Below are 105,854 nucleotides of genomic sequence, written 5' to 3' on the forward strand. Positions count from 1 at the left end.
ACAGTATTCTAGTCGAGAGCTTTTGAGGGAGTGAATAAGAGTTTTGGTCGCTTTCAAGGTGAGAATGAACCAGATCTTGCAGATGTTCCAGAGGTGGAAGTGGCAGGATATGTAGAAGGATTGAATATATAGAGTGACTTAGAGGGAGGCGTTTAGGATGACTGCCAGGCAGCGGACAAAAAGTGGAGTTAGATGTAGAAACAGAAAAGGAGTGGTTGGTGAGGTAAGAGATAAACTAGTAGATGACAGTGAAGCACAGGCTGATGGCATGGAGGGTTTACAAGAGAAGATAGACAGTATCAAAGGCAGCAAAGACTTAAAGAAGGATAAGAACGGAGAAGTGACCTTTAATTTATCAATGAGAAGATCGTTGGTGACTTTGGTGAGGGCGTCTTCAGTGAAGTGCAAAGTGGGAATGCTAGACTTAAGTGGGACAAGGAGCTAGTGAGATGAGACGTTTGTAAACAACTTGAAGCATGGAAGTAATGGGAAAAAATGGTGTTAGGCTATAGCTAGAAATAGGGCAGGGTCAAGGGAGTGTTTTTTTAATATGGAGAAGACAAGGGCATGTTTGAAGGAGGAGGGGAAGATTCCAGACGAGAGGGTTAAATAAGAAGGTGGGCATGGTGGGAGTAGACCGCAGGAGAGAGGGAGGAGGTGAGAGGAAAATGATTCAAAGGGACAGGTGGAGGAGAGACCTCTGCCAGACCTGATCTCAGCCTGATTACCAGTGTAGCTATTGATCTCTGCCCATCCTGACCACAGCCTGCTTTTTGGAATTTGTCCTTGATATTTAACTGCCTTTGGACTTCTGTCTGTTTTATTACAGCCACCAACTGCCTCAATCCATGGTGTGTCCACCACACTCATCAATATCTCAATTTAATAAGCCTCTAGTACCAAGAGTTAAGACCTGGAAGCAACCAAGTACTCTGAAACATACTGAGTTCTTTGGAAAGGGGACTGCTATAGGCAAAGAAGTTCTCAGGGTTTGGTAACTATGGAACTCTACAAGCTGAGGTAATAGTAACCTCAAACTCTACATTTATATTTAAATTCCATAGTAATGAATCTAAAATTGGCTCATAGCGAGCCACAGACAATTTTCCCTGAACTAAAAGCAGATCACATTTTGTGCAGTACTTTGCAGATTGTCTGATTTTTGTTGCTGCCCTTATGAATTGTACTACAAGTGGATTTACCACCCACTATATGTAGGAGGGTGAAACGAGCCGAAATCTGAAGTTTATTTGAAGTTAGGCTTAATTCATTATCAACTGTTGTCTGGAGATTACTTAGCACATATGATTACTGTGGCTGTAAAGGATCAAATTCCAACTATTTTGCAACCAAAAAGAACTTTCCTCATATCCTGAAGTATGGTGGGTTAATAAAGTGCTTTCTGGCTTTTGGCAGAGCATTAATTACTTCTGGAAGCATCCACAAGGTAGTCTCTACAAACTAAAGCTATTAAATTGAGAATCTTCAAAAGTTGGTGTTGGAAAGGTCGTGGTTGAAGGAGGTCAGGAAATATGTGAAGATGCCAGAAAGACTCCACTTTCAGTGACCAAAGAAAGAGAAACCATGGACCTCAAAGGCAAAAGTGGAAAACTGCAATCATCCCATTTCTCTTCAACTTGATTTTTCTGCAGCACACTCATGATTAGTGGAAGTGGGTCAAACACATAAACTGAAGTGAAGTTCCATAGTAATTAGAGAGAGTCTGTCCCCTCGGCTGTGGGCACCAGCTGTCACGAGCCGCGGCGGCCGTGGGCACCGCCGCGACTCAGTTCATGTGTGCTCGGATGTCCCGGCCGTCGCCATGGCGACCGGGACGTCACTTCCGGAAATCCGGCCCGACCGTTGCCAGGGTAACGGTCAGACGCCGGGAAGGTTGCCTAGGCGCTCTGGGCGCACTAGAGAGTAGGGCACATGTGCATTCTGGCGCAATCAGGCAGGGGCTGTGATTAGTATCAGAGTAAGCTCTGATTGGCTGATACTAGTACTTAAGGCAGTGAGGTCTGCAGCCTCACTGCCGGTTATAGCGTTCTGTCCTCAGTCCTGCTGCCTGCTTGTGCTATCCATTTTGGTTCCTGCTACCTTGGATTTGACTACCCGTGTTTTGACCCCTGCTTGTTATTAGACCTGTGACCCTTCTCTTCTGACCTTGACCTTTTGCCTGGAATTCGGAATTTTGCTTCTCTGCCTGTGAGTTTGACCCTTAGCTTGCCCTTGGATATTGCATCTGTGCCTGTGACCTTTTGACCTAGGATTCTTCTTATACTACTGTCCACCAATCACTCCGCTTCTGGGAACTCCTTTAAGTCAGTATATGTTACTCGACCCTCGGTCAGCCCGCAGCCCAGTCTGTCCCCACCACTAGGGGCTCCAGCGAACACCTGGCCTTCCGAGTAGTTCCCGAGTTTCACTGTACTGACTTGGGAGTTCCTAACACCAACATCATGAAAAGAAGAGTAGATGCAGTTGTCCTTGGTTCCCATTTCGACTACTTCTGGCATCCCCTATATCTGGCTGAAACAATTCTGATTAAGAAACCATTCACTGTGATTCATGTTGTCTTAACCTATTTGACTGAAGGTTTCTCATATCCTGTAATATACTGTATATGGATGTGAAACCGTTGATATGTTTTATAGTCCAGGACTTAGTTGGTTCTATATCTTGCAGCAAGCAGACACTGCAAGTTCCTACCTGTTTCACAATGAAATATATTGCTGTCAGGCCCGTGTCCGCAATGACAATTGGTGCAGGAGACAGACACCTACACCTTCTCGACATCCGCATCCTTTTGCCTAGCAGCGGGATGCTCCTTGTTCATTGCACACAATAGTGTGCATGCTCTGTTCAGTCGTGTCTTGTTGCTAGGCAGTGGGACACTATCTCCGCTCACCTGTCAGCGTGTCTGACCGCCAAATCTCCATCACCCAATCAGGATGCACCGTATGATTTTTAGAGCACCCTCTGACACATGTTGGGTGCCAGAGTATTGGTTCATTCCTGCTGCAGTGCTTCCTGAACTTCTGATCCATTGTTCTTCATTTCTGACTCGGCTTCCTGTTACTATTCTCCTGTGTTTCGTTTTGGTACCTCGCTGCCCGGCTGGTTTGACTATTTGGCTTGCCCTGACTTCTCTCTGGAGCCTCCCTGTATACCGCACCGCTCATTTGGCTTTGATCTGGACTGCCTGACTATGCCTGTCTACTACTGTCGAAACACCGGTGACTGTCTTGGAGAACCGCGTCCTGCGTACCCTGTGCAGCTAAGCCCAAACTCCCTTGCGTGAGTCCCTGGTGAATACCGGGGGTACGTTAGACTCCGCGCCTCCCTGTTCAGTTGTGCTAATACCAGTTAGTGGCCATCGCTGAAACTCCTTGACAGTATACACTGGCCATATGAGTGGACAAGACGAACCCTCAGCTCAAAACCTTCTTCTCCACTTAGCTTAGAGGGTGGATCAGGAAGACTCCAATCAGGCACAACTCTTGCAATGTCTACAAGGGGTTGTTTCTCATTTAGACACCATCCAGGGGTCTCTTCCAGCAAGCCAAGAGGCCTTTCCTCCGCGGCCACAACATCTAGTTCTAGCACCTCTAGTTCCAGAGACCTACGCATTCTACCGCCAGAGAAATATGATGGCAATCCTAAGAAATGCATTGGGTTCCTTAACCAGTGCGCTATTCTGTTTGAGCTTGCCCCAGGAAAATTTAGCCTCAGAGAGGACCAAAGTGGCTTATATAATTTCGATCCTCTCTGGTCAAGCCTTGGCCTGGGCTTCTACCCTCTGGGAATGGGATGATCCTACGCTCCGAGATTCTTCTACCTTCATTAAGAATTTTTGGAGGGTCTTTGATGAGCCCAGCCGTGTTTCCTATGCTGCTTCTGGTCTGTTAGCTCTTTGTCAAGGTTCACTCACTACTGGGCAGTATGCCGTGCAGTTTCGCACCTTGGCTTCAGAACTCCACTGGAACAAAGAGGCTCTGGTAGCCACATTTTGGCAGGGGTTAAACAACCGCATCAAGGACGATCTGGCCTCTGGCTCCTGTCTAATCTTGACTACTTGTTCTCTCTGTGTGTTAAGGTGGACATCCGCCACAGGGAACATACTCAAGGACGAGAAAGGACCCAACGCTCCTTCCCTCGCCTGGTGCTTCAGTTCCAAACTCCATCAATTCCTCCAGAAAAACCCATGCAAATTGGCGACTCTCCTTTCACAGGAGCGTGACAGACGCATCAATAATCGTCTTTGCCTTTATTGTGAGGATTTGGGTCACCTTCTTTCCTCTTGCTTCAAGAAGCCAGGAAATGCCCCATCCTAGCCTGCTCTTCCTGAGGCCTATGCCAAGTTTGCAGATGTATTAAGCAAAACTGCAGCCGAGTTCCTGCCTCCTTATGGACCCTGGGATTGCCCCATTGACCTCGTACCCCTCAAGTGCATCCCTTGGGGCAGAGTTTTTCCCCTATCTCTCCCTGAGATAAAAACAATGTCTGAATACGTCTCTGAGAATCTTGAACAAAGTTTTATCCACAAGTCTTCTTCACCGGCGGGTGCAGGGTTCTTTTTTGTCAAAAAGAAAGACGTTACCTGTAGACCAGTATTGACTACCGGAAGCTGAAAGCTATCATGGTGAAAAACCGTTACCCGCTACCCCTCATATCAGAACTCTTTGATCGGATCCATGGAGCACAGATTTTCACCAAACTGGATCTTAGAGGGGCTATAACCTTATCCGCATTCAACAAGGTGACGAGTGGAAAACCGCCTTTAATACAAGAGAAAGGGGCATTATGAGTACCTCGTGATGCCCCTTTGCCCCTGCAGTTTTTCAAGAATTCATCAACAAAATCTTCAGAGATCTATTGTATCAATCTGTAGTCGTCTACCTTGATGATATTTTGGTCTTCTCCCAGAACATCACCTCTTATCGAGATCATGTCAAAGAAGTTCTGTCTCACCTCCGTACCAGTCACCTATATTGCAGATTGGAGAAGTACCTCATTAATCAACGACATTGATCTCACCCATCATGTCGCTTACCCATAAAGGTGGACTAGTCAAAAACTGTCCTCAGAAGGCAGTTTTGGCCTTCAAAGTTCTTAAGGAAGCTTTCCCACCGCTCCTGTCTTGAGACAGCCTGACAAACTACAACCGTTCTTTCTAGAGGTTGATGCTTCATTGGTGGGTGTGGGAGCAGTTCTCTCTCAGAAGAATTCTGTTGGCACCTTCTCTCCATATGGTTTTCTCTCCAGGAAATTATTACCCAGTGAGGCCAAATATAGCATCAGGGATAAGGAGCTCCTGGCCATCAAGATAGCCTTAGAAGAATGGTTTTACCTGCTTGAAGGCGCTATCTATCCTATCACGGTATTCACAGATCATAAGAACCTCACCTATCTGGAATCTGCTCAGTGCCTTAACCCTCATCAGTCCTGCTGGTCACTCTTTTTTTCCTAGATTCCAGTTGATCCTGATTTATCGTGATGGGTCAAAAAATTCCAGGGCCGATGTACTTTCCAGGTCTTTTGATCCTTTGGATTCTTGCCAGCCAGACGTTAGACCTATCATCAATCCTCTGAAGATTCTGGCCTTGACTAAATCCTCAGTTAAGACACCCCCTGTTGGACGCTCTTCTGTGGAGACCGATCTCCATCCCAGACTGTTGGCTTGGGCTCACAATTCCAGATTTGCTGGTCATGCTCGAGTTAAGAAGACCATTGCTCTTTTGTCCCATAGCTATTGGTGGCCGTCCTTGAGTGCTGGCGTTCACAAGTATGTTGCAGCTTGCGGAGTATGTGCTCATCACAAGACACCCAGGCGTCCGCCTGCCGGGCTTCTTCTTCCGCTCCCGGTTCCAGACTCACCTTGGGCAAGCATCAGCATGGATTTTATTACTGACCTCCCCAATAGTCATGGCTTCTAAACTATTTGGATGGTGGTGGATCGTTTCTCCAAATGGGCACATTTTGTCCCTCTCAAGAAATTGCCATCTGCTGCTGATCTAGTCACTCTTTTCATTAAGAATATTTTTCGGATCCAAGGTTGCCCCGTTGAGATCATCTCCAACAGAGGTGTACAATTCATTTCAAGACTCTGGAGATCCTTTTGCAACAATCTAGGAATTAAGCTAAAATTCTCCTCGGGATACCATCCCCAGACCAATGGTCAGACTGAGCGGGTCAACCAGGATTTGGACATGTTCCTCCGTTGCTATTGCTCTGATCACCTATCCTCCTGGAGTGATTATCTACCTTGGGCAGAGTTTTCACATAATATCCATCAATATGAATCATCAATTTTTTACCATCTTTGGCAGACATCTCATACTTCCCACCTTTTCAGAAGTTCCCAGTGTATCAGTACCTGCAGCCCAAGAGATGGTCAGTGACTTTTGGAAGATTTGGACTCAGGTACGATCTAAACTCTTACAGTCCTCGGAACTGCATAAACACTTTGTTGATCGTCACCGTAGGAAGATTCCAGTTCTTCACGTTGGGGACAAGGTGTGGCTGTCCACGCGGAATTTCAGACTCAAGCTACCTTCAATGAAATTTGCCACCCAATATATTGGGCCATTCCTGATTTCTCATATTATTAATGTGGTTACCTATAACCTCCAGAGACAAAAACCAGAGAACCCCTGACAGCGCTAGGTGATCTTCTATATCTAGTTTAATAAAATGAATAATTGTAGTAATATAACATACATTCAAATCACAACATTAGAGACCGGTCTCCTTACTGTTAGGAACCCCTCCAGCCGGCACAACACAACCCGGAATCTACTCTGCCAGTCAGGTGTTCACTGGAGCCCCTGATGGTGGGGACAGACTGGGCCGCAGACTGACAGAGGGTCGTGAAGTGTGTACCGGCTGGGGAGAACCCAGGCAAGCGAAGTGAGGTCCACGCAGAGGTCAAAGGCCGGCAGCAGACAACAGTATCGGTAAACAAGCTGAGGTCAGGGGTCACAGGCAGATAGCAGAAACGGTAAACAAGACGAAGATCAGGGTCACAGGAAACACAAGCGAAGTCCAATTCAAAGCCAGGGGTCATACACGGGAAATTAGTAGCAGTATCAGGATACAGGAACAGGAACAAGCAGGTCAGCAGACTGGAGCACAGAAGCTATAACCGGCAATGAGGTAGCAGACCTCATTGCCTTAAGTAGTAGACCCAGCCAATCAGAGCCTGGCTCTGATAATCCTCAGCCCCCTACCTAGATTAATTAGCCCACAGGTGTAATTATGTTGAGCGCATGCGCCCGGCTTCTCACCGCCGGGACGCAGCACTGAAGCGTCCATCCGTTGCCCCGGCAACGGCCGGGTCATGGGCGGAAGTGACGTCCCGGTCGCCATAGCGACGGCCGGGACGCAGGTAGGAGGGTCGCGGCGGTGCCCAGCTGCCGCGGCTCGTAACACTTACACAATATATACAGAAAATAGAATTATTAAAAAACAGCTCTCATTAGAAAACAACCACAAATTGTCTTCAGCTACAATGAGGATCATATAAAAGAGATCATTATAAAAATACCACTAAAGCATGCTCAGAGTCTTGCAGAGTTGGAGTCTCCTTGAGGGTATTAAAATCGGTACTCAAGAGATAAAACTATCAGCCTTTGCTGATGATGTATTGGTCTACATTTCTAATCCAAAATATTCTCTTCGTCCACTGATGGCTCGTATTGACGAGTTTGTATGGGTCTCGGGTTTTAGGGTTAATTTTGAAAAGTCATCAGCCATGTATCTATCAAATGAAGTCTCTAAACCAATATTGGCACATGATATCCCTATTACTTGGATAAAATCCTCTATGACATATTTAGGCATCTGTCTCCCGAAAAATATTCACCTACTTTATCGCTCAAATATCACTAAGGCAATTCTGCAAACTGAACGAGAAATAAATGGATGGGGTAGATTAAATCTGTCTGTGGGAGGCCGGATCAATCTGATAAAAATGATTACTTTACCGAGACTGTTATATCCTTTACAAATTCTCCCTCTACTTTTAACAAAATCAGATTCATCAAAAATAAACTGGATTTTTCGTAAATTTATTTGGAACTCGAAAAAAGCCTGAATTGGACTCATAAAATTGCAACAATCAAGAGAGAGGGGAGGCTTTAACCTACCAAATGTGGCTCAGTACAACCAGGCAGCTCAATTGAGACACTTAAGAGATTGGATTCATAATACGTCCATTTATACCTATACCACACTTGATCAAAGCTTCCTCCCAGGTATAGATCTCCGTGCATTTATCCACATGCACAAACAAGAACTACCGGACCTGGTTAGTGACAATCCAATTCTTTATACTACCTATAATCTATGGCATCAGCTTTGTAGGCAATTCAAATTAAACCCACATGCTTCGTTATATCTCCCATTACTACGTAACCCTGAATTTCAAGACTGCATGGCGTCCTATCCTTTTACATTGTGGGAAAAAGAGGAAATCTCAACAATTCGTTCACTAATTGACAAGGTGTCTCGTAAACCCATGTCTTATGATCAAGCCTCTGCTTCTTTCGCCCCCATTCGCACCCACAATTTGGCCTACTTTCAATGTCAACATTATATTAAAACTGTATTAAATAAGTTCTCTCCGTTAGACTGGGATAACCCACTAGACCAAATTTTGTCTAAGCCGTGCCCGTTACATCAAGCTACTTCACAACACTATTCTATTCTATGTCATCGGCTGGATTTTAGCAATTCTAAGACAGGCATCGCCAAGTGGCAGTAACGTTTCCCTTCTATGACCCCAGATTTTCTTTTGAAAGCCTTGTCAAAACAGTTGCGCTTAATCACAGCCATGACTTACTCAGAGATGTTCATAAAAATCTTTCATAGAGCTTACCTATCTCCATTTAAACGTTTTCAAATAGGCATGGCAGATAACCACAAATGCCCAAAATGTGGAATACATCCGGCAGATCTAACACACTGTTTGTGGGATTGTCCTCACATAAAACGTTTCTGGGTCCAGATCTGGAGATACTCACTTGCCCATTTAGTAAATTATATCCCACTCTCTCCGGAGTGGGCAATATTCGGAATTTTGCCAACAGAAATTAAGGTGACCAAGGGGTGTAGAAAATTATCGCTTGCTATATTGGCGGCAGCAAGGAAGAGTGTTCTGCAGGTCTGGGCTCAGAAAGAACCACCTACACTATCATTATTTTGACAAAAACTTTACCTGTCTTTCGTATGGATTGGATTGAAACATCCTTACAAAATGAAAGCAGAGTTGAATATTTCTTTAACACCTGGGAAAGCCTGATAGGTCTTTTACTGCAAGTTATACTTACACAAGTTTGGAAAAGCTTTCATAACACAGAATGGTATGAGCTACGTATGTGTGTCGGGAATCCGCCGATTGAACAATTGTCCTCTGAGTAGCTGGTTTTGAGGAGGAGGGAGGAGTGCTGGCCTGCATCCTTGTGCCCATCTATGTACTTATCTGTTCCTTAAATGTTATCAATCCAATAAGTCTTTGACCCTAGTCATTGGAACTTAGGGGTAAACGGTCAACTATACCAATATGTTTCTACTGTTTATCAACACTTTGTATGTTTATTGTGCTTATTGTAATTAATGTGCTTATTTTTGTTGTCAATCTCATAAATAAAAATGTTCAAAAAAATAAAAATACCACTAAAGGTTATGCATTAGAACAGCTGGGTGATTTTCCGTAAAGGGAAGGATGTTGGTTATTGATCTGTTGAGAATTTCCAATGTTGGTTAGTTGGGTATTGAATATATTGAAACTAATATTAGCTAAAAAAAAACATAGAGTTCTGGCAACCACAGCTTATAGTAATGTTAAATGTGCTACCAATACCTGGGGTAATTTGAGAAAATTTGTAAGCTGTGGAAACAACATGCAGTGAGAGTGACTTCAAGATTTGCACTTCTTAGATTGTTTCTTTATTTTACTTTATGTATGTTAGTACATGTTGTGTTTTTTGTATTGCTTTGTTCTACTGTACTTACAATGTTGGTTCTATGTAATTATTTTCAAATATTCAATACAGAGAAATAAATAGATTAAGATACTGATATTATATAACTGTCAATCAGCATATTACCCATGCTCATATGTGTTACAGGACAAAGACTATAGTATAAGGTGGAATTTAATTCCTCGTGATGAGCCTTTGGACATCACCGAGATCTATAGCTGCGTTAATTTCCGGGTACTACGATAACTGAACACCACAAATTTTCCTACGTACCTCTTGGTGGTGCAAGGAAAAATCTGTACTGTTACATCTCTGCGGAGTTATTTTGAGAATAAATTCATGGCACATTCCCACCTAATAGTTTCTGTATCTTAGCAAGGTTGTATGCATCAGCCTGGTCTGACTAAGAAAAATCATTAAAGTTGTAGATTAAAAAGTTTTAACCATACAGTTGTCCGGGGATTGTGTAAAATAGATTTTTCTTGTAGAAAATTCTATATTTACAGACAAATGAGAGATGATCTGCAACATAATACTAATATACATAGCAAATATATCATGCTACAGATATTTTTTATGTCAACTTAAAAAAACATAAAATAAATGTGGTCTTGAACAGAAAGGAAAACAATGTTCTCATAGAATATATTTGATTGTTTCACATTAAAACCTGGATGGACCAAGCCATCTCTTTGGTAGTCAGTATCTATAAAGTCATCAGGTCAAATGGCATGTTATTTCCACAAGGACTCATTTACACGTTTAAAGAATGTTCCTGATGCCTTGCTTTGTGCAACACAGTTACATAAAAAGCTAAACGGAATGATGTTAGAATAATTCACAAGTGTGTCTTATGTCCTTTCTGTTTGACATATCCTGTGACTATAACTATATTCCCCTCAGCACTTGCTAGGGATAAATTAGCAGTTTTATAAACAAATTAGCCTTAGGTAGGAATTTGAAGTCATCAATATTGCACTTAATGTTATATACAGGGGCGGATTGGCCATATAACCTACTGGGACTTTTCCCGGTAGCCTGGTGGCCTCAGGAGGCCGCCTAATGTCTTTACTAGGGTTTTAAAAAAAAAAAATATGTGGAGCACCCACATAATTGTGTTGGCCCCACCTACGGTGGCGCCATTTGTGTTGGCCCCACCTACGGTTGATTTGGTCCCGCCCACATGAGGCCACTTAAAAAAAAAATTCCAGGGCCACTTTAAGTTCCCAATCCGCCCCTGGTTATATAGTACAGACACAAATAACAAGAGTTCTGCTGGGCTGGAAATACGTACTGTTGGAGCTTTTGGGATGCATTCATATAACTCAGGATACCTCTGCTTGAATCCTACAAAAGTCTCTTATCAGACTTTTGCTTTTGAGATTGAAAGACCAGCTGCTTGTCATAATTACAGAGCAGGAACACAATGTAATAAACCACAGTTTTATTTCTTTATACTTTACATTATTGTTGTCTGTCAGGATGCAGATCACATATGTCTATGTAGGGATTTTATTACATGGCATCTGTGTTGTTCACAAATAACACATGGTTCTATGATTGTTTTCAAACATTCTAATTAATATGTAAAGGCTGTCTGCTCTGCCTTTAGTCGGGAAAGTTTTGTGTATTGTGCTGTCGTTTGAAGGGAGGTAAGAGAAATAGAGAAAGGGAAACTCAATGGCCTTTCATTTAGGTGAATAGTAATAGGTAATTGGTTCAACCCCCCTAAGCGCAAAGTATGTGAATAAAGATTTCAGCTAGATGGAAGGTCAAAATCAAGCCACATAGAAAACTTATAGTATATAGTCACTTAATCGGTATTAGTGCAACAGATATAAACTTTACTTATCAAATATAGTAATAAACACAATGTATGCGTGCACAGAAAATCTATTTAAGAGTAGAAAATAGCAATAGAATAAATTGATGATGGTCCGGATATAATCCTTTTAGTGTTTGTAAAACTTATTATATCATCATCATCAGTTATTTATATAACGCCACTAATCTCACAGCGCTGTACAGAGAACTCATTCACATCAGTCCCTGCCCCATTGGAGCTTACAATCTAAATCCCCTGACCTACACACAGAGACACACACAAACAGAGAGAGAGACTAAGGGCAATTTAATATCCTTCTGTATCAGCTTTTATGCAAATCCTGATACAGTTTAGTGTATAACGTTATAACATTCAGTTCCAAAGTTCTATACCTTATATATATTCAGTACACTCATATGTATCTTGCTGGGACTGCAGCCTCTGTTGACATTCTTGTTACAATTCTGGATCTTCTGTGGACAAACTTCTGTCTTCCCTCCCTAATCGGGAGGTCTTGGGCTGGGGTGCAGAGACTTTCCACAGGGATTTCACAAACAAATTTGATCCTTGTAATTGAACAGGTGCCGTCTGAGCACAAATTGGTACACGTGTGGAACGCTCTGCAGTCACGCTCTGGATTGTATAAAAGCAGTATCTGTATTGCCGGGTTGAGATCCACTTAGGCAACTTTTCAAGATCTCATAAATTCCAAAGTCCAATGCATTTCACCCCTCTAGATTAGGGGCTTCTTCAGGGATAAGTTTAAGCATGTATGTGTGCCTGCAGCTGTAGCAATTGCCTGTGAGGTTGAACCAATTACCTATTATTCTAATGAATATAAATATACATAATAATGTGTCTTGTGTGGTAGTTGGAGGCCTAGGGCAGTATGGGTGCTCAGATGTTTGCCATTCAAACTTAGTAGTACAAGTATGATAATAGATAAAATGAGCTTGGGGCGAAGGGCTTAAAGTACATTCCAATAAACTCGGGGGATGTTGCTGTTACAATTACTATAAGCATGAGATGTGCTATATCCAGTGGGCTTGTATACGGTGGTATGCAGAGCCGGATTAACAATAGGGCTAAAGGGGCTACAGCCCAGCGGCCTCGGGCAGCTGGGGGGCCCGTCGGCATTCATCGGGTCGGGGGCGTCTCCGCCCCCGGCTCCGACTTTCGTCTGTTCTAGGAGAATATAAGCTGCCTGCTGTCACTGTAGTACTTATGCGGTGAGCAGTAATCTCCTTACTGAGGAGATCCTTGAGAGTGAGACAATGACTAATAGTCTAACTCTCATGAGATCTCCTCAGTAAGGAGATTACTGTGCACCACAGAAACACTATAGGGAGTGAACCACGGAAGGAGGTAAGCTCACGGGGGGAGCCTCACAGAACCCTTAGCTCGGGGGCCTCCCTTCCCTTAATCCAGCCATTCCTATTGCCTTCTTTGTAAAACTATAAAATTCCATTTGCTTACTTTCTCCATACACTTCAAAAATGTAAATATCGACCACTGGCTGTATATAAATAGGTGATTTATGTGTGTTTTGGTGACCAAGCACAGTAATAGTTTCTGAAGTAGGGGCTTGTGTGTTAATTATGACCCTGGAAGTTTTAATGCATTACTGTATTAGATTAGCACAGATTTAACTATGGATGGTTATATTACCATATATACCATTATAATAACAGGGATGTATTGCAAGTAAGACCAAGCAGGTATGTTTTTATGCATAATGGTTTGTCCATTACAAGTGGTAGATATACAATGCATAGAGCATATTAGTGACATACAATGCAGAGTATCCTAGTGACCAATATATAATACAGAGCATTGTAGCGACTTATATACAATTCAGAAAACACCCTAGAGACCAATATACATTGCAGAGAGCATCCAAGTTACCAGCATATAATGTAAAGCAGGGTCGGCAACCCCCGGCACAACTATGTGGCATAATACAAAGTGGGGGCACTACTGTGTCATAATATGATAATTTGAACTGGGACACTTCTGTGTGGCATAACATGAATGTTTATTTGTTGGTCCCAATACTATTAATATTATGATTTTAGTATCATAAAATAAATGGTTCAAAAAAATTTAAGCTATTCAAGTGCTGCCCTTATTACCAATGATTATAACAAAATAAACTGTTATACTTATATTTTTCAACTTGTAAGTGTCCAATTGTTCTTATTTCTCATTTTAAAATCCAATGTGTACATGTAAGAAATTGAACATTTAAATAGTATATTAACATCTATACATGACAACAATAAATCGAAAGTGAATTCAATCCATGAACTTAGTGATTTTCCACTTCAGATTTCTAAATTTTTACCGATTGTAACAAGATTCCCCTTGTGGTATCAAACTAACCAGAGTTATGGCTTAAATAGGACACAATAAGGATTCTTGAATTGATCTGTTATGTAGATCTCCAAGGTATATGGCACTCTCTCATATATCAATAACACGTGTTCATAGGAGAAATTGAAAAGAGAGAAAATCTAGTGTAATACTGTAATAAAAATTATTTTTAATAAGATAAAGTATCACACTCACATAAAAACAAAATAAAATCACATTTCACAAAATCTAAAAGTGGATGTGCAGGATGCTCATACCACAGGAGATTGAATAATCAGGGAATAAATAAAGATCTTATATCCTCCCCAGGGTAGGTAAATACTGGATAATTCAGCCAAATCCAAGATGGTGATTCAGGTTAGAGTAGAAGCACCTCTCTCATCCTCCAATGCGTTTCGACTTGTAGTCTTTTTCAAGGTGGATGAGTTCTTGAATCTGTGTCTCCATTTTATAGTACCTATGTTAAATCAGAGTTTGTCTTTCTCATGTCCAAAAAAATATTGCCTCACTATAATTCAGAATATCCTTACATTACAAACAGAGAATCTTATATGAATCAATATTAATTAAAATCCGCTTTTCATTATCATATCAATAGAAAAATATGACATAAATATTTAGCGTTGTTGTGGGGTTTTAAACAAAGTTTTTAAATTCATGGCTGACCTCATCGGACATCCAGCCCCATTGTAATCACCAGAACAATAAAGATTGGATATTAAAAATAACGCAATAGCCCCACCTGATTAGATGTTTACATCTAATCGGAGCAAGCCGAAGTCATCATAGTATGACTTCCGCTGCGCTCTGATATGCGTTCCAAAGGGACTTCTGGTTTTTGTTCCATTTTAAACTTCTGGTTTATGTTCCCAGTTTGTTTTGATATGAGGAGTGGATACTTTACAAGAAAAAATATAGAAATATGGCCTAAACTGCATTTAATATTAATATCTTCGAAAAACATACTATATTCTAGAAACTGGTTACACAATAATAATTGTATATATAATTAGCGTTGTTCATTGACCTCCGTGTTTTGGTTTTGGTTTTGGATCTGGATTAAGTTCGTGTTCTGGTTTTGGCAAAACCGCCCTCGTGTGTTTTGGGTTTGGTTTTGAATCTGTATTTTTTAGAAAAATAGCTAAAATATGCTAAGATCACATAATTTTGCTCTTTTTTTGTTTTTACATTATTATTTATCTTATTAACACTAATTTCCATTCATTTCCAGTCAATTTTGACCACCTCACAGGTCACAATATTATTTTCATCCTCTTTCGGACATAGACTGCAGCGACCTGGCTAGATGCTAAGCAACAGAGCAATGACACAAACACATGGCAGTTCATAGCACATCTAGGAAACATTGCCACACAGCAGTGGCAGAAAATAAAAGTGGTGCAAGATGGAATTGTCCTTGGGCCCTCCCACCCACCCTTATGTAAGATATTGAAAATGACATGTACATATTAACAAAGCAAGTACTCCAGCGACAAGCAGTGCCACTTTTGTGGCTGAAGTGCATGATTTGTTTGGGCCCCCTCAAAACAAGCTACCAATAGCTTAGCTGCCTTAAGCCCAACAGTGCTGTGAATGAACTCTATTATATCTCATTATTAAACCGTGTCTGCTCGTGCTGCATCTTTAATCCCCTGCTCCTCTCTAGATACCTCCCTCTCATCCCTGAAAAACTGCCAAACTTATATAGACACAGGAATGGATAGTACTATTATCATTTATTTAGTACAACTGAAGTGGCATTACAGCTGCTTCAGACAGTCTGTGACACGGAACAGGTGGGCAGCATGGAATTAGTAATCTTGGAATACCTAGCACTGAACAGAGATTTAAATCAATATGTAGATGCAGTTGAGGAGACCGTACTTAAATTAAAACGTGACCCACCGGATGAGATCCCAGATTTAAGAGAGCTTGTACATGAGAGATACACTGCGCTTCAGAAGAATAATACAGAGGAGGACCTGAGACAGGATGATAAATATGTCCAGTTTAAAGAACAGCTAAGAGACCTGAAAAAAAACAAATGGATGTGCCACCGGCCCCCGCAGATGAAGATTTGGAGGATGAAGACGAGGAGATCGCTGTCACCCAGAGCACTCCTATAATACAGTTGGAGATGGTGAACCCAGTGAAAAACAAAGTATGAATTCACACATATGAGAGACAAGCAGTTGAAAGGATGATTGAAAACAAACTTCAGCACTTACAGCTAGAGATGCTCAGGCTCGGTTCCTCGGGAATCGAACACACCCTAACTTAAGGGATCCAAGTACCGAGCCAAGTCGGAGGTAGCTGATGCTGGACTGCTTGTTGTTATTTTTTTAATATACGTTTTTTAATTTTCCCAACAGCTTTCCATGAACTCGCTTCAAATGCCATAACAAGGATGAGGATCCTAGATGGTTAAGGTCCCTAACGCTACAAATGGCTAGACAACTGTTGTCATGATTTGTGTAAATATAATTGCACACATAAGAGGTGTATTTTTGGTCTTATGCCCAGGCATGAGAATGGCCCTTTTCTTATCACTGGCAAGAACTACTGCAATCTTTGTATGAAAATAATATTGTGACCTGTGAGGTGGTCAAAATTTACTGCAAATGACTTGAAATTAGGGTTATTGAGGTTAATAATAATGTAGGATCACAAAAAGAGCAAAATTATGTGATTTTAGCATATTTTACTAAAAAAATCCAGATCTAAAACTAAAATCAAAACCAAAACACATAAGGGCGGTTTTGCCAAAACCAAAACCAAAACATGAAGCTAATCCAGATCCAAAACCAAAACCCACTTCACAGGGGTCAGTGAGCATCTCTACTTATAGAACATGTAGGCAACATTGGCACACAGCGGTAGCTGAAAGGAAAAGTGGAGCAAGATGGAATTGTCCTTGAGGACCTCCCACCCATCCTTATAATGGATCTTAAAAGGGACATGCACACTTTAACAAACCAAATACTTCAGCGAAAAGGAGTGCCACTTTTGTGGCTGAAGTGCTTGGGTTGTTTGGGCTCCCCACAAAACAAGGTAACAATGGGCTTAAGGCAGCTAAGGTAACAGTGCTATCAATGAACTCTACAGTGGCAAGATGTTGTTGTCATCATCTTCGACTTTTGGAAAAGCAGCTAAAGAAATTCAAGGAGGAGATGAAACTAAGCAATTCCGCTAACTATGTAGGACTTGTAGATCAAGTACTTTATTCGCTTCACCAGGATCCGAGAGTTATCAACATCTTGAAATCAGATCACTACATTTTGTCAACTGTGTATGATCCTAGGTTTTATGTCTTCTCTTTCTTTCCAGCTGACCCAGGACTCAAGAGATACAATGAACTCCTGGTCAGCAAGTTGACAGCTCAAGTGGTACATGACATGACGACTCATCCTCCTTCAGTTTCTTTGGCAACTGCTGCTAGGAAAAAACTTAGCTTTCCCAAGACAGTCAGTGGTGATGCAGATGAGTCAGCACAACATTTTGGCATTTGGTCTGGTGTAAAAGAATTGCCCAAAAATCCATTTTTGTTTCCCTGACTTAAAACCACTATGCACTTGAACATAGGCTTTAGCACATGACATAGAGGGATCAGTATCATCATGACTGAGACTGGAGAGTGTCAAGAACAATGTTACCGAAGACTGGAGAGTGACAAGAACACTGTTACCCCTGCTTCTGTGTGACCAACAGCACTGAAACTGGAGAGTGACAAGAACAATGTTACTGTAGACTGGAGAGTGACAAGAACAATGTGACTGGAGAGTGATAAGACACTGCCACCTCTTCTGTTTCTGTATGAGCTATGGCACAGTAGAATGTCACTGGAGACTTTTAAGAACACTGACAGCCTATTATTACAATTTCTGTTTCAGCGCTAAACACTGCCGTCTCTCCTATTTCTGGGAGAGCTATGGCACAGTACAATGTGACTGGGGACTTTTAAAAACACTGCCAGCCCTATTATTTGAATTTCTGTTTCAGCACTAAACACTGACTCCTCTCCTATTTCTGGGTGAGCTATGGCACAGTAGAATGTTGCCACAAAGTTGGAAGCATTGTCCAAAATGACTTGGTATGTTGAAGCATTAAGATTGCCCTTCACTGGAGATAAGGGGCCTATCCCAAACCCTGAAAAACAGCCCCATATCATTTTCCCTTCTCACCAAACTTCACCGTTGGCATAATGCAGTCAGGCAGGTAACGATCTCCCGGCATCAGCCAAATCCAGACTCACCCATCTGACTGCCAAACACAGAAGCGTGATTCATCACTCCACAGAACACGTTTCCACTGCTCCGCAGTCCAGTGTCGGTTTGCTTTACACCACTCCATCTGATGCTTGCCATTGGTCTTGGTGATGTGAGGCTTGCATGCAGCTGCTCGGTCATGGAAATTCATTTAATTTAGCTCCTGCTGCAGTTTTTGTGCTTACATTAATGCCAGTGGAAGTTTGGAACTCTTCAGCTATGGAATCAGCAGAGCGTTGGCGACTTTTACGCACCATGCTCCTTAGCAGTCGTTGACCCCTCTCTGTGATTCTACGTGGTCTTCCTCTTGATAACTAAGTTGCTGTTGTTCGTAAACGCTCCCACTTTCTAATAATATCACTTACAGTTGACCATGGGACATCCATCAGGGATGAAATTTCATGAACCATCTTATTGCAATTGTGGCATATTATCACAGCACCACAATTGAAGGCACTGAGCTCTTCAGAACAACACATTTTGAATCACAAATGTTTGCAAATGGAGACTGCATGGCTAGGAGCTTTATTTTATACACCTCTGGTAAAGGGTCTGATTGAAACATCTCAATTCAATGATTAACAGGTGTGGCCAAATAATTTTTTCCGTATAGTATATATGTGTATCCAAAATGATTAGGTCAGAAAGCATTTGATATCAAAATCCTTATTTAACCCATAAGGCATCAGACAATTTAACTTGTAGAGCCAAGACATTTTTGTTTTGGAAAGTTGTTTTTCGATATTCCTATATCTCCAAATGCTATGGATAGCATCTATGCCTAATAAGTTAATAAGGTCCTTTTCTGAACAATTATGAGATTTTTTTAAATGAGTAGAAACCGAGTGTGTATCATTTCCTTTTCTAATATTCCAGTTATCCTTCAAAATTCGTTGCTTTAGTATTACCTATATAAAAAAGTCCACTTACACTCTAATAAATATATGACGTTTTTTGAGTGACAAGTTATAAAGTGGTTTATTTTGTATGTTTGGTTATGAACTTTAAACTCCTGGATTTTACTCTTAGTACTGTTAATCATTTTACAAGCTAAACAAGATCGCATCTGTAAAAACCTTTTGGTTTTACCACTCCAGCACAAGGGCTTCCAGGTAGAGCTCTTTTCACAAGTTTGTCTTTCAAGTTAGGAGCTCTACGATATACAAAAGGTTTTGATGACAATAATTGATTCAAAATTGGATATTTGCAAAACATTTTCCAATGTCTACCAAATATCTTTTCAGTAGTCTTATGGTCCTGACTATATGTCATGAGGAAAGGAAGAATAGGTTTCTTCTGCTCTTTAGACTTTCTTTTGGATCCAAGAGTTCATGTATATTCCTATTTAATGCTTTCATCCTAGCTATGTTAAGTGGTTATTTGTGGTAATCCTTTTTTTTTCTTTTTTTTAGAAAATTGGATTTCATATATTTTCCATTTGCATCAACAGGATATCAGGCTCAGTGCAGTTCCTCCGTAATCTTAAAAATTGACTATAAGGAACACCGCATAGCCACTTCTCGTGATGCTTACTATTTTTCCAAATGTATGAATTTACATCCGTTGGTTTTTTAAAACATTTGGCTTGGATCAATTATTCTTAATGTAAATTTACAGATCTAAAAAAAAATATGGAATTTTGACTCTCATCAAAGAACAATTTAATGTTCAGGTATACATAAAAATGAATAAGATGTTCCTTTTCTCCAGCCCAAATGAAGAAAATGTCATCAATATACTTGAACCAGGAGACCAGGGGGTAAATGTATGAATCTCCGGATTCTTCATCTCCGGCGTGTTCAGCCTCTTCAGCACTTAAATTTAAAGCGGCGCTGCATTGTAAAGGTCATACTGAGCAGGTCAACCAGGATTTGGAGTCCTACATTTGATGCTTTTGTTTTGAACAACAATCTACTTGGAGTAAATTACTTCCTTGGGCAGAATTCTCCCACAATAACTACCTGCATGAATCCACAGGTGTGTCTCCCTTTTTCACCCTATTTGGGAGACATCCGATTTTGCCTACCTTCTCGAACTTACCTGACTCCACTGTATCGGCGGCTCAAAATTTGGTTCATGATTTTTCTTTAATCTGGTCTCAGGTGCAAAGCAAGTTACAACACTCTCTGGACCGTCACAAACACTTTGCGGATCGCCATCAGAAAAACATCCCTGTGTCACGAGCCGCGGCGATCCGCAGCTCGCTTTCTCCTCTAGGGTCTTGACTGCTATGGCAACAGCCGGGACGTCATTTCCGGTTCCAGCTTTCTGATACAGCGCCGCGTCCCGGCAACACTGACAGCCGGAGGCGCGCGCAGAGTAAAAGAAACAGCCTACGGGCTAATTAATTACTCTTGAATTAATTAGGCAGGTCCTGGGGATAGTTTCAGGGTTAAGCCCTGATTGGCTCCCTTCAGTATTTAAGGCAGGGAGGGCTTAGCCTCCCTGCCGGTTATAGCTTTCTATTACCAGTTTGCTGACCTGCTCATGTGCTGTGTTTGGTGAAAACCTTTGGATTGACTTCTGTGTATGACCTCTGCCTGTTTCCTGGATTCTGATACCTGCAAGTTGCCCTGACCTTCTGCCTGTTACCTGGACTTGAACAATAGCTTGTTGCCCTGACCTTCTGCCTGTTACCCTGATTTGCATGTTTGCCTGTGGCCCTGACCCTGCTTGTATCTGACGTTTCCGCCTGTGCTCTGCTAGGCCAGTCACACATTACCATCTCTGCTCCAGACCGCAGACCCCTGGCCTGTCCCTACTCTGTGTATTACCTTCCACTCCTGTGTGCTGCTGTGTGACCATAAACTTGTACTACACTGAGTATAAGACCTAGGGGCATCCAAGTACCTGTGAGCATAACCAGTCTCTACGGAAAAGGCGGTTGCTATAGGTGAAGACCTCTTCCGCTAATTCTACAAGTTTATGACGCACTGGTGGCCATAACACCCTGTACTCCATATTGGGGATAAGGAATGGCTCTCCACTCAGAATCTTAGACTCAAAGTGCCGTCCATCAAGTTTGCACCTAGTTACATTGGACCTTATCCTGTTATTCAAGTTCTGAATGCCGTTACCTACAAACTCTGACTACCTCCTTCCCTCTGAGTGCATAACTCATTTCATATTTCCCTTGTAAAACCTCTTGTTATCAACGAATTTTCCAAGAGATTGCTTCCTCCTCCTCACCTCAAGACTACGTCTGGGGATGAGTTCGAAGTTGAACGCATTCTAAAGATGCAAACCTTCCGTGGTAAACCACAGTTTTTAGTTCATTGGAAGGACTACGGTCCTGAAGAGATATCTCCAAGTTCGTCTTCTGGCTCAGTTTTTGAAAAAAGAGTTTGCCAGTTAAGAAAGAGGGGAATGGGGTACTGACAGGCACCGTCCCCGCACTGTGCATACGTGCTGGGGACGGACACCTGTCTTTTTGCCGAAATCGCAATCCCGTTGCCTAGTAACCCATGCGCAGTAGGCCCGCGTCCCATTGCTAGGCAACAGACGCCACTCTCCTTCGATATGTCAGTGGTCAGGTGCATCTGACCGGCGAAATCTGGTTTTGGCTTTGTGATTGGCTTCCTCTGACCATTCTTCTCGCTATTCCCTTGTGTACCTCATCTCGGCTGTTTTGCACTTACTATCTGCCTTCCTGTGTGCGCTCCACTGAACTGGTGACTAGTTGGGAGAACCGCGACCTGCACGCCTCACGCAGCCAAGCCCATACTTCCTTGCGGGGGTCCCTGGTAAATACGGTGTAATGTTATCTATTTTTGCTTATACAGACATTCTATTGTGGGGCACATTAAAAACAAAAAGTGCAACAGGCTGATGGTTGGAAACCTGCGTTCAGAACTGGATTGCACCTATTTCAGGTTTACAACAAACTTTTAAATGCTGTGCAAAATCTGGTCACCCGGAAGTGACATTGAATTGTCAAATTTGTTTGTTATAGCTTGTAACACTACGCATATGTTATTGCAAACAGGTGTTTTTCTTTATTTACTTAAGATTCAGGGCAATGTGTGGCCTTTTTAAAGATTAGTGGCTAATACATTGGGCTCAAGTTGCTCATAATAGGTTTAGAGCATCTGGGTCGGTGTTTTCTATTCTGAGGTACATTCTTATGCCGCTGCATGTACCTCAGAACAAAGGAAAATGGGCGCAAAGAATGTGCTGTAAGTATTCACACTAAAGAGAAATAAATGAGAACAACAAAATCAAAAAAGCTGTGTTACAACTCTGTCTGTTGTTTGTACCTAGCAGCAGTGCCTCATACCACCAGAGGTGCTGCTGTTCTGCTCCTGAACTCTGCAACATTTGTCTGATGCTAATTAGAACTGCACCTGTTGCACTGCTTTAAGTACCTGCCTCTAGCTGTGCTCTGAGCAGTTCATCCATTTGTTCCTGGCTGCTGCTAACCTGCTCCTGTGCTATTTGATATATACCTGCTGGACTGAACTTCTGTGTATGACCCCTGCCTGTACCTTGCCTGCTTGCCTGAGACCCCGAATCATTTGCCTGTACCTTGGACCACGCTATTCTGCCTGTTGCCCTGACCTTTTGGACAGACTTCTGGACCTCGCTAATTTGCTTGATCTCTGCCTGGCTATTTGGATTTGTTTGTCTGATCACTGCTTTATCCCTGGACTCTGTCTGCTTTCCTGGACAGCCTTGTGCCTTCTGGACTGGGGTAAAACTTATTATACTTGTTCCTGCCATTTTACTATACAGTCTCTTTTGGAACCTGTTATCCATGGATTTGAGTTATCTTTGTTAATATATTTACCTGAATAAAGATACTTTGCCTTACACTACTGTTGCTCTTCGTGAATGCACTGGGACTCATAACATGATGAACTGCCATACAATCTGGGCCTGCTGATTGCATGCCCTCTGCCTTAGTCCTGGAATTCCTAGTGTTTTTGCATTGAACTCTGTGTTTGGCTATTAGACATGTCAGTAAATCCACAATTACAAATCCTGCAAATGGACATTGTTCAGCTCCATTACCAAATCATACAGGTTTCCACTTTACTCCAAGAACTGCTTAAAACCCTTCCTGCTGCTGTGTTAAGTAGTTTCAACACTAATTCTGATTTTAAAGCAACAAATTCCTCTAATGAAAGCATGCAGACCGCAGAGAATCCTCCAAGAACTTTTTCTGACATTGGTGCTGCATCTATGGTAATGCCAGCGGTCCCTACCATTAGGGATTCTAAACGACCAAGCTACCTGCGTCCCCCTCTCACTGAGGAGGAACGATGGCGCAGAAGGATTGGTAAACTATGTCTCTACTGCGCCAGTGGGGAACATTTCTTACAAAGCTGTCCGCTCCGCAGATCACAACATTCTATGGAGCAGCCTTCAGTGTGCTCCTCTCCAGACCCTGGATTGTTCTGCACGTCACCTCCTGTTGCTTTACTTCAGCCTAATCTGCCAGTTCCGGTTGCAGCCTGTCCTGCGGTGCCAGTTCCAGTTGCCGCCTGTCCTGCGGTGAAAGTTCCAGTTGCCGCCTGTCCTGCGGTGCCAGTTCCAGTTGCCGCCTGTCCTGCGGTGTTAGTTCCAGTTGCCGCCTGCCCTGCGGTGTTAGTTCCAGTTGCCGCCTGTCCTGCGGTGCCAGTTCCAGTTGTCGCCTGTCCTTTGATGCCAGTTCCAGCTGCCGCCAGTCCTGAGTCTCCTGCCGCTGTGTCCGGTCCTGAGTCCGCTGTGTCCGGTCCTGAGTCCACTGTGTCCGGTCCTGAGTCCGCTGTGTCTGGTCCTGAGTCCGCTGTGTCCGGTCCTGAGTCCTCTGCCTCTACTCCCGGGTCTTCAGCCGCTGCCTCTACTCACGGGTCTTCAGCCGCTGCCTCTACTCCCGGGTCTTCAGCTGCTGCCTCCACTCCCTGGTCTTCAGCCGCTGCCTCTACTCCCGGGTCTTCAGCCGCTGCCTCTACTCCCGAGTCTTCAGCTCCAGAGGGAGCGCTGCCCTTACAGTCTGCTCCAGAGGGGGCGCTGCCCTTACAGTCTGCTCCAGAGGGGGCGCTGCCCTTACAGTCTGCTCCAGAGGGGGCGCTGCCCTTACAGTCTGCTCCAGAGAGGGCGCTGCCCTTACAGTCTGATCCAGAGAGGCCACTGCCCTTACAGTCTGATCCAGAGAGGCCACTGCCCTTACAGTCTGCTCCAGAGAGGGCGCTGCCCTTACAGTATGCTCCAGAGAGGGTGCTGCCCTTACAGTCTGCTCCAGAGAGGGCGCTGCCCTTACAGTCTGCTCCAGAGAGGGCGCTGTCCCTCCAGCCCGTTCCAGAGAGGGCTCTGTCCCTCCAGCCCGTTCCAGAGAGGGCCCTGTCCCTCCAGCCCGTTCCAGAGGGCCCTGTCCCTCCAGCCCGTTTTAGAGAGGGCCTTGTCCCTCCAGCCCCCTCCCGAGTTGCCTGTCCATGCGGTTCAGCCCGAGTTGCCTGTCCATGCGGTTCAGCCCAAGTTGCCTGTCCATGCGGTTCAGCCCGAGTTGCCTGTCCATGCGGTTCAGCCCGAGTTGCCTGTCCATGCGGTTCAGCCCGAGTTGCCTGTCCATGCGGTTCAACCCGAGTTTCCTGTCCATGCGGTTCAGCCCGCGTTTCCTGTCCATGCGGTTCAGCCCGCGTTTCCTGTCCATGCGGTTCAGCCCGAGTTTCCTGTCCATGCGGTTCAGCCCGAGTTTCCTGTCCATGCGGTTCAGCCCGAGTTTCCTGTCCATGCGGTTCAGCCCGAGTTGCCTGTCCATGCGGTTCAGCCCGAGTTGCCTGTCCATGCGGTTCAGCCTGAGTTACCACTTGGTGCTGTCTGCTCTGAGGCATCTCACAATGCTGTCTGCTCTGAGGCATCTCACAGTGCTGTCTGCTATGAGGCATCTCGCAGTGCTGTCTGCTATGAGGCATCTCACAGTGCTATCCAGTCAGAGTGCTGTGCCCAGTCTGGGCTTCCCGTCAAGTGTGCCCAACTTGCCGTCCCAGTTGGGGACTCCTGCTCTGCCGTTCCAGTTGATGACTCTCCAGAGACTGCTGCACAAGCTGGGTACTCTCCAGAGACTGCTATTGAGCCTGAATGCCCAAAAGCCTCTTCTGAGTCATCAGATCCTCCTCCAGTCTTCTTTGTTGGAGACATCAAACAGTTTGTTACAGTACTCAAACTTTCCATGAAACAGTTTCAAGAATGTCCAGATTATTTTGTTGACCAATTTAACCAAGTGGGTTCAATCATTATGTGTTTTAGAGGGGAGCCACAAACCTGGGCCTTCTCATTACTAAATTCCGATGACCCCATTATTCATAATACCATGGACTTTGTTAATGCTGTTTGTCAGAAGTACACTCCATCCATAGTCAAGTTATCTGATCACGATTTTTCTGTGCCCATTCCAGCCTGTGCGTCAGTTCCTGCACTTGTCCATAAGACCTCTATGAATGTGTCTTCCATCATACAGTCTAGGTTACCTAGGGAGAAGGTTAGCAAGAACGGGAAAAACCTTGCTTTGCCACTTCAGTCACATCAAACACCAACCTTGGTGACTGGCTTTTTGGGCATACTGCCATCTTCTAATAGAATAAAAGGCCCTATCCCGACCCTTGGCTGGGACTCAGACTCTGACAGTGAATTCGTTGAAGATACAAGAGACTTAGTGGACGAACTTACCAATTCTTTTGTTTTTGAGGAATTGGGTCTTCTCTGTACTCCTTTGGAGAAGAGCCCAATTGGATCTTCAGGAAGATCCCATAAAAAGAAAAAGAAGAGGAGGAATACCTGAAGGGAGCTTGTATGGAGTGTCTGGAATCCGCTCCTTAAAGGGGGGGCTATGTTACAACTCTGTCTGTTGTTTGTACCTAGCAGCAGTGCCTCATACCCCCAGAGGTGCTGCTGTTCTGCTCCTGAACTCTGCAACATGCCTGAAGGAGTTAATCTCCTTGTCTGATGCTAATTAGAACTGCACCTGTTGCACTGCTTTAAGTACCTGCCTCTACTGTGCTCTGAGCAGTTCATCCGTTTGTTCCTGGCTGCTGCTAACCTGCTCCTGTGCTATTTGATATATACCTGCTGGACTGAACTTCTGTGTATGACCCCTGCCTGTACCTTGGACCTTGCCTGAGACCCCGAATCATTATGAGGATGTCATAAAAGATCTTGGTCCACGCTATTCTACCTGTTGCCCTGACCATTTGGACAGACTTCTGGACCTCGCTAATTTGCTTGATCTCTGCCTGGCTATTTGGATTTGTTTGTCTGATCACTGCTTTATCCCTGGACTCTGTCTGCTTTCCTGGACAGCCTTGTGCCTTCTGGACTGGGGTAAAACTTATTATACTTGTTCCTGCCATTTTACTATACAGTCTTTTTTGGAACCTGTTATCCGTGGATTTGAGTTATCTTTGTTAATATATTTACCAGAATAAAGACACTTTGCCTTACACTACTGTTGCTCTTCGTGAATGCACTGGGATTCATAACAAGCTGTCGCTGAAAATGTTGATAAATCAGCTTAAAAATATACAACATTTTAATAACAATATTGGCCCTAAATGCTTCTGACTTCCAGTGCTTTGTTAAAACAACAAATTTTGGTTGTAATAAACATGAGCAGAAGATCAGCGGGGAGCTGGGGATCTGGAGGATGACAGCCAAAAGGGAGAGGTGGGAAAGTAAATAAACATTGTGGTTTGTAAGAATGTGAGGCACAGAACGGGGATATCTTTTGTAGAGCCTTTTCATTTCACACATCAATATTCCCCATTGTCACTTCTTTCACCCTATTTCTCCTGCTTCTATTTCCTTCCAAATTACCCCTATTTTTGATCCGATGTATAATTCTGCATGGACAAACTCTTCCACTACATCCCAAAACTAACTCTCTCCCTTATAATTTCCATATAAAACATATACACCTTGTATAAAGCTACAGAACCACAGCTAAGTGCACACTCAGAATCGCTGCTGGTGGTATTAATACTAATATCAATGTGGTGTACACAGATTGCTGCTCTTGAATTAACTGGATCACTAAAATATAGAACATAAAATAAATACAAGGAGTGCTGATTGTGTACACCTGCTAATAAAAAATCCAATAGATCTTTCTATGAATTAAAGCCTACACAACAATTTATTTGCCTATAAATAATGACCAATAAAAAATATTGTGAAATTGAAAATCATCATCATTTATTGATATCAAGTATGTGCTGACATAGTAGTTATACTCATCAAAACATAACTAAATAACTTGTACCATTATATAACTTCAGGGTAATGAATACAAATTGAAGCAGCAGCTCAGCCAGTGTCCAAAGGAGAACATCAAACCCTAACATTGGGGATTGTTAATGTAGACGATTATTTCGGAACATATTGTCCCTCATTCTGGATTACCCCGCAGGGAGTATATTATCCACAAATTTAAACAATAATCAGTAGCTCCGTGTAAAATCGGTCAATGGTAGCTGCCCAGCTCTGAGGCTAAAACCACGGAGAACTCCGTATAGACAGATAATTCTCCTATATACTACTCTCATTTGGATAAAAATCAGCATCCCTTAAGAATAAAGAAAACAGCTCAACAGTGTTTAAATAGTCAGTAGCCATAGCAAGAAACATTGTTATTATTGAATTAACATCAAGCTCATTGCTCATCCGTTCAAAGCGGCAATTGGCGCTGAGATATAAACGTTCAGTGAAGGCCCGGGTCTGAATATAACAGCTTCAATACAGTAATTGTCATGGTTTTTCACAAGCTTTTAACTAGGCAGCATCCAAATACGTGAATGAAAAAGTGGATAAAAAAAAATACAGAAAATTTCACTAAGCTTGGCTTGTCAATATATATAATTTTCTTAATGTTTAAAAAGCTCAAAAACTAGTAAATCCCATCTAAAATACTAGAATGTAAAAGAAAATGTGTATAAACATTGGGCCTGATTCATTAAGGAGAGTAAAGCCAAAAAATTATGTTTTCTCCTGGACAAAACTATGTTACCATGCAAGGGGTGCATATTAGTTTACTATTTTGCACATAAGTTAAATACTGGCTGTTTTTTCATCTAGCACACAAATACTTGATAGCTTTATTTTTACATTGAAATTTAAAGTTGATCTAGAACATGCCCTTCTCCAACTATAAATCTGTCCCTACATTTTAAATTTGTCTCACCCTCCAATAAAACATAGTTTTTCCAAGCTGCAAAGTTACTCATTTTTTTGCTTTACTTTCCTTAATAAATCAGGCCTATTGTGTTTTGAAAAAACAACAAACGCACACTATGGCTCATTTTATTTAAGTGTAACATTTGCACTAAACCATATCAGTAAATCACCAATTTGCTTTCATCTGTCCAGTTGGTAAGCTAGCTTCTCAAACATGAACTCCTAGAACTAGCGATTGAAGTCTTCACCTTTAGCAGCCGCAATTCTCGTAGAGCTAGTATTGCTCACAGGTATTCAGATGCTCCCAGAACTTCATGTTTGGAGACTATAGCGCAGATGGTAGGAGGAGTAACCGGAGTAACAGAGACAAATCTAGGAACAGTCCAAGTGTCAAGGGTCCGTAGCAAGCAAGTAAACAGGAGCAGGCCAAAGGTCGGGGCAGGTAGCAGGCAAGATAAATCTGAAATACAAGCAGAGGTCAGAGGCTATCAGCGAAGAAGCAGAGTGCAAAAACTTTCCCGAGGCCACAACAGAAATCAGTCCAAAAGAAAAGAGGATATTATAGGAAACCCCAGAGAAGGTCAGGAATATGTAACACAGAACTTATAACCAGCAAAGAGGCTAAGCCCTCCCTGCCTTATATACTGGACAGGGCCAGCTTGCCAGCGTTGCAGCAGTGGAGAAGCGTTCCAGCTGTTGCCTAGGCGACCAGGAAGCCCTGTCAGGCAGTCTGGACGAGGTCAGAGAGAGAGCAGCTGAGCCATCACGAGTAGCATGGCGGCTCGTGACACTAGTGAAAGATAGAGAATTAAATCAATGGGTCTGATTCATCACGGCAAGTATTTGTTGATTTTGTGTGTATTGCACGCAAAATCACTCTGCGCATGCCCAATAACAGGCCATAAGCAACTAAACTCAACAATGTTCAATGCATCCTGGTACACAGAGCACACTTACTACAGCCTATGATTTCTGTGAGGGAATGGGGCGGGAAAAGGCATTCAAAAAAATATTTGACGAGCCTGGTAGAGTCTCTAGCGCAGCCTCTGGGCTTCTTCGCCTAGGCCAAGGATCCTTAATAATGGGTCAATATGCCATCCAATTCCGTACCCTAGCTTCGGAGCTCCGTGGAATGAGGAGGCACTAACAGCTACCTTCTGGCAGGGGTTAACCGATTGGATAAAAGATGAACTAGCTGTGAGGGAACTTAATTGCAACTTTGGATGCACTCATCACCCTCTGTAATCAAACTGATATCGGCTTCAGAGAGAGGAATCTTGAGAGGGAGGTCTCCACGTGTTCTATTCCTCGTTTGGCGCCCAGGTTCCAAGTTCCCATTACACCCATTGAGGAACCCATGCAGCTGGGTCAAAAGGCTTACTCCAGAGTAACAGGAAAGACGTTTTAAAAATAACTTATGTCTCTACTTTGGCAAACCCGGACATGTTCTCAATTTCTGTCCGAAATGCACAGGAAACGAGAGAGCCTAACTGGTTCTGGAGAAGCCAGGTTAGGTACATCTGAAATCTGTCCGCATGATACTAATTTTTCTACTGAAGTTACCCTCTGTCTCTCTGATCGCCAAGTTCCTCTCTCGGCGCCTATTGACTCTGGAGGGGCTGGGAATTTCATGTCTGCGGATACTGCTAATAAGCTCTCCGTGATTACAGTCCCTATTCTCCAACCCATTGCTATCACCGCCATTGATGGCAGCAAGATTATAGGAGGTTCTATTAAGATTCGCACTGCGCTCCTGATTCTGAAAGTTGGGGCTCTACATACAGAATCCATCTCCTTCCTGGTAATCCCTAAGGCTGTCAATCCTCTGGTGTTAGGTCTCCCCTGGCTTGAGTCCCACTCTCCGGTTCTGGATTGGAAATCAGCCCAAGTACTATCATGGGGTTCCACATGTCACTCCCGATGTCTTCAAAAGGTCCTTCCGCTTAGCCACTCTCTATGTTCTAACACTTCCACTCTGGATATTTCGGTTCAATATGCCATCTTCGCGGATGTGTTTTGTGATCAAGAAGCTTCCAAGCTACCTCCTCACCGTCCATGGGATTTTGCCATAGAATTGTTATCTGGAAAGTGTCCTCCATGGGGTCGTATATATCCTCTTTCCTTGCCTGAATCACAGAATATGTCAACCTATATTGAAGATAATCTGAAGAGAGGTTTCATTCGAAAATCAACTTCCCCTGCAGGTACCAGGTTGTTTTTCGTTAAAAAAAAGATGGGGGTCTTTGCCCCTGCATCAATTATCGGGGTTTGAATGCAATTACTATAAAAAACAGGTACCCCTTACCTCTCATCTCTGAATTCTTCGATAGAATTAAAGAAGCTTCTGTGTTTACGAAACTAGACCTTTGAGGCGCCTATAATTTAATTTGAATCAAGAAAGTGAACGCAAGGAAGACGGCCTTTAATATGCATGATGGTCACTTTGATGCGTAATGCCCCAGCAAATGTTCCAACACTTCATGAACGAGATCTTCCAAGATCTACTTTATCACTCTGCAGATCTATTTAGATGACATCCTTATCTTTTCCTCTGACCTAAAAACCCACCGTGAACATGTTTCTACTGTCCTGAGGCAACTGCGGAAGAATCAATTATTCTGCAAGTTAGAAAAATGTATTTTCGAATCCCATCAGCTTCCTTTCCTGGGTTATATTATTTCCAGTTCAGGACTCCAAATGGATCCAGAGAAACTCAAGGCTATCCTGGACTGGCCTCAGCCTTGTGGCCTAAAAGCAACCCAAAGACTTTTAGGATTTACCTATTATTATAGACAGTTTATTCAGGGATTCTCATCTCTAGTAGCTCCTATCACAGCCTTGACCAAACGACCCGCTTGGCCAAACCTGGCCAAGGTTTGGCCACGTGAAGCAGTGGAAGCCTTTCTACAGCTTAAAAAGGCCTTTACCTCTGCCCCTGTTCTTCAACAACCAGATACTTCTCTGCCTTTTATTCTGGAGGTAGATGCCTTTTCTGTTGGGGTCGGGGCTGTCTGGTCCCAGGGATCTTCTACTGGAAGACTCTTTCCCTGTGGATTTTTCTCCCGGAAGAATTACGGAATAGGTGCTTGCTATGAAACTGGCCTTAGAGGAGTGCAGATATATACTGGAAGGAGCTTCCTTTCCTATAACTATTTTTACCGACCATAAGAACCTGCTATACCTCCTTCTAGTTGTTTAAACCATGACAAGCAAGATGGTCTCTTTTTTTTCTCTCGTTTTGATATTCAGATCACTTTTAGACCAGAAGCTAAGAATACCAAGGCAGATGCTCTCTCGCGTTCCAACGATCAAGAAAATCCAGATAATTTAAAACCCATTGTTGATCCTAAATGTATTCTGGCAACTACATCCACCAGCCAAGCTATTCCCAGGAGGAAAACCTTTGTGTCTCTTCATCTTTGGAACAACCTTTTTAAATGGGTTCACGCCTCACGTTATGCTGGTCACACTGGCATCAAAAAACCCAAGAACTCATCCTCCGCAACTATTGGTGACCAACCTTACTCTCGGATGTTCGACTATATGTCTCTTCCTGCATCATCTGTATACAGAGTAAAACTCCCAAACAAGGCCCGTACGGGTTCCTTCACTCCCTTCTTTTGCCTGATCGTCCTTGGAGCCATTTGTCTTTGAACTTTATTATTGACCTTCCATTATCCAAAGGATATTCTGTGGTTTGGGTAGTCACAGACCGTCTCTCACAAGCAGCCCATTTTGTGCCTCTAATAGCTCTTCCATCAGCATCTTCAATAGCCCAACTCTTCATTAAAGAGATTTTACGGTTGCATGGCTGTCCTAATGAGATTGTTTCAGACCGTGATACTCAATTCGTGGCCAAATTCTGGAGAGCCTTCTGTCATCTCTGTAAAAATTAAGCTAAGCTTCTCAGCTTACCGCCCTCAGACCAACGGTCTAACTGAAAGAACAAATCAAGAATTGGAGAAATTCCTAAGATGTTATGTATCACCAGCACATGATAATTGTGTCGACTTATTACCATGGGCCGAATTCGATCACAACAATCTATCTCCCGAATCAACTTCAATGTCACCCTTTTTCCCCCTCCAGGGCTTCCACCCACGACTCCCTCCATTTGCTGATCTCCTATGTTCTGGAGTTCCTGTTGTAGATATCTTATTTCAAGGGTTAGATTTACTAAGCTGCGGGTTTGAAAATGTGGGGATGTTGCCTATAGCAACCAATCAGGTTCCAGCTGTCATTTTATAGAAGGTACTAAATAAATGAAAGCTAGAATCTGATTGGTTGCTATAGGCAACATCCCCACTTTTTCAAACCCGCAGCTTAGTAAATCTAGCCCCAAGACTGTTCCTCTCGCTGGGCACGACTTAAACAAAATCTATCTAAAGCCTCCCTTTTCAGTAAAAAAAAAATTGACAGGAGGCGGCAGCCTGCACCTCTCCTTCAATCGGGAGATATGGTATGGTTGTCCAGACGAAATCTTCGACTACAAGCGCCCTTTAGAAAGTTCTCTCCCATACAAGATTTCGGAGGTTATCAACCCTGTAGCATATGGACTTGAACTTCCACCTACTTTAAAGATTCCTAATGTATTCCATATCTCCCGAATGAAGCCCGTGGTCATCAATAAGTTTACCTTTTTTAGAAAAAAACCTTCTTCCATCTCTGTACATAATCAGGAATTCGAAGTCAAAGAGATTATTAAATCTCGCATTTCCAAAGGAACTCTGCAATTTTTGGTTGATTGGAAAGGCTACGGTCCGAAGGATCGTTCTTGGATTCCGGCTCGGGATATTCACGCACCCCTTCTTCTAAATAGTTCCACAACAGATTTACCGATAAGCCATTTAGGGTGTGGAGTCCACCCCTAAAAAGGAGGGGTACTGTAAAACTCACCTGCTCCACGATACTCAGGCAGCCGGCCGCCTGTCACTTCCGGGCTGCGGCAGCACCAGTCATGTGACCCCCGCAGGGAATTCAAAACTTAGCCTGTCCTCTGTATTAAAATCGCGCTCTGACACAAGCCCTGTGTCAGAGCAACTGGTTACACTCCTGGCTCCGTGTTTCTTCCTGTGTTCCTCCATGTATCTTCTGTGACTTCCTAGTGTACCAGAACAGGTTTGAACAGACTTCTCTATTGGATCTTCCTTTGGCGTGACAGACATCTGCTAATGTGTACCAGACCAGGCTTGGCCCTCATTACTCTATTGGATCATCCTTTGGCGTGACAGACATCTGCTATTGTGTACCAGACACGGCTGTACCTTACCTACCCTCAGAGGAATCTCTGCAGTACATCAGACTATGGCCACAGGTACCTTTCCAGTATTATTTTGCTGCTTGCCTATCAATCCTCACGATTGTAAGCTTAAGTAGGGGCAGCGACCTGCAGTTTCTCAGCAGCCAAACCCATCCAGCCTTGCGGCAGTTCTTGGTGAAGACCTGAGAGGCTATTAGACTCTGCGCCCTGCTGAGTTGGTGCCAATACTGACTGAGGGACTCCCCTGAGCATAAGACAGTTACTTGTTTTTGTACCGCATCTCTTGCTCCAGCTATAGGGCTAATCTAAGTCCTAAGTACTAACCTCATATGCATGCTTTAACATGTATTTGCAAACAAGATCAACTGTAAAGATTTATTTTATGTTTAGTAGACATTAAGATCATCCTAATGTATTTTGTGGAGTAAAAAAATCATATTAAATGAATTATTTTTTTAAACTGTTTTGTCATTAATGCTTATATTACTAAGAGGTGATACTAATTCAATAGTTTTTTTTTCTGTGTGTTCTTATGCGCATTTATATTCCACTTAGACATTTGACATTTCCTGCAGTGTCTTCTGTAGCAAATCAGAGCAGACCTACACCTGAATTCATCAGCGCACGTATCTTCAAATCCGTTCTTTGTTGCATTTGGGAGTAAGCAGAGCCAATTTACATGTGTGTTAAAACAAACACACGCAGTTCTCAATATGTGTGCTTTGATGATTCAGGCCCAATATCTGGTTGTTTGCTATGATTTGGTGAAAAATTTGCATCTTACTGCAAGGTTAACAAATGAGGTTGACTGAATCCAGATGGGGAAAAATACTCTTAAAGGCTAGTGCCATTTAAAAAAAAAAATCTGGTGACTGGATTAAGAGATAAAACTTTGTGGGCAGGCCTAGGGCAGCCGGTTTTATGTGTACTTTGGTGGCATGCAACAGTAGCACATAATTCCTTAGTAGTTTAAAGGGAAACATATATACAATTAATCCTATTTATAAGTGAGATTTATTTCTACAAATAAAAAAATTAGAGGAAAAGCGCTGGTTAAACTGTAACAATTTAATCAAATATACTGGCCGCCTAGCTCCTCCATAGAATGTGATGAACCATCCGTGATGGGTTATGTTAAGAATACGTGAATAAAATAGCCGATAAACTCGGACATCCAGGTGCTTGTATCATGCTGGTAAATAGATTTACTTAGCTTTAGCAGCCTTCCAGAGTTGACACTTTGGTATAAAACATTCAGTGACTCCGTGGGAAGGAGATAATTCAATAGTCCAGCGCACAATACCCCCCCCCCCCCCCCGGGGTAAGGCAGGGCGTGGACAGCTGATGGTAGAGCAGCCACACTGACGCGTTTCTCCGTGTAATCCGGCTTTGTCAGAGGAATCTAGCTAGGCGGCCAGTATATTTGATTGCTGGACAAGCAGGTTTTTACCTATTCAATTTGTCTATAGGTTCCTTTAATTAGGAATATGAATGGTAATTGCTAACTGACCTGTTTTATAATACCGGCATACCGATAACCGTTACCTCACCCCACGTGTAAGAACCTATACCAACTTTTATTCTAGTCGGCTAATGAACACGCTCACTAGCGTTTCATCGGACCAACGCCTTTGTTTGATCATTTTTTGATTTTCTCTCGTATGAGAATTCTTTATCATGCCTGTCATGATTCATGCTTTTATACAGTTAAAGTGTATTTACCCCGTATGGGAGTTTTTGATGTTTTCTACCCACCTGTTTGACCGATTTGATCTGATGGTCCGGACCATAGTTTGTTAAAAATTTATATGTTATGATTCTGAGTAATTCAAGTTACTCTATACACTGGTGCACCAGTTTATTCAATCTTATTGTGTCAATCTACTGGTGGTGATATTCCTAATTTATTGGATTAGTAACCAGCGTATCCATGCTAGTCAGTTGTGTTTTTATGCTAATGCCTTATAGGCTATAAATTGTTTATACTAATTAAATCGTTACAGTTTAACCAGTGCTTTTCCTCTAATTTTTTTATTTATTGTCGTGTTAGAATCAGATATCTGACTAGAGGCAGCAGCGGTTAACTGTGTATATTGCCAATAATTTTAGATTACCTAGCGCCCGTTATTATTATTTTTTTTTCTAGAAATGTTTAACTATAATATTTTAATTAATGATTATTTACAGAAAACCATACGGAACATTTGCATCTATTAATAGTGCATCCTCTAATGGAACATTTACCATAAAAAGTGGTACAATATTTGCTTGACAGTGCATAGCAATAGATCCAGAACAAACAATCTCTGAGAGATGGAAGCATTTTTACTTAGCAAGAAGCACCATATATTTCAGATGTTCTGTAGTCAGTTCATAATGCCTCTTTTGGTTTTTAGAACGGCCGGATGTACATTCTGCATTGGCTGTCTATTACTTCCAGGCAGCTGCTGGTATAGAACCTACGTCATGCTCAATCTATGCAACAGAGGGAGCCAGCAAGGGTATGTTTGGCCCCATACTTGAAAATTTACAAGGTAAGTAAAATGCGTGTTTATTTCATCCAGTGTAGCCCCTTCATTGTCAGAAGTTTAGGGAATATTGCTATCCAAAGTGCCAGACGATTTTTAGGTATGTTGCTGTACAAGATCAATTTAGGTATCATGCATATAGAATAAATTCATCTTTTTTTGATAAACCACTTGATCTGAATTTTGCAGAGAAGTCATGAAATCCAGGAAAAAAAATATTTTCTCATGATATTAACCTCTGTGACCAATTGAATAATGTATTTTAAACGGGCTTTCATTTCATATCCTGTTGGCAACCAATATTTTTAAACTTGATTGTTTTTACATTTATTTAGTGATACTCTCTTAATGCTTGCTAGTGTAGGAGGTGTCAAAAAAATATAAGAAACACATAAATAGCCACGTATACATTACAACTGCACTGCTGTCCCACATAGTATTTAGGATCCTTGGCCTAAGATGTACGCTCAGAGGCCCTTAAAATGAATATCAGCAATCCAAGATAAACATTTTATTACGAATGTATATATATTTGTATAACCAGTCTGACCAATTGGATGTATGTAGCCTCAAAATCATGATGCGCAATAATAATTGAACATAAACTGACTGGATCATTTTTGTGCATTGTTGACAAATGTGATTGGGAGATGAACATGTGTGCTTGTACAGTCACTTTCTGACCACACAAGTTTCAAAGCGTTCCAGTAATCACTGCATCACCATGTAGGGGGCCCCCAGCATAAATTTCTAACCAGGTAAGCCAGCAAGACACAATGTCCCATTTCGTCACTGATTAGTTTACAAGAAGGGCTGTGAATCCCTCCAAATCATTCATTGAGGAGGGAATATTAAGATTTAGTGATAAATTTACGTGTAGCATTTTTAATGTTAACACTTTGTATATGTATCTGTAATCCTATACAGTGATATATTGTTTTAATAGCCTACTAGCATATGTTTCGAGTACTATTTGTGCCTCTTATTTTAACTGTATTACATACGTTCCTTTATAGTTCAATATCTGTATCTTAACAACAATGGTACTCTCTGAGCTGCCTTACGATGCAACATATACACTAAACATTGTATTATTTACAGTTGTGGGCAAAAAATATTTCCACCCTTGCAGTTTTTTCTGGTATTATATAATTTGAAATTAAAAAATATTTTGGTATCCTCACATGTATTTCTTTTGGTTGCAGTGGAATAAAACACAAAAAGCAGAAATATTAATATTATCACAGTTTATTCCACACAGACATCTTTTAATGGAATAGACAAAATTATTAGTTATTAAGTAGTTAGAAATAATTAGAATTCAAGCGATTCTCCTTCACTACTTACCTGTGATGAGTTGCAGGTGTCTGCAATATAAAAATCACTAAATGAGACTGAATAGAGAAAATTACTCGCGCTCCTCTTTTGTGTCATTGTGTGTACTGCAGAGCATGGAGAAAAGAAAGAAAGCCTGAGAATTACCTGAGGCGGTCAGAAAGAAGAATGTAGCCAAGCATGGACAACCTCAAGGCTACAAATCAATCTCAACAGACCTTGACGTTCCTGTTTCCACTGTATGTAAAGTTATTAGAAGGTTTAAGGCCTATGGCACTTTAGCCAACCTCCTTGGAAAGAGAGAACTTGATCGAAGATTGCAATGCAGGGTTGTTTGAATAGTAGAGAAAGCCCCTCAATCAACTGCTAATGGATTCAACCGGAACTTCAGACACAAGGAACGACTATTTCAGTTTGCACCATTCTATACCAACTTAATGAAATGGGGTATATGGTAGGAGGCCCCCCACTGCTGGGAGAATGAGAGACATAAGAAAATCCAAATGGAGATTGTTAAAACACACAAAAATGAGCCAAATTCTTCACTGAGAATTTCCTGTGGACAGATTAGACCAAATTACAAGTTTTTGATACATCATTCCTACATTTACACAAAGTAACATGAAAGGAACATCTTTCCATACAGGAGGTTCAGTAATGTCCTGTATTTTCTGCATCTGGCACTGCATGCCTTGAACATGGCCCAAACTGCCAGTAGAGAGCTGCTGAAAGCTCATCCATGGCATTAGGAAGCAGTTGATTGCAGTTATTTTGATCAAAGGCTGTGGTACCAAATAATAACTATAGGGTGTTTATAATTTGTCAATGTCATTTACATTTTTTCAAAGAGGTGCAGGTCGTGACCCTCCCAGTTAGCTACCAGCGAGGTATAAGTGAACTAGCATAGTCGTACAATCCAAAGGTCAAACAGAGCGGGCAAATCAGGTACCGAAGGAGTAGGCAGGAGAAGCGTCAGAAAGCCAAAGGTCAAAACTAGGGAATCAGAATGGGTCCAGAGGGAGCTCCGAAAGAGTAGTCAGGCAGAATCGGGGTCAAAATACAATATAACTGGTATGCTCAGTAAACAAACAAGTGCTGGAGTCTAGGGATCTAGATACTTTGGCACCATAGTGGTACCACAGCCAGGTACATACTGACTGCCTTTCATTGGTGGACGTGGGATCGGCGTTCAGCTGTTCTGACCGCCGACAGGAAGTGTGGCTGGCGGAAGCGATGTTTGGGCGCATGCACCGGAACTTTCGGCCAAGAACCAAAAGTAGTGTCCCGTTGCCTGGCAACAGGATGCCCAGGCAGCAGGGAAGGCGACCATCCCTGGCACCTAGCGTAAGTGCGAGGATGGCACCTGACAGTCACATTTACAACAGTAAAGCACAAACACAGTTTTATGATGTCATATTTTTTGCTGTTCATTTAGGCGCAAACTGTAGGGGTGCAAAATGTGGCACCTTCTGATAGAAGGTGCTGGCCAACTCAGGGGTGTTCATTGATGAGTGTGGACTTGGTGCATAAATGTGCCTACTTGGGCACCCACATGTAATAACAAGATTTTATTGGACTAGATTATTGTATGAGATAAAAGGGTATAAAATGAACATTTGATAGTGTTCAATGTTTTCCAGAAAGGTGCAGAACATTTCCTCTCTGAAAAACTACTTGATTTTTAAAACTCTTCTGCCGTGTTAGAGATTATGCCTCACGTGTTTGCGTGGGTTTCCACCGGGTGCTCCGGTTTCCTCCCACACTCCAAACACATCCTAGCAGGTTAACTGGCTCTTATCAGATGCACTGCTCTGGCTTTTATGGTAAATATGGCCAAAATACATCCCTTATGGCTGTGAAAAACATCCACAAGAGATGCTAATTAATGTGGCAAAAATGTGTATAATATTATAGAACCCATGCGCTTCACTCATGATGCCCTTTAAAGTGGACTAGTCATCAGACCTGATGTTAGGGTTTTTTTTTTGTTTTTTTTACTCTACTAGTGTCTTGGCCATTATGTAATTAGTAAATACAAAAATGCTTTCTTCTAAGCAAAAGCCCCCACCCTCAAAGAACTAACAAACTGTTTTTCTTTGTTTACTATATAGTTCCCACGTCACAATTTAGTAAAACAGGACAATGCTGCAGGAGTCTCTCTCCCTGACAATGACAATAGTAGAAAGAGAAACTGATCAACTATTGGCCAAGTTTTACATACATCTCTCAAAATTGGCTTTTTCTTTTAAACCAGCACATACTTCATTGAAGATAAAGCCTAGCTATTGTGACACACATGGGATTGAGCTGTATTATGCACCAGAGATAGACACGAAGTTGCTGATGTGGGACTATAAGTCCCAGCGTCCTGCTTTGAAATATAGTTCCACAACAACAGCTAGAAAAATCGAAGGTTATTTGGAGCATGCTTGGAAGACACAACCCACCGCCTTGAGACAAGGTACAAACACGCATGTGCTCTCCGTCTTTCCTGCGTCACTGCCTTTTGTCATCCCTGCCTCCTCCACCTCTCTCCCGCCGTCCACGCCTAGACAGCAGCAACAGCATCAGCGGCCGCTAATGCGCCTGCGCGTCCTGCCGGCCCCGCCCTCCTTCTCTCTGCCTCCCCTGCAGCCGGCCGGTCGCTCCCTCCTCCCCTACAGCGGTTGATATGACGTCACCGCGCTGCTGATCTCCGTTTCGTTGACAGCGCGGCGGCGGCTGCCCAGAGTGCCCGGCGGAAGGGACGGTCAGGAGAGGAAGACGCGGGATACCGACTCGGGTGGTCCGTGGAGGAGGAGGGTCCAGCGCTTGTTGACAATAAAACACCCCCCTGAAAAAAATCATTATCAAGGGCCTTCGTTCGCGCCTCATCACCCTTCGTGCCCAACCCTTAGTCTCCATTTTTCACACACTTGTTTTTCTACGTGACTTATTCTTCCCGGGCAGCAGCTTCCCCCGCCCTTCCAAAGACCTTCCTCGGGAGTAGCCGGCCTCGGAGCGGCCATCACCGTCGCCGCACTGTGTGCTCGGATGAATCCCCCGGTAAGTACCGAGCCGCGCCGTGTAACGTGCATTGTGACGGTGAAGGACAGAGGCGGGGAGGCAAGGCCTGGTCGTGGCGATGTGGCTGCAGCTGCCACCGCCTCCTCCTTCATCTTCTCTCTCTGCCTCTCAAAATGGCGGACAGCCGTTACTGCTTACACACCGCAGGGGGCTGCTGGGAAGGAGGCTCGGGGGGCACCTCGCTCCCTTTGGGGGGGAAGATGCTGGGGCGAGGCAGTGCCTGGGTTCAGTTCATGAGCTGGGGTGTGGAGAGCTCCTGCATCGCAGATCCCCCTGCACATCCTGATTGTGATACCCTTCCAAAACAAGCTGACTATGACAGCACTCTGTGGGCAGTAGGATTGTCTTGTACTATGGGGTTGATCATCACTTTAACCTCCCTGGTCCTCTAACTGCTGCATGACAGCAGATTATTGCCTGTTGTATCCCTTATAATTCTAATAATCTGCAGCAGATGTGTTGAAGTTTTATGGGGGCCTTGTATCCTTTTCCTCCTTTCTCATAAAGCATATGGTACATTGAGGTAATTGCTCAGGTAGAAGAATGGATTTTGTCATGCCTAATTGCAGGTTATGTAAAGATGTTTTGCTGTCATTTGTATTTAGGTATTGTGGCTGATGGGCAGAATAGTGGTATTTTAGTAAGCTAAATGTTTCTTATTCTCCTCCATCATATGTTGTGTAATGTAAGTGATTGGTGTATATAGCCATGCAACATGACATGACATTGCTTAATGACTAATCTGCAGTAGTTCATTTTTTGCTAAGGTAAGCCTTACAGTAGGTTATCTTTTCGCACAGCCCTTTCAACTATTGTAATAACAATGAAGACATAAGCCATGATTCATACATATTTTTTTAATTATTTGTATAGGGCAGTAAATCTTCATATCTTTTAACTAGTTTAACAAAGCATATCAGGTTTTGCACAAACCCTCCCCAGAAATAAACAGATATGGTGTTGGGCCATTGCAAACATTCCAGAGGATACTGTAAATTGCAAGTTAGTAGCTGAAGTGACAAAATTGGGCATCTAATAGCTGGAGAACCTGACCTGGGCTTCCTTGAAAATGATTGTGAAAAGGCTACACCTATATCATAAAGACCCATTATCGGTTGTCCTCTGCAGTGCTTGTATATGTATGCATTTTCTGACAGTGTCTCTTATGCGGTGTTATAATCCAGCAAAATGCGGTGGATCTAAACATTCAATGTAGTAGGGTGACTTGCAGTATTCCAGACTGTTGCATGTATTGGAGGTGAAATTGTCAGAGGCGGGGAGTGGGAGATGGCTGAATCACTGCTAGGTGTGTGTTGTGCACACCCTTGTTTTAAACCCTTGTTATACCACCTCTTCATGAAGATGATGCTGGGGTACTACCCTGTTTATATACAGAGCAGCGATGAATTCTTATTCAGTATATTGGCTGGCAATTGTGGTTAGGGGGGGAACATTTTGTTTTTCCAAGCTCATCAGTGCATTGCAATTAAAGAATGTATGTGTTTGATAAGGATTAGATCTGATTTGGAGTATGTTATACTGCTCCAAGAAAATATTGAAGTAATGCATGTCTGGACCTTGTTTATGGTATCACACAGATGGATGATGTGCAGAGACAGTGGAGATTGGGTGGAGTAGCAGAAGCTTAGAAATGGCTGTTAACAGTCTCTTATAATTTCATTGCATCTCTGCAAACCTAAAATACAGTATTTTGCAATATTTTTGTTTGTATATATTAGAGAAAATTCAGTTAAATGTTTAGTATTCTGAATGTAAGGTGCACAAAACACTGAAAAACGACAAGTCACTGATGGGGGAATGTGTTTTTGTTTGCTGCATTCTTGCACTTGTTGAATTTTAGTCTTTATTAAAATTGATTTGCACATCTAGACACTGTTTTATGATTATAATTTGTTGCACGTCTGCTGTTTTCTGTGGAGTTTTTAGTTAGAATCCTAGTTTTTATACTTTGCAAAGAAGTATCTACAATACGATTCAGTATAATCGAGCTAGTTTGTTCTGTTAGATTGGCTGGTCTACTTTATGTGAACTTTGCTTTTACTTTTAGTGCACAATATTGCTGAATGTTGTTTAGATACACTTCCTGGGTGTCTCATGGACTTTAAAACAATGCTTTCATACATTGTGACGTGCCCTCTTTGTGTGTATCTGTACAAAGGTGCCATACTGCTTTGCCTTTTTTTTTTTTTTTATCTGCCTCTTCATTTTTGTGTTCTACAGAAATGCATACTAATATGTTACTTTGTGCTCTCAAAAATGAACTGTTAATGCACTATATAATATCTCGTCTGTTAAAGTCAGCATCAATCCATGACACACTTTTTTTTTTAATATTTAATCATAAGCCTATTCTAAAATTCAGAAGCAGATTTATTGTATTTATTGTATGAATAGGATCTACCTTGCACCACATCCACCTAAGTACCATCATCTGTTTTGTCTTCTGGTTCTCTGTTTATAAGCCCTCACTCTTTGTCTTATTTCATGCCACTCCTACAATGCAGTGCTTGCCTAATGCTTTGAAAGTTCTCTGTTGCATCATTCTGTAGCTTAAATACCTTAATACAAATGTTAAACTGATATTTTATAATTTTTATACTTAAAGCATAACAATGATCTCTGGGTCCTTTTGTGTGTGTGTGTGTGTGTGTGTGTTTGTTTTTTGTTTGGTTTTTTTCCCTTTCACGCAGACACAAAGGAAGTTTGACACCTGCTCTTAGGCATGTGTTCTGTTAGCCTGTGATGTTATGCTTCAGATGTGGCTTTAAAACTCTACTGTGCAAACATGAGCCAGTGAAGTCTAGCATCTTGTGTTATTGTATTTACATATACAGTTCTCACAATTTGTACCTTTTCCCTTTGATGGTTATTTTTATTACCTCAATGTTATTTCAATATATATACATGATCTTAATGTTTAATATTCATTAATTTTTATGTTGCTGTAGATTCAGCGAAAGTTAAGTGTGTGATTGTCATATTGGGCACTTGGCAAAAGTCTCAATTGTGTCTCCTGGGAGATCTTGCTTGGTGATTTAGTGCTGTGGACCATCTGAGCACTTTGCTGATAGGTCAGGTTTTTTTCAGGTTATGAACAAATTGTTGACTTATTACTGGTCCTATTTTTGGGTATCTGGTGGAATAAATTTTAACCTATCATCCAACATACGAATTGTTTTAATCGGTATTAAACTTTTGGTTTAACATTTAAGTGTCTGGCTAGCAAGCTCATAAGCAGATTGTCTCATTCACTACCAACAGCTGGCCCAAATTTTCAATGTCTTGTGGCCAGAATGCACTATTTTCATATTGAACCAGCTGCTTCACAGGGGACAATATTCCCTACTTTGAGATATTTAGCATCAGGTGTATGTACACTCTGTGAGATGGATAGAGAGATAGTATGTGTGTGTGTGTGTGTGTGTGTATATATATATATATATTTATATTATTCGTCAGATGTTCTTTTTGGTTTTAATGAGTATTGAATGCTCCTGACGTGCGATATGGGAATTATCATACATACAATACATGCACAGTGTATTGTTGATGCTGCTGTTTTACATAGCCGGTTGAATTTCATATTGCATTAGATGTTTTTACGAGAAGCAGAAGCAAAGTGCCTCCATTACATTGTAAAACTCCAATGAAAGAATGATTTGTCAAACTTTGATTTACATAGTAGTGTAACTAAATCTGAGAAAATGTTTTCCTTTGTAGAGCATTGGTTTTTTGTAGACTACAGGCAACATAAACCATGCATATTTTATGGTTTCTTTTACAGGAACATAGGTGAAATAACTGATGTCCCAGCTATCTAATATGTCTTATGATCACATCACAAAAACATACTGTTGGTGATTCCTGAGGACAGGCAAGAGAACCACTGCTGTGCAGGAGGGTAAACTAATATAATGCCTTTCAATTGAATGGTAGAACGATTTATCAGGGCAGCGGTTTCTAAACTGTGTGCCGGTATAGTGGCTATCTCAGGGGGCGCCGGTTGTATGCTGGGTAAGCATAGAACGTTGTAAAAATGAACAGTAAATCATTGTCCAGACTATTACTATATGCTCTCTACATTTATTATAATTTATTGTTTAGGGAAAGGTCCACTTTAAACCACATGTAAGTGTCCCTTTTTCTCTGTGTCTCTGTCCTCTCAATTCAACAGTACCTTATTTTTTTTTACACCTTACAAAGTAAGCATTTTGATATCATTGAGCCCTCAAGGTGGATGGTTTCCTGTGGCAGTCAGGGAAACCCATGTCATGGAAACATCCATTATTTACAGTGTGGAAAGTGTGATTGTGTTTAGAAAAACTAAAAACCAAGATGTTCTACAAATTTAACTTTAGCGATTCAAGAAACCCGAAACAGAGGTCGTCAGTTGTGTACAGAGAAAAGTTCCCTCAACACATTGTAGAAGAGTTTTTATTTGTAAGAACAAATAAAAGAAAAATGTTGTCCGGCACTCAAACTAACAATATATAAAAATCACTGTCTCAGCATATACATAAAGGATAATTTTGTGCACAATATAGTTATATTGGTGTTAAGTTCATCTGCCAGCATCAAGGCATTTCCTGTAGGCGAGTCCCTAAGCTAGTGATACAAATTTATATTCAGGGTGTCCCATTTAAAACCTTCCAATGAACCTCCGTTTTATAAAGCATACAGCACTTGGACGGAGTGGTCAACTCCCCAAAAACAAACTAGAAAATGGTGAAAGAGAAAAGGGAATGCGTCTTTAAATTAATGGATTTTATTCACTTGTACACAATTCATTAGTTTAAAGACGCGCGCCTTTTCATATTTGTAAGTAAATGCATTTTGCATTCTTTAACACATGTAAACTGTTATGAAACTCGAAATTATGACCGCTAGACAAAAGCGTTTTTTTTGTGGAGCATGTAAACACGTCCAGAAGCCTAAAGTGAACCTAAAACTGTAGTAAAAGCACATATAAAAGGCATTTACATTTTATGTTGTTGCTAGTGTTCAACACTAGAGCTCCAATCGCTATGAGGCTTCAAGTTGCCATACTTGCTATATGTATGGCCAGAAACAATCGCCCTTTTGAAATGAAAATCTATCTTCAACATTTTATTTATATATCGCCAGCAAATTCCATAGTGCTTTACAATTGGGAACAGACACAGTGATAAAACTGGGTTATACAGATGGGTAAGGCTGGGTTGGGTGCACACTACAGAAAATTACTCTCGATGTGGCCTCTCTAACGATTTTACCAACGACAGAAAGGAAAAAAAGTCCCGATCGGCATGCAGATTCATGTGTATACACTATACATATCTTACACAATTCACCTTCAGATCTGTGCTTGTCATCGGTCACAACCATCAGCTGAAAAGATTGTGACTCTGCACACTCCATAGAGATCTATGGACACTGCTGATCGCGAGTGCATACACACTGTAGAATTGAAACAACCTTTTTAGTCTGGTTTAAAAATCAAATGAAATGATACAATTTACTTTGGAACAATAATCGTTCGTCGTACACACTAATGAAATATTGGGCCAAATCGTCTGAAACCGCTCTAGTGTTTACCCAGCCTTGGAGCAGCCCCTGCTCGCAATCTTACAATGTATAGGACAGTGGGAGTTAGCTACATGAGGTTAAGTGCTACATATTGCTCCAGCCAGATTGTAAGGGTAAAAAGTACTTAGACTATATGATCCAGTGACACCGCAATGAAGGTCAAACGGTTGTTGTCTTGTGGGAAATGTATAAAGGGTGGTAATAAAATACCCTTGGGAGGTTAAGAGGGTGGTTCTGAAATTTTATAAACTAACCTGAGCAGGTGGGTTTTCAGAGAACGCCTAAAGGTTTGAAGAGTAGAGGAAAGTCTAACAGCGAATGGAAGCATGTAATGAGTGTGGATGAGATGCAGAACGAAGGTTAAAATTAGGAGATATTTTGAGACGAGTGAGAAGATGTATATTGGTGCAGTTTCGTTGATGTTGGTAATCATCATCATCATCCTCATCATTTATTTATATAGCGCCACTAATTCCACAGCGCTGTACAGAGAACCCATTCACATCAGTCCCTGCCCCATTGGGGCTTACAGCATTAATTCCCTAATATAGACACACACTCACACACAGACAGACACTAGGGTCAATTTTTGATAGCAGCCAATTAACCTACCAGTATGTTTTTGGAGTGTGGGAGGAAACCAGAGCACCCGGAGGAAACCCACGCAAACACAGGGAGAACATACAAACTCCACACAGATAACGCCATGGTCGGGAATTGAACTCATGACCCCAGCGCTGTGAGGCAGAAGTGCTAACCACTAGACCACTGTGCTGTTTTATATTTTAGTGAAACAGGCAACCAATGTAGAGACTGACAGAGTGGGTCAGCAGTGGATGAATGATTTTCCTTGAAAATCAATCTAGTCGCTGCATACAAAATAGATTGTAGGAGGGAGAGTCTGATTTGGGGAAGACCAATAAGTAAGCAATTTAAATGGTTAATGCGTGACATGAGTGCACAAATTAAAGTTTTTGCAGTGTGAGGTGTGTATTCTGGAAATGTTCTTTAGCTGTGTAACATAACTTTGATATACAATCGATGTGTGGAACAAAGGATAGTTCTGAATCAAGGATCAAACCTAGGCAGCGATCTTGGGTGAAATTTATGGTTATGTCAACATAAATGGTTAATAACATTTCCACCCACCGACAGAAGTTACCTACCTGACATTTTTGTTTTGGAAAGCCGGTTTGTTGACAAGATGACATTTAAGATGAAATTGCAGAAAGACAGACAATAATGCGGGCCAACACAGGTTGGTGAGAGATCAGGCGAGGATAGGTAAATATGTGGATCATTATTTGAATTTTAATACGAATGAATGGCAAAACTAGTTGGCTGATCATGGTATTTTTGTGGTATCTGGATGAACAGCTGTTTATTGATTCATGGCTATCATTCTAGCAATATAAATTATCTTATCTGAAAACTGCATATCATCAATAAATGGCTCTTAAGTTAAAAATAAATAAAAGTATTAAAAGGAAAACTCCACGTTTAGTGTAGCTTTTGTTAATTACTTAGGCCCCAATGTATAGCAAACAATTGTTTCAGAGCTCTATTAAAATCTATGGACAGTGCAAGCACCATTTTTGAGTGTGCCATCTTGTGCCTTCAGGTAAAATGCATTGTGAATGGGTTGAGTTGATGCTTCCATATTTGTTGCATATGGGGACATTTTTGACAAGAGATGTCTTTTACAGTGTATTTGGATAGTGTCTGCACGTATTCTTTGTGTTCTACTACTGCATGTTAACTGGATGGGGCTATAACCGTATAGAGCAGTGTTTCCCAACCCTAGTCCTCAAGTACCCCTAATAGTGCAGGTTTTCCAGGTGACCAGTGATATAATTATACCACCTGTGGATCTTTCAAAATGTCAGCCAGTAATGATTACACCTGTGCTCCAGCAGAGAGAGATGGAAAACATGTACTGTTAGGGGTACTTGAGGACTAGGGTTGGGAAACACTGGACTAGAGCATCATGGCATTACCAGTTTAATAGTAGTATTACAGGTTTTGTGTAAGAATGTGACTTGACCACTGGTGTGATCGAGAGGCTAGACTGCAGATTACTGGGTCAGTGTCGTGATGCGGGAAGGCGAATGAAAGCAAGAAGGGAGGCAGACAATGGTGTAGAAGGAGCTTTTGCTTTTTAGTCTGGCACGGAACTTGTGCTAATGTAGAGGTACAGTATAAACCAGGTTTGTGTGAGGGAAGCAAAGTACCTATCTCGGGGCTGGGTAAATTCTGGTTGTCAAGGTGACTAGAAAATGTGACCTGCTTACTCTAGTAGATCAATTAATCTAAAAGATCTGGACCCCAGCACTATAGCATTGCTGACATCCTGTGAACGATAACTTATGTGGCTTCTACAGTCCTCTGTACTCTAAATGCTAACTCTATCTAGAGCTCCTTGCAGTATGAAAAAACAAAATCTAGTTTAATGGGCAAATGTGTGGCTGCATCACTTATCTAGGGCCAGAGGCCACTTTGTGGTAGATAAGAGGGCCCCCTCTACTCTAGCAACCAGATCAACTGAGAAGTGTTCGACATTACAGGTATAGAAGGGTAATTATACTGGGCTCCAGAGGTGGGTAAATGCACGTCTATTATGCATGCTGGGTTCATGTGTTGGGCATTGCTAATACTTCAATTATTTAACATTAATGGTTAAACATGTGATGTACCTAATAATTTTATACATTAAACTCTGTGCACTGCAAACTCTTGACAAAATTGTAAATCTGCGCCATTACAACCATAAAAATTGCTTGCATGGCTTACATATTACATATTACAAAATTGCTGGCTCCTCTGTTGTGGCCTTTGCTCCTAGCTTCTGGGGAAATTTGACCAGGCCTGGCATCATTGTCCACATATCTGGATATCTGTCCATGTAAGAATTACAGTGACTTTGCTGAGTCTGTAATGAACAATATTTTCTGTGTTTGTGCCAACAATTTCACAAGTTTTTATTGTACTGTTCATTTTTGTCTTGCTTGTGTCTAGAGTTTACAGATATTGTTGTGAATCATGTCCAACTAGTCTGTTTTTGATCTTGTCACCTGGCTTGATGAGAGTTGCCATATACGTTTACACTTGTGAGTGAACAGTCTTTAAGGAAAGACATCACTCATGCACATAAAGTGCAGTTTATATGGAACTGTAACCTTTGATGGTATGCACATTAAAGTTTCTACAGATTGGTCTCCATAGCTATGCTGATAAGCGATTGTTAACACCACCATTTAGTGGCATGCAATTTCTCATGAAAGTTTACTACAGAACTGGTTTCTGTATGGTAATTTGTTCTATTAAACAATAGATTGACTGCAAGGTAATAAACGGCAATAGGTGATGACTAGAACTTATATGTTGATTTTCATTAAAACAGAAGCCATCCGACCAAAAACGCGTTCAAAATGAGTCTTGTGAAATAGAATTTTAGATATTGTGAGCCATGATGTTATGTTTTGGAACAGTTTTCTCGCTTCTCTCCAGATAAAGAAATATAGTTCATATATGTGTGCGTAGCAGTGTAAAAATGAAAAAGCAACAACCTATGTACAGTTGTTGCCAGGTTTGATAATGTGGAATCTACTAAAGTATCTTTGAATACTTCTAAGCAACAAACTCCTTTCTTTACCAGTTGCCCCCAGGTCAGGAGAGCCTCCACAATATGTCCAGCAACCAGAAAATACACGGTGAAAGAACTTAATCACAGCCTCTAACTTCTCGGACATCAGTGATTTAATTTGTCTGATTTCTTGAGTGGGTGGAACTCTCATTACAGAATAGAGGACTCGCTTGTTCCTACAATGAAACATGATCTCTCTTCATTGCAAGTTGATCCGTATGGTCTATAGTGCAAATTGAATTTAAGAACACTGTCAATACAAAGTAAATTTGAAACCGTAAATGACTTCCAAGTAAACATACCTGAATTGTGTAGAAACCTCATTGGAGGTTATATATCACAATAACATACAACTGGCAGAATGTCTAAGCTCTGACCCTGACATACCAATGTGTCCTGTAGTCTGAGGGGGTAACCGTAATTATAAGTTATACAGACTGGTTGATTTTATGAAAATGTGCTGATTGAGATTTATTTATGGTCCCTTTCTGATCCTACTAAGCAATATTGTAAACAACAACTGGAATATTTGTACAGTGGACTGGATTAATCCTTTTTTGAAATTTCCGGTTATGACTATTTTGTTTAAAAAAAATAGATTAAATAAAATAAAATTGATTTTGGGAATGTATGGCTAATCTGATTAACTGATATTAAACACTGCTGCAAAAACAGCTCTGGGACATTTCTTAGAGAAAAAATACTTCTCATTAAGGATGCTTTTGATTGGGTCCCACCTTTTTCACAAGGCAACAATCATATTAAACAATTTAAGTCCCAAAAGATCTATCTACAGGATGCCACCGTTCCAAGGGTAATGAATGAGAAATTAATGTATTATTGGAAATACCATTATTCCCTGCACGTCCTAATTAACAAGTTGAAGGGCACTCCTGGACATAATTCCAGTTTGATACAAGATGTCCCCACATGCTCAGAGACATTTGAAGGGGGCCTAAAGTTAGCATTGCATCTGCTTACCCGAGTGGTGTTTTCAGGTGTGTGCACATATCGCATTATGTCTAATTGAAGACTGAAAACCTTGGCGTTGAGTATGTCATATAACAAACAATTTGTTGCAACTTGCCAACTGTTTTATATTTATACTGCTGTCATGTCTGTCCTGTTGGGATGCTTGTATTGAGATTTAATCCTAGGACTCTTTATAAACTGTCAGCTGCTCTAGAATTATGTTATTATACTCTTAATGATACTGTTTAGCATTAGAGAAGTAATTACAAATGTGAGATTGTTTTATTTACTTAAGTTAAGGGCTTTTTTATAATTGTCACTACAAGTCTGATGTAGACAGTTGTGTTGCAGCTATTTAACGGTGAGTATTCTCTAATACTTGTATATATCACCTGGACCGCATCATCTTCCTCACTGCAGCTCATGATTTAGTCATCTACTTCAAATACAAAATGGTGATTTTTCCACAAAATTTCTCATAATGCCTAATTCCACCTTCTACACTGCCCAATCCACCCTCAGTTCATGTTCTCCAGTAAAAGAGGACAGATTTCCTGCCCTTATCTCATTATCTCGCCCTACAACCTGCTCCCTGTCCCCCCCACTGTATACCTAGCTCACCAATGCAACATTCTCCTTCAAGCACACTTTTCACTCTCACCAAATACCAAGTCTCCCCACTTTTGCCTCCATGATTCTTGAGCGAACTTCTACACAACCACATCTTGCTTTGTCTTACTGACTTCTTATCTCTCTTAGATCAGGCTTTCGTCCTCAACATTTGACTAAAACTGCCCAACCTACTTTCAGGAAAGTCTAAAAATGTACTTTAACATACTCCTTCTCCTGAACCTTTTTACTGCGTTTGATGCTATTGATCAACACCACCTGCACACCCTTCACTCCATTATCTTTTGTGACCATTCTTTCCTGGGTCACCACCTACCTATTGAACAGTTCTTCAGTGTTTCTACCTATGGCATATCCTCCCGCCCACTCCCACTACGTGTTGGGGACCCACAAGACTCTTCTTGGTCCTATGCTTTTCTCACTGTACACCTCTTCTCTTGCTGAACTTATTTACTCATTTTGGCCTCTAGTAATATGATTACACATAAATCAACCTCTCAAGCCTTGACCTCTTTCCCCTTCTGTACCATCTCATCATCTGGTTATATAACCAGCTGCCTCTGATATCTTGACATGGATTCCCCAAAGATGCCTGAAGTAACATGTCTAAAAAACAGGGCTCGCCAGCACTCCCAATCATCCTCCGTCAATACCACCACATCTTCCCCATTTAAAATGCCGTAGCAAGATTGATAATTTTTGATGTTCCAGATCTGCTGCACTACTCCGCAAATACCTACTCTGGCTCCCTCGTGTTTTCCTGTATCTAATTCATACATCTCGTATCAAATTACACTCCCTCACAACCTCTTAGATCTACCTCTGACCTATGTCTTGCCTCGTCTTTGGTAACCACCTCTGATTTCCACCCACAAGACTTCTTCCGGGCCAATACATACTTATGGAATACCTTACCATGCTTGATCACTCTCAGACAATCTTCAAATTGAGAACACCTCTCATTATTAGAGCTTAACCTTTTGCCACCTATACTACTCATATTGGTACACCCTCACAGATGTCCCAATATTTACTTTGAGCCACACTTGCTCTGCTTGTCTCAGCTATGCCCTTTTCCCACTACATTGTAAGCTCTCATGAGCAGGGCCTCCATACATGCATTTACTCTAACTTAATTAAAATAAATTAAAACATTGTCCATGTTTTATGTTTTCACCACTTAAAAATCAGTTGTGGCAATAATTATTGAAGAAAGTAGCTGTGTGTGATTTGAGACTATAAATATTACTTTTTATTACTTTACGCGAATACATTGAGTATATTTTATTTTTTTATTTTTTTTAGTGGTTTAGTAATCACCTGGGTAGTTTCTAAGTCATAAGTATCCACTCCACTTTGGAGTGAGTGTATGTATATTACATGCAACTAAAAAGAAAACAATTGAATCCTGGTTACCACAGCACTCTTTTGCCAAATTTGTATGCGTACCAGCTGCTTTGTATTATCCAGTGCACAGCTTTTACATTCTAAAAAGACATGCCACTATTGACTGGATCTGATTTCCTACAATAGGGAGCTGCAATTCTGAAAACGGATAGAGCCTTGTTACTCCTAAATTGTAGTGGTTGTGTTCTGTACTGCTCAAACTAGTTTAAACATGTGCATGTTTCAAGCTGAAAGTGGCTGAAGTAAGAGCAGAGTTAACATTAATGAATAGAAGGGAAGCACCAGATACTGCTGGTTTTCTTCTTTGTGCTAATTGCACTCTGACTTGATCCAAACACTTGGACAGACCTTGGATGCAAGCTCACTTCTCCGACTTCTCTGCCATTTTACAGTGTATCCAAAAGATCAAATAGAGGCCCCCTTAAAGTGCTGTTTGATATGAACCTACTAAGGCAGCCAGAGGACCCGCAGAAACTTTTTTTTTTTTGTTTTGTTGTTTAAGTCACTAAGAAAGATGAGGTGAAACCACCCAGCTGTCTGTGCGAGTGTGGACACTCTTAGATCTTTCAACAGTCATTCATGGACTGAGGCGAGACTCCAAAGAACTTGTATTGTACATGGTGGATGTTAAGTGGTACCTGTTTTTATTGTTTTTTTTCATTATGAACATGTATCCTGTGGATATAATGTGTATGTGGCTAGTCCACTGCAAATACGTGTGATATATATATATATATAAATTTTTTTCCACAAGTCCCCCATCCTTTCACGAACTGTATGCACGGGTGCCAGTAAGGCATCCATGTTACATCAAACTAAGGGTGCTTTCTGAGCTCTGAATGTTTACAAATTTAGTCTCCTTATACTTATAACACTTGCAGTGAATGTGAGTAAGACTCTCCAAATGGTTTAATGAGCTCTATTAATCATCTGAACATTCAGAGTGCATTGGGTGCACCCTCACTCTGTGAATTACTGTGGATACCTCATTGAGGTCCATGGGTACAAGGTCATAGATTGTAAAACGGACTCTGTCATTTAATGTGCCTCTGTTTAATGTATCCTTTTTGTAAAGTGTTAGGCTGTTTGTGCTAGTAATGTATAGTTATGGAAGCTTTCACTCAAATCTGGAATCTACAGGATCTTTGAAGGAACCAAAGATGTGTATTCATTGATCTCCATAGCAACAGTTTAAGTTATAAACACAAATATTTTAAGTGTGCCTACAATATGTATGTCTAGTCTGGGTTCCCTGGTTTACATATGTAATCTCAAAAGCTTTGTGTTCCAATTTGGTAAGTAGTAAAATACCTCTTTCCCTATTGATTTCTACTTTCTGGCTTTTCAGAAAAGGATAAACCTTTTTAAGTTTTCTGAAATTCCAGGGGTGAAGCTGGCGATGGATGTTACTGGGGCCAGTGGTGGTGGTTTTGTTCATTATATATATATATATGTGATTGTCTATCTTTACTGTGGGTGATGTGTTTTATGTTTTATATTTTTTTACCACTTTATAAAATGGAATTTGCTTACTGAAGTCATAATAGTGTGATATCAAATTGACTAGCTATTAAGTCCAGTAGAATTTCAACAAATTATTTGTTGTACTCACTATTTATTCTATAGTTATCTACAAGGGACAATTTAGGGGAAGGTTAATCCTGTGTAAACAAATGAAAATACATAGAAGTTTGCATAAATGTTAGATAATGCCATGCATAATTCCATTTGGTTTGAAAAGTAAATGCATACAGCATAATTTATTGTTTTAATCTTGTACATTGCTAATATTAATGATCTTTAGATTTTATGTTGAGTATAATGCATTAATTTATCCCTTTTAGGAAATTCACTTTATACATGAAATCTAACCAGGCCATTTAGATGCATTATGTTATATTGGGTAATTAAAATTAGATGAGTTGTAGTAGCCAATTTAGTCTAAGTTAATTAAAAAAATAAAATTGCTTCTCTGGGGCACAGGTGGTAATTGTCCCATAATGCACAAAGAAAATTTTGTACATGGATATTACATTTTTAATATTTGGGATACTGTATATGTTAACAATAAAGCAAGGTCTGAGAATGTAGGCACTCTAGGACAGACATATAATGTTTGTGTAGATTTTAGAACATATGACAGTGTGCATACTTTTTTGTTCCAGCAGTTTTTTTGTTACTGATTGTAAGACATTTAAGTATAATTTAAATGAACAAAAAATAAAATAAAAATGTCCTCCTGTTTGGTTATAGGTGACAGACTCCATCTGCCACTAGCTTCTATGTAACAAGGTGTTAACCTCTCTTGGGTGATTAACGCGCAGGCTGCATGAATCAGTCCAGATTGGTTGAAAGGGACAGGAGGTCAGATTACCTCCTTCTAAGCTGGACTCCCAACAATTATATCAAAAGAGCACTGGCTTGCATTGAAATGTATTCTGTTATGACCTCTTGATCACTGGTACCTTTAACCAGTGTGAACTGTCCTTGTTGGGACACTTGAGCTAAATAAACATCACTTGCTTCAAAGATCTGCTTGACAACTTCTTTCATGCTGTAATTCCTGTGACCTACAGATTAGACCCAATTCTAATCCGTGTCCGGCTGTACCGAGGTTTGGACCCAGCTTTCCGGTACCACCACTCTGCCCATTACCCAGCAGCTCTGTCCAGTGTGATAGGCCAGTGGGGATCCATCTACAGCAACCCTGATCTATAGGAAGAGGTCAGGGGTACCAGCCAAGGTGTACCACGAAGGGGGTACCCTATCAGCGACAGTTACCCAGAAGGAACGTGGTTCTGTATGCCGTTAAGGCGTCCAGTAGTGGCAGCATTGTAAGCCCCTCCTACTGTGGTTAAAGGGCGCACATGGTATAACGAAAGGGAACAGACAGGGTGGTATTGGCGGTCCATCCTGTTACACTGTGTATGGGCTATCTGTCTAGGAACATGGAAGTTTTGAGGTGGTCAATTGATTTTTAACATGGTCTACATGCTGATTTTGACGGGCAATTAGGCTCTTTTAGACCTAATCAGTCACAAAATTGCTGTCTGTCCAAAAAATCAGTGTATTCTGAATGTGAATTATCTCACTGTAAAATGTACACATTGTGACAGAAAAGGGAAAGAACATCAGGTGTTTTTTTTCCAAGTCTATCGCACACCTTTCTCCTAGCCTTCCTTCTCTTCTGCACTTTTGAGGCATTTGATGGAACAAACAAAAATACACAAGCAAATCCATTATGTATGGGCACATGTCATTTTTTTTTTAATTTCCACAGCATGCTAAATATGTTTAATCTACATTAGAAATCCATCTTAACAATTTTAATAAGTGTGTATGTAGCCTAAGGTCGGACGCAATTGCATATTTTAATTTTTTCCCAGTAGAGAAGTAAATATTTAATTTTAACGCTAAGGAGCAATTTTGATTGAATCAAATACTTTATCAAGCATTTGAACAATTGATTTAATTTCTCCTATTACATTTAATATTATGTGTTGTGGTCACCCTCATTAAAATAGAAATGTCTCTATTATAGGTGAATGCTTTGATAAAAAGATTCTACAGTTTAGGTGGCAGTATGTATCCAGCCAAACCATAGCACAGAAGAAAGGTGTTTTGTGTTCTGTTTTTGAGGATTATTCTTTCCACCATATGTTCAGTTACATTAAATTAAATCCACTTTACTTACAGGTTCTTTACATTCATGTGATTTTCCATGCTTCTGGATTTATTTTTTATGTTTTGAATCTTTAAATACCTTACGTCATTGATTGTAAAAGCTGTTGGACAATGGGATGACCAATGAAGCTTATGAGAAAATGGAAGCTTATAGGAAAAGGTCTGTTTTTATAGGACACAAGAAAATGGAGGACACTGTAGCTATGTAGCAAATTTGCTAAGCGATCCTGACATAACATGTAAAAAATAAACAAAACAAAAAAACCCTGCATATTGGGGAGATTTCAGTTTCTGCATGTCGGGCTGCGCTAAATTACTGTTACTACAGTAATTTTAAAGCAGATTTTTGCTTGTGGCTCAGACTTGCAAGGGAAAAATCAGCATTGAGATTACCGAAGTAACAATATTAATGTGTACTATTACCGTAGTAACGGTAACAGTAGGTGTCTATGGATTTTGTAATTTTCACTGCTCAAAATCTGAATGACTTGGTTGCCTATGCTTTCAACATTTTGTAGGAAAATAAAAATAACCATACTATGGCTATGTACACTGGGTTAACAATTCTTTGTTTAATTTGTGTTTATTACACAAGTTAAGTGTGTGTAAATAAATGTGAGGGAAAGTTTAAAGAAGTAAGACTATATTTATGGTCTGTTCTTTCCTTGTTGTCATAGATGCATGTTTTAAAAATAGATATGAAACTGTCTTTGTAAATACATGTCAAACCCATGCATTAATGCAGTGCACACTTTTACATGGTGTAAAATGCATGGCATAAGTCAGTATATTCTTGAGCTCTTTAAATTCATTTGATATGGCTGTGATCCTAAGCTAAAAGTAAGCAACTCTTTTTGTAGCTTCAGCTGTAGAATACTAGAAATGGAAGCCGTTCTATAAGCAGGTTGCCAGAGATGCTCTCTTATCTAATTGACTTGCACTGCACGTAGAAGTGATTACTGGTGCACAACGCTTCACACAATGAAACCTAGGAGTGCTGGTGAAATACTGCTGACACAGGACCCTAATTAGAAAATGTCAGCAGATACCTTTTGAGTAGAGCGTTTGGGAAAGTGAATATTTCTAATCGCATTTACTGGGGAAATTTCCCATTTGTTTAGATTTGGAAGAAAACTGTTCCCAAATTGTAAGCAGCATTGTACTATATGGCTGATGCCATTGGTGAAGTGTAAGAAGAGTTCTTAAGTGTTATGTTAATATGACACTAGTCATATGTGGAAATGTGAAAGGATCGGTTATTGCAGGAAAGTCACTATTATTATTATTATTATTATTATTATTATTATTATCATCATTTATTTGTTGGGCGCCACAAGGTTTCCGCAGCGCCGTACATAGTACAAACAGTAGACCATACAGGGTTAAACAGTACAGAACGATAAACACAAAGTACCAATGCTTCAGTAACTCCAGGATAGCCATATGGAGTAAGGACAGAGCAGAAGAATAGGTATGGAGACACGAGGAAAGAGGGGCCCTGCTCATAAGAGCTTACATCCTAAGGGAGGGTGGACAAATCAGACACGAGAGGGAGCTGGTGATGCCAGGGGAGAGAGGGAATAGCGAGCAGAGTAGATGAGGGGTTAAGTGGATGGTTGATAAGCTTTGAGGAACAGGTGAGTTTTAAGTCACATTTTCTAACCCACTGCTCTAAAAGCTTTTTTGCATGAGAATTGGGTGTGAACCATTGTTTTGTATTCATTACAAATGTCCCCTTTATCTTACAGTACTGTAAAATGAGTGTAGCTCCAATATGCACAATCAGGCTGTGTCAGAAGTGTGATCCACTATACACACTAGGTCAGGAGAATGCCATGCAAAGTTTTGGCACTTGTTCTATGGGAATTTTTAATATGCATATGAAAAAGCTTATTTTGCAGACATTTCATTTGTTGTGACATTGCTGGTCCTACCCTTTTGTATAATTCAGCAAATACACCAGTGTATTTAAACAAACCTGCCACACTACCAATTACTGTCTACCTGTAAGAGATATATGTTCATACACAACAACTCTTTAGTTGATGTACTATTACTTCCTGTGGCATGCTGCAATTACTGAACTTTCTACTGTTTCTGTCATTTAGTTTGGCATGCCTCCTCTATAGTGACCCTGCTCAGTTTTAGCTATTTTATTTGAAAATTCTTGCAAAGAAGCCATTTCCTATTATTTTGACCTTTGAGTTATTGTCAAACAATAAGATAAGAACCGTGTAATTTTCTTCTGTAATGCAAGCCACACGTTGTGATGTCACAGCTGGTCTCGGGGCAATTACTATCGTAGATTTCTGCTCCGCAGCGCTGTACATTGACCCCAGTATCTCAGCAAGTTTGTCCAAGAACGACCATGATGCCCGATTGCAATCCGATCAAAGCAATCATATCATAATCGTGCATGCTTGTGGTGGATGACCACTCACCCAGGCCTCTGCACTAATAGGCCCCAGTCATGACGAAAATAATACAGCCATCAGGCCCAATGCTGGATTTTTTTCCTACTTTGTTACCTTTTCTGTAAAGGAGATGGGTTATTTAAACAAAATGTTTTATATAAAACTACTGTCTTGTAAACACTTGTGATTTCTGGTATTGTACAACCTTAGATTCATAAAAATTTCACATGCGACATAAGTAGTGTGTAAGTGAGGACACAGATGTGAGTGCCAAGGGCAGTATTATGATGTGAGGTTGGGAAGTGAGACAAGTAGTAAGCCAAAGACTGCATGCTTGATTTTAGAAAGAGCGCTCCTAACAGCACAGAAGTTATGGGAGGCTCCTGTCCAATGGATGCAAAAAGACTGTGTTCTCAAATGTATCACTATAGAAAACGAAGTTCATAGTTTATATTTTGGTAGGTTTGGTCCTTTTTAATTTGTTTGTACCACATGACCACTGGAGGACTAAAAGTAGCTTTTATTTTATTTTACTTTGTTTTATTTTTGTTTGTTTTTTCAATTTACTTTAACTAGATAATTAGGGAACATATGTTGGGATATGTTTCTTGATGTATGAATAGAACCAGGAGTGTATATATTTCCTGTAATTTATGTAAACCTAAAAAAAATAAAACTTCTTTAGAACCTGTACCAAAAGAAAACCCACCCTGTCATGAAAATTCTAACTTTCTTCACTTGGATACTCTAATTTTTTTTTTTTATTATTATTTTTCATAGTTTTGTGCTGGTCAACTAGGAATATAGTAAAGGACATTAATTTCTAATTGGTTAGTCAGTAAAGCCTACTCCACTTTTAGCCATTTGTTAAACTTTCCCTGATTCCCCTATCCTTATTTGATGTGCAGCAAGAGGCGAGCCGAGAGGCTAGGAATTGAACCATTTGATTTACTTTGGAGATAGTGGCGCAAAAGAGGTACCAGGGGCCCAGTTCATGTCAGAGCGAGGGGGTATTTTTTTCAGAAAAATTAACAAAGAAAAAGTGGAATTGTGAAATCTGACCTAGAATACTCTTGGCAGAATATTTTTTTATATTGGTTAATTAGTGTCACTAAAGTGTTGCTTGGTAAGTCACGGAGTCTGGTACAAGTCTGGTCGTGCTAAACTTTCATGCGGATTGTATATGTAAATACAAAAGTTGTTAAAGAATCAGATTAGGATTTCAAAAACAATGTAATAAATTTGTCTTTATTCTTTTGTAGGTGGAATGAACCTTCCACGTTGAATGACTCTAAACTGTTTAGGTATTGCTTGTGGCGACGAGGTTTTCCATAGCTGAAGCCACTCTGTGGCCGAATTCATTGCAGATCCGGAGTTCCTTAGGATTTGTGAACTCCTGAAGGTCTCCCTTGCTGTACTGATCTCCTGGGACGACTTTCATCATGGTCCTGTCACAGAGACAACGAGATGAGCTGTAAGTGATTTTAACAAGGATGTATGAGTATTACGTGTGTGTGTGTCTTATCCACAAACTAATTGTGTGCATCAATACTTCTACTGTGTATTTTCCTATGAGTGAATTTTTCCATACATCCTTACATCTTTTGGCGGTTGTATGATTGGTCCATGAACCTGTTAGACCTACAGTTATGCTATTCTAACAAAAACAAGTGCTGAGTTAGGCTAATAAATGTCAGACTGTACAGGAAGGTACCCATCTCACTCTGCCCTGCCCATGGCCTTCAGGTGAGTCTGGGTGTAGTAGACTTGATACAGAATGTAAACAGGCTAAACAGGCTTATTTTTTGTTAAATGGCAGCTTGTGCCGTTAATTTAAATCTCTTTGAAAATCAAAGGTGATGATTACTTGTTTTGAAGACTGAAATTAAGTTTCTTAATTGAAAATTGGCACTTGTGCACTACTACAGTTTCATATAGTTATTCAAGCACTTGATCAGGGAATGACACAGTAATATGATGGCTTATCATGTAGTTTGTATATTGAAGAAAACTTGGTGCTGCCATTCCCTCAATTTCTAATTTGGTTAGTTAATTTGAAAACTACCACGTTCCATCTACAGTTTATAAAGATGCTGATTTACACTTATTTGAACTCTGCTGTCTACTTGCTTCCAAAATCACTTTGTATACCTTTTGTTGTTTTCAATGTGTTCAAGTGTGTGTGTGTCCACCACTGCATAATATAGTATATCTCAGCAAGCTCTGCATGTTTATTTTTGAGTCTGGTACACTTGGTCCTTAAAACCTCACAGCTTCATACTTTTTCCAGCAGTTTGTTAGCTTAGAATATCAAACTGTATATACTGTTGGACTGACAACAAACGTGATCGCTCGGTGCATTTGTGACCCTGTGTAAATGGAGCTGCATCACCAGTTTTAACTCCATTGCTGGAGATGATTTTTTTGCATATTCTTACATAAACACCACTGTGCTTCACTATAGATTTGCCTCCTGTACGAATTATAAAATGTGAAAATTCTAGAACTAAACCTCACAAGTACAACCATCTTCCATCTGTGGACATGCTCACTGTTTCTTTATGCACTTGTAATGAGGTAGATAAATGTGCCTAATTTGTGGGCTGTCATTATTTGGAAAGCTTGTTTTCTGCTTTGCTTTACAGTGTACATTTCGTTTATAGAATACAGATTCTCCCCGCAAAACTTTTGCCAGCCCGGTGGCATTAAGAAGTAGCCGGGTGGGGGCAGTGCAATACTTCACAATAATAATTAATACTTTTATTCTGCTTGTCTGCTTGCTGACTGGACACAGCCTGGCTGCTGAGTCTTTGCCTGTTTGTACTGACTGCCAGGAATGGTCAGAATGGTGGCTGCAGTGCTCACACATGCCAAACAATGGTCTGCCCTATTATAATAGGACTCAATGAGCCAGGTGGCAAGTAGAAACAGTCGGGTGTAGTTAAATAGATCAGGGGGGAGAATACTCTAATACATACCTGTCTCTCCTTGTTTGGTGCTACATTTAGAGGCAATACAAGTATGTAATCTAGAGATCAGTGAGAGCGCTAATCACTTGCTGAGTGACCGGGTGACAGTCACTGCTGCTACTATTACTTTGTGCTGCTCTGAAGATTTTTGCCATGTCATGATTTCTGGGGCAATCATTGCAACAGAGTTGCATAGTTTTCATTTTAGAGTCACCACCTCCAAATATCCACTTTTGTGACTGTTTTGTAAATTGTGTTTCAGTCTACCTTCATCTGTAGCTTATAACGTTTGTGGTTCTTTCAATATTATTACAATTACATTTCCAGTATATCTTTTCGAGAAGTAATTCTTGTTTTAATAAAGTACACATTAAAGTCCAGAAATGTATCCTATATTTGATTTCTGAGCGTTTCAAGCGATTTCCGAATAAAATTTTAATGCCCACAAAAATAAGGTCAAGTTAGGCAACAATACTGCCTATTGTGCAGTATGTTTTCTCATATCAGGTGCTGATTGTATTGAAAGTTCCACAAAACTAGCAGGTCATAATTTGTGCCTTGGAATGCATTGTGAGAGTGATTGTTCCAATGTGAAATTCTAAAATTGGTTTGAATACAAACGTAGGGGTCGTTCTAGATTTAGATTAAAGTTGTACCAAAGGAGAGTAATCTCTTACAGACCATAAAGGCCCGTGAGTGACATTATCTGATTTCTCAGGTCATTACTGTAATGGACACCAGCACGCTGGATATCTTTAAGGGCTGGGAAGAGGTTCAGCAAATCTGCTGGGGCAGATAAAAATCAAGTGTTACTGCTTTTGTTGTTCAGTAGAAATATCATTGGGAGTGGTTGACAGAGTACAATGGCCGGAGTTGTACATGAACTGCATTTATTAGATAGTAAATCTGTTATTTAAGGAGTGGAGTGCAAAAGTGTGCCTCAGAGTGACCTTTACTACTTGTCTGTAAAATAGTGTTTGGCCCAAAACCTAATCATTTTGCAGTTTTTGTGTGGTCTAACCTTTTCACCCCAGGGTATGACTTCTTTGTGTAGACTTTCATCTGTCATACCTTTTTTTTTGAACTTTTTTTTTTTTTTTTTACATGGTCTCCCTGTAAATGACTTTCACTTGAAGTACTGATGATGGTGTGACACTGGCGGTCCAGAGAAAATTCTGGTGCATTAATCCAAATATGGATATTTTGGCAACATGTAATCACAAAAATCATTCCTTAATTCTGTAGATTTTTCAGAAGTCTTTGTAATAAATCTCACATATGACTAATGTATTGCAATCTGAAACTTTATAATTCTTAAAAAGAGAAAAAGAAATTACTTGTATACTCAGTAGTTATTCGCCTTACTATAAATTGCTAGTAAGCCTATATAGCAACGGTTCTTCACAACTGATCGGTCTTTCTTTATCATCTCTTAGATAGCCTAGGTATAGTCTTTATTCTGGCAATTTAATAGAACCAATTTTTGGTTTCCTAGAAACATGTATTTCATCTTTGATGTAAATAGTCACCTTTAGCCATAATAATGGAATGTATCATTGACTTGAAATGACTGAACACACCAAGTTTGTATTCTAAAATCTCCATAAATAAATAGTGTTGCTGTATGTTTGCAGTGAGTGAGGGTTTTGTTTAATCTGAGCAGTTGTGTGACTTTGAGAGTACAGCCTTTTTAAATTTTGCTGCTTTCTATTCAGACTTAAAATGCAGTATTGATCAAGTCTCCCACTGAACTTCCAGCTGCTTCCCCACCCCCTCTATTTAAGCAGAAGAGAAGATAAATGTGCATTGTATGGATGTCTGCTTTTCTGTTCAGTACAATCCCAACATTTCTGCACCCATCACACCAAGATGCATTTCTGTAAGGCGACAGACAACCTCTAACCAACCTTGCTCATCTCACCTCGGCAATTGTATGTCACTCTTTAGGAATCTGTGGGACAGATGAGATCTTTCTGGATCACCAGCTTTTTATTTTGTGCCTCCTTTTCATTTCTTAACCTATCCAAATAAGAATGTGTGCAGATAATGTGTACTTTGTCTGGATTTTTTTTTTAAAAAAAAATAATTCAATAAGCACCCGCACATGTTTTTTTGTGTGTGTTTGAAGGGCAAGAAATAAGTGTACCAGTGTGTGTGTTTTTCTTATGGTAAAAAGAAGATCTCTAGTCCAGTTGTAGACCAACCAACTGGTGCCTAATTTGCTTTTGAAATTGCAAGTGAAACTGCCTATCATGTATTTTTTTTTTAATTAGTTTTTTTTGCTTTCACTTGAGAGGTCATTGGAGATTAAATATGCTTGAAATTTAACACCAGTGGGTATGCTGCCTAAAGGTTATGATTAAAACAATGTACATTGTCTATTTAAAAACTAATGTTTTCAAGTAGATTATAAGTTGACTGTTTTTAACCAACATGGTTGTATAGCAAATAGTTTTCTTTTTTAATTATTTTGTAAAGTCTCCTTACGAAATGTTTGCTACATTTGTGAACGATGAAGCATATGTTGCACTATTCTTTATAATTGAGGCCGACCTACATATATAATTGTTGTATTATTTAAATAGTGTAGAACGTTTAGCATGAAGATTGTATGTATTGATTTATAGCTGGTCAGTGTATCTCTAATCTAATTTATAGCCCTAGGTTCTGGAGCCAGGCTGAATGAATAGGACAAGAAATATTACCAAGTGAGACCTACCTAGTTTGGCAGCTCTTTTAGAAATGTGTGTGACAGGATAGGGGTGTTATGGTTATATTTGCAAACTGCCTCTATGCTGCACAGTCTCTAAAAATGTAAATAATAAAAAGAAAGCTGGATCCATTCTTTTGAATGTCCCAATATATTAGAGTTCTTAAGGGTTGAGGTATTTTTCATCCAAGAATGTGTTTTAAATAATTACAGATAGGCATTGTGCGCAGACATTTTTTGACGCCCTTTTAATTTCACACTTTAGTTTCATTTTTATATACGGTACTCTATAATTCATACATAACACATATTCAGTCAGAAGCAAACTGTCGGTAATCCTCCAGCTATCCTATTTTAATCAGGTAGCACCAATGTGCTTTTAGAATTGTTTTTCCTTGGAGCACTTGGAAAAACAAATCCGAATTGGAAATCTATTTACCCTAAAAATGTTTTAACTTACTATGCTAATCCCTTTTGTTAGGCCAATGTCCATGTATTGCCAATATACTCTCTGGGAATGTACTCTTTTATTATGCCATCTTTCTATTTTTAAGGATTACTTTCTTTTGCCTAACTTTGTGAAGGGGAAACATGGTCTACATGTTTTTTTGCATTTCATAATTTGCCAGTTAAAGTAGAGCAATAGCAAGAAATGATGTACTCATCTCTTACTGGTCTTAATATTCAGATATGTATCCAAGCACATAACCCACGTTTGTATTCACATCATTTACACATTAGTCCCTTAGTAATCTAATCCTTAGGAGAGAAAAAAGATTCAAGATGCGTCCAAATTACTTTAACATTCTACATTGATTTGGTTTTTCACCAAGGTACTTTTTCTTGATGTATCTGTGCCTGTTTTGCACCCTGCTGTGCTGTTAATGATCAGAACATGCTGCTTATATGCATATTTATCCAGATGTATAACAGCAAGAAAGTGACTCTGACACTGTAACTTCCTGTATTCATTCCCTTAGCTAGACTTCCCATTCCACCTTGCAGATCATCTGTGGGTATCAAACCTGACAAAGGTTTCTGTATCAACATATTTCCAGAAAGGAGAGGACAAAAGAACACACCCATGCACCAAAAAAACTAAATGGTGTTTGACAGCCAGTTATTTTTAGGGTGTTTTCATTGAGTTTCTATGGCAATACATTCTTTTTTTTGTTTTGCTACTGCCAGCCCAATTAACCCCCAGAAAAGCTGCTTTATGCACATGAACTAATAGCATATATCTATCAATAGATTTAGATTTTTCCTGGGCTTGCAAGAATTAACACTGAGTGAACACATTATTAATGTATCTCCCTATTCCCAAATTTTACTTATATTTTAAAAATGACCTAAGTGGAAAATGTTACATTTATTTTGCATAAGGTATCCATAAATATTCAGCAGATCATGGCCACAAATAATTATTTCTATACATGTTTTATGTATCACAATTAATAGCTTTTATAGTGCTTCTTTATAATGGCACCCTCTTACCACCAGGTGTCTTAATCGAAAATTGCTTTCAGATGTGACGATTCCACAATCCACCTTTTACTGTAAAGTCCATTTTGTCCAGTGTTTTAAATTATATTATTGATGTGGTAGCACTAGATTTAGCTTCTACAGTAAAAGGTAAAACACATCATAAGTTTCAATTCGCATATCCCTTGGTCAATATTATAGTGACAGAATACTCTTTCCTTTACCAGTCAATTGTTTTGAACAGAATATATTTAACAGCCTTTCTCAAGTGTTTGTCAGTTTGTTCCTCTTCTGTATTGTCCCAACAAATAAGAGGCGTCCCCCCTGCCCAGACCCCTGGCCTGATGTCTTTTTATTTATTTTTTTATGTGAGGTCTACCCAAAAGTGGAATACATCTTTAGTATGATGGCCCATTTGACAACACTTTTTTGGAGATAATTAGGGCTGCTCTGCTGGAAAACCCAGTGCTCGGATTGTTCAGGTGTAGATACATTTTGAGAGTGAACATTTGTGTTTCTCCAACCTTTTTGCTTCATGTTGTGTGTGTTCGCATATGTGTCCAGATGTATGTGAAATGTATATACATTGCATTAACGCATGTTTGGCATTGGATACCCTGCAATGACATGGCACTCAAGATTTTGAATCCATGAGGCAACTCCCCTGGCAGAATAGTCATTGCATTTGGGACACCAAATGAAACACTGGAGAGGGTACCTCTAGACTAGTACTTTGCACTGCGTGGTAAGGCGTGGGCCTGTATGTTTTTCCAATAAAGATTGTCTGAAGGCGAGACTACAGGGTAAATATTCACTTAATTTCAGCATGGTAATAGGGCACGGAAGGATGAAATCACTCCTAATAACTGATCCAGATCCTGCCTTTTTGTCTGGTCAGTCCTGTACATGTGGTCCTACCCTTTGTTCATAATCTGCAGCAGAGTCCTGTCCTACTTGTGTCTTGTGTATATTATACCACTGGGATGGCATTAACACACATATAAGGCATCCTCTGATGCCTTATAAAACTCTACCATTCCTCCAGATCAGTCTCGAGCATCGTTTTTCACACGAGACTTATCTACAAGGGGGGGAAGAGGGTTGTTAACAACTTAACCTGCAAACTAATTCTGCACCAGTATTCCTGTTTACTCAGAACTTTGCATTGTGAAGATCTAGTTGGGGCTAATCACGCAAGGGAAGCACTTGATGTGCCTATTGTGAGGGGCAGGGGTTGTTTCATTGCAAAGGACTTTAGGGGCAGCCCTGCCCCTTAAAAGAGCATATTACTGGCTTTGAAGAGGTTGTTTTTTTAAAAAAAAAAAAAAAAAACTACTTTCCTGTTTCCCAGGGAATTTGACACTCTGCAGCATTCCTAGCGTTTTGGACCTACTGTAGTAGGTACATCGAAACTAGTGCCTTGTCTAGCACCAGGACAAACCTACATCATATCTGCAGAGAATTGCGACCTACGTAGGGAAGCGGCTCATTCACTTTTGTGTGTGTGTGTGTGTGTGTGTGTGTGTGTGTATGTATGTATACACACTGACAGGCTTACTTTTGTTCTTTTTGTTTTTTTTTTCTTCCCCTTTTTTATTGAAAGAAAAAATAAGCCCTGCTTTCTTGCAGTTCTGTGCCAGTGGTTTTGTTTATGTGACTGAGTTTGTGGCCGATACCTCCATTAGTGTGCACCGATTCGTTCTATATAGTTCATAGAAAAGATTTTTTATGCAACCGGCTTTATTTGGTTTGTTGTATCGCAGTTAATGAGGCATTTGGGCCAATTTGCAATGTTTGTGGCCCAAATATGAGACTTGCCAGATAACTATCAAAAATAGAAATGATCATTATTGAGCATAGAGTATTAGCTGTCTGAGTGTGAATATTTGCCTGTGTCCATCTTAATGTGTTAATTGGGGCTGTAATGTCAGAAGTGATCCAGCTCTTTTACATTATCTGTTCACATTGTACATGGATTCTATGGCTTGACCTGTCTATCCAGCTTAACTTGTTCAGCGATTGGCTAATTTGGCCAAAAAAAAAGAACCTTCTCAATTAACCATTGTGTGTAGCCAGTTTTCACAACCAAAAATAGTAGTTGTTTTATAGGTAACATTTTGCAGATAGGCTGTCTTGGATCTTGATATACATGCCAATTTATATGTAGGCTGCCTTGTGTAAACTTGATGGCTTGCAATTTTTAACTTGCACTATATCGACAAAAGTATTGGCCACACCTGTTAATTATTGAATTGAGGCGTTTCAATCGGACCTGTTGCCAGAGGCACCTAGCCATGCAGTCTCCATTTGCAAATACTTGTGATACAAAATGGATCGTTCTGAAGAGCTCAGTGACTACTGTGATAGGATGCCATCTTTGCAATACTACGGTTTGCGAAATTTTTCATCCCTGCTGGACATCCCACGGTCAACTGTAAGTGATATTTTTAGAAAGCAGAAGCGATTGGGAACAGCAACTTGGCCACAAAGTGGAAGACGATGTAAAATCACCGAACGGGATCAACGCCTGCTAAGGCGCATAGTGCGTAAAAGTCGCCAATGCTCTATTGATTCCTTAGCTGAAGAGTTCCGAACTTCCACCGGCATTAATGTAAGCACAAAAACTGTGCGACGGGTGCTTAATGGAATGGGTTTCCATGACCGAGCAACTGCATGCAAGCCTCACACGCCAAGACCAATGCCAAGGGTCGGATGGACTGGTGTAAACCACACCGACACTGGACTGTGGAAACTTGTTCTGTGGAGTGACGAATCACGCTTCTGTTTCAGTTGCATGGGCAAATCTGGGTTTGGCAGATCCCAGGAGAACCTTACCTGCCTGACTGCATTTATGCCAACTGTGAAGATTGGTGGAGGAGGGATAATGGTATAGGGCTGTTTTTTGGGTAGGTCCCTTATCTCCAGTGAAGGGCAATTTTAATGCTTCAGCATACCAAGTCATTTTGGACAATGCTATGTATCCAATTTTGTGGCAACCGTTTGGGGGAAGGCCCTTTTCAATTCCAACATGACTGTGCACCAGTGCACAAACAAGAACTACAAAGACATGGTTTGATGAGTTCTGTGTGGAAAAAACTTGGCTGGCCCACACAAAGCCCTGACCTCAACACCATTGAACACCTTTGAGATGAACTGGAATGAAGATTGGGAGCCAGGCCTTCTCGTCCAACATCCGTGCCTTATCTCATAAATACCGTACTCTATAGAATGAATAGGCCCAAATTCCCACAGAAACACTCCAACATTCTGTGGAAAGCCTTCCAAAAAGAGTGGAAGCTGTTATTACTACAAAAGTGGGACCAACGCCATATTGAAGTATATGTATTTTTATACAATGTCATTACAGTCCCTGTTGGTGTAATGGTCAAGCGTTCCAATACTTTTATCCATATAGTGTATGCCAAACCAGATTAAAACAAATGGGTAACTTCTGAAAATTAGGGAGTTGTTTGATCACACACTGTAATAGGATTAATGGAGCACACAATAAAATGTAAATTGATTAATATAAATTAAATCAGAATGTGTTGCCTAAATCTGTAATCAATCTTGCTATAAAAGACTAGCTGTAAATTGCATTGTTCAAAGGGTGTCAAAGAAAAGCTTCAGGCTAGGGGACAAGTATGCGGCCGCCAGACTCCTCTTCCTCTCACGCCGCTCCTCATCTGCCTCCCCTCTCTGCCTCGCCTTACACTGGCTTCCCTTCCTCTACAGAATCCTTTTCAAGCTTCTCACCACCACCTACAAGGCTCTCTCCCACTCTACTGCCCCCTACATCTCTAACCTCCTCTCCACTCACACTCCCGCCCGCTCTCTGCGCTCAGCCAATGATCGCTGCCTCTCCTCCACTCTGATCACCTCTTCCCACGCCAGAATCAAAGACTTTTGCCGCGCAGCCCCCCTTCACTGGAATGACCTCCCTCGCTCCATCCGCCTCTCTCCTACTCTGTGCTCCTTCAAACGTGCACTGAAAACCCACCTCTTCCTTAAAGCCTACCAACCATCCGCATAACCCCTTCTTCTCCTCCACCCACGCTCTCCTTCGCCTCATCTGACTCCCCTTGTGCCTGTTCTGTTTTCCCTCCCTTAGGATGTAAGCTCACATGAGCAGGGCCCTCTTCCCTCCTGTCTCCCTACCTGTTCTTCTGCTCCGTGTTTATTGCTTTACCTGCCTGGAGTTTCTGAAGTACTGGTATTTTGTTTATTGTTTTGTACTGTTTCACCCTGTATAGTGTACTGTTTGTATGGTGTACAGCGCTGCGGAAATCTTGTGGCGCCTAACAAAGAAAGGATGATAATAATAATACAACATTTCTAATATGATTTACTTTGTTTTTTTTCAGAAATCGAGCGATAGCAGATTATCTTCGTTCCAATGGTTATGAAGAAGCTTACTCTGTTTTTAAGAAGGAGGCAGAGCTAGATATGGTAAGATGAATTTTAATGACAAAATATGGTAACTGACCAACATAGCCTGTTGCATTAATTTGACTTTTATTTGTAGTAATTACATTTTGATTGTGTTAAGGCTGTATAGCTTCATTAGTATTTGGCTAGTAATGCAAGGGGAGGGCAGGGGGGCTGTTAATCATAGTTCAGATAATGATGTAAAAATCATATTCCCTAACAATAAAATTATTTCCAAATCATTGCTAATAAGTTGTTGGCAATATAATTGTTGAATCTATAATCTATACCATGTCAAAACACATTGGTACATACATATTTGTTCCAAAAACATACATAAATATATTTAATTAGTGATTTTTATTTTATTTATTTATTTTTTCACAAGAAAATCAACTTACATGTTATGCATTACTGATAAACATAGCTTTATATTTTTTTTTCATTATTACATGAATTCAAATAGTTTGCTTTAGGTTTTTTATTTTTAGCACACCCCAAAGAGGTCCGAGAGAAAACATTTTTTCCTGTTTAACACGCCTCGTTAAAAAACAATTGAATAGCTTTTAACGCAGCGTGCTCTCACCCACCCTATACTTTCAATATATCTTCTACTGGAGCGCGAGAGGACAGTTTCATGAAAAAAACGGTGTTAAAAATGTAATTTGAATCGCAGGTAAAAAAAAGTGTTAAAACTGATTAATGCGGTGTTAAAAAATATCTCCCGGTCAGTTGAATTTCCCCTAGCCCCCCACCCCCCCCCCCCCCCCACCCCCAAGTGTGAGCATCCTGTCACTTTCTGTTACATAGTTAGGGAGACTTCTAAAGTGGGGCAGCAGTGCATCTAGGATACTGTCTGCTTTCTTTGATCTATGTTCTGTCTTTAAGCTGGTTTGCTCACTGGTGATGGGAAAATGACTCCTCATATTTAAAGCAGTTGCGTTTTAACCAGCACCATTTATTCTCCATCATTATGAGTTATGAGACCACTGTGGTACATGTGTGTGTATATACATCGATCAGCCACAATATTAAAACCACTGACAAGTGAGGTGAATTACATTGTCTCATTACAGTGACACCTGTCAAGAGGTGGGGGATATATTAGGCAGCAAGTGAAAAGTCAGTTGATGTGTTGGAAGCAGGAAAAATAGGCAATCATAAGTATGAGTGACTTTGACAATGGCCAGATTGTGATGACTAGACAACTGGGTCAGAGCATCTCCAAAAAGGCAGGTCTTGTGGGTTGTTCCCAGTATGCAGTGGTTAGTACTTACCAGAAGTGGTCCAAGGAAGGACAACCGGTGATCAGGCCATGGGTCTCCATACCCATTGATGCGTTGGCCTGTTTGGTGCAATCCCACAGCAGAGTTACTGTAGCACAAATTGCTGAAAAAGTTAATGCTGGCTATGATAGAAAGGAATCGGAACACAGTCGATTGCAGACAGTGCCCACTAGCCAACCCCCCCCCCCCCCCCCCCCACACACACACACACACACACACACACACACACACACACACACACACACACACACACACACGTGCCTACAATGGGCTCGTGAGTGCCAGAACTGGACCATTGAGTAATTGAAGAAGGTGGCCTGGTCTAATGAATTACTTTCTCTTTTACGTCATAGAGATGGCCCCAGGATGCATTAAGGGAAGAAGGCAAGCCGACGGAGGCAGTGTGTAGCTCTGGGCAATGTTCTGCTGGGAAACCTTGGGTCCTGGCGTTCATGTGAATGTTACTTTGACACGTATCGCCTTCCTAAACATTGTTGCAGGTCAATGGTATTCCTTGATGGCATAGTTTAAAATGTGGACTTAACCTCCAAATTCCCTAGATCTCAATCCGATTGAGCATCTATGGGATGTGCTGAAAAGTCAGAGAAGCATTTCCCAAAATAACTCCTTGCTGATTTCATTTTCCTACGGTGTTCCTTCTCGCCCCCCTAAGATTCTGCTCATTGTATACACAGACATGCCTCCCCAATAGCTTCCTACACAATTATCGCTCAGGGCAGTCTTCGGACTGGAGAAAATATAAAATGCATAAGTACTATGGTTGCCGTGAAACATTTTGTTTGGCCTGTTTAAACTGAAGGAGAGTTTGTTGCCCTCACTCTAAGTCGGAACTTGTTATCCTTCCTTTCCATCCTCACTCTCAATTCACCCTTCTTACAATTGAAATATTAGGTTGTCTGGATAGATCTTGTACTTAAATTATTGTATGGATATTTGCTTTGAAAATTAAGTGTCATTTGTCTGTACATTAATTTTTGTCACCCAATGAGTTCCGCCTGGTAAATGTCCTTAAAAAAAACCAACAAAAAACCTCTGCTGCCATGTTCTTTAGCAAACTGTCTCCGAATACCCAAGTATAGTGCCTACGATTTTAAGCAAATTATGGGTTTGGTATGCTTTGTAACTGAGAGAAATCTATGTATGCCACTATATATTAATGAAAGGGTATCTGTAGAAAGTAACCTCTGTTTCTAGCAAAATGTATGCCAATATTGGGCCATAAAGTAACATGATGACAGACTAGAGATGTGCGGGCCAATAAAGGCATATTGTGCTTTGTTGACCGAAAGAAGGAAACTCCTGCATCCTCGGCAGCTTGTTGTCTTGCAAAAATGGCTTAAACTCTCACATGCAGTGTGTATGAATATACGTGCAGAAGAACCACCTTAGAAGTACTAGAGGTGCTACAGTTCAGTGTTAAACTTGCATTCTCCCTCTCATCTACTAGGGGTGTCCAAGACACTCTTGTGGACCCAATCATCCATGACACATACCTAAACTAATGTATAGATTTTGTTCATTATTTAGCTCACAAGCACATAGGTCTAACACATGTAGTCCTGATTGTGAAAATACTTGTATATCACATATGTTTTATTTGTCTCTGGAGACTTCCATACACTGAGCTTTTACTGTTCGAAAAATGAATTTGAAGTATTGTTGTGTTCCCAGTTAGCATTTATTTTACATTTCAGAATGAAGAGCTAGATAAGAAGTATGCTGGCCTCCTGGAAAAGAAGTGGACATCTGTTATCAGATTACAAAAGAAGGTAATGTGATATAACAATGAAATACCATCCAACAAAACCTTGTCATTTTTGTTTTGTACGATCTCTTATTTCTGAGAACATGTCTCCAGTTTGGAACTATTGAAATGCATTTTGTGATAAGAGTAGCCACTCGTCACTTTACTGGTATATGATTTGTTATTCAAATATTTTTTTTCTTTCTCTGTGTGAATATATATTTTAGACATGACTTGGGACAAGCATGTCTCTTAACTGTAAAATATTTTTATTTACTTGTAACCCATAAAGGTTATGGAATTAGAATCAAAGCTAAATGAAGCAAAAGAAGAGTTTACTTCTGGAGGACCAATTGGCCAAAAGAGAGACCCCAAAGAGTGGATACCGCGCCCTCCCGAAAAATATGCACTTAGTGGTCATCGGAGTCCTGTCACTCGTGTCATTTTCCATCCAGTGTTTAGCGTTATGGTCACTTCTTCAGAGGATGCTACAATAAAGGTATTTATGCACCTTTTCTTTTTCCTTTATTGAACTTTCATAAATAAGATATTGGTGGTCATTCAGCCTTATTTTGTATTAAGAACATAAATGCTGTCAAGTACGCTTGTATTGTACAGGTGTTGGAAATTTGCGTTCAAATAACTTAGGCAACATGTACACTGGTGTTGCATCTGACATGCGCTTGTTACTAACACAGAGAAATCCCCCAGCACATGCGCTTGTTACTAGCAATTTGCGCTCAGTTGGATTTCCCAAGTCGTTTACCTTTTGGTAATCACAAAAATACAGCATGACTCTAAAAACCGAAAGGGGTAGTATGTTGACACTAGAATCAAATGTTTCTTTACACTGCTAGTTTGCTTTTAAGCAGTTAATGCTTTTAAACTGTACTAACCATATAATGGTTTCTTAAAGGCTGGTCAACCACCCCATCAAGTTATACAAATTTAAAATGTGGCATGACCCATCTCATGCGTTAAAGCATGCTACCAAATACAATAGTTTGTCTATATAAAGAGCTTGGCACACTGTCACTGAAGTGTGCATTCGTTTTTATGCTTTTTACCCATATGAACAAGCACTGAAGCAATACATTGTGACAGTGGACATTTTATTGGCAATAATGTGCAGATACACTTTTCGATACAATTTTTTCCTACTTTAGCGTTTGAGTGGAATGTAATTTTATTGTGTTTTAAACACTAATCGGCCAAATGAAAATAACATTTCAAAATGATTACTTGACTTGTTTCATGCAGTAACTAATATTGGGTGATTGTTTTTTCTTCCAACAATGCTACTGTTTTACCTGCGCCTGTCTTTTTTTTTTTTTTTTCCCCACCTGTCGTTGTCTTGTGCATAAATGTACTACTTGGACATTTGATCTTTTGAGCCTAGCTTCTGTTCACTTTCCTCAAGGCTATGGTGGGAAGCGCTGTCACTCAGATAATGACATACACGAGCTTCAGAAGACAGACTGAGGCTTTTGATGTAATGCTAATCCCTTGACTTTCACTTCCACTGCTACAGTGTTTACCTGTGTGACTAGGCTGAGCTGCAGCCATTTAATACTTGGGCAAACACCTGGAAAGTAGTAGTTTAGCAGTAATTACTTTAATTTGCTTAATTTGCTAAATTAGTAGTGGTCTTAAATGTTACTTTATAGAAATATTATGCAATATGAGAATGTATTGTGCCATGACTGTGCTTTTTTTTTGTTAGTAAAATTTGTTATAATTTCATATTGCCTGCATGGTTTTAGGCTGTAAGCTGTTGGTGGGTTACAATTTCAGAGTCCTGTACAGTAATACTTGGAGCTGCATTGGCTATAAGAAGTCTATACACGCCATGATTGAAATAGCAGGTGTTTTGTGATGTAAAGCTTGTATTCAAGATAAATAGATAAATTGTCATGACCACTATTCCACCTTTTTAAAGTGATAGTGCAACTAGCAGAATTCAAATGAAGAAAAATAGGCTTTTTTTAAATAAAAAATAACAGAAACAATACCCTGGTTGTATAAGTGTGCACAGCTTTTCATAATGAGGCTGTAGCTGTTAAGAGTTTACCAATCAAATTAGTCATGCATGGAGGCTGGAACTTGGCAATATCATTCCCCTTTAGCTTATCTTGAAACACAGTGATCTTTAAGTGTTCCCATTCTGAATAATGGTTATTTTAAACCAGTTTTCAGGCACTTTAAACTGTATGTTGGGATCATTTTTGTTTTGTTTATTTTACCAGTCTTTTTTTTTTTTTCCCTCTGGTGTAACATTTGTTTGTATCTAATTGAAAGGGGTGTTAGTTCATCCTCTTAGTAATAATTACTTGTCATCGCCTTTTGCATGTGTTGGATGCCTGGGTTGACAGTCTTGTAGTGTACTGTTATTGGTAGCTAGTATGAACAGGTGAGCAAGTTCTTAGTGTTCCATACTGATGCTCTTTAGTTCACTCTGCAAACTGTCACTTCCAAACTACAGAAGTAACATAACCTATGTTGACACTAGAGATAAGCAAAACTATGTGCAAATTTACTATTTAATTGAAGTAGGCGGTGTTGTAGAGGTGCATAGTTTTGGTGATGCAATCTTTGAGAAACACTTTCACTGCTTCCATTCCGCAGAGTGCCCATTCCACACTGTGTGTGTGTAAATTTGTATTCCTTTTATTGATAGTTTATGAATAGAGCTTGCACGATGACAGTTAATTCATATTGTTTGTTTGGGCTAGGACTTGTGAATAGTGAAACCCAAAAGACATCTGCTTTTTTTTTTTTTTTTTTTTTAAATAAAGTATTAGCTGTGAAACCCACAACTGTACTTTATTTGTTTTTCCTATAAAATAAACTGTACATATTTTTACTGCAGGTAAATGGTAAGAGTGTTTTTCTGCTATGTGCAGCTTTTCACCTCATACATTTTTCATTCCACATTTGCATTAAATTTGATATAGGCTTTTGGGTACCATTTTGTCTTACATTCAGTTAGTCTAATTGTGGTTTTTGCAACAATAACAGTCTTGGGGAATTTACTTTCATTCATGCATACTGCTGGTCTCACTATCTGAAAACATACTGAATCCTTAATGCTGTTTACTTTGGTCCTGGTTAAATGTTATGGTTTGCTGTATAATTTTCTGCACTGTGTGTATTCTGGTTGTGCTTCTTAATGTTAGCAATTGTGTTGGAAAACCCCAGAGATGAATGGGTAATCCAAAGCACGCTTGCTTTGTCTGAGCGTCTAGTTAATTATTCTGAGAGGTGCCAGACTGCCCTGCAGAGTGCAAATAGAAGCCTCCACAACCTGTCAAGCCACAGGCTAGTGCTAACAGATTTCTTTCTTCATGTTAGGTGTGGGACTATGAGACAGGAGACTTTGAACGCACACTCAAGGGACACACAGACTCTGTGCAGGATATTTCATTTGACCATTCTGGAAAGCTTCTGGCCTCCTGCTCTGCTGATATGACTATCAAGCTATGGGATTTTCAAGGATTTGAATGCATTAGGACCATGCATGGTAAGAAGTAGCAATACTTTTCAAACATTTGCAGTTTTGCACTTCATGTAGAGGCAGTTAAAGTAACCCACTCTACCAGTAGTCAAGGGTTACAAGAAAACCCACTGACTGCTGTGATGGGGGTGGGGGTTCTTGTAGTGATTAAGTCATAAAGTCAAATGCGTGTATTTCATTACATGTGCCTCTATGCAGTGAGCAGTGAAAATGACAGGGATAGGGGGAGGCTCTTTCAAACAATGGTGCCCTTTTTTGTCTGTCCACTCTGTTACTGATTGTTGTATATTAGGTATGATATTATTTATACAACAAAAATAAGCCAATATGAAGCCATGATAAAAATAAGTACACTAATTAATTCAATAGCTTGTAGAACCACCTTGAGCAGCGGTAACTTGAAGTTTTTCCTGTATGGGCTTCAGTATTTGGGGTCGGTTGTCTCATGCCTCCCTACAACACTGCCTCAGCTCATGAATGTTTTGAGGGTATTAATTTATGCTTAGATCTCCTAAGATCCTGCCACTGCATCTAAGTTGGGTTGAGGCCTAGGCAGCCAGGTTACGTGGCTTCCAAACAACCCCAAACTCTCCTTTCCACCACCATGCTTCAAGTTTGGTATGGGCTTCTAGTAGTGATACATTGTTTGGGCTTAATGTACAATGGCAAGTTTAGGAGAGGGGGGGGGGGGGTGACTTCATCTTTTGTCTCGTCTGCTTTGTTCAACTGCTACTTTGGAAACGTATGCTGTTTGGGAGGCTTTTGTTTTTCTTTTTTAAAAATAAAACTGGCGGTTCCTTGAAAAGCCATACTTGTTTAGTGTTTTTGTTTTTTATTGTTTTGTTTTTCTGATTGTATATGTTGAAGTCCATAGCTCAAACATGTTGAGACACCTGTAGAGCCGTAGAGGTAGCTTTTGGGTTGTTTTTTTTTTTTTTTTGCTAAGAGCATTATATGGTTTGATCTTTAAGTGACTTTGCTGGGACAACTCCTGGGAGTGTTAGCATGGTCTTTAATGTTCACCATTTTTACACTTCATTCACTGCAAATTGTTTGGAAATATCTTTATAACCCTTTCCTGATAGACGAGCAGCAATAGTTATCAAATTGTAGGACTTTTTTTTCACTTGACTGTATATGTATATGTATACGTGTGTGTGTGTGTGTATAAATATATTTACATATAAGACCCTGTACAAAGCAGATGTAGGATTTCATAAAATAGATAAAAAAAAGTTTTAACAGATGCCCAAATCTCAATGAATATACCACTGTAGAGAACTGTCAGTCAGACATTCTGGTTCAAGCTTACAGCTCTCACAGTAGGGTCAAGGACTACGCAGTGAAATCTTGAAGGCGATATAACTGCATATTTTGTGTTATGATCTGTTACTACGATCATTGTCATAGCAGATCATCATGCATACAAGTCTGGGATTAATAAATGACAGTTTGGCCACAGAAGTCGGGAGAAATACATGTTTAATAAAGTGTGTAATGGACATATATGCTCTCGGTGTGCAGAGATCAAATCTGTAACAATGTGGTAACTTCATGGTTCCCAGTCAGCATAGACTTCACAGAACTGATGTATTTAAAATGCCTGTTTTACACTTCGATATTTCTTATGGAGATGTAAAATAACTTTTCATGGTTAGAATTCCTCTTTAAATGAGTCTTTCTGATGCCCAGTTGAATTATCTGTTGTGCTTGTGGCTATTTTGATCCTGGAGGTTGTACTATAGTATCATAAAATTATGAATAAATCCACAAATTGTGTTTTGGTGTAATTGACACATTTGCGGCAGCTTCTTTTGTGGTTTTTTTTGAGCGAGTCTCACCAATGTAAGTGTGAGACCTCTAGTGGTGAGATGGCAGCACAGTATTTAACAACCAGGCATCCATGCTATAATGGCATGTATATTTATGTTTTTAATGTATTTTTTGTTTACTTTTAAGGTCATGATCACAATGTTTCATCAGTAGCTATAATGCCTAACGGAGATCATATAGTGTCTGCCTCAAGGGATAAAACCATTAAGATGTGGGAGGTGCAGACTGGGTAAGTGTCTTATTTTCTTTCTAGCAATTATTGAAATAGAAACATGAGCAAATGCTGTAAAAAGGTGGCGACAATAAAGTGTTTGTTTTTCACCAGTAACAATGAGGTTTAATTGTTTTTATATTGCAGGTATTGTGTGAAGACTTTCACAGGGCACAGAGAGTGGGTTCGCATGGTGAGGCCCAACCAAGATGGTACCCTGATTGCAAGCTGTTCTAATGATCAAACTGTTCGCGTTTGGGTGGTAGCAACAAAAGAATGCAAAGCAGAGCTTAGAGAACATGAACACGTTGTAGAGTGTATTTCCTGGGCCCCCGAAAGTTCCTATTCCACCGTTTTGGATGCCACAGGATCTGAGGTACAGATTTGGCTTTTGCATTGCTGTAAATGCTTCCTCCATTGTTTCCTCCTTAGCACTGTAATGTCTATAGTGGATCTGTTTGGTCACTTGAACACCTTTACAGTGAGGTTCAGTTAAACTTTACAAATAGCAATGTATCTTAATGTTAGTCTGTACTTTGTCAGTTACTGCAGTAGTGCTGTCTCCATCCTTAGTGTGTTCTGTTTTACCCCTGTTGAATGAAGTAGGTTGTCTGTTATGTTTGCTTTGCTGTCTTGTTCAGCCAATTCTTTCCTAAACTGATGATCAATGAGGTGGTCTTGCCCCTTATTATGGCACACAAAGCAACCATATAAAGCATGAGGCTCATACCCCCTGCAGTGCGATATGGAAAATGACATGCAGTACTAGCTCTTTACCACGCGCTTAAACACATCCCGCAACTGATCTACAGGGTGACCCAAAATGAAATGAGCCTTCAATATTCAAATATTTCAGTAAGCTCCTTTTTATATAGGATTTTATTTTTGGGTTTTCTTGTGTTGTGCATAAGAGTTTTTGTTGCTTCTATTTAAGTGAAAGATTTATGAGAAGATCTGTTTCTTGTTCAGTTGTTGGAGGAAAGTGTTTCTAGTGGATCTAGATTTAAACTGTATAAGTTTATGTGAAATTAGTGCTCAGTATTTTGTAATAAACTTGTATCTTTTCTTTCACAGACTAAGAAGAGCGGTAAGCCAGGACCCTTTCTGCTATCAGGATCCAGAGACAAGACTATTAAGATGTGGGATATCAGTACTGGCATGTGCCTAATGACACTTGTGAGTGCAACTGGTTATTTCTCAACTATGTATATTTCATCTGCTGTTACAGTGCTTGTATTGGAAGGCCACATGCATTTACTGATGAAGAGGGTTTTTTTGTGAGAGATTTTCCCTTCGCCCATGGACTTTATAAGTATTCGATATTATCTTCCCCCCAAAAATTGTATCATTTTGTCTCAAGAAAATCTACTGAGAAAACATGGGACTACTTAGCCTGCAGGTTGCCATATAATAAATGCATGCAAATATTGTAGCAGATTTGGAATAACTGGAATCTTTTATTAACCCCTTAATGACTGAATGCTTAGTTTTGTAGCCTGGCACTTGCTGTCCTGTTACAGTACCTCTGTTTTGCTGTAACAGAAGCTAAAATATCTGCTCTCTTTATATGTAAAAGCAAATGCTTTTGTTTTTTTAACCAGTAATTCGAGAATTTGGTTATTCTCCTCCAGGTGGGCACTGGTGTTCCTAGTGCTCATCCTAGGCGTAAATATGCTTGTAATAGAGCCCTGTTTCACTCACTATCATTGTATGCAGATGTTAACAGGTTGACGTCCTTGTAGACTTGCTTTGCAGACTGTCTTGGTTCATTCAACCAAAGATGTCGCAACATCTCAATTTCCTGTAGTCCCAGCCTTTGACCTGCATCAGAACGTATTAGTAACATGCTGTAAATATGTGTGAAGTCCTTCATCTGTCTGTAATGGAACATTGTGGTAATGTTCTATTTAACAAAGCTTCAGTGGAAAGTCGGCTTAAACATCTTACCTCCATGGTTCGTTTCAGAAACTGGAAATGATGTACTTTCATGGTCTTTTAAGTGAAGCCAAAATATTAACCACTATCTTTTTAAAACACTTTCCTGTGTAACATTGTATTGTAAGGCTCTGCTACCATTTCAATGTTGGTGTATGCCTTTGACTTTCATCACCGATCTATTTGTGATCATTATGTGTGGACTGGGCAATACGCAAAAATATATTTGGATAACTTGCATTACTTTAACACTTATACCTGCCATATTATATTTGTTTCATTGATTGAAGCTTATAAATCACTTTCTCACCAGGTTGGCCATGATAACTGGGTACGTGGCATTCAGTTTCACCCAGGAGGAAAGTTTATATTGAGCTGTGCCGATGATAAAACCCTTCGTATTTGGGACTATAAGAACAAGCGCTGCATGAAAACCCTGAACGCGCATGAACATTTTGTTACCTCTTTGGGTAAGCTTAGCTGCCTTTTTTTTTTTTTCTTTTTTTATTGACTTATTTTTGACTGTTGGAAGATATGCATCAGTGGCATGATAAATGAAATTCTTTTTGTACGTTTGAATTGATTTTTCTGTTATTTATACTACTTTAGTTGGTCAGTTTAGTAAGGTTTACAGTTTCCTGCTCACAGTTAAGTAATATACAATATTAGAGGTAAGTAAATGGAATTTATTCGTTTTACAATGAAAGCAGAAGGTGTGCCAATATAGCATACCACCGTGTATCAGCCCGCTACTCTGTACTGTACACATTACATCTAAATAGAATTAGGTTAAACACATTTGGGTACTAATAAACTAAAAAAACAAAAAACACCTCTGTTAAATAAAAAAAAAAAGCGTGACGCTATTGACGTTGAGGGAGTGAATCTCCAGTGACGCCTGGACAATTGTATAGTTGGTGGCTTAGTCCGTGCTCTGCATTTTCCTGCAGCTCCAATTGTTTCCTTTTGGAAGTTGTTTTTTTTTAAGTGGTGAACATTAGGTAGATATTCATATAAAGTGTGACTCTAACAAACTAAAGAAGCCAGATAGGTCACTTCTTCAGATAAAGTTACTTAGGTTTTAATATGTTTAGGTTGTTATGATATTGGAGTTGCCCTTTAAACACATTTCTCTTTTACACCGGACTTGGTGGAAAGTAGATGGGTTTAAAGCATGCAAGCTGTTCTAGAAGATATCAAAGCTGCATTACCACATAAACAAAAAAATAAAAAAGGCAAAACTTTTTTGTTAAGGGAGCCCCCCCCCCCCCCCCCCTCGCAATTGCAGGTGCTGCTTTATTTGCCCGTGTTTACCAAACCAGTAGTTAAAGATCACCGTCTTTACGTGAATGGGAATTGTGATTGACATTCCTTCTTACACAATCCCCTTCCCATCTCCCACACCCTCTTAAATAAATGGAGCATAAAAACAAAGTTCTCTAAGCTTTCAATCTTATTCCTCCTTTCTGTTTATTTTATATGAAGTTTGATGGCTAAATTTATTGTGTTCAAAAACTTTTCAAAACTTTCAAACAATACAGTGCTATAATAGCACAATGGAAGAATACCAAGGATAAATGTTCAAAACAATCAATGTACACAAGTTTGACGGATAATTTGTATTTATTTTATGCTTTTTATTGTTTTCTGAGTTGTGTATATAATCAGAGTTAAATACAAACAAAAAAAAAAAAACTTGGAGAACAATGGAGTATAGTTCTTGTCCAGAGACTTGCTTGTATATCACTGTGACAATACATTGGTGTACTGTGTTCACCCGTGCAGTTTAAGCAATACCCTTCCACAGGAGTGGTTGAAAATCCTAGGGACAAGATAACCCGGGCTCCTTTTTAAAGGGGAAAAAAAAAAAAAAAGTGAAACAATAAGTCCATCGCCTGACGTACAATGGTGCACCTGTTCCTTGACATTTAATTGGCTGGCTGGCTGACTTCTGGGTGCTATACAGGGCTATTCAAAATGAATGAACCAATTTCATTACGTAATATTTCATTAAGGAAAAGTAAAACAAAACTCCAGCCAAGTCACAAATATTCTACTCATAATAAAGTTTTATTTCCTGTATTACAAGTGTTCAATGTGATTTTCCGTTCTCAAGCATCGTCATGAAATAAGTCACTGACCATTTGAAAGAGGAGGTTTCTAAGTTATTTCATGACTATACTTGAGAACTGAAATCACATTGAACACTTGTAATACAGGAAATAAAACTTGATTATGAGTAGAATATTTGTGACTTGGCTGGAGTGTTATTTTACTTTTCCTTAATAGAATATTGCGTAATGAAATTGGTTCAAAAATTCTTTTTGAATAGCCCTGTATTTTGCATGCTTGCTCCCCATCTCCCATACCACCACATGCCCATGTTCACACTATAAATATATACAAGATGACATATAATATGTAATTCATTTCTAAGTTTAATTCTTGTTTTCTAAATGTGTAGGAACTAATGTATTAGGTGGTTGCTATTACTTTTATACTTCTGTAGTGATGGTAATGTCTTGTTTTCTTTTTAGATTTCCACAAGACTGCACCCTATGTGGTCACTGGAAGCGTAGATCAAACAGTAAAAGTGTGGGAGTGCCGTTGATTTGATTTCACCTTGGATCATCCCATCGCCTCTCCCCTTTCCTCTGGATGCACTCAGATACCATGGTTACCCATTGAGCTCTGTTAAATACCTATTGTCCTTTCATGTAAATTATTCTGGATGTAGATTGAGCTTATTAAATGTTACACAAAAAGTATTCCTGCATGGTGAATCCAAATTGTATACTGTAAATTTACATACGTTGTCTAGAAGTACCATAGGTTTAAGAACATGGGCAGGCATTGGTCACATCAGACCTAACAGGCAAGAACTGGGTATTTCTGGGGTGTCCCTTACTCTACCTGCAGAATCATGCCTGTCACTTTGTCTCCGTTTGTGGTTTCCTGGATCAGTGGGCTCACTTCAGAAGCACATCTTTGTGGGGCTTTTTTGAAAAGTAATGTGGATCTACTACACTATTTTAGTGAGCTTTAAAATTGTACACTTCGTGTTGGAGTGTCTGCAGAATCGGATTTTGTGTAGCGGCAGCACTTGTCTTTTATGTATGTAAAAAATTACTGCAAAACATAGCACTAAATATTTTGTTGCAGGTATTAAACTTCCCACAACATGTGTTTTTTGTTTTTTCTTATTCCCCCCTTCATCTTAAGAATTTGGATGTTACACAGTTTGATTAGTGTCTAATAATCGCCACCTAGGGTTCTTTCAGGGGCATTACACATTTGATGGCTTTTAAGAAGATTGTTGGATGGTAACCAAAGACTTCTCATCAGTGGTAAAACATGAATTATGCAACAAGCTTGTCAAAATTACATAATTGTTTTGATCTTTATTACAACCACCTGCATGTTTAAAACAGTGTAACGTCTTATCTGTTCATTTATTGCGTCAATCCACCATTGTGTGCCTCGGGATTAGCTACCATCATGCCTTCGTCTAGAGCAGAGGTTCTCAAAGCTGTCCTCAATAAAGCCCCTGACAGGCGCAAATGTAGGCATATCCTTGCTTCAAACACAGCAGACGTCCAAAATAACATTATAGGGATTCTTCATTGTCTTTAGTACTACAGGTTCATTACTACTCACAAATGTTCTGCCTTCAAAACCAGGTGATTAACAAACCACTTGTGTGCATTATAAGCTGGGCCATGGTAATGAGCTAGTGAGCAGATATTGGTAGGTGTGAGCTCACCTTCTAACACTTGTTACACTGCCTCAGTAGAAATCATGCTTGTGCTTTAGTCACATACTGGCGTAACATAGAAGCTTTTGCATGGCTGGCAGTTTATTTTGTTAGCCAAGTATAGCTGGCACTTTAGCCAAAGCTGGAGTCAAATGTTACCTATTAATACCAGTCACAGTTAAAGAGCTCCGACCCATGGTCTGCAATGCATTCTAAATTATAAGTTTGTAAGTGACCAGGAGCTTACCTTTGTTTAGAAGTCCGCTTTATTTAATGCACTAGTCCTGAAAATCATCCAAACCTTTGCTGACAAGAAATGCCTGTTGCTGTCATTTTTTTATTTTATTTTCTGATCTGCTCATTTCCAGTGTCCATTTTAAACCAGCTTTAACATGGAGATGCATAGACCAGCAAATGGTATTGTTTCTGCACATATATACCCTTGTTAAACATTTAAATTGTTATACCGTTAAGCTATTGCTTCTTATCCACACACTAAAATACTCCCAATGTAGTCTGTCTAAAGATGTTTAACTAAAAGTTGATAAAAATGGTTCCCTGTGACACTGCAAACAGCTAGAAGACAAAAAAGGACAAATATTTTGTCTTCTCGTGACAAATGTCTAATATCTTCTAATCTGTTTTGACATTTAGAACCACTTGTCAGAAATGTGGACAAGCTATTTCAGGCAGGTAAATATATGCAAATTGTCTGAAATTCTTTCGCTTACTGATGCTCTAACCATTGCTTTTTGAAAAATACCTCCTGAATTCTCACTAGAATTATCCTAAATACATATTGGTCCCCCATATTCATAAGTACCTAAGTTTGTGTAAAAATTCCCTTTTGCAGTTTCTTTCTAACAATCATTTGATTTGTTTTTACTTGTTGCTTAAATTAAAATAAAAATACCAATGAAAATAGAAGCAAATTCCAGATGTGGATTAATGCAGGTAGTCTACTGTGGATCATCTGTGTTCTCGAGTGTAAATATGCTATTTAAACATTACAGCAGAGATTGCACAATGGCTTCAAGTTTAGTTGGGACTTGGCCTTCTGTATCCAGCTATGGAACAATAATATACTTTTTTTTTTTTTTACACTACACTAATTTTGTATTGTGTAATGCTAAAGTAATCCAGTTCGATTTCTTTGACCATTTTTTTTACCCCCCAAAGACCAGTAGGAGCTCTTTAACATCCCAGTTTATGCAGCATAAGAATATTTTATTTTTTGTTTCATCATCTTTAATGGAAAGAATGAGGTCCAATTTGTGCTACCAATATTTGTATAATGCATTTTGTATAAAATAAAAAAAATTGAATGTTCTTCATGAGCTATTCTCATTCTCTCCATTTACATACAGAAATGTGCGAATGGATACTTTCCTCTAGAATGCCTTTAAATTGTCAGCAGTGTGCATACTATGTAATGGAGTCCTTGGCTGATGTTCAAATATACAGTAAGCTGTCATGTTAGCTCTCGATGATTGGCAATTGTGAGTGTGCCTTATTGCCTCTTTACTTGTATATTGGTACCTTTTTATATAGTATGTTAAAGCATTAATGATCCGCTTTGCAGTGCTACTGTCTTTTAAAGACACTGCAGAGGCTTAGTTGAAGGCTTAAGCTTGCAGAAAATGCCTTTAGATACCTAGAACCCAAAGGAAATTCCATGTCATAGATAAATCACCCCATGCATTGTTGCTTTTTTGGGTCACTTGGCAGTCTTTCTCTGCTCCCTGTGGTTAAAGGAATATGGTGTCCGACGAACAGCCAATCACAAGACGATAATGGAGACAATGGCGACAAAAGGCACTGAAAAGTGAAGCTGCACAACAGGAAAAATATGATGGCAGAATAATACACACTAGGTCTGAACAGTGGCATTCAAATTGTAAGATAAATGTGTAAATTAGCACATTAGTGGTATAGAGCATCATTACCTATTTATTTGTAAAAAAACGTTTTTGCACTATACACTTATGTGGAACAGAAAAAGGACTTCATGTGCTTCAGAGGGATGCATTGCTTTTCCTTTTATCTTGCAGCAACACTGAACTTGTGCTGTCAGTGCCTCTACAATTATCACTTTGAAGATTATCGTGGCCATAAATGGCAGCAGCAGGCCCCACCTCTAAGCTGTTTCCCTTTTGATGGACGTTTGTTTGCCTTGTGTTGCCTAAGATTCACTTTAGTCCTAGTTATGGCTCGAAGTGCAAATGAGTGCTAACAATATCCAGATATGTGGGGAGATTGAATTAAAGCAAAATTGATGTCTAATAGTATCTTGCACTTTAGAAGTTTAAGCCGTCCTGCTTTTGTGTGGTGTGACCAATGATGTGCCCAGGCACTAATCAAATAATAACTAGTTACTAGCAAGTTGTCCAGGGCCGTGGAGCACTGTAGATAAAAAAAACGGATTCTAGACCCACAAAGCCCAGTCTACTTAATTGTCAATTCCTGCTTATTTTGTTTGCCTCTTCTCTGCTTTATGTGAAACCTCCTGGTGTTTTCATTCTTTAACTAGCACTCCACTAGTGCCCTCTGCAAGAGATTGTGTTCAGTGGTGACTTGATAATCCTGAAAAATTCTAAAAGTGGAAAAATAGGGTAAACCTATATATATAATCAAATTATAAGGCACTTACAATATCTGTCAAAACAGTAGATGCAGTTAATAAACTTACACACAGATTTAAATGTGTGGTGAATGTAAAATCTAGGGCGTTTGTAGAAATGTTTTTCCTCTTGTAAATGGGGTTATGGATTTGCAAGTCACAACTGAAATGTTTTATCTTTGACTTTTTTTGTTTTGTTTTTTTTAAGCTTTCCCACACTATCATGTAAGTGGCTACTCTCCTGTCCTCCAGGCTGCCATTACCACCCACATCATTCCTCACCTTTCTTGAGTTCATTTTTGAAGAACATTCGATCTTCAGCGTAGTTGATCCTTGACACGGACATGAAAACAAGTGTCCATTTTCATAAGAAAAACGGAAAGGTTTTATTTTGGAGGAAACTTGTTTTTTGTTTTTTAAGACTATAAGCGTTAACTGAGAAGAAAGTGACACAATTAAAAGACGAATATAAAATTCAGTAAAGGAATGTATATAATACTGCTCTGTGTTTTACAGTAAGACTTGTTGCTCTCAGACTGTGTAAAACAAAATTTATTCATGTTTTCTGCATATTAAAAAAAATCTTATTGTACCAATTGGTAAACTATTAAATGCATATAAAACTAGATGGCTGCCTTTTGTCTGCTTTCACTGTTATACTGATTCATTCCTATCACATTAGTTTTAAAATGCCAAAATGTAAATTTTTATATGCAAAGCAGTTAAAATTGATTTTTCATAGTTTAGCCTGATTCCATTAGGGCTCTATTAATACTTGCCCACTACAGTAGACCGCTAAAGCCATTGACTGTTTTCAGAACAGTAAGGCTTGAATTGCAAATAAATTGTGGACCCACTGGCCTCTAAGTGAATAGTTACCTACCTGCCAATCTAGCACATTTTAACGGGCACACCCACTTCCCGGTCCTTGGAAGTGTTTCCCCACATAACCTGATATATCTGAAATTGTGTCTGAAGGGAATACCTGCACCCTCGCCAAGATACAGCATTGTTAAATCTAACTTAATTCTTCTATTATTACGTTATATCAGGACTGTAGTTGTGTGGTTCTATTATTTAGATATATATTTACATTGCTTGAAATGAATGTCTCTGAAAAATGCCACCCAGTGTGAAAGTATAGGACAACATCCTGATCTCCACCAGCTTATAGGGTGGTGGAAATATCATTTTTACAGGGTGAAAAATGATTTATTTCCTCCTGAAAAGCAGAGAACTCCCCATTTAATGCATCACCCACTACCCATTGATTTACTTTAAAATCTCATCCTGCCAAACAAAATCTGTTTGTGAAGGCTCCGATGTAGAAGCAACTCCCTATTAATGACAACCTGCTGCAAATTTGGTATGGACATAGTTGGCTAAGTATAAAGATCAGTAATTTCAAGCATATTCAGATCTGGAATACATAGCTTATATTTTGATGAATAGCCATTTTACTTGCTCTTTATGTTAAATTAGTTTTTGGGTTTTTTTCTTCATTACCTACATGAACAAAGTTTAAGTTTTGCATTCAGTGAGAGTTGTACAAATCTCTATTGTTCCTATGTCTGATTACAAAGATCTGCAAATTGTAAAATTGTTGGCAAAATAATTTAATATGTTGCACCCATAAAGTTTTTTAAAAGAATACTAAAGCCATAAAACAAAAATAAATAATTGTAGCCCTTCCATTAAAGTTCAGTTCTGTTGCTTGTTCTCTGTATTTCTTCTGAAGCCCGCCTATTGATTGCACTGGTGCTTTTCTTTAAAGAGAAATATTTTCATTGTTTCCCTCCATCAGTTGTTTACTCAGTTGATCCATTGCATTGGAGGCCTGGAGGGTGTCTTGTTCTATTGTACGAGAGCCAATCCGTAGTTGGTGGGCTCAAGGGAAAAAATAGCAGCAAGTCAATATCTTAACCTGTATGTAGAAGTTAACTTGTAATAATGTGTTTCATATACCAAGCATTCTATGACCATCAAGAGAACATGACTACAATGTTAGTGAGTACTTACAAGTGCCCTGTTTCATTTTATTTTTTTTTATATAGAGATTTAAAAGAAAAAAAATACTTTCTTCAATCTGCTATAACACTGGGTAGGTTCCCTTTTACAGTTTTTAGAGACTAGTTAAAAAACAAACAAACAATATCACCAATGGTATATTGGTTAGCGCTTCCTTTTCCCCCTGTCTATTCATGTCTATAGAATAGGAAGGGCAGGTAGGCGTTGTTTTATGTACTGTAGGGGTGTGACAGGATGGACTGCCTATGCCACCCTGTCCGTTGCTGGGAACGGGCTAGGCTTACTTTGCCACCGTTCCATTTTGTTATCCCAAATGCGCCCGCTTGCTTCAGTAGGAGGGGCTTAAAAATGCTGCCACCTCTGGACTCCTTACTGGCATCCAGTACGGGTTTTCTTCTGGGTAACTGACACTGCGAGTGTACCCTGTTACTGGTGTACCTGGGCTGGTACTCTTGACCTCTTACTATGGATCAGGGTTGCTGTGGATGGATCCCCCCGGGCCTATCACACTGATCAGAGCTGCAGGATAGCAGGCAGAGCTGTGGTATCGGAAAAGCTGGGTCAAAACCTCAAACAGCCGAGAACGGATTGGATTTTGGGTCTAATCTGTAGGCCACAGTATTTTCAGCATGGAAGATCTATTCAAGCAAGTCTTTGAAGCAAGTGATGTTTATTTGCAGTCACACTGATTGGAGGTACTAGTGCTAAGGTCAGATGAAATCAGAAGAACAACTTTTGATACAAAACTGCTGTTTTTATACACATTTGAGTGCAGCCTCACTGGATAAGCCAGTCCCTTGAGGTCTGAGTTATTTTTAGAATCAGGATGCAATTTGTTTATCCCAACATGGATTTACATGCAATTCAAAGCTAACACTATTTACACTTATCTGTGATATCCTATAACTTGCAGTGTTTTCCTGCATCACATGCTGTTTGCAATGTATGGAAAGGTTTGAACACTGGACAAAAAGTCACACAGTAATAACTCGCTGCTGGGCCTTTGGCTAGAGCAGGCATTTGACACTTCATCAAAAAAAACCTAGTTGGCATTACCTGCTATCAGACTCCCTCCCCACATATGCCTAATTGGGTTTGTAAGGTTGCCAGAGGAAATCTCCAAACAATGGCCCTTCCATACAAAACACATTCCAATGTAACACGATAAGTGCATTTCAAATTATACAATAAATTATTTTCACATGATCCAGCCACAAATAAGTTATTTATCAGTGCTTCAGTCCCAAGGGCCTTACCTTTTGCAAGCCAAGGATATCAGTCTGCTACTTCAAGGTGCAGAACTGGTTTTGAATTTGGTGCTACTTTTTGGATTCTAGTCTGCACATAAGCATGTACTGCTTCATATCTAAAATGTGGGCTTGTAACGGCTCTAAATCTTCCCAGGCTTTGGGAAATGTTTAACCTTGATCCTGAGTGAGTCATCTCTGGACCCGGCCATGGAGCTGGAATTCTCAACCAAACAGCCAAAGGGCACCCACACTAAGTAAGCCCCTAAATTAGGCGTGCTGCATTGTTTGTTTATTTAGTAGTAACTTGAGGTATCTTCAGTACTCTTATAGAGGTTGTGATAAAATGGGTAAAACTCTGCCCCTAAGCAGTATAAGGAACTGACAGCATGGATGAGAAGCTTGTGATTAAAGAAGATTTGTACGTCATACAGAAGTGAGAGCGCAAGGTCCCAGCCAAGCATAGATTTGGAGGACACATGTGCAATCAGAATGATTCCCTAGATGATTTGCATGATTTTTCCAGTGGTGAATTTGGAGAGAAAAAAAATCGCCCAGGTTTAAACTACACAGAAACTCCAATCCATTTTTGAACCCAATTATAAAAATGTGGTTTTCCCTATTCATCAAGTGCTGAAGAACCTAATTTATAAAGAATAGACAGGTGTACAAGCATTACTTGAACTTAAGAATGTATTTCCATGTAATGATGAGGAGGCTTAGAAGTGTAGTATGGTCCCAAAAGTAGATGTACCTGTTGATAGTATGTCATTCAAATCTACTGTTCTTGTTGGAGACGGGGGTCTAAGTTTCAGAAACAATATGGCTGGGTTGTGAACACAGGTAATCTTATCCTCCTATCACAACAAATAAGGTTCATGGGGGTCCAGATAGACACTATACAGAGGATAGGGTCTTTTTTTGCGAAAGTTGTATCAAGATCCAGACCTCGACACGTCTGCAATCAGGTGGTGGTGAAGTCAAGGGTTAAAGATAAAATGAGTGTCCGTCACTTTCATCTGCAACTAAAAGGAAAGTATTTGGAATATTTTTAGACAACAGAACAGTGGTAGCCTTCATAAATTATCAGGGAGGTAACAGAAACCGGATTTAGATGGTGGAAGTAACATCATGTCCTGGACAGAGAAAAACCTGAAGTCACACTTCGCATTACCTGTAGCAGGAAGAGGCAGATTACCTGGACTGAGAACAGATTCACCCAGGAGAATGGTCCATTCATCAGGCGTGTTCCAGCTGTTAATAAAAAGTCTTCAAGTGGACATCATGACAAGCAGAAATGCAAAAGTCCCCAGGCTCTGCTCTTGCCAGTGCTCTTCAGAGTCCGAAGTAATGGATACTCTGACTGTTCCATGGACATTTCACCTGGGGTATGTCTTCCTCCCTATTTACATTCACCATTGGCTTACTAAAAAAAAGGTCTGAAATAAAAGGGCAGCAGTGATAGAAATTCTTTCATTTTTAACCTGGAAGATGCTCAAGGAACAGCCTTGGCCTCTGCCTCTTTAGCCACATCTGTTGCACCAAGGCCCAGTACTTCAGCCGAATACAGAAGGGTTACATTTTATGGCAGTGAAATTGAGCAGAAGCTGCTCTGGAAAATGGCAAGAATAATTCTTAAATCTATTACATGATTTGGAAGAAAAGTTTTCCATGGTGTAACTCTAAATTCAATCCAGCAACCACCATTCTACAGAACCATGACTTCCTCCAGGATAGTTTTGGCAAAGGTCTTGCTTTATCTACACTCAAGGTATGATGTTTGATGTTTGCTTATAGGCTGTTTTTAGATACCATGTTAACCTCAGAAGATTTTATCATTTACTTCTTCCAAGCACTGAAGAGGATTCGTCCCTCCATCAGATCTTTTTAACTTCATGTGACTTTAATTTAGCTCTCAACACTCTGTTGTCTGACTGTTTGAACCGCTGCAAAAAATTTCATTAAGATGGTTGACACTGAAGGTGATTTTTGTAGTACTTACATCTGCTCCCACAGTTAGGGAACTATTGCATAATTCTTGTGGAGTAGCATTAAAGCAGTAAATTAGTATTTACAGAAGAACCTTATGCAAGCAGAACATCTTGAAAGAAATTAAATCTAAGCTTTGTAATTTAATTAGAAGTAAATGTTCTAATTATATTTTTTGTTATGTTCCTCCTTTTTGTATTATACGGGAAAGCATTGAAGCCTGCTTCTATCCGTGTTGCTGTAGCTGTACCTGAGGTGTACCAAAGACCAGGAGCAAACAAAATTTTAAAGCTGCAAGTTTTTAATAAAACTGTGAGGAGCAGTTATGTATATTGTTATACACATCAAAGAATTGTACTGGAATGGGTTGTATTTGAAGCAGTATTGTAGTAGATTACAAAAAAAACAACCCTTTTCATTTTAAAACCCTATGTGCAGATGTGCATTTTATAGTGATGGGTGTCAGTGCTATGGTCTTATGTTTCTAAAGATGGGATGTCACAATGATCTTTCAAACAATGCGTTATTGTATAGACAGATAAGGGATCTATTCTCTCTAAACCCATCCTGAATGTTCTTAAACACAGAAGAAAAGAAACTAGAGATGCTGCTGTTCTACAATTCTTTTACACAGCCATGGTGGGATCGACTAGAAATAAGGTACTATCTGGTGAGCAACATTGTGAATGCTATTCTGACATTTAAAAGCAGGTAACCATACAACCTGGATAGCGCACTCTACTTTATTTAGGGGGTTGGCGTACAAACTTACATCCACAACTTGTACAGCTGCAGGGTTCTCATGCCTGGAGTATAAAAAGTGTTATTTACTAAAATAAACTGAAGCAAGTATCGGTGCAATATTCCTAGTGTTATATTCCATTATCATGTCACAATTTGGGCAAATAATGCTTCCCCCCCAAGCAAGAATCAGATTGGTAATAAAACAGAAGTTTCTTTTGATCATAAATGGTAACACAAGATCTTGATTACCCTATTACAGAACTCCTTTGACATACATGTTACCAATTCAAAGAACAATGCCTCAAAAACGCCACTCCTTCATAGATGTCAAACCACATCTCAATATACTCTCCCTTACATCCTTGGATCCACTTCTGACCTGCACCTTGCCTCCTTTGACCACAATCTGTCAGTCTCACTTCCATGATTTCTCCTGTACTGCTACCCAGTTGTAGAATGTTTAGTCTTATGCCTGATCAGAGACACCATCAGCCTTCAAATCTTTAAACACTTTGAAATACAGCTCTATATTAGAATTTACCCTAATTGTCAAAATAATACACCCTTACTGCTGTCCCAATCTGCACTCTAAGCCACACTCGCTCAGCTCTGCTCACTTTGGAGCTGACCTCCCTTTGTTTTCACCTCTACCTTGTATGTCCCTGTTTTATGTACACTCTGTTTTCCTCACTGTATGATGCTGCAGAGCAAAACTCTGCAATGCAACTGGTATTATTGCTGTAAATGCCTGAAGTTATAGGGTAATAAAGTAACAACAAAACTAAATCAGCACACCCTGATTCAATCGCAAACTAAGAAAAAGCACAATTAGGTAAACGTGACTACTGCAACAGTGAAATACCAAGTAATGAAATATCTATACATTTGCATTTTGATTGTAGGAAATATTAGTACTGTTGAAACAATTCCTTCCTGCATCTAGAAACAAGGAAGTGACCAAGATGATAAACTTGAATATAGCTTATAGCCCTTTCACTCCAAAGTTTGATAACAATGGACCAAAACTGCATTTCTCTTTCAATTATATTTCCCATAAAGTAAATTCCTAGGTCATAAAAAAAAAAGGGATTCAGGAATACTAGGGAATTGTTTTTATTTTTTTGGAATTTTGAACACCCCAAATGTTAATGTAAACCCGCCTTAGTTCTTGGCAAAGGGAATTCGATTATAAATACCAGAAATTCTAACAGTCCCCATCGAAAAACACTTTTCTTGCACAGTATCCATGCTGAAATAAATTGACCTCTATGTCAGACATATGCAGATCTAATGAATCAAACGGTGGTAATCGGTATCTCGATGCTTGGGATACTGACCGACTATACCTACAAAAAAAACATGAACAGTGAAATCACCGCATAATTAAAATGTACACTTACCACGACAACAACGGAGGACATTCTGTCAATGCGACTGTTGAAAAATCCGAAGATGCTGGATGCCGACACTTAATTGTGACGTCACTGAAGACAGCGACGTACATTTAAAGAGGTATGTTAAAGCGAGGGTTAGGGTTACGCTGCGTCAAATATCGCTGTCGCCGGTGACGTCAAAATAGAGCGCCGGCATTCAGCATCATCAGATTGTGTACCAGTTGCATTGCAGTTCTTTCGGTAAAGTCCTCAGTCGATGTCAAGGTAAGTGTACATTTCAGTTATGCCGTGATTTCACTGTTCGTGTTATTCTTGTAGGTATAGTTGGTGTCGGTATCCCAAGCATCGGGATACCGTACCCAACCGAATCAAAACGGGTTACCCTCTAAAATTTTAAACTAGAAAATATCTTCTTAATATGTGGAAGCTGACTAACGGAAAACCATAGTTATTTTTATCTGTAAGCTTGTACAGGTCTGCATAAATTGAACCATCCTTAATGTGAATAACTATGGTACCAAGAAATCAGATTGAATATTCATTGCACTTCTAATTGAAATATTGAGTAGGTAAGGTTAAATAAAATTTTAAAGCTGCAAACGCATGAAAAAATTAATAATTATCTGGCATTCTATAGGGTTAAGGCTTTGGGGCGCCCCTCTGAGCTCAGCATACACTGTTACATCCTCCCTTTTCCTTCACATGACATGGTGATGATGTGAGGCTGTGTTAGTAACTGGCAGCCATCCTCTACCCTACAGAGAGATTTTGAAAGGAGATGATTTGTAGGAGGTATTAAAGTAATTTTATCGTTTTCCAATAAGCATTGTCTAAGTGATTTCTTGTGTTTCCAAAGCACAAACAATTTATTTAGCAGATGTAAAAGTTTTAGCAATTCAATACATAATTATAATACAGTACAGCCGATACCAAAGATACATACATACCGCCACGCTAGCTGCGCTCCGCTGGTACCAGCTACAGTACTTCACTCCAGAATACTGTGGTCAGAGAAGAAAGGCTAGTACCAGCAAAACTGTATTATATACACTCAGTGTTACAGAGAAAACAATGCAGATGATGTGGCTTGCTTCTATTGGTCCAGGCTTTAGGAAGGTCCAGTGTACTGCAGGTCATAGGCCAGTTCAAACCAAAATATCCAAAGGTGGGGGTCAACTCTCCAGGGGATGCACTCCGATTTTCCCGCCAAGGATCCAGTTTCAACTAGTCTATTTGCATCATACAGTCAGCATCACTTTAAACATTTATTCCCTAACTAGAGTATGCAATGTGCAATCTCTTCGGCAAATGAACCGCACAACTGCTGATGAATAGGGGATTCAGATACTAAACATGACATAGTTCCTGCAACCTAAACCTTATATATCACTAAAGTGTGTGTGTGTATATATATATATATATATATATATATATATATATATATATATATATATATATATATATATCTCTATCCTAAATACCATCTGCTCATAAATCCCTGTGGAATGGAACCATTATAAATATGAAATATATAAATAAATGAGAGAGTGCGAGTGTATGCGTGCGTATTTTATTGTGCGACCGCTAGGACCTCTGCCGTTCTCGATCTATACCACTTCTCTTGGAAAACTTATAAGCATATTTATGCGGATGATACACAAATATATCTATCCTCGTATTGCTGACTGTCTTTATGCCATTTCATCTTGGATGTCCTCTCGCCAACTCTAACTCAATATATCAAAAACAGAATAATTCCCACCAAAAAACGGAAGCTTCCTGTCTGACATTTCTATTTCTGATGATAACATGACCATAAATCCAACACCGCAAGCTTGCTGCCTAGGTGTAATTCTTGACTCACAACTATCTGATGTTCCCCACATCGACTCTATCTAAAAAAAACATTTCCAGAACACGCATGTATCTCACACAAGACACTGCAAAAACTTTAATTCATGCACTCATCATCTCCCGCAACTGCCTCCTGACCAGGGCCGGATTTACCACTAGGCAAGCTAGGCAATTGCCTAGAGCCCAGCAGTCCCCAGACTGCCCTCCCAGGGCCGGCGGTGAGACCACCATTTAAAAATGGGCCGCTACTTATGGGCCAGTGCTATATGCTTGCCCCCCCCCCGGGCTAAAGTCTGCCAGCCAGCCCCTGAATAGGGGTATATGTTATGCTAACTAGTATCTTGCCTAGGGCCCCATGAGGTCTAAATCCGGCTCTGATCCTGACTGGTCTTCCCAAAGTCAGATTCAAACCCCTACAATCTATTTTGCATGCAGTGGCTAGATTGACTTTCCTTGCAAATTATTCTTCCTCTGCTGAGCCACTATGTCAGTCTCTACATTGGTTGCCTGTTTTTCAACGAATACAATATAAAATTCTTCTACTAGCATACAAGGCCATCAACAAGATAGCATTGACATACATCACCTCTCGTCACAAAATAGCTCCCAACTCAACACCTTCGTTCTGCACAAGATCTGCGTCTCTCTCCCGCTCTCATCACATCTTCCCATTCCAAGTTAAAGGATTTTTTTCGGGCTGCACCCACTTTGTGGAATCCCTCCCTCGCACAATAAGACTTTCTGCTAGTCTTCAAGCGTTTTCTGAAAACCCAACTTTTCAGGCAAGTTTATAATATTCCTCAACCACCATCTTAATTTCCCTAGGTTACCCTATTACCATCCTCTACACAGCTAACACAAGGCAACAACACTCTGACCAACATTGCTGTGTGACTGATCACACAGCCCACTCAATACTTTTTAGATTCTAGTTGGACCAATATGCAATATGATGTAGCAATTACCCTTGTGTATCAAACTCCCATTGTCCCATAGATTGTAAGCTTGCGAGCAGGGCCCTCTTACCTCTCTGTCTGTATGTATGTATTACCCAGTATTGTTTTATTACTGTTTGTTCCCAAATGTAAAGCGTTATGGAATTTGCTAGCCCTATATAATGTGGGGACATTCATGAGGAGATTGCAGAGACAATTGAAAACATGAGAGACACGAGAAGCGGAGAGGTTAGGGGAGGATAGGTAGATTTGGTTGTCATCAACAGAAGTAGTGGAGAACAAAGGAGTTAATTAGTTCACCAAGGGAGTTGGTGTAGAGAGAGAACAGCACAGAGCCAAGAACACAGCCTTGTGAAACCCCAATGTATTCATTCAGTACAATATAATCCAATCCATTTAATTATCCTTTAGTGCTGAGGTAAATTGTAATATTAATCTTTTATTTAGTTTATATATGTTCTGTATACTGATGACAATGGTTTTCATAGAGCATTGTTACCATATTTACTGTCTGTTCAAGGGGCACAATCACCAGAATAGTAAAAGAACAGAACTTACATTTATCAAAAAGCTTTGTTCACTTGTACAGTATGCATGCTCATCTGTGCTAAACTCTACTTGACTGAATATTCCTAGGATGGCTTTTTACATGCGACAGCTAGCTGTATCTATCTGCCACTATTTCATTCTTTTGATCCCCGTAGCAGAGTATTACCATGGTTGCTGTAAAAATAGAGCAGTCAGAGAAGAACAATAGGAAGCTAATAATCATGAAGAACTGGCTAATCCTGCACAACCTGGAACACTAATCAAAATTAATTTGTCTATTTATTTTTTTCAGAAAAATACATAATGCAGTGGTTCCCAAATTTTCTCAGTTCGAGGCACCCTTAAGGTCTCCATAATTTTTTCAAGGCACCCCTAAGCTAAAATAATTGCCAGGTAGTCCCAGTTTTTAAGTAGCTGGTTCAAAATAACATAAGAAGTATTTAGATCCCTTCACCATCACAATTTACCCTTGTCTTACCTTTTACGCGTACTTCTGTCTTCTTCTGTGGTCTTCTATCTTCTGGCTCCTCGCTGCCGCACTCTTTGCTGAAAATGTTGGGCGTGATGACATCACGCCCATCATTCAGTGAGAACGGAGCAAGGAGGAGGGGAAGAGTGGTGCCGGGTATAGTAAATATGTTTTCTTTTCCAGACCATTGGACAAATGGGGGTGGCAGGCAGAGAGCTTTGCGCCCCCACTCACTGCCAGTCCTGCCCGCGGCACCCCAGGGAGCTGCGGTGCAGTTTTGGAACTGCGGACAAATTATTTTTTATTTGGGGTGAGTGATGGGCTCTATGTCAGATCAAGAACAGGACATTTATTTTACAGTTTTTAAACAAAAGATTGAAGAGTATTTATATCAGTGATGGGCAACAGGCGCACCTAGGGCCTCCTGTGGCTCCCAAGCATTCACCCTCTGCCCCCAGCTCCTTCTTATTATATTGTCAGATGCTTATTATAGCTTGTAATATTTGAATAAAATGCCTGCTAATATGTTATAACAGATAGGTGTGTCTTATTAAGTGTAACTTATTACTGAGATCAAGGGTAACATGCAACCCTGTTGCAGGTTTAAAAAGTGGCCCCTGATGTGCATCAGGTTGTCTATCAATGATTTGTCTGACTTTCCCTTTTCTCCTTCCTGCCATTGGGGGACACTGCAACAATGGGTTATAGTAGGTGGATTTGTAGCTAGGGCACTTTAAATGTTAAAACTCTTAAAGGACAGCTCCTCCCCTGGGGCCAACTTTTTCTTGAGCTCCATGCCGTTGTTACGAGCCACGGCGGCACTCACCGCCGCCGTGACTCGTCTCCTGGTCTCCTCGAAGTCCCGGCCGCCACCTTGACGACCGGGACGTCACTTCCGGCCGTGACCCTGCAGCGCCGTGTCCCGGCAACGAATGAAACCCGGGCGCGTGCGCAAATTGGCCCCACCAGCCTGCGGGCTAATTAATGAAATAAATTAATTTTATGCAGGGAGCAGTGTAACTTCAGAGCCAGGCTCTGATTGGCTGCTTGTACTATTTAAGGCAGGGAGGGCTTAGCATCCCTGCCGGTTATAGCTTCCTGTTACCAGTTTACTGACCTGCTCTGCCCTTTGTCCCTGTACTGTGGATACTCTGCTGGATTGCCTGTGTATGACCCTTTGCCTGGATTTGGACCCTGCCTGTTGTTTCCTGTGACCCTGACCCTTTTGGCTTGTACTTTTAAACCTGCTACCTAGCTCGTGACCCTAGACCTCTGCTTGTTAATTGGATTTGCTGTCTGCTGCCGGCCCTTGACCCTTGCCTGGACTTCACTTCGCTTGCCTGGGTTCTCCCCAGCCGGTACACACTTCACGACCCTCTGTCAGTCTGCAGCCAAGTCTGTCCCCACCACCAGGGGCTCCAGTGAACACCTGACTGGCGGAGTAGACTCCAGGTTGTGCTGTATCGGTTAGGGGGGTTCTTAACAGCCGTGTGTTCTTGCGGTTTCTTATTTTAGTCATCTTTAACAATATACAAGGATAACCCTTAGAAAGTGAATAGTCTGTTGCTTCCTTCGCTCGGGGACCCTGTGTCAAGGTGCAGCCTCTGGACTTCCCTCACCCCAGGCTCCCTCTTATTCCTGCAAAGTGACAGGGCAGTGTGTGCTGTATAGTAACAGCCGCCATGCTGCAGAGAGAGAAGGGCAGCAAATCGGAATGATGAAAAGGAACTCCTTCCAACTATCAGTTCTTTACAGTGGTAATTCTGAAAAGGTAGGAGAACAGTTTTCGCACTGACTGAGAAGGGAATGCAGTGAGCTCCTGGTATCAAAACAATTCTCTCTAGTCGTTTCCTATTCTGGGTCCTCTTATCAGCTGTCATATCCAGTCCTCTGGTTAGTAGGCTGGGTAGGTTTTATTGTCCATCCTACTTTGTATACATTCTTATTGTATTTTACACATAATTGAGTCCCATTAACTGTACTTTTACTAAAAATATCAGGATTAGCTAATTCACTATAGTGTTTTAATAGGTGGGGTTTAACCAGACTATTGGACTATTGCTCTCTGTATGTATTGTTGATTGAGAGATATAGATATAGATATATATATATATATATATATATATATATATATATATATATATTATATATACACACACACACATACACATTTTTATATTGTTTTCTATTATGCAGATATTGCTCATTATTGAAAACAGTATTACATAGATAAGGAAGCATGGGTCTGGTGTCGGCTATGCTTTCTCTGTATTTTCAATTTCACAATATGCCTGAAAACGACACTTCCAAGACTAAAAGGTCCACTAGAAAGTCTGTGCAACACCGTACTTGTGTCAAATGTAATTCTATATGATCTTTTGGACAGTCTGGCATGGATGCTCCGGGTGCGATGTGGAGTTTTGTGATCAGTGCTCTCCTACAATTGCATCTGCGGCCATGGAAGAATTGGACTGTGTGAAGTCAGAGACAACATCATAGCCAAACTAATTTTGGTAATGTATCAGCTCAGACAGGTAGTTAGGAGAACCTTTTCCTTCACAAAATTCAGTACACATTCCTGCTATGGAGCTAGTGCTGACCACTAGTGTGGCTTAGTCAAGTACGCTGAGGGCTGCTTTCTCATTAGGACGTCTTCCGATAGAAAATATGCAAGCGCCAGATTCCTGAAAAATGCTGCCCTCTCTAGTCTCTCTTACGAGGGTGGGGAAGTTAGTTCAAGGGTCTGATCAGGAGGAAACATAGTGTAGAAGACACCTGCAATTAGAGTGTGGCTGATTTAGTTCTGAGTTGGACTGTTTTCGGATTTGTGGAACCTGAGGCTACAGATTCTTCTGACAGAAGTAGCAGATGAACGGTTTTACACTCTCCTCAGCTCTTAACGATGGCTGCAGAGGCTTAAAAATAAGTATGGTATATCAAAGTTTTTTTTTTTTCTGCACTCATGGTGCAACCCAGGGCATTTCCATGAGGTTATGATTCTGAGCGATGAATGCAGAATCTCAACAAACTATGGATCCCTTACCATCTACCCTTTGGTTCAGAGCTGGAGCAGATCCTTTATGTAGCTACAGGAGGCAAGAGCTCATTTTCTGCACATTAGCAACCCTAAGCCGAAACAGCCAAGGTGTCCGTCTTTTCGTTCCTTCGAAAGGACGAGAGGTGCTTCCACAAGATGGAGTCATTATAATCAGTGATCATGGCCTGCACAGACTTGCATCCATAATAAAAAAAAAAACAAAAAAAAAACAACCCCCAAAATATGCCTACCTTCACATTCCCAATAAGGAGGGGCATCAGTGTTTAATTTTACTGCAGTGCGTTATGCACACTATCCTTTTCAGGCTTTACCCTAGCTTCCGGCCTAAAGGTACTTCACCAAAATTATGGCCCGCATGGGCCTAACAATCGTACCTTATGTGGACGACCTGTTAAAGACCCCTGTAGGAAATCTGCCCTTCAACAGCACATTGTTGACTTTTCAGATTCTGGAGATACACAGCTGGATTCGCAATCTTCCCAGGTCCTTCCTCGATTCCAGCTCAACGGATGGGTCCTCAGACTTGAATTCTGACACTATGTCAGATGGTATTCCTTTCCATTCTGAAGAAGACCAAATCCAAGGGGAATATTTACTAAAAAGCGAGTTTGAAAAAGTGGAGAAGCAACCAATCAGATTCTAGCTGTCATTTTGTAGGATGTACTAAATAAATGACAACTAGCATCTGATTGGTTGCTATAGGTAACATCTCCACTTTTTCAAACCCGCAGTTTAGTAAATCTAGCCCCAAGTCTTTACCAGCCAGTGGTAAGGTGTCTCTTATCCGGTGCATGTAATGGCTGGGGGACCAGGGTGTCTCTGTTTGTGGTGGAGACTTTTACTCCTTTTTATTCCAGACCAATTCAGTAAGAGGATCTCAGGATAAGCTCCAAGTTCACACTTCAGCTGGACAGGCAGAACATCACTTTGTCCACGGCCACACATCAGTTGTTCACACGGCGGTTGATATCTGCCAACCTAACATAAAAGTCACTCCTTCCAGACCTGGGGGTGGACATTAGTCACCATGAACGCCAGTCTGTTCAGGTGAGGAGTGGTTATAGGTACTCTTTGGCTCCAGGAACTCTGATGGGCAATAAAAACTCCTGGCGAGACCAATGTCCTGGACTTCAAAGCGATCTACAGGGCGCTCTTCTAGGGTCAGAAATGGCACGTTTCATCTCCAGGGATCAATGACAGTTTCCAGTGATATCGGCCACATTCATTCCAGGAGCAGAGAACTTGGAGGCTGATTTTCCTTAGCTGAATCAGGATCTATCAGGAGGTGTTTGTGCAGCTAATTCAGCTCTGTAGTCTGCCAGAGAAAGACCTCATGGCATTGTTTGAACTTCTTAGTTCCTCAATTCTGCACAAAGTCAACTGACCCAAGGATGAGTTGCATGGATGCCATAACAATCCAATGGTAGTTCATCTGGGGTACTTGTTCCTGTGATTCCCATGATCCTGCAGGTGTTAAAGAAGCTTTAAAGAGAATGTGTGTCCATCTTTCTGGTGACTTCGGATTGGCCTTTGAAGGCCATGGTAATCCAAAATTGTAGAGATTGCTGTTGTTCTACCTTGCCAGTTCCCCTTTGTCCACTTCTGGAGGTCCAGGGTCCTCTTTAGTGCCACTCTAAGTTGTCCGGTTTTGATAACACGGTTACCGAATTAGTGATCCTTAGAACCAGGAGTTTTTTCCCCACAAGGTTGTGTAAACAATGATTAGGCTGAGGAAATCATTATCTTGTACATATTACTACTACTGGGTATGGAAAATGTGTATTCCTTGGTGTGGAGACCACACTACTTAACCCTTTTACAGAAAAGTTTGTGATAAGGACCTCTGGCTCTTTCTTCCTTCTTTGAAAATGCAGGCTTCAGCGCACGTTTGCATACTGTGACATGTACGGACTTTCTTACAGTGGGTTCTACAGGTTCAGCCCAAAGGAGATTGTTGTTCTGCTTGTCCCAAGTCTCCAGTTTTTGGTGCTTCTTTGCAACTTCTGGATTTGGTCCGGGTTTTCAGAAGTTTTGTAGACCGTACTGCTTCGGTTGGTAAATCCAAGTTTTCCTTCTGTATTTTCTCTTTTGGTGGTTGGATAAGATCCACTCTTCTTTTAGCATAGCTTGAGGCAGCTAGACCTGTGCCAGTTGGATTGAAGACTCCTTTAGCTGGGGCAGATGGTGCTTCCTGGGCAACGTGTCATGGTGCCTTGGCCGAACAGTTGCGCCAGGGCGCTTCGCGGTAGTCTGTCCACACCTTTTTCCAAATTTTTCAAGTTGCAGTTTTTGCTCCCCAGGATGCAAGTTTTAGGTGCAAGGTCTTATGCGCTGTTCAGGGCAAAAGAGGCATCTTTGGAAAGTCCCCATTGTTACAGTGTCCCCCAATGTCAGGAAAGAGAAAAGAAGATTTTTTTACTCACTGTGAAATCCATTTCTCGGAGTCCATTGGTTGTTGATTACATTCTAGGTATTCGGCTACGTATAGTCAGGTCCTCTCTTCTGGGCTTTCTTATAAAACTAAAGATGGCTCCCAGGGGAGGGGCATAGTAGGGGAGGAGCTGTCCTTAAACAGATTAAGTATTGCACTACCAAATATAAAAAACAAGCTAATATACATTTTTTTTTAAAATAAATAAAACCACCACATATTGCATTATTGTCAATTTATTAAAGGCTAAAATTCTCAAATTTTAGGAACATGTTTAGGACATAGGACAACAGTGCTTTTACCTATTATGGTTTCATAAAGTAAAGGTTATTCCCAAAAATACATTTATCATGAGACATTACAGAGCAGCATTAAAGAATAAGAAAACAGGGATTGGAGATGAGCAGTAGTCACTGATTACACTATATCTTACTCCTGACCTATTGGGGCCAGAAATCATGTAACATATTGTGCCTGCTAGCTTTTAGGTGTGGGAAGTCTTAGAGCCAATACATTTTAAACAGAAGTGGAGTCGGGTTAAACATAATTTATTCTCTTTTGAGCATAGGACAAGAAGGTTGAGAGGTTATTAAGAACATGATCCAAAAACAATATAAAATACAGGAAACTTGTACAACCCAAGACTATAATATCACAGAATGACTTCAAAAGATAAACAAATAATAAATCATCAGCTTAGAATACTTTGTAGGTTCATTAATAATAAAAAAAATAGTGGAGCTACCAGATCGGATGTTAGGGATTACTACTTTAGACACGGTCTTCATCTCCCATGATATTGGGCAAGGCAGAGATGTAATCAGTTCACAGCAGACTAGAGTGTGAACTAATACTCATCTTTGCTCTAGAAGCTCTACTTACCTTGAAAATTTATTTGGGTAACCCCAAAAAGTGATGAATGTGTTTAATAAACTAATTAATTCTACAGAAATCATTACAAGACCAAATCTGTACAAATATGCCCACAAATTTCCTCAAAGGACGGATTGGCTCAAGGCCATGCTTACATTATGCTGTTCGAGTGCAAAGAGGAAACTGCAGAACGCTGGGGGTTAAGGCAGGTAAGGAGTGAAAATGTTCTTTACAATCAAATGCTGCTTTAATAACATAAAAAGAACAGTGACCACTCAACTTTGTAGCCATAACAAAAGCAATGTATCATTGTTTACCTGACAAATCTGTGGCCTACAGGTGTATTTTTGATCATGGAGGTTTTGCTTCAGATCACAATTAAATGGTCCACACTATACGTGTTTTATTAAAATCCTGGATACTATGCAGTCAGTTTGCAATGAGAGAAATAATGGCTTAACAACAAATGACTGAAATGGTACGTTTACAGCAGAAAAACCTGCAATATGTTGCGCCTTTAAAAGGATTGTTGCCCCTTTCCAGATTCAAGGAAGCATCATGCCTCCTCAAGATAGAGCCTTATTCAGGAGGTGAGCAAATACTTTAGTGGGGCAACAAGATTTAATATTTATGCA

The 105,854-nt window shown here is 40.2% G+C and overlaps 1 protein-coding gene across 1 annotated transcript; it reads left to right on the plus strand.

Moving 5' to 3' along the window:
• Positions 1-40,342: 40,342 nt before the first annotated feature.
• On the plus strand, positions 40,343-88,255 carry PAFAH1B1 (platelet activating factor acetylhydrolase 1b regulatory subunit 1). The gene is made up of 11 exons (XM_075196764.1): positions 40,343-40,763; positions 60,383-60,594; positions 70,646-70,730; positions 73,711-73,785; positions 74,053-74,259; positions 77,112-77,280; positions 79,234-79,336; positions 79,466-79,694; positions 80,393-80,494; positions 81,567-81,723; positions 83,791-88,255. The coding sequence occupies exons 2-11, from the start codon at positions 60,563-60,565 to the stop codon at positions 83,862-83,864; spliced, it is 1,233 nt and encodes a 410-aa protein (XP_075052865.1). The 5' UTR covers positions 40,343-40,763; positions 60,383-60,562; the 3' UTR covers positions 83,865-88,255.
• The last annotated feature ends 17,599 nt before the right edge of the window (positions 88,256-105,854 follow it).

Source organism: Mixophyes fleayi, chromosome 2 (assembly GCF_038048845.1).
Source record: "Mixophyes fleayi isolate aMixFle1 chromosome 2, aMixFle1.hap1, whole genome shotgun sequence".
NCBI lineage: Eukaryota > Metazoa > Chordata > Amphibia > Anura > Limnodynastidae > Mixophyes > Mixophyes fleayi.

Coding starts and splice junctions, on each gene's coding strand:
- PAFAH1B1 (XM_075196764.1), top strand. CDS start 60,563: ATGGTCCTGTCACAGAGACAACGAGATGAGCT. Junction 60,595..70,645: donor CAGAGACAACGAGATGAGCT/GTAAGTGATTTT, acceptor GTTTTTTTTCAG/AAATCGAGCGATAGCAGATT. Junction 80,495..81,566: donor GCATGTGCCTAATGACACTT/GTGAGTGCAACT, acceptor CTTTCTCACCAG/GTTGGCCATGATAACTGGGT.